This window comes from Schistocerca cancellata, chromosome 6 (genome assembly GCF_023864275.1).
Source record: "Schistocerca cancellata isolate TAMUIC-IGC-003103 chromosome 6, iqSchCanc2.1, whole genome shotgun sequence".
In the NCBI taxonomy this organism is placed as follows: domain Eukaryota; kingdom Metazoa; phylum Arthropoda; class Insecta; order Orthoptera; family Acrididae; genus Schistocerca; species Schistocerca cancellata.
In genome coordinates, this window is record NC_064631.1 from 379727950 (window position 1) to 379872128 (window position 144179).

A 144179-nucleotide genomic window follows, 5' to 3' on the forward strand; every position below is an offset into this window, starting at 1 on the left:
ATTTTGGAAACATCCCCCAGGGTGTGGCTAAGCCATTACTCCGCAGTATCGTTTCTTTCAGGAGTGCTAGTTCGGCAAGGTTCGCAGGAGACCTTCTGTAAAGTTTGGAAGGTGAGAGACGAGATACTGGTAGAAGTAAAGCTGTGAGTACCGAGCGTGAGTCGTGCTTCGATAGCTCAGATAGTCAGTTCGCCGGCGGCCGGCGTGGAGGTAGGACGTAGTGTGGTCCGCGCTGCGCCGTCTGTGCTTCCGCGTGGTAAGTCTCGCGCTTGCTGCAACTTAAAGCTCTGTTTATCGAACACTTCGAGAAGTAATGAGTACAATGCAGTGATGGCTCAGCCAAGCCGAAAAGATACGTTGAAACTCACCTTTGATTGTCGATATGCCAGACCAAAGTCGTTTGAAGTTGAGAATTGGTTAGAAGAAGATGTGAAGCTCTCCTTTAATGATATAATCGGGATCCACCTGTCGATTGTGGCTTGTGTCGTGTTTGTTAAACTGCGTAGTTCAGAGTTGTGCGAGAAAATAGTTGAGTCTTCCGGAGGTGTCATGAAATTTAAGCACTCAGATGGAAACGTTGGTGAAGTCACCTTTGCACATGCTGGTTTTGGCATTCGCTCAGTTCGAATCTTCGAGTTACCTTTTGAGATTACAACAGACCAAATTAATGCCGTAATTTCACCCTTCGGTAAAGTGCTCAGCAACTTTGCCGAGAAATGGTCAAGCGCGCATAAATTCCCAGTACTAAATGGAGTACGGCAGCTTCGAGTAGAGTTACAAAAGCACATCCCGTCGTACGTCAATGTCTGCGGATATAGAGGGATTGTAATTTATGACGACCAACCGCGAATCTGTGCCGCCTGTAACAAGCCTGGGCACGTTCGCGCAGAATGTATACAGCGGCGCGTGGCGCAGCTGCCGGCCGGCGAGGCCGCCCGGCTACCTATGATGACAACACTGCCAGGAACTTACGCCGCAGTGGCTATCGAACGACCGACTGCCTCCTCAGCCCCTGAATCGTGTGCAAATACAAATTCTCCAGACACTGAAATTCCGATGGACGTCTGTGCTGTCATAGCTGACGACCTACAAGAGTCCCACCAACCTACGAAAACAGTTGAAGTTCCTCCGAAACAGGCACCTGCAACTGTTAAGGCAGCAGATCCGCCGGAAGTTGTAGACCAACACACCTTGGAGGAGAGCGAAACTAACTTGGCTACTGAAGAAAGTCCGTCGAGAGGCAATTCTAAAAAAAAAAAAAAAAAAAAAAAAAAAAAAAAAAAAAGGTGGCTGAAACATGCGAAACCTAAAATACGGAGGTTTCTCATAAATTACTCAAAAGACAAAAACTTTTGCTACAAATCAACTATAGAATTCTACTTTCAGTGTCTAAGGGATTTGTACAAGTCCGATGTAACTGTTGTGGACAACTACGAAAGAATTAACAAAATTAAAGCAAAAATTTTGGCTCTTCGGCGTAAACAACTGGAAGGCTACCAAATACGGTCGCGTGCCCAGAATATAGCTCAGCACGAGGTCACTTCCATTTATCATGTCATTCGTGAAAGCAAAAGGGCGTCTCGCAAGATATTCTCTGAAATAACAACTGATGATGGAAGGAAGCTGACGCAGCAAAGAGAGATTAAAGAGGCAATCGTACAGCATTTTGAATCCTTAATTTCCAGTCAACCAGTTGACGAACAGCTTCAAGACGAGTTAATGATCAACCTCCAGGGCAAAGTATGCCACGGGGATGCCCAAACTCTCATCTCGGAAGTGACTGAAGAAGATGTCGACGAAGCTATATATGGAAGCATGAAAAATAAGGCTCCAGGGGCAGACGGAATTCCGGCAGAATTTTATCGCACATTTTGTGACCTCGTAAAATCCAAGTTAACTCTCATCTGCAACGAACTACTAAACCCTGAAAATTACATCCCGAAAGAATTTAGTGAGGGACTCGTAGTGTTAGTGCCAAAAACCACCAACAAGAAAACTGTAAGCGCTCTGAGGCCAATTACACTTTTAAACAGCGATTATAAAATCTTTGGCCGCATCCTCGCTCACAGGCTGAAAACCACAATGACCAGCGTCACTGGCCCTTATCAAACAAGTGTGAGCAAAGACAGGAGAATTCTCCAGACCCTTTGTGATTACAGGGACCTAATCTCAGCGGCCGACGTCTGCAAAATAAAATGTACACTCATCTCACTCGACTTTGATAAAGCATTCGACAGGGTAAATCATCGTTTTCTCCTTCGGACCATGGGCGCAATGGGCTTCCCTCCGAGTTTCATTGCAGTAGTAAGAAATACATTAACAAACAACTCAGCCAGATTTGTCATCAATGGGCACATTAGCCACCCGATTGACGTCACCAGCTCCATTAGGAAAGGGTGTCCAATGTCAATGGCACTCTTCGCCATCGCCATCGAACCCCTGCTTGCCTCCCTTATGAAACATCTACAAGGGCTACAAATACATGGAGAAAAGATCGTGTGCAAGGCGTACGCTGATGATGTTGGCTTCCTAGTCGTGAATGGCACTGAAGTAGAGAGCGCACTACAAATAGTAACAAAATATGAACAGGCATCTGGTGCAAAACTTAATAGAACAAAGTCGGGGATTTTCAACATCGGCCGTGGAATTGGGACACAAACGCAGGGTCTGTTACGCAAGCTTGTAACCATGAAATGTCTCGGCATAGATTTTAAAAGAAATATCAAACACACTATTGCTGCGAATTATCGAAAATTACTTAACAACATACGCGCCTCTGTACAAGCACATCGTATTAGGAAACTCGATGAACTTCAGAAAGTAATAGTAGCAAATGTATATATCACATCCAAAGTTAATTACGTAGCACAAGTTCTGCCACCACCTGCGCCTTTGTCGAAAAGTATCGCATCTGCACTAGGACATTTTGTCAGCCGCGGACGTATTTTCAAAGTCAAATATGACATTCTGATGCTCCCTACGGAATGTGGTGGGTTAAATCTCACCAATATCAGCAAAAAAGCGCAAGCCTTATACCTTTCAACCACATACAAACAATGGAAAGAACCACGTGGCACCCTTGCTGCACATTTGTTAAATGAAATAGCTCCTGCTGACATCAGTGCACCTATAAATGTCCAACACATACCCAACGGACTATACCACTTGAAATACTTTTTAGTGGAATACAGCTACATACAGGCAAGGATCCCTGAAAAAGACATAATGAAAGTGAAAGAACTTTACAATAGCTTTATGAAAGACAAACCCAGAAACGACGTAGACCAAAAGTATCCTTGTTATAACTGGGAAACGATATGGCAAAATATTCACTGCCGGAACCTGCCAACGTATGTCAGATCGACCTGGTACTATGCTGTAAACAGGAAAATTACGACGAACTCTAAACTTCACTCTATTCGATTGGCCGAGTCACCGCTGTGTATATTATATAATATACCAGATACCGAAGAGCATAGATTGTTGTGTGACAAGGTAAAAGACATATGGCTCTACATAAGACAAAAGAAAGCGAGCGTCAGCAGAACTACGCCCAACGCCGTTACGCCTGCTGAATTTTTAAACCCCGAAAGTATACCTTACCCTAAAACAAAACGAAACGCAATCAGCTGGTTGAAAGATCAAACGATGCATTACATCCTAACAAAAGAATCAAGCAATAGGGAGGACTTCTGGGTATACCTTACAACTGAGTACCACAAGTTGATGTGTACTAAAAAATACAAAGAAAACTACGCAAATTTTATAACTAAAACAATACTGTAACCAATAGAAGTGCGTAATTTACATTATCCATCGAAGCATTTCGTATATTCCACGAATGCTTTGTGGTACAAGATTGCACTTCACGTAGCAAGAGGGAGATATCCAACAGCAAGTAATCAGAGAAAATCATATATATAAACCAGTTAAGTCCATATGTATATATCACTTTGTTTCGAGGGAAGCATACGACACAGTGATGAAACTGGTATCTTCCTTTTATTTAGTTTCTTTCTTTCATTCGTTCTCTTCACAGGAAGACATATTTTAAATTATTTTTGTGTAAAATCAGGCAGCAGAAGCCTACTTTCATTCATTACCTTTCTGAAGAAGAGAATTTTACTTATCAGCAATAATGAGTTTGCTTCTTTCCGTTTTTCCACGCACGGAGAAAGAGAATTATGGATGCAGTTACGTTTATATAACAATCATGTGAAAGCCTTCTCAATGGAATTTACATTTATTTTTATTCAAGCCATGTTGCAAACAAAGGCAGCAGAAGGGGCATACTAGTTTGTCGGTCAGCAGAAGCGCTTTTCCACATCATCAACTCACATTCTCTCTTTAAAGGCGGAGAAGCCGGGCCGAGAAGACAAAAATTGGCGAGCGTAAAGGACGGGTTGAAGAGGAGGAAAGAGACCGCCCCCCCCCCCCAAAAAAAAAAAAAAAAAAAAACAAGATGGAAGAGCACTTGCCCGCGAAAGGCAAAGGTCCTGAGTTCGAGTCTCCGTCGGTCACTCAGTTTTAATCTGCCAGGAAGTTTCATATCATCGCACATTCCGCTGCAGTTTGCAAATCTCATTTTCGATATATCTCCCAGGCTGTGGCTAACCTGTGTCTAAGCAGTATCTTCTCTTTCAGGAGTGTTAGTTCTGCAAGGTTCGCAGGAGAGCTTCTGTAAGGTTTGGAAGGTAGGACACGAGATACTGGCAGACGTAAAGCTGTGAGTATCGGCCGTGAGTCGTGCTTCGATAGCTCAGATGGAAGAGCACTTCCACGAGAAAGGCAAAGGTCCCGAGTTCGAGTCTCCGTCGGTCACTCAGTTTTAATCTGCCAGGAAGTTTCATATTAGTGCACACTCCAATGCAGAGAGAAAATCTCATTTTGGAAATATCCCCCAGGCTGTGGCTAAGCCATGTCTCTGAAGTATCCTTTCTTTAAGGAGTGCTAGTTCTGCAAGGTTCGCAGGAGAGCTTATGTAAAGTTTGGAAGGTAGGAGACGAGATACTGGAAGAAATAAGGCTGTGAGTACAGGGCGTGTGTCGTGCTTCAGTAGCTCAGATGGTAGAGCACTTGCCCGCAAAAGGCAAAGGTCCCTAATTCGAGTCTCCGTCGGGCACACAGTTTGAATCTGCCAGGAAGTTTCATATCAGCGCACACTCCGCTGCAGAGTGAAAATCTCATTCTGGAAACATTCCCCACGCTGTGGCTAAGCCATGTCTCCGCAGTATCCTTTCTTTCAGGAGTGGTAGTTGTGCAAGGTTCGCAGGAGAGCTTCTGTAAAATTTGGAAGGTTGGAGACGACATACTGGCATAAGTAAAGCTGTGAGTACCGGGCGTGAGTCGTGCTTCGGAAGCTCAGATGGTAGAGAACTTGCCCGCGAAAGGCAAATGTCCCGAGATCGAGTCTGTGTCGGGCACACAGTTTTAATCTGCCAGGGAGTATCATATCAGCGCACACTCTGCTGCAAAGTGAAAATCTCATTCTGGAAAAATCCCGAGGCTGTGGCTAAGCCATCTCTCCGCAGTATCCTTTCTTTCAGGAGTGCTAGTTCTACAAGTTTCTCAGGAGAGCTTCTGTAACGTTTGGAAGGTAGGAGACGAGATGCTGGCAGAAGTAAAGCTGTGAGTACCGGGCGTGATTCGTGCTTCGGTAGCTCAGATGGTAGAGCACTTGGCCGCGAAAGGTAAAGGTCCCTCGTTCGATTGTCCGTCGGGCACACAGTTATAATCCGAGAGGAATTTCATATCAGCGCACACTCCGCCGCAGAGTGAAAATTTCATTCTGGAAACATCCCCCAGTCTGTGCCTAAGCCATGTCTCCGCAGTATCCTTTCTTTAAGGAATGCTAGTTCTGCAAGGTTCGCTGGAGAGCTTCTGTAAGGTTTCGAAGGTAGGAGACGAGATACTCGCAGAAGTAAAGCTGTAAGTACCGGGCGTAAGTCTTGCTTCGGTAGCTCAGATGGTAGAGCACTTGCCCGCGAAAGGCAAAGGTCCCGAGTTCGAGTCTCCGTCGGCCACACAGTTTGAATCTGCCAGGAAGTTTCATATCAGCGCACAGTCCGCTGCACAGTGAAAATCTCATTCTGGAAACATCCCCCAGGCTGTGGCTAAGCCATGTCTCCGCAATATCCTTTCTTTCAGGAGGGCTAGTTCTGCAAGGTTCGAAGGAGAATTTCTGTAAAGTTAGGAATGTAGGAGACGAGATACTCGTAGAAGTAAAGCTATATGTTCCGGGCGTGAGTCGTGCTTCGGTAGCTCAGGTGGTAGAGCACTTGCCCGCGATAGGCAACGTTCCCGAGTTCGAGTCTCGGTCGGGCACACTTTTAATCTGCCAGGATGTTTGATATCAGCGCACACACCGCTGCACAGCGAAAATCTCATTCCGGAAACATCAACCCGGATGTGGCTATGCCCTGTCTCCGTAGTATCCTTTCTTTCAGGAGTGCTAGTTCTACAAGGTTCGCAGGAGAGCTTCTGTAAAGTTTGGAAGGTAGGAGACGAGATACTGGCAGACGTAAAGCTGTTAGTATCGGACGTGAGTCGTGCTACGGTAGCACAGATGGTAGAGCACTTGCCCACGAAAGGTAAAGGTCCCGAGTTCGAGTCTCGGTCGGGCACACAGTTTTTATCTCCCAGGAAGTTTCATATCAGAGCACACTCCACTGCAGAGTGAAAATCTCATTCTGGAAACATCCCCCAGGCTGTGGCTAAGCCATGTCTCCGCAGTATCCTTTCTTTCAGGAGTGCTAGTTCTGCAAGGTTCGCAGGAGAGCTTCTGTAAAGTTTGGAAGGTAGGAGACGAAATACTGGCAGTAGTAAAGCTGTGAGTACCGGCCGTGAGTCGTGCTTCGGTAGCTCAGATGGTAGAGCACTTGCCCGCGAAAGGCTAAAGTCCCGAGTTCGAGTTTCGGTCGAGCATACAGTTTTAATCTGTCGGGAAGCTTCATGTCTTTAGTAGTTCAACTTGCAAATAGGTCACTATTGACATGCAGTTATCTCATTTCTGTTATGAAGTACAAGGCATGGTTCGGTTATTTAGCTCATAGTACCTGTATCTCCTAGAAATTTCCTAAGTGATGGTTGAGTTCCATTTCTCAATACTGTGTTGTCCGCTGTAGGCAGCAGCTGCATTGCTCTTGGGCAGGAAAGCCACATGTCGTGTGAATGTGGCGAATCAGCGACCTTCGCGGAAGGAAACTTGGACAATATGTGAAGGTGGCGAAGGGCCTCACGGTCACAGACCGGCTTTTAAGTTGTCACTCTTTGTGTTGTTAGATGTGTTTTGTTGCCATACGGCAGAGTGCTGGGCAGCGGTATCCTCACTGTATGACGTGTTAGAATTCTCAAAAAAATGTTCAGACGTGTGTATTCTAAGGGACCAAACTACTGAGGTCATCTGTCCCTGGACTGACACACTACATAAACTAACTTAAAGTAACTTACGCTAAGAACGGCACACACACCCATGCCCGAGGGAGGACTCGAATCTCCGGCGGGAGGGGCCGCGCCGTCCGTGATACAGTGCCAGGATCCGCGCGGCCAGTTCGCACGGCTAGAATTCACAGAAACTATCCTCTGGCTTTGCGGGACGCCCGATATGGAGGCAGCGCCAGTAAACCAGCTGATTTACATGTTTGTTCATGGCATAGCATGCTTGTAATGCCCCGCGTACGGACATGGTGGGTCCTGTGATGGTTGGAAAGACTGTGGAATCTCCCCGCGTTGAATGCCGCCTTACGGGTCTGTTGGGACGCCTTGAGATTTGCGCATGTGGCGTTTTTCTGTTTTTGTAGTGGGAGTAGGATTTCTCAGCCTGGAAAAAGCGTTAGACACTGTAAAATGGCGCAAGATGTTCGCAGTTGTGGGAAAAATAGGGGTAAGCTATAGGGAGAGATGAGTCATATACAGTATGTACAACAGCCAAGAAGAAATAATTTGAATGTACGACCAAGAACGAAGTTCTCAGATTAAAGAGGGTGTAAGACAGGGATGTAGTCTTTCGCCCCTACTGTTCAATCTCCACGTAGAAGAATCAATTATGGAAACAAAAGAAAGGTTCAGGAGTGGTATTAAAATTCAAGGTGAAAAGATATCAATGATATGATTCTCTAATGACATTGCTACCCTGAGTGAAAGTGAAGAAGAGTTACATGATCTGCTGAATGGAATGACCAGTCTAATGAGCACAGAATATAGACTGAGAGTAAGTCGAAGAAAGAAGAAGGTAATGAGAAGAAGCAGAAATGAGAACAGCGAGAATCTTAACATCAGGAATGATAATTACGAAGTAGATGAAGTTAAGGATCTCTGTTACCTAGACAAAAAAGTAACCAATGACCGACGGAGCAAGGAGGACATAAAATGCATACTATCACTGGCAGGAAGGGCATTCCAAGCCAAGAGAAGTCTACTAGTATCAAACATAGGTTTTAATTTTAGCAAGAAGTTTCTGAGAATGTACGTTCTGAGTACAGCATTGTACAGCAGTGAAATATGGTCTGTTGGAAAACCGGAACAGAAGAGAAACAAAGCATTTGAGATGTGAGCTACACACGAATGTTTACAATTAGGTCGACTGATAAGGTAAGGAATAAGGAGGTTCTGTGCAGTGTCGGAAGGGAATGTCTGAGAAACACTGACAAGATGAGGGGACAGGATGGTAGGACGTGTGTTAAGGCATCAGGGAATGATTTCCATGGTACTAGAGGGAGGTATAGAATGTAAAGCTGTGGAGGATGGCAGACACTGGAATACATTCAGCGAATAATTGTGGATGTAGGTTGGAAGTGCTGCTCTGAGGTGAACAGGTTGGCTCAGGGAGGAATTCGTGGAGAACCGCATCTAACCAGTCAGAAGACAGATGACTCAAAAAAGAAAAGTGGGAGCACAGGGCGTCTGTTTTGGAGTCGTGCTTCGTGCCGGTTTGGTTGCTACGCCAGGACTGGCAAATTTCGAGAGCAGTGAGGTTGGGTGCTGCGAAAGGTAGATAATCGGTCACTCGCTTCTGGAGGATAGTAGACTGAAGTCGTTTTATCTCTTCCATATCCGCGCAGAGTTAAGCTAGTCCGGACACGGGGACACCCAACTAAAGTCAACTTTTCACGTGAGCGCAAGTTAATCGGCTCCTTCTGGAGCCGGGCAAGTGAATATTCTTGCAGCTTCAACATGGTCACCAGTGTCTCCTTGCTTGCGTGCAATGCCAAGTCCTTTTCATGTGTAGTCAATAATCGTTTTGAGCTGGGTGAATTCCACTTTATTATTAACAGTCCCAAGTCACAGCAGAGTCCACAGCACGTTGACTGTAGTCAAACTAGGAATACAGGCCTCCTATATCGGCAGCAAACCAGCAGCACTCTAGTTCATGTTCGTGATATTTGTACAATCTGCCACTCTAATACTCTGTCCCAACATCGAAGCTTTAATTTTCTCCATACAGAAATTATTTTTTTGTAGCTAAGCACATTGTTTTCTTGGTTCGATATTGCAATATAAATTTCTTTCTCAGCTTACAATTTTCAAGGTATTATCACATAGTGTTTTTTAGCAATTGTATTTATGAGAATTTAGCTACCTCGTCAGTGTATGTACAAGGATGAAAGTAATTTAGCATTCAGTAACCCTTGCGCCACACTGTCAACGTACATCCTCTTGAAGGTGGTGGATATCGGAATTCTTCCTTTCTGATATTGATGAATGTAAATCAGTCAACCCTGAAAAGGATCCACCACGAACTAACTTCCAAACTTTGTGTCCTCAGTAGGATTCAGAAAGCTGATTTATCGTTAGAGGCATTGTAAGGCTTTTTCGGGATGACTCAGCTGTTTATATGAAGGCTGCAAATTTGAAGGGTATAGCGAATCGTTGGAAAACCTGCAGATTGGTGCAACGAGTGGCAGTTAACCCAGGACCTAAATAACTCAACGTATTTTACACAAATAGTTGAAAAGATGCGTTGATGTTCGATCCAGAGCGACATAAAGCGGTAAAATTATGCCGAAGTGCCCATACCTGAGTGGTTCCGAAGAAGTTACCTCAACGGCAGGAGGGACACAAGAAGAAATACTAGAGACATCAACAGCAGTTGTTGTACCCCCAACACCATTAGGAGTGCAGGACTGGACACGACATCAACCAACAAACGTATTTTAGGGAAGATTGGGTGAGGTGAAGACATTCTTCAACATTCTGCGTACGACTCTTTTATGTTGGACCATGGACTCTGCCGGCTTAGCAGTAATTTCAAATCCGTTCTGCGAGTGCAGTGACAGAATTTCAGGATCACTAAGCTGCGCGCCCTTGTGTTGTTCCATTTCATCCGGGTGAGATGTGGCACTAACTTCAATATTAGATTCTGTTCAAATGAGGACATTAAAACAAATATTAGCTGCCGGCAATTCCATTTCAGGTGGCCACTTTCATTACAGAGATAAACGCACTCCCACATGTTTACTACACGTTACATGAATATGATACTCACAGACCTGCCCCCTCCACTAAACGGATACAGCTGGAACGTTGCAACCGTACTGCATGGTCCAGCATTCGCGTCGTATACCCCTCGCATCACCGAATGCAAACAAACTCCTCCTTACGTAAACTGCTGTCAGCCTCCGCCGCGGAAGACCAAACACTCGGCCATTTATAAAATTCAGTTCAGTTTTTTACAAGAAGTGTAATACTTATGGATATGGTCTTTGTGTAAAGTGTTGACTTGTCAAAACTAAAGCTAGCAAATCATGGTTGACAATATGGAGCAAACAACGAAGCTAACAGTAGATACACGCAACAGCTGTCGCCACGAACAAACGATGGTGTGAACACGTAGACACAAACAACCCTGACGAAAAGCAGTCTACGCGCTTGCGACTCTGCGGTGAGATTGAATACAACCAGTCTTCCTGTTTATCTCCCGAATGAACCTTACAAGAGTGTTCATGGTACTGGAACTCTTACATAGATGAAATGATGCTTTTTTGTCACAAGTCATCTGAATGGTTTGACGCGGCCCGCCACGAATTCCTCACTTGTGCCAAACTCTTCGTCTCAGAGTAACACTTCCAACCTACGTCGTTAACTATTAGCATGACGTATTAAAATCTCGGTTTTCCACCACAGTTTTTATCCTCTACATATCCCTCTAGTACCATGGAAGTTTTTCTGTGTTGTCTTAACAGATGTTCTACCATCCTGTCAGTTCTTTTTGTCAGTGTTTTCCATGAATTCCTTTTCACGCTGATTCTCCGTAAACCCTCATCATTCCGTATGAGTCCACCGAATTTTCAACATACTTTCTTTCGGTTTTTCCACAGCCCGTGTTTCACTACTACACACTGCTGTACTCCAAACGTACACTCTCAGAAATTTCTTCCTCAAATTAAGGGCTTATGTTTAATACTAGTAAACTTCTCTTGGCCAGGAGTACAGTTTTTGCCAGTGCTAGCCTGCTTTTTATGTCATCCCTACTCCATCAGAGCGCGTTATTTTCGTGCTTAGACAGCAGAGCTTATTAGTTTCATCTACTTCGTGATCAGCAACTCTGTTATTAAGTTTCCCGCTGTTCTGATTTCTACTACTTTCATTGCCTTCGTCTTTCTTCGATTTACTCTCGGTCCATATCGTGTACTCGTTACACTGTTCATTCCATTCAGAAAAACCTGTAATTCTTCTTCACTTTCACTGCAGGTAGGAATGTCACCAGAGGAAACTACCATTAATATCCTTTCAACTTGAATTTTAACTCCACTCTCCAGATTTTCTTTTATTTCCGTCAGTGCTTCTTCGATGTATTATTTGAACAGGAGGGGCGAAAGACTACATACCTGTCTTACATCCTTCCTAATCCGAGAATTTCGTTCACGGTGTTCAACTTTTATTGTTCCCTCTTCGGTCTTGCATATATTTTGTACTAACCGTCTTTCCCTACAGTTGAATACTATTTTCCTCAGAATTTCGAACATCTTAATGACTTGACATGGTAGAACGCTTCTTCCATGTCTACAAATCCTTTGAACGCGTCTTGATTTTTGTTTAGTGTTGTTTCCATTGTCAACTATAATGTCAGAATTGCTTCTCTGGTGCCTCTAACTTTCTTAAACCCAAACTGATTGTCATCTAACAGATTCTCAGTTTTATTTTCCATTCGTCTGTATGTTATTCATGTCTGTAACTCTCATGTACAAGCTGATTGTGTGATAATTCTTGCACTTGTCGGGTCTTGCCATATTCAGGATGAAGTTTATCCGAAACGGAGGCGGTATATCGCCACACTCATACATTCTACGCAAGAACTTGAACAGTCAGTCGTTTTGTTGCCAATTTCCCAAATGATTTCAGAAATTCTGATCAAATGTTATCCATCCCTACAGCCATATTCGATCTTATGTCTTCCGAAGGTCTTTTAATTCTAATTCTAATTCTAATTCTAATTCTAATACTGTATCCCACATCTCTTCTATATTAACTCTTGTTTCTTCTTCCATCACGTCATCGGACGAGTCATTGCTCTCGCTCAGGGATTCGATGCACTCTTTCCACCTATTCATTCTCTTCTCTGTTTTTAACAGTGAAATTCCCATTGCACCACCCATGCTTTAAATTTCACCGACAGTAATTTTCAATTTTCTACATGCTGAGTCAGTCTTTCCAGGAATCATTTCTTTTTCGATATCAACTCGTCTCTCATGCAGCCATTTCTCCTTAGATTCCCTGCACTTCCTATTTATTTCATTTCTAGACCAATTGTCTTACTGCATTCCTGAACTTCCCTGAACAGTTTTGTGCTTCCTTCTTTCATCGAGTTGTTCTGTCACCCATTGTGTCTTCAGAGTTACTTCCTTTGTATCTACATTTCTTTTTCCCGGTATCATTCCTCTTCAACTGAACTGCCTATTGACGTTTTCCTTATGGAAGTTCTTACAGCCTTAGAAAAGTTCAAGTATATTTCTTCGTTCCTTAGCCCTTCTGTATCCACTTCTTTTCGTATTGATTATTCCTGACTAATCTCTTAAACTTCAGCCTATTCTTCATCACTACTAATTTGTGATCTGTGTCTACATCTTCTCCTGGGTACGCCTTACAGTCTAGTTTGTGATTTCGGAATCTCTGCCTGACCGTGATTTAATCAAACTGAAATCTTCCTGTATCACCTGGCCTTTTCCAATTATACCTGCTCTACTGATTCTTGAACAGTGTATTCGCTATCACTAGTTGAAATGTTCTGTAGAATTTAATTATTCTTTCTCCTGTGTCACTCTTAGTACCAAGCCCTTATTCTCCCGTACCGCTTATCTTCTATTCCTTCTCCTACAATCGCATTCCCATGCTGCGTGACTGTTGGATTTTCTTCTCCATTTGCGTACTAAATTTCCCATTCAGTATCCTCACATCTTTTCTCTGTCTCTTCACCTTCCGCTTGCGACGTTGGCCTGTATAACTAAACTATTGTTGTCTGTGTTAGTTTGCCGTCGAGTCTGTTTCGAACACTTTTAGTCCTTCCGGTGAGTATTCGTGATGCACAATTCCACGGACATCAAAGGAGGCAGTCAGCATCACCTTGATTTTGCTTCGCACCTGCCGCACTTCCTTCCTCCCTGGAGATGCGACGATTGTCTTTTTGTTTATAGGTCGTATCCGTACACCCATGACTCATCTCCAGTTATCACGGTGTTCAGAAACCCAGGATCAAGTACGCTGTTGTGCAGAAGGTCCTGTGCCACGCCTAAGCGGAGGTCTTTTTGTTCTGGAGACAACAATTTGGGCACGGATTTCGCAGCCACTTGATGCACGTTCAAATAATTACGCAAAATTGCATGTGCAGAATCTTTACTCACTCCAACCTCTTGGGCAATCTCCCGCACGGTCAAACGACGATGTGCCATCACCAAATTTTGCATCCTCTCAACAACAGCTGCACTCCGACCAGTTTGGGGCCTGCCAGAACACTGGTCGCTCTCCGCTCATGTGTGGCCATTTTGGAATCGGTTTAACCACCCCTCTTGTTACACCCATCGCATCTTCTCCAAACACCTGCTGAATATTACGAATTATTTCCCTTTGAGACTCACCAAGATTATCACAAACTTTGATGCATTATCTTCGCTCAACACGATCTTGAGAGAATCGTTAATCCGACGAACACGTTGTGTAGCACCTCACTCACTGACCGACAGCCAGTTACTGAAGCGCTGGAAGGCGGGGACAAAATTCACGCATGCGCAAAAGGTTTTTCCCTTTACTGTGTACAGTGGCGCCACGCTATCGTTTCTATTTTGCTCGGGAAAGTCTAAGGTCGGATACCTTTTAGGCAGACCTCGTATATTCATCTGATCATATATCCTTGCCTCCTTTCTACATGAGATGAAAAAGATGCAATGAAGAGTGGCAGATTTTGTCTTCAAGTTGTTTAGTTTGCGCAAGAGCGTTGCGGAGTCACTACGAGAGGGGGGGCGGGTTATATTATTGTTGAAATTGTAAGAACGACAACATATTACTTAATCCCACACAGGTCACGCAAAATGATTTCGATGAGAAAAGCAGAGAAATCAGTCCTCGAGGGTACCGACAATTGTCCTCCATAGACAACATTTCTAAATAAGCCAGGAAGACAGAAAATATGATGGCATAAGAAGTACCTTCTGGCACGCACCATAAGTTGACTTTTAGAGTGTAGAAGCTAATGAAGGTGTACCATGTCAATAGCAAATATCCTAGAAGATGTGGATCGAACGTGATTGCACTCTTGACATTTAAACGGCAGATAGGAGTATATCTATACATATCCCGTAGCCAATAAAGACAGTACCAGCAGCCTTTTGACAACTTAACTATTTTAGTATTTCTTTTCTTCTGATTTTCCGTGTTGTTAAGAGGGCAGTAGATAAGTATTGCTGCAGACAGGGAAGCTATTACGTAGCGAGGCCACCATTAATCATGGCTGCGCTGAACAAGAACCGACAGTCTGTCCCGAGAGGCCGGCGCACAACTGCTTGAGCGAGGGAGCGCTTCGCGCCGTCTCAGCTCCCGCAATCTGCAGAGACGGAAACGAATTTCCCAGACGCTCCTGAGCTCGGTTTTTTTCCGCAGCGCAATTCGTTTCGGTTTCTCGTCCCCGCCCACAGGCGTGTGAACAAGTGGTTGCGGCACTTTGTGTGCTCCGACACGTACCGCCGCCTCGGCCTGCGCCAGTTCGCGGCTTTCTCACTGCAGGGTGCGTTTCCGTCTGCGGCCATTCTGCACGTATTCATTCACTTCTGCCTTGAAGATGTGTGCGAACAAGATCAGCACGAGCAGCAGCAGATAAAAAACACTGCTTGGGTTTTCGTTCAAAAAACCTGCAGCCTCTGTTATCGTACTGGAGAAATTTGGGATGCGAGCGTGTTAACATTGCTCAGACATGGACTGTATGGAAATAATTCTTCCGATATTAAAACGAACCTATTATAAGCTATTAATGGTTAATTCCCTGTCAGAATCAGTAGAAGCTTTTATGCTGAACGCGTTAATAATTATCTACCTCGTAGCCTGTGGTTCCTCGTGAATAGTAAAGAGCGCAAAATAATCCGATATACGAGAAGGGTAAAACAATGATGTCACAGGGTTACAAACAAGTCAATATCTCCGGCTTCCGTCTGTAGGAATATTTTGCAGCATATTTTGAGTTCGAGTATTTTAACACACCTGGAGGGTAAGACGATACTCTCAAAGAACTATTACAGCTTTTCAGGAGACGCTTGTGACGTACTCTCCCAGTTACTGACCACCAGTAGGACCGAAGAACATGTAATACCCATGTTGCCACGCAGAAAAGCTGGGAGAAGTGCAATATTAGCTGCACTGCATGTTGACGACAACTTACCAGGGACCGGCATGAACAACGTAAGGGTGGCCTTGTCGTCAAGTTAACCAAAGAGGGCAAGGCAAAATGGGCAGAGATCTTAGGATTGCTGGACTTTGTTATAGTTTCAGTGAACAGAAGGGCTAGGATGATATGCGTGTGACATTCCTTTAAGACAAAATCCATTTCTTACAATATTAAAATCCGACAAACATTTAGTTAAGACAATTTTATAAATCTCCACAAACAATTGTGTGTTAGAAGTTTAAAATGTCAATATTCACAACAAGTTTACTGTAACAATCATTGATGGAATAAAACTAATAACGATAATAGTAATAAATCTGAAAATACTTCAGATAATTTCTGCACACAATAATATCAACAAGAGACAGAGTATCAGAATGCTTAAATATAAATAATTTCCCACACAATCATAATGAGGCAGAATTTCAAACACTTACTTGCAACCAAAAGACACCCTGATATAAATTTACAACTCAGGTTTGCAAGCTACCAAACGACACAAGTGACTTTGAAACTTCGCCCTTTTTATAACAGAAAAGTTTTAATTCTTGAGAGTATTTTTGTTCTGTCGTTTCAACTTCAAAAATGCGTGATTTTTTTCACCACAATCGTTTCGCTTTATTGAGGTACAGCATCATCAGTGGTCTATAATTAAGTTATTTACATTTTGATTTGTTTTTAGATCGAAAAACAGTTCTTTGAGAATACGTTAATTTGTACTTACGGTGATTTTCGGTTGATTTATAGCTCACATCGGGAACTGCGGTCTGCAGCAGAACACCAAAAAATTAGACCAAAATTATCAGTGTCTAACGCAGAAAAACAACAATGTGCTAGCAGACAGCATTTCCCGATGCAAGCGGGAAATCAACCGAAAATCACCGAAAGTACAAATCAACCTTTTTTTTGGTCATCAGTCTACTTACTTGTTTGATGCGGCCCGCCACGAATTCCTTTCCTGTGCTAACCTCTTCATCTCAGAGTAGCACTTGCAACCTACGTCCTCAATTATTTGCTTGACGTATTCCAATCTCTGTCTTCCTCTACAGTTTTTGCCCTCTACAGCTCCCTCTAGTACCATGGAAGTCATTCCATCGTGTCTTAGCAGATGTCCTATCATCCTGTCCCTTCTCCTTATCAGTGTTTTCCACATACTCCTTTCCTCTACGATTCTGCGTAGAACCTCCTCATTCCTTACCTTATCAGTCCACCTAATTTTCAACATTCGTCTATAGCACCACATCTCAAATGGTTCGATTCTCTTCTGTTCCGGTTTTCCCACAGTCCATGTTTCACTACCATACGTACATCCTCAGAAATGTCTTCCTCAAATTAAGGCCGGTATTTGATATTAGTAGACTTCTCTTGGCCAGAAATGCCTTTTTTGCCATAGCGAGTCTGCTTTTGATGTCCTCCTTGCTCCGACTGTCATTAGTTATTTTACTGCCTAGGTAGCAGAATTCCTTAACTTCATTGACTTCGTGACCATCAATCCTGATGTTAAGTTTATCGCTGTTCTCATTTCTACTGCTTCTCATTACCTTCGTCTTTCTCCGATTTACTCTCAAACCATACTGTGTACTCATTAGACTGTTCATTCCGTTCAGCAGATCATTTAATTCTTCTTCACTTTCACTCAGGATAGCAATGTCATCAGCGACTCGTATCATTGATATCCTTTCACCTTGTATTTTAATTCCACTCCTGAACTTTTCTTTTATTTCCATCACTGCTTCCTCGATGTACAGATTGAAGAGTAGGGGCGAAAGGCTACAGCCTTGTCTTACACCCTTCTTAATACGAGCACTTCGTTCTTGATCGTCCAGTCTTATTATTTCCTCTTGGTTGTTGTACATATTGTATATGACCCGTCTCTCCCTATAGCTTACCCCTACTTTTTTCAGAATCTGCTACGGTCGCTTGTTCGAATCCTGCCTAGGGCATGGATGTGTGTGACGTCCTTAGGTTAGTTAGGTTTAAGTAGTTCTGAGTTCTAGGGGACTGATGACCACAGTTATTTAGTCCCATAGTGCTCCGAGCCAATTTCAGAATCTCGAACAGCTTGCACCATTTTATATTGTCGAACGCTTTTTCCAGGTCTACAAATCCTATGAAATTTTCTTGCTTTTTCTTTAGCCATGTTTCCATTATTTGCCGTAACCTCAGAATTGCCTCCCTTGTCCCTTTACTTTTCCTAAAGCCAAACTGATTGTCACCTAGCGCATTCTCAATTTTCTTTTCCATTGTTCTCTATATTATTCTTGTAAGCAGCTTTGATGCATGAGCCGTTAAGGTGATTGTGCGATAATTCTCGCACTAGTCAGCTCATGCCGTCTTCGGTATTGGGTGGATGATGCCTTTCCGAAAGTCAGATGGTATATCGCCAGACTCATATATTCTACACAATGACGTGAATAGTCGTTTTGTTGCCACTCCCCCCAATAATTTTAGAAATTCTGATGGAATATTATCTGTCCCTTCTGCCTTATTTGACCGTAAGTCCTCCAAAGCTCTTTTAAATTCCGATTCTAATACTGGATATCCTATCTCTTCTAAATCGACTCCTGTTTCTTCTTCTATCGCATCAGACAAATCTTCACCCTCATAGAGGCTTTGAATGTCTTCACATTTTTCCTGCAGCCATTTCGTCTTAGCTTCCCTGCACTTCCTATTTATTTCATTCCTCAGCGACTTGTATTTCTGTATTCCTGATTTTCCCGGAACATGTTTGTACTTCCTCCTTTCATCAACCAACTGAAGTATTTCTTCTGTTACCCATGGTTTCTTCGCAGCTACCTTCTTTGTGCCTATGTTTTCCTTCCCAACTTCTGTGATGGCCCTTTTTAGAGATGTCCATTGCTCTTCAACTGTACTGCCTACTGCGCTATTCCTTATTGCTGTATCTATAGCGTTAGAGAACTTCAAACGTATCTCGTCATTCCATAGTACTTCCGTATCCCACTTCTTTGGGTATTGATTCTTCCTGACTAATGTCTTGAACTTCAGCCTACTCTTCATCACTACTATATTGTGATCTGAGTCTATATCTGCTCCTGGGTACGCCTTACAATCCAGTATCTGATTTCGGAATCTCTGCCTGACCATGATGTAATCTAATTGAAATCTTCCCGTATCTCCCGGCCTTTTCCAAGTATACCTCCTCCTCTTGTGATTCTTGAACAGAGTATTCGCTATTACTAGCTGAAACTTGTTACAGAACTCAATTAGTCTTTCTCCTCTTTTATTCCTTGTCCCAAGCCATATTCTCCTGTAACCTTTTCTTCTACTCCTTCCCCTACAATTGCATTCCACTCGCCCATGACTATTAGATTTTCGTCCCCCTTTTGCATACTGCGTTACCCTTTCAATATCCTGATACACTTTCTCTATCTGTTCATCTTCAGCTTGCGACGTCGGCATGTATACCTGAACTATCGTTGTCGGTGTTGGTCTGCTGTCGATTCTGATTAGAACAACCCGGTCACTGAACTGTTCACAGTAACACTCCCTCTGCCCTACCTTCCTATTCAAAACGAACCCTACGCCTGTTATACCATTTTCTGCTGCTGTTGATATTACCCGATGCCCATCTGACCAGAAATCCTTGTCTTCCTTCCACATCACTTCACTGACCCCTACTATATCTAGATTGAGCCTTTGCATTTCCCTTTACAGATTTTCTAGTTTCCCTACCACGTTCAAGCTTCTGACATCCCATGCCCCGACTCGTAGAACGTTATCCATTCGTTGATTATTCAATCTTTTTCTCATGGTAACCTCCCCCTTGGCAGTCCCCTCCCGGAGATCCGAATGGGGGACTATTCCGGAATCTTTTTCCAATGGAGAGATCATCATGACACTTCTTCAATTATAGGCCACATGTCCTGTGGATACACGTTACGTGTCTTTAATGCAGTGTTTTCCATTGCCTTCTGCATCCTCATGTCGTTGATCATTGCTGATTCTTCCGCCTTTATGGGGCAATTTCCCACCTCTAGGACAAGAGAGTGCCCTGAACCTCTATCCGCTCCTCCGGCCTCTTTGTCAAGGCCGTTGGCAGAATGAGGCTGACTTCTTATGCCGGAAGTCTTATTCTTAATGAAATGTTTTTCAAAATGGCTCTGAGCACTATGGGACTTAACATCTGAGGTCGTCAGTCCCCTAGAACTTAGAACTACTTAAACCTAACTAACCTAAGAACATCACACACATCCATGCCCGAGGCAGGATTCGAACCTGCGACCATAGCGGTCGCGCGGTTCCAGACTGTAGCGCCTAAAACCGCTCGGCCACACCAAGCGGCGAAATGTTTTTCGATCTAAAGGTAAATCATAATGTACCTAACTTAATTACAGACTACTGAAGACGCTGTAACTCAATAAAGCGAAACGCGTCTGGCGAAAAAATCACGAATTTATGTAGTTGCAACGACAGAACAAAAACACCCTCAAGAATTATAAAGCAACAATGTACACTATGGCCACACAAATCAAAAGTTTTAACTGGACAGTACCTAACCACAAAATCAATTTATGAAGAACGTGCCTCGATAACGATTCTACAAGGCACAAGCGTAACACTACCATTCTAATTTATTAAATGACAAAGCATTACAACTCAACACAATTCACAGTTATAAAAGTATGTTCTTCCACAGTAACTTCTAGTTTCTACAAAACCAATCAACATTACTTGCTTCATAACAACATTAGTCTCTCTTTACGTGCCACACCAGCACAGCTGACACACAGACACATAAGCCACGTCGTTTAGCGGTGCCCAATAAATTTAAACCTCACCAACAAATTTCCTTGACTATGGGTGCCAACTAGTGCACAAATGACAGGTGCGATGGTGACCGCCAATATCACCGATGCCGGCCAAGTCAACATTCTGCGTCGGTGTAAAATATGGTGTCCTGCAGGGAGAGCGAGACAAGGTTGACCCTTCCGGCTGCAGACTGCATCCACCCAGCGGCTCCTGCAATGTTTCCGGCAAGCCTCAGCTACAAGCAGGCGGTTCCATAGTCGGCGCTGTTCGCGGCGCCACACGGCAGAGAGATCAGGAAAGGCGGGCGTGGAAATTCCAGTCGCCGCAAGTTGTGACGACTATAGCTGGCGCAGATTTTACGACCGCTTATTTATTTCTCATGACTAATTTTCATAAAGTAGAACTTCTTATAATCACATCTACAAGCCACTTTATGTTGGAGCGTGCTTTTTGTACAACTGTCACTTCACCCTTTCCCTCTTTCTATGGCTAAGATCTGCGGAAAAGCCACTGTTGGTAAGCCACCGTGTGAGATTGAGTCCCTCTCATTCTGCGTTTGCGCGAGATATTTTACGTGTCTCTTCTAGGAATGTTCACACTCGAATTTTTAAGAGTAAATCATATCGTGATTCACAATGCCTGTGTTGTAGCGTTCGCCGTTACAGTTAGATGAGCCTCTCCGTGACGCTTTCGCACCTTCTAAATGAACACGTGGCGGAACGGGTTGCTCTTCCCTGGATCACTATTCCCTCCATTAATCCTATGGGGTACAGATATGATACTGAGAGGTAACAGCGCAATATTGATGTCCCGAAGATTTTATAAGCCACCACTTACGTGGATGGGTGAAATATCCTGAAGAACACCCCCAATTAATCTCAATCTGACGTCTGACTGACTAACAAATCAGAGGACAGCGATCAATTCTGAGTACGATGCTACACATAGCATCGTCCACAGAATTGAGTACGATGCTACGTGTCATCCTAGCTGTCTTCACCAAATGATCTATCCAGCGAAAGGGACTTGGAAAGACGTCAGAAACCAAGTGAACCACGCTTTGCAGTCGGTTGCACGCCGTGTAATCGCTAGCCGAAGCCAGAGACTCTTCCGAGTCTCGGAAAAAATCTCCTGGCACGAAGGTATTCGTTCGAGACCTGCCCGCTATCTCCCTGAAGAGTTCCATTACCCGAATAATGCTGGAGCCGCCAATGACTAGTATAACTACCATCTGTGCTTGTTCAGATTCCGTAGGAAAATCGGCCCATGACCTAACAGAAGAGGCGTCCCGTGCTGGCTCAGAATAGTTTTCAACATTGTGCAGCACCTCATACTTTCTACTAAGATGTAAGGAGCCTTCCACCCGAGCGAGATGGCGCAGTGGTTAGCACACTGGACTCGCATTCGGGAGGACGACGGTTCAATCCCACTTCCGGCCATCCTCATTTAGGTTTTCCGTGATTTCCCTAGATCGCTCCAGGAAAACCATGGCCGCATTCCATCCCTAATCTGATGAGACCAATTTCCTCGCTGTCTGATCTCCTCCTGGAAACAACCCAACCCAGAGACACGTGAACAAACAACGGTTTTCTGCTATAGATATCTTCGTTTAGTAAAATATCCATTCTTCATTTTACGTGAATGTTTGATAACCAGCTGCTAGCAGTTTGTTTCCTGTTGCTGAATTATCGTTGCCGGGAGAAAAAAATAAACGTTGTAGTGGAAGTATTGTGTCATTCCATGAAGGTAAGAAGAGGGTGCACTCTTGTATTGAATTGCATCCTGCCCTGGCACTAATGGCGGTAAGTGTTACTGACCATTACCACACCACACCTCCACACTAGACGGATTCACGAAGGACCCTTAATTGTACATCCTGCCGACCATGTCAGGAAACAGCTTTCGGTCCATTAAATTTGGAGAAACCTTTGGAAGTAGCCCAGTACTGTACCCATCCAGTCCTGTCATCAAAGTTGAGTGCCTTGTTAGAAAAAGAGGAACATCATCCTCCCGACACCGTCCCTCGTACTCAGTTAGAGCAAACATCATGTACCAGAATCCAGAATTGTGGCAGCTAAAATTTAGCCAGAAGTCACGATCAACTGGCACTTACTAATCCTAAAGTACCTAACTCAGAAAGAAAGAGCATTATCACATTGGAGAAGAGATCGCTATTTGTTATTGCAAAACAGTCTTGGGTGAGAAAGAAGAAAGGGAGGTAAGTGCAAGGATAGCCAATCTCACAGATACACAGTCTCCGCTTCTTCCGACAGCCTTGGTGATGCCACCGTGGTAAAGGTCATCCTCACTGCTGGCCTCTAGCTACAAGTAGGAGCCAATTTAACTGCCAGACACGGTTTTGTAACTGCGACCGGAACGGTCGTGGGGTTGAAATGACGGAAAGCGCGGCGGGACACGCGGAGAGGCCCGCGAACAACAACACAATGGGAGATGACGGACACGACCAACGAAGGACAGAACGAACAACAACATCGAACAACAGAGTCACAAGGAAACCTAACAAACAAGTCCACTCGTACACAGAACAAGAAAGTAAGTAAGTTGTCTAACGCAAGGCGATGTGTCCACAGACGTACGCGAGGTTAGACTGGCTGGCTGAGCGAGAGGCAGGCGCTGAAGTACTCTTTCGGGGGCGCCGCTAATGACCGCTGGAACGACGTGTTCCACTGTGGCGCTCTCACACTAAAAGCGGGCCAGGAGGCGCGCGCCGCCACAGCTTACGCCGCGATGGTGCAGAGAACTCTAGGGGTCTACGACGTCCATGACGTCTGGCGGGGATTCAAATTCCGTGGCGCGCAGTACCAGGTCCCTCACCCCCTGAAACTTGCGCATCGTGGCGGAAACGCCTCGGACGGTGCCGAGGTGGGAGGCAGTGGGAAAAAGAATTGGGCGCATCAACCGCAATTGGCAGGGAGGAAGGGACGCCCAAGGTAACCATGACAGCAGATCCAGTGTCGAGGGCGGGGGAGAGAGCCGCGGACCAGCCATAGGCGGAGAGGGCTGGCAGCAGGCCCGCGGGGAGACGGCAACTGGGGGCAGGGACGGATACACGAAGACCATGTCCGTACCTGAAGGAGGTAGGGGAAGAGGCGGCAGCGCGAGTCCCGTGGCAGCACGAGGGTGGAGCTGATTATGATGGTGGCGCTCTAACCCTCCCGACGTCTGCACCGACCATGAGCCGCGACGACCGTGGCGGGTGTCTAACCAACCTTGCGCCCGTACTCGCGGGCACACACGGCCGTGCCAGGGGCATACCGCTGCGAGGGCCGGGAGTGGGGGCGGGAGGAGGATGGCATCACAAAATGGAGCAGGGTCCGCAGCTGTCTCCCACGAAGGAGCTCTGCCAGACTGCGTCCGTCAAATGGCGTATTGCGATAGGTGCTCAAAAACATGGTGAGAGCCAACGTGGTTGGAGATGTATCGACTGCCTTAGTCAACTGGTATTTAAAAGTGTGGACAAGCCTCTCTGCCGCGCCATTGGACAAAGTGTGGAAAGGGGGTCTACGGATGTGTTTGATACCGTTGGCCTGACAGAAGTTGTGGAAGGAGGACGCTGTGAATTGGGGACCATTATCAGAGACCAATGTGTGTGGCAGGCCCTCAAAGGCGAGAACCTTGGCCAGGGCCGTGAATGTAGCCTTCATGGTGGTGGATGCCATGCAGACAACATATGGGTATTTGTAGTAGGCATCCACGATGAGTAACCAAATGGACCCCAAAAACAGGCCTGCAAAATCGATATGGATGCGAACCCAGGGCCGGCGAGGCACAGGCCAGGGTGAAAACGACTGAGGGGTATGCCTGATGACGTGCACAGAAAATGCACCCACGGACCAGGTGTTCAATATCGTCTTCGATGCCAGGCCAATACACATGCCGGCGAGCCAAATATTTATACGGGATACCCCAGTGCCAGTGGTGTAATAAACTGAGCACCCAAAGCCGCAATTCTGTAGGGATGACCACCCGGTCGGCATCTGATTCCGTGGCCAGCAGAAGGACATCATCAACCATGGAGAGCCTGTGGGACAGATGGCGCCATGGGCTGAAATTGGACTGCATCCTGTGAGTAATATAGGACGGCCACCCATGGACTACGTAGTTGAGAACCTGCCACAAGACGGGGTTGTGGTGGGTAGCCACAGCAAGGTGAGCAGCAATAATAGGCAGACCGTCCAGTGCATCCCAGCGGAATCAGTGTGAAAGCAAAGTACCTCCTGTTCGTCAAAGGCAGGATCGGGCCCTGCTGGGAGATGTGAGAAAGTGTCTGCACTAGCATGGTGGGCGGTGGGTCAATAGCGAATGGTGTACGTGTAATTACGTAAAAACTATGCCCAGCGCTGGAGGTGATGAGCTGTCCACTCTGGAAGGTGAGAGTGGGGTCCGAAAAGTATAACCAAGTGTTTATGGTCCATCAGGAGGGTGAACTTTGCCCCAAAGAGATAGGTGTGAAATTTTTGGACGGCGAACACTTTCGCCAGGGCCTCCTTTTCAATCTGGGAGTAGTTTTGTTGTGCTTGGATCAACGTGTTAGAGGCATAAGCGATGGGCTATTTGGAGAATTCAGCATCCCGGTGCGAGAGGATGGCCCCAATGACGTATGCTGACGCATCAGCTGCCACAACCAAGGGGCGGTCCTGAGAGAAGCGAGTAAGGCAAGGCACAGACTACAGCATCGCCTTTAAATGGAGAAAAGCCAGAGGCAGGAGTCGAAACAAAAGGTACCCCTTTGCGATGCAAGTGATTGAGGGGTTGAGCAACAGAGGCAGCCTGGGGCAAGAACATTAAGTAATAGGTAACCTTGCCCAAAAACACATGCAGTTCTTGGGACAAGGAAGGGCCTCAATGGGCGCAACATTACGACCTGAAGGGTGAATTCCATCTTTGCTAAGCCAGTGGCCTAAGTATTCCACTTGTCCAGCTGACAGCGTAGACCAGCGGGCTGCAGAGCGTGAAATAAGGCACTGAGGTTTTGCAAATGTTCTTGGCGAGAACGCCTTGTGATTAAGATGTCATCCAGATAATTCACACAGGCAGGGATACGCTGTGTAAGCTGCTCCAGGAATCACTGAAAAATGGCCGGCACCAGAGAGACCCCAAAGGGAAGGCGCTTGTACTTACACAATCCAAAAGGCGTGTTGATAACCATGATGTTCTGAGATTCGGTATCTAAGGGCAACTGGTGGTATGCGTCAGCCAGGTTGATCTTAAAAAAATACTCTCCCCTGGCAAGCTTGTCAAGAGGGTCTTCCTGCCAGGGAATGGGGAAGTGTCAACAAGGGACTGAGCATTGATTGTAGCGCCGAAATCCCCATACAGCCGAAGGGACTCATTGGGTTTCTGTATGACCACCAGTGGTGTCGCCCATGCACTGTAAGTTATAGGCTCCAGCACACCAGAGGCCTGGAGCTGATCAAGTTCCTGCTTGATCGCTGGCCGTAAGGCCACCTGAAGGAGCCAGGCCCAGAAAAAGTGAGGCTGTGCATCCGGCCATAGGGTGATGTGCGCCTGAAAGCCGGAAGCACAAATCAAATGGTTCAAATGGCTCTGAGCACTATGGGACTTAACTTCTGAGGTCATCAGTCCCCTAGAACTTAGAACTATTTAAACCTAACTAACCTAAGGACAAGTCCATGCCCGAGGCAGGATACGAACCTGCGACTGTAGCGGTCCAGACTGTAGCGCCTAGAACCGCTCGGCCACCCCGGCCAGCCCTGAATCACATCCGAGATCCAGTGCAAACAACAACGCAAAAGCGGAGCACAGATCGTCCAAGTCCTGAAAGGGAACAGCCGTGGAAACGACCTTAACTTCGTCGGAAATTGAAAAGCCAAACATTTGAAACGCACCCAGGCCAAAATATTCGAAGCCGACGAATGGTCTACGATAAAGAGAGTAAGGAGCTGGGGAACACGCTTGTACGTCGCCTGGACGACGAACGGCACACAGAGGGGAATGGAACCGTCTCCGTAGGCTACCAAACGGCGAGATGGAGGCGACAATGCAGGAGAGCCCAGCCGGGCATGTGCCGCCATATTAATCAGGGCCCCAGTGTCAACCTGTAAACTGATATCCCCTGTGAAAATGCAGAGCATAAGGAAAAACTTCCGCGCTGATGGGTCATCCTGTGGGACGACCGACTGCAGAGCATGGACGGTATCTTGAGGCCCAGAAGGGGCAGGACTGGAGAGAGTCGAGCGCCTACGACAAACCGATCGGATGTGGCCCTCCTTGTTACACAGCGTGCACGTTTTCCATCAGGGAGGACAATCAGCCCGCGAATGGGCAGTAAAGCACTGTAGGCAAGATGGAAGTGAGCCACGCGACCGGCGACAAGGGGCGACCGAAGGCGCCGATGCCATAGAGACGTCGGACAACGAGGAGTCCGGACGGCGCTGGCCTCTGACGTCACGAGGGCGGAACTCGCCATGACGCCGCGACCGCTGCCACCTGCAGTCGCGCCATAAGATGCTCGTTAGCCACTTGAGGCAATTTCAAAGGAATGAGCAATGCGGAGAATCTCTTCCAAGGATAGGTTGTCGAGTTTCAACGCCTTAGTATGGACCTCAGGATCGGGAGCCAGCTGAACCACCACATCCTGGAAGTCCGCATATGAAGCCTTACACTGCTGATTGGTGCACGTAAAATCGTATCAACGGCTGAGACCCTGCAAGTCCGTGATCCAGGTTCGATACGATTGACCAGGCTATTTATGGTACTGGTGGAACTCCAGCAGAGAGGCGACCACATGGTAGCGTTGGGAATAATAGTTTGTCAGCAAAAGGCCGATCTCCTGGAAAGAGAGAGCCACAGGATCAGACAACAGTGCCAACTTGCGGAGGAGAAAGAACGTGTCCGGAGAGGGCCAAGACAAGAACAACGACCGCTGGAAGTAGTCGTCCGTGACTTGAAAAGCCGTCAAATGTTGTTTCAGCCGATGTAAGTAGGTTTCCCAGTCCTCTTTAGCGTCATTAAAGGGTGGAAACGACGGCGGACGCGGGAAAGCATCGGACACCCGTGGACTCTGAAGCTGTTGCGGTAACACGTCCCGGGCATCGAATTTGTCCGTTAGCAACTGCAGCGACTTTTGTAAGGTGTCTAACTGGAGCTGCTGCCGCTGCATGAGCTGCTGCTGTTGCTCCAGCAGATAGACCAACTTCGTATCTATACCAACAACGACCATCGTTTACCTCATCGCCAAAATGTTGTAACGGCGACTGGGATGGTCGCGGAGTTGAAATGACGGAAAGCGCGGCGGGACCCGCGGAGAGGCCGCAAACAACATCACAACGGGAGAAGACGGACACGACCAACGAAGGACAGAACGAACAACAAGATCTAACAACGGAGTCACAAGGAAGCCTAACAAACACGTCCACTCGTACACAGAACAAGAAAGTAAGTAAGCAGTCTAATGCGAGGCGATGTGTCCACAGACGTAAGCGAGATTAGACTGGCTGGCTGAGCGAGAGGCAGGCGCTTAAGTACTCTATCGGGGGCGCCGCTAATGGCCGCTGAAACCACGTGTTCCACTGTGGCGCCCTCACACTAAAAGCGGGCCAGGAGGCGCGCTCCGCCACAGCTTACGGCGCGATGGTGCAGAGACCTCTAGGGTTCTTCGACGCCCATGACGTATCGCAGGGATTCAAATTCCACGGTGTGTGGTACGAGACACGGCGTCATAATTCGTGACCAATGACATCTGACAGGCCATCCGCTATCCGTAGCACCGTTATCATCACTATCCACCTCTCCAAGTCAACTGCTTTTTCCCATTTTGCTTTCCAGGGGACAGATGTATTTCAGTTATTGGCACAGTCTCTAGAGAAGCATATCTCTGTCCTGATAGTTACCTCAAAGTCAGATACGATCACAGAATATGGATCATGAGGCTGAACTGAGTCAGACCAGGAAAGGTAATATTGGTCTTAGAGCTTCTAATGGTTTTATGTAACAATTTTTCAGACAACGAGACAAATCTTTAGAGTCTGAAGGTAATAACATGAAGGTATCAGGCTTGATTTTGCTAACAGGATTGAGAAAACAGATAATGAAGATAATATAGATATTTTAGCATTAAGAAATTCTCCTTTGGAAACCAGTATAAATCTTACGTGTCCGACATAAGATGCAACGTTATTTCTAATTGATGTAGTGAGAAGATCAGTTTCTATACTTGAGGCAGCTCCACCAACATCGAGTGAGCCCAGTTCGCCTGTTGAAGTAGAGTCAGAAAGTTCTGGTGGAATTACCAGCCATCCCCTTCCAGAAAATTAGTATTATTACTGACTAACAGTACATCCAGTTGCTTGGAAAACAACACACCATAGTTAGGTGCCTAGTTCAAGATTGCACCTCCTACTCCTCCATTGATTATGAGCAGTAGTGTAGAGACTAACATTATTCTTTTAGGTGCCATGCTGTCATGCCACCTGATGGAAAGGATCCTCCTTCAACTGCCTTCATTCTTCAAAAGAAAAGTACCCACACTTTAAGACATGTCAGTGCCTGTCTTGTACATTTGACATACTAACCTCTATCACAAAGCTCAAAACAGTGGGAAAGAAAAAACTACAATACAGTAAATACATACTTAAATCACAACTATAAACTACTACTTTCTGACCTAAGTGTGTATACTGTCTTGGGTGCTGTACAAGTATCGGATAGAACTTTAATTTTAATCTTCTTTGGCATATTAGTTTGATGGCTCTGCTACTGGAATTTGCAATAAGACATCGACTGCAACATGAAATGGCTTTATTCTACTGATATACAGCGGAAATTTTAGTTAGTAACTGGATCTTCATGTAGACTGTAGAAATCATTTCTGTGACTTGATACAGGCTCTTGTAAGTTGTCAGTTATGTTTTGGTTTCCCTTTTGGTGTGTAAGGATTGGTAACCAAGCCCTACTGGACAACTCTGAAATGTGGAAGATGGCTTACATGCTGCCCTATAAGTTCTGTTCTTTCCCAAGGTTTCATATTTGCTCACCTGACTCTTTGTCAGTCTCATGTGTCTTTTCACAAATATCTTCGCTGAATCGATGTCAGATCCTAATTTAGATTATAACACATCGAATAGAGACGGTGTTTTCCTTGCATAGATCACCTCATACGGTGAAAGACCAGTACTAGCATGTATCTCAGAGTAGTATGTACCAATAACAAGTTGGAGATATGTGACCCAGTCTGTATGTCAGCTGTTAACATAATAACTCATCATCTACGAGACTGTCTAATGAATGTGTTCAATTTGTCCATTTGCATGTGTATGGAAGGACCTTGTCCATAACTTCTGCATGCAAAGTACATGGCATAAGTGTTTGATCAAATCAGATAGGAATCTCATATCTCAACCATGCAGTAAAGGTTTTGGTATTTTAAATGTAAGAATCCAATTCCTCGCTGAGGCTGAAGCAACCATAGCAGCCTGGTGGTCAAGAATTGCTATCATCAATATAAACCGCAAAAAATGCTCAATAATCGTTAAGGGATAGATAAGATGGCATCAGAATTTTTAAAATCATAGGGAGAAGTGCTAACAAAACGATTATTCATGTTGGTGTGTAGAATGTATGAGACAGGCAACTATCGCTCAATCAGTTTAATAGCTCATGCATCCTAGTTGGTGACAAAACTAGTATATAGCAGGAAGAAAGAGAAAATTTAGGAACTGTTAGATGACGATCAGTTTGGCTTTAGGAAAGGTGGAGGCACAAGACAGGCAGTTCTTATCTTGCAGTTGATAACGGAACCAAGATTGAAGAGACATAAAGACATGCTCATAGGACCTGCAGACCTGGAAAAGAGTGTCCAATAATATAAAACACTGTAAGATGTTCGAAATCCTGGGGAAAACAGGGTTAAGCTAATTACAAAATTTACAAGAACAAAGAGGGAAAAATATGAGTGAATACTATGAATGAAATGTGTGGATTTAAAAGTGTGTAGGACAGGTTTGCAGTCTCTCTCTCCCCTACTGTTCTATATATATATGTAAAACGCTGACTGAAAGGAGTAAGGTATGATTAGAAATTTGTTAAGATATCAGAGAATAGCTCCCATGGTTCTAGAGGCAACTGTAGAGAGTAAAAACCATAGAGCAAGACAGAGATTGGGAAATGTACAGCAAATGAGAATGTAGAGATAGAAAGGTTTCCTCAAGAGAGGAATTCATGGTGGGCTACATGACACTCGTTAGAAGACTTATGACTCATATATATTCATAACAGCTTGGGTACTCTTAAATGGACCAAAAATATCAAGCTCTATTATTTGAAAAGGTTTTGGTGTGTCTGACAACTTTTGAAGAGGGGTTCCATTATGGATAATATTGGCCTACTGTAGACAGCCTGCAGTTCCAAATATAGTGATCCACATCACATTTTACTGTGCATCACCAAGAGTTTTTGACCACATTTCTGTCATTCTTTGACCACCATGACCGAACAACACATGGTCCTATGCCTGTACCAATACTTTGTTCCTCAGGAATAACATAACCACTAAGTGTAATTCACATTGTGTTCACCTGTGTAGAAAGTCCTTATACATTAAGAGCTGTGGTTTTGACCTATATGCCTGACACTCTTAGTCATCTGCCTGCGCCCTCTGACAGTTACTCAGACCTTCTCCAGGTGCTTGTGGAACCATGAGCTTGCAGCTAAAGTATCTACATCTTTGTGTTTTTTTCCAGGTTTACGAATGACATTATAGTCAAACTCACTCAGCCTGGCGTGTGCCATCGTGCCCCGCGGGCGCAAGGCTGTGTAGTTCAGCACCCTGTCTGTGACACTGTGTCTCTAGTGTTGGCATAGAAGCGAGAGAGAGAGACAGAAAGAGAGAGAGAGAGAGAGAGAGAGAGAGAGAGAGAGAGAGAGAGAGAGCTGGGGAGTGAGTGAGACTGCACAGCACTGCTCTGTGCTGGACAGTCCCGTGGCCAGATCCAACATAAACAAAATAACAGAGGAAGCACACCTCTTTATAAGTGGTCAATGAGTGGTAAATTAAGCAAACCATTTACTATTTAGGTAACAACTAGTGTTAGTGTGGTGGATTACTACGCAAATCTTTAGAAAACAATATCCAGAACAAGAATCGAAGAACAACTTAGTAGTTTTCTGACCCGCAGGTTGATTCTATTAGTACTGCACATGTATCCTCATCATATGTACAATAGGCATCTTCTGAAAAACATATCAGTTTCTTAAATGAATTAGTGTCATAAATATTCTATTTTACAAATAATTTTGCATAAGGGATATAGAATGTCATTCTTACTGTTAGTAGTTATAAGTAAATATTTTTTATTATACCACATGCTACAGCTTTTTGTATCCCTTTTCAGAGTTTAGAAATAGAACCTTTATTTTGGTGTTTTGTATGTAATAATTTTAAATGACCAAGTTTGAAAAAGTTTTTTTAATAAATAGAATTAAGGTTATAAAGCTATTTAATTCTTACAGTCAACATAGTGAAAGAAGACATTTAACATTTTACACTTTTTTTTCTTTTACGGGGAAACGACTTTGTCTAGGTTTGGAATAATATTCCATAGACAGCTAACCTCAAAAAATTAGTAAAATTTACATCGCCAACTAATGAACGGTTCTTAGTTTTAGCAAGCTTTAAAAGACAGGAAAAGCGCTCGCAAATATACATGGAACCAAACACTGAGAGAAATTCGGCTGCGTGCTTGTGCAAAAGAGGATATTTGTCTCGTTGAAGACAGCTGTAAAGGGCAGATATCGCACTGCAGGTTAATCAGCTCTAGTTGGAGCACTTGTGAGACATCCTCTGCCCGAAGGGAAAATGGGGGAACAAATATATCTAAGGCTGGTGAAGCTCACATAGCTCCAAAAATCTGTTTTCATACTGTTCTTGTAATTTGCAAATGATTTGAACATAATATGAACCATCCACATCGTCTTTAACGCTGTCTAGTGCAGGAAAGTGTCCACAATTCTTGTCACACAACTGTTTTTCCCACAAAATAAGTTATTTGAAATGCTTGAATCGTCTGCACTAAATCGACAACAGAGCAACTTTCGCCTTGGAGTGAAATGTTCAAAGTATGTAAATGACCAGTCAGGTCACTCAAAAAAGCCAAATTCACCACCCACTTAGGATCACAAAGCAATTCTTCTGGACGCTTTTCATTTCCAAAAAGGTATTTATTTCGCCCCTCAAGGAGAAAAACCAATGAAGCACCTTTCCTCTGCTCAGCCATCTTCCTTTGGCGTGGTGTGGGATGTCTGGCTCGCTTCGATATCAGCCAGAAATTCCTTAAATTGGCCATGTGCGATTTCTTGTGAGCGAAGATAATTAACCGTTCAAAGAACTATGTCCGTAACATTTTTTATGTTGACAATCTTCGCACAAAGTGCCTCCTGGTGTATCAGACAATGGACTGCCACGAATAAGGAACAGCCGACTTCAGCCATTTTTGACCTGACGTAACCCAGGAATCCAGTGCGTATCCCTTGCACTGCGGGGCCCCATCCGTTGTTACACTGGTCAGGTGTTCCCATTTTAAACCCATTGACTCTAACACGTTTTCCACAGCTAGAAAAATATCCAAACATATGGTTGTGTCTTTCAATGGTTTAAGCTCGATAAATTCTTCAGTGACACGCAGATGGTCGTTGTCACCTCGAATGAATAAGATGAGCTGAGATATGCCCTCAACGTCCGCGGACTCGTCAAGAGCGATAGAAAATGAAAAGAATTTTGCCGCTCTCTCCATTAATTGCTGCTTCATATCTGAGGTCAAATCTGTGACTCATTGAGCAACAGTTTGAGGAAAAAGAGCTATTTCTTCAAATATTTTCGTGAGGTCTTCTGCACAAATACAAGCCGCCGAGTCTACCAGGCAATCCTTGATGAGATTCCCAGCCGCAAAGGGTTTCCCTGCTTCCACAATTCTCATCGAGCATTTGTACCTTGCGCGCTAACTGTGATCCTACCATGGCAAAAAACATACAGTTAATTTTGTACAATCCTGACTTTAAAACATTTTTATCACTTTAACAATTAATTGTTTCATTCATTGTAACTAAAATAAAAGAACTAACAAAGGAAGATTTTTTTAGGTGCATTTCCTCCAGTTCCTCCGAAAAGGACAGCGAAATGCGATCGCAACTTTTTCTTATGTCTGTGCGACGCGATTTAATTCAACCCAAATATAAAAATTAATCGAAAAGAAATGTTCCTTGTTGCTGACAATCTGATATTCGATAACTGTCACATCACTAAGTGACATATCTGACTATAAAATATAGTTTTATTTGTCATCTTTATAAATTTTAAAGTGTCATACGATTGGAAAAACTTACTTCACTGCAATGCTGCTTGAAATTTTCTTTCAGTTCTTCAGGTTTTGACTGGCGTTCCTCTTGCGACAAATTTTCGAACTGATCTTTGTGACAGGTATTAAAGTGCCGTTCAATAGAGTACTTCTTTTTAATACATGAGGTTCCGATGGCATACTAAACATTTTGCATGATTTTCGACAGCAGTACAAAGCAAATTAATTTCCCACTGGGGTTTAAATAGTGCGGACCCGCTGCTCCTCTTTCTTTTTGTCTGCTGTTGTTGACTATCCATCTCGGTACACTGAGCCTTGCGTCTGTTGACTAACGGTTTATTTTCGCTTTTGACCGCTGCTGGCGCAGCGGTCTGTCGTCCTTACGAAGTGCGCGTACAGAGGCAAGGTGAGGCTAGGCGAGTGGTCCGCACAGCCAGCTAAGCGACACGTTCGGGCAATGCGACAACATACGAATTAGCCTGGGGCGTTGGCCGCGAGCGATCGCGGGCGCTAGCGCCCCAGGGGCACAGTTTGGACGAGCCTGTGCTAGAGGGATCCTTCAAATCAAGGAGCCATTTCAATGAAGTGTGCTCACTTAAGACTTTTAATTTTTGTCTGTACAGTTAACATCAAAAGTAAGTGACCCCATAGATTACGGTCACCATTTCCTTCTCTGTAATATAGTAATGGATTCTGTTTAGCTGTCGGTGTGCATACGCAACAGAGTCCTCTTTTGAGAATGGATTAGTTAGTACACCATCTTCATTTAAAGCATGACCCACATACTTGACTTGTGTCTCTGCTTATTTACAGTTTCCATTACTTAGCACAAGTTGTGCTGCCTACAGTCTACTGAATACATACCTTCACCATTTTAAATGTTTGTTTATAAATAAATCGTAAAGTCATTGAAATGTATCACAAATTTTCTTTGTTTTCTGTCATACAAAACACCATCTAACAATCTTTGGAATGTGGCTGGTGCATTTTTTAAGCCTGAATGGTATCTTAGTATACTGAAAATGCCCCAATGGGACCGTAAAAGCTGCTTAGGCCTGCTACTACCTCCATCAGATGGTAACTGGTCTCCAAATTCATTATGGAACAGCAATGCATCTGACTACACTGTCAAGCAGCTCCATGACACTAGGTATTGGAAAGGCATCAGTGGTGGTCCGAACATTCAGGTGTCCATAACTGCAACAAATGCAATATTTTTTGGTGCCATCTGTCGATTTTTTCAATGTGGGAACCACAGGTGACCTTCAGGGACTGTTACCGGGTTCTGTGATGCCTCCTTTCAGCTGTCATCTGATTAATTCTTCCATGAGAGTTTGCAAATGCAGTGGCATGCGATAGTATCTCCTACAAAATGGAGAATTATTTCCTATTGGAATAGAGTGTGTGTAGCAGGAGTTGCGTGTGACAGAACCTGTGCATTTAACAAATCTTGAAAATTTAAGGGAAGTGCCTCTATAGCTTGCCAGTCACTGCCCTGCCGATTATCCACTTTCCCACAGAGTGAAGGCTCATTAATTATATGCTTGTGGCTGTGGTGATTGCATTATGTATCTATATCCTCTTCATCCAAAATAGTCTATACAGTAACAATTAGGCCATTTGGTAGCTACATCATCCTTATTAAACATATATAAGCTAAATTGAACAATACATTAAACATTCATATTAGTAATGTGCAGTATGCTTCTGCACACAAAACAGCATTGTTTTGCATCCGAATTGTTGTTGCTTTCAAGTGGCAGCACCAGACAGCTTCTCCTGTGGTTTGTCTGTGCTCACAGAGATTCAAACTAATTTTTCTGCATATGATGATATGGTATTTTGGGGACCAAACTTTAGCATGTACATAATCTGCACAATTGCTAAATTTATATGGTAATTTGATAGATGTACTAATCTCTGTTTCCCATCTCTCTCTGTCAGTCTCCTCCTTTAGCCTCCCTTCCTGTATCTCCTACCCCTGCCTGTCTCATCACACATCACTTCCCTCTCCCTATAAATCACCTTCTCCCCCTATCTCTATCCGTCTTCTATCTTCTCCTCTCTGTGTCAAATTCTTCCTTCCCCTCTCTATCCATTACCCCTTCACATCCAGTGATTTCCCTAAATCACTCCAGGCAAATGCTGGGATGGTTCCTCTGAAAGGGCATGGCCGACTTCCTTCCCCATCCTTCCCTAATCCGATGAGATCGATGACCACGCTGTCTGGTCTCCTTCCCCAAACCAACCAACCAACCAACCTTCACATCCATGTGACCCTGTTATTTGAAAAGGAAAACTTGAGAAGCATCATAAATTGTTTGAAAGGTGTAGGTAATATGTTGGGGTCACTGCTACACTGGGACTGAGAGACCTTTTCTACTGCTGCATCTGTGAGGACAGTAGTTTCATTGACACTATTTTGCACACTTCTAATCCGCAAACCAGCATGATTACAAATTTTCTGACAATTCTGGTTCTGCAGTAATATTCGTATTACAAGCTGATAGCCCATAAACACATCTTTCCTCTTTTTAATTAAAAACAACTGTGAGGAAAAATAAAAAAAGCATGTAGTTGTGTATATAAGTATTGTTTAAAACTTAATGAGATGAAAGAACATATATGTGAGAAATAAAATGAAGTCATGCATTTTTACAGCACAGCATAGCATATAATTTTCTTTCATACAGTCACGTTTTACATTAAACCTGAACATTGTTGTTGAGAAAGTTCTGTAGCCAGTGCCCATCTCAATATTCATTAGAGTATTGTGTAAGTATTTGAATTCAGTTCGTCAAGAAATTTTCGATTTTTTTGCTAACACCTCTTCCCTACTATACATGTATTTAAAATATATACCCTATCCTTGGCCAAATGATTATTAGAGTATCATGTAAAATTAGAAGATAAATCGGTTAAGAACTTTTCGAGAATTTGGCTAACAATCTTCCCCACTTAGATGATGTATATGAAAGGTATTGGAAGTATAATTCCAGATATTGTGATTGTAGGTAAGTTAATATGTACCCACTTCACTGTGTTAGTTGCTTCTTCTCTGCTTCTTACTGCAAGTACATCACATAATTTACTACTTGTATGCTTTTGCATTTGACTGTGTTTCAGTATAAACAAACCATTCTACGTCCATGTATCCACACTTCAACAACTTACCTGCTGCCAGCGATAAAATAGACAGTATTGGGTAACTCATGCAACATATCCTTGGACATACTAACCAATCTAAAAACATACTACTTCCAAGACCTATTATTATTAGTCTACAAATCAAGTAAATACTGATGTAATGTTGTTCAACTCACTGTCATCTGTCAGTAATAAAAACATCTGCACTTATACCTGGTATTCATTCGTATTGTTCATATATGATATATATTTAAAAAATGTAGCCTATGTCTGTCTTACACAGTCTTTAGAATATGATCTAAAATTTCGAAGTAAATCAGTCAAGAAACTTTCGTGGTATTTGATAACAAATTAAGTAATGACTTGTCTTTACACAGTACTAGAAAACCTGACAATGCTTTGCAAAGGCTAAATACATATGGAAATTGTATATATTTCTTGATCTCCTTCTTCTTCCTCTATACATCCATCTCCTCTTTCCTCTCTGTCTGTCCGTTTTCTCCCCCTTTCCCTCTGTTTTCATCTATTCTTTCACTCTCACTTTCACCTTGAGCATTGTTTATCGTTAGTGAAAATGAATTGTAGATTGGAAAAAGGAGTCACTTAATACTACTACTCTGTTTATTTTGCACATATGCTTAAGACGTTCAGGTCAAAAAAGACCAGGTTTTTTCTCTTTCCTTTAGGTATACTTTTACACACTTGTGTACTGAGATCAAAAATAAAGTTATAAATTAGATTTTTTAATGTAGTAATGATTCAAACTGCATAATAGAACAGTACATCAATGCACCAACAAAAGATCGTAATTATATATGTGTTGATCTTACGACACTATGTCTAACTTTTACTAACAGTCTTACATGTGTAGGTAAGATGTTTCTTGCAAGTGAATTTTTTAACTCATTTCACTGAAATATTGTCAACACTTTGTCTACATATATTATTTCTTTGCGTTGTGGAGGTTACAGACGAGGATTCAAACGATGCTCTTCTCTCTACAATTTCTCCTGGAGCATTTCCACTAGAAAAATATCCTTGTCTCTTCATATCGCCATCAATTAGCACCTCTCCAAGAGTATATCGGAATAGTCTTCTCAGCTGAGAGGGTTTTCTTTCCAATGGGGGTATAATTTGCCTTGTATAGTACATATGAGTTATATGCAGATATATCTATGATATTTGAGAACACAATCACAGGCCATCTGTTTTACTTTCTGTTTAATGTGTAATTCACCACCCTCTAGTCTACTGTGTCCACAGATCCTTTTGTAGCGATACAGTCTAAAATAACTTAATGTTTTCTCTTTGTGCCATCACTGACTTTTCTATCCTGGTGCACAATAGCGCATTTACTTCTCTTTGCGATGTATCATACAAGCTTTCTGTTCTTTGTGAAATTAATGCTGGTGTGTAATTAAGAAAACTCATGGCCTGCAAAACTTTTGGGAGATAGAAGGGTTCTATTTTTCACATAGCTCCAATCACCCTGAAGTTTCTCTACATCAGCATTTGTTCCAGCTGGTGAAAAAGTTAGCGCAGGTAATGTAATGCGTTTTCAAGCCATAAGACCACCCTTGGACCTTGGTTCTTTTCAAGGGCACTGCATTGTGGTTCTACGATTTTTTTGTCATCAGTCTCCTGACTGGTTTTATGTGGCCCACCACGAATTCCTCTCCTGTGCTAACCTCCTCATCTTAGAGAAGCACTTGCAACCTACGCCCTCAATTATTTGCTGGATGTGTTCCAATCTCTGTCTTCCTCTACAGTTTTTGCCCTCTACAGCCCCCTCTAGTACCGTGGAAGTCATTCCCTCATGTCTTAATAGATGTCCTATCATCCAGTCTCTTCTCCTTATCAGTGTATCCACGTCTTCCTTTCATCTCTGATTCTGTGCAGTACATCGTTCCTTACCTAATTTTCATCATTCGTGTGTAGTACACATCTCAAATGCTTCAATTCTCTTCTGATCCGGCTTTTCCCACAGTCCATCTTTCACTACCATATAATACTGTACTCCAGACGTATATTCTCTGAAATATCTTCCTTAAATAAAGACAGATATTTGATAATAGTACACTTCTCTTGGCCAGGATTGCCCTTTTCACCATTGCTCCGTCCATTATCCGTTATTTTCCTGCCTACGTAGCACAATTCCTTAACTTCATCTACATCGTGACCCTCGATCCATATATTAAGTTTATCGCTGATCGTATTTCTACTACTTGCCATTGCCTTCGTCTTTTTTGATTTACTCTCAATCCACATTCTGGATCCATCAGACCGTTCATTTCGTTTAGCAGATCATGATATTCTTCTTCACTTTAACTCAGGATAGCAATGTCATCAGCGAATCGTATCATTGATATGCTTTCACCTTGGATTTTAATCCCACTCCTGAATCTTTCTTTTATTTCCACCATTGCTTCCTTGATGTTCGGACTGAACAGTAGGGGCGAAAGGCTATATCCTTGTCTTACACCCTTTTTAATAACAGCACTTCGTTCTTGGTCGTCAACTCTTATTATTCCTTTTTGGCTGTTATGCATACCGCTTATGACCGTCTCTCCCTATAGCTTACCCCTACTTTTCTCAGAATTTCGAACGTCTTGTACCATCTTATTTTGTCGAACGCTTTTTTCAGATCGAAAAATCCTATGAACGTGTCCTGATTTTTCTTTAGTCGTGCTTCCCTTATTAACCGCAACATCATAATTGCATCTCCCGTGCCATTACCTCTCCTCAAGGCAAAGTGATCGTCATATAGCGCATCCTCAATTTTCTTTTCCATTCTTATGTGTATTGTTCTTGTAAGCAACTTGGATGCATTAGATGTTAAGGCGATTGTGCAGTAATTATCGCACTTATCAGCTCTTGCCGTCTTCGGAACTGTGTGGACGTGAATAGTCGTTTTGGTGCAACTTCCCCCATTAATTTTAGAAATTCTGATTAAATGTTATCTGTCCCTTTTGCCTTATTTGATCGTAAGTCCTGCAAAGCTCTTGTAAGTTCTGATTCTAGTATTGGATCCCCCATATCTTCTAAGTAGTCTCCTGTTTCTTCTTGTAGCTCATCAGAAAAACCATCCCCATCATAGAGGCTTTGAATGTATTCATTCCACCTATCTGCTCTCCACTCCGCATTTCACAGTAGAATTCCTGTTGCACTCTTAACGTTATCACCCTTGCTTTGTTTTGAGTTTCCTGTATACTGAGTCTGTCCTTCCGAAAAACCTTTCTTTTTCGATGTCTTCACATTTTTCCTGCAGCCGATTCGTCTTACCTTCCCTGCACTTCCTGGTTATTTCATTCCTCAGTGACTTGTATCTCTCTATTCCTGAGTTTCCCGGAACATTTTTGTACTTCCTTCTTTCATCGATCAACTGAAGTATTTCTTCTGTTACCCATGGGTTCTTCGCAGTTACCTACTTTGTACCTATGTTTTCCTTCCCATATTCTCTGATGGCCCTTTTTGCTGTATCTGTAGCCTTAGAGAGCTTCGACTGTATGTCGTCATTCCTTAGTACGTCCGTATCCCACTTCTTCGCGAATTGATTCTTCCTAACTAATCACTTAAACTTCAGCCTACTCTTCATCACTACTATATTGTGACCTGAGTCTATCTCTGCACCTGGGCACACCTTGCAATTCAGTATCTAATTTCGGAATCTCTGTCTGACCGTGATGTAAACTAACTGAAACATTCTGTATCACCTTGCCTTTTCCTAGTATTTGTGATTCTTGAGCAGAGTATTCTGTGTTACTAGCTGAATTTTATTAAAGAACTCGATTAGTCTTTCTCCTGTCATTTCTTGTCCCAAGCCCATATTCTCCTGTGACTTTTTCTTCTACTACTTCCCCTACAACTGTATTCCTGTCTCCAATGGCTATTAAATTTTCACATCCCCTTACATAATGTATTGCCCTTTCAGTATACTCATACTCTTTCTCTATCTCTTCATCTTCAGCTTGCGACATCGACATGTATACCTGAACTATCGTTGTCGGTATTGGTTTGCTATCGATTCTGATAAGAACAACCTTATCACTGAACTGTGCGCAGCAACACCCTCTCTGCCTTACCTTACTATTCATAACGGATCCTACTCTCATTAATTCATTTTATGCTGCTATTGATATTACCGTATACTCATCTGAACAGATATATGGCTGAATATTCCACACATAGCTTGTGTCAGTGTCACAAAGTTTCCAAATCTTGATGCCTTACTTTGCTGGTTTACTAGACATGTGTTCGCAGAAAGGGCAGTCGTCCCTCAATGCAACAACTTGTTTGTCTACTGTAACAGTTATTTGAAGATTGTACAGTTAGAAAAACTCTACTCATTTCTCCCACAAATCCGTTACAGGTGCTAACTTGCCTTGTTCATTTCACTGTAGTCTTATTTGATGGTGATCAAACTGATTGACCATCAATATATTTTTGAACGTTTCTAGTGACATTGTAGCTTTCAAAACTGGGGAACATTAGTACTAAGCACGTACACCTTTATTAGACTCATTATGTGCGTTACAAACTCATGCTGATTACAATAAAATTAGGCAAGCAACTAGGTCAAGAAATTTAGTTTTTCCACACTTTCCTTCAGCATTATTATGGGTGAGTATGATGTTTTCATTTAATGGAGGAATGAAGTATTTCAAAGGTGTGTATTCAATTTTAATGAGACATATGGAATACCTAGCTGGTACAGGAGTCAGATAAAGCATATTATAAGTAGGATGCGGCCCAACATGAGGTAGGGGTTCTGTCTTCCATAACATTTTCCTTTGACATAATAGCTGCACTGCTTACCATTTGCTGTTCCGGTGTATCATCTGCCCCTTCTAGTGAAGATGAATATCTGCAATCCGAAATAAGGTCTTCATCCTTTGAAACACCATCATTCTCATATATGTTCATCAGTAAGAATATTATTGCATCAAGTTCCAAAGAGACCACTTTCTTGAGACGAAAATCTTAAGAAATATGTGAATTGTAAAGATAGAGATCTACTATCCTGAGCAGAAATGCATCACTTTACAAAGTGATTTGGTTACAGGAGGAAATGATAACTCACACTGCCCATTCCCTCCTTTCAATAGGAATATATATTGGATTGTTCAAAATACCAATGACTTCACTTCTACATACATTACCTTACTACACCAACACAAATTACATTGTTGGCAAATTGATTACTGTCATAATTTGCTGTAATAATGATAAAAATACAGGGCGTTTCAAAAAGAAAGAGCAGATTTCAAACATTTATTTCTCAAAAACTACAAATGATAGAAACACAATTCCAACGGTCCTTCACTCAATATGAGTACCAAATGTTACACAACAAATATCAAAACTGTACCTCAATATGAGCACCATTTGTTACACGACAAATATCAAACCGGTATCTCATTTCTTGCCACACACGACGCAACTGGTCTTTAGTTACCGAATTCACGGCCGCAACAATTCGATGTCGTACCTCTTGAAGAGTAGCGGGCATAGGTGGGACATAAACACAGTCCTTTATGTACCCCCACAAATAAAAATCGCAGGGAGTAAGGTCTGGTGACCTGGGAGGCCACAGACGATGACATTGATCTTGTGCTCCTGCTCTTCCAATCCACCGTCCTGGAATGGTGTTATTTAGGTACCGTCGTACAGGTTCAGAGAAGTGTGGTGGGGCGCCATCTTGCATGAAGATGAAGTGATTTGAATCTTCCTGAAGTTGAGGAAATAGCCAGTTTTCTAACATGTCCAGGTAAATGGTTCCTGTGATAGTTTTCTCCATGAAAAAGAAAGGTCCATAAACTTTGTTTACCGAAATTGCACAAAAGACGTTAACCTTTGGTGAGTCTCTTTCATGTTGAATAACGTCCCTCGGAGTTTCACTCGCCCAAATTCGTACGTTATGCCGATTAACTTTACCAGAAATGTGAAACGTTGATTCATCTGAAAAAATTAATCGTTCGGCAAAATTGTCCTCTTCCATGTCCTGTAGAATTGCAGTTGAAAATTCGAACCTTTTGTTGTGGTCGTCAGGACGCAATGCTTGCAATAACTGCAGTTTGTACGGCTTCATGTGCAGACGGTTACTCAGAACGCGCCATACCGTTGTTTTAGACATGTTTAGTTCGTGACTTGCCCGTGTCGTGGATTTTCTAGGGCTCCTTTCGTAAGCTGCACGGACACGCTCGACATTTTCATCCGATGTGCGTGGACGACCCGTGCTTTTTCGCTTGCAGATGCAACCATCTTCTACGAATCTGTGATGCCACTCATAAATTTGCTTATGACGAGGCGGCTGTTTGTTGAATTGACGGCGGAATGAACGTTGCACACCAACAATGGACTCTAACTTTGCAAATTGCAGCACACAAAATGATCGTTCCTGTGGTGTCGTCGCCATTTTCCTACAAACAAACGCCAGCGCCACTGCGGATTTGCATGGAACTTCTGCGCGGACCATTGAAAAACTTTGAACCTTTCTCTGACAAGAAACGTTTGAATTGTGTTTCTATCATTTGTAGTTTTTGAGAAATAAATGTTTGAAATCTGCTCTTTCTTTTTGAAACGCCCTGTACATAAGGTCTAAAATGATGGAACTGATTGAGAAGTACTTTTTCTGTGGATGCCAAACTAAAGTTCCAAAATGACTTTTTCTGTCAGAATATACTCCACAAAGGAGAAAAAAAAGTCAATGGATGCAATTTATTGTAACCAAAATTTTTAAATGTTTCAGTCTATCAAAAGTGCTTGAGGATCAGAACAGATACAAACACCGTACAAGGGAGAAAATGAATGAGTAAATAGATTAGATTCAGTAATATAATGGGTGTAGTAGAGACCTCTCCAACTGCAGGGTCTATGAAGGTAATAGCTTCAACAACATTATTACTCATAGTTTTACCCTGTGAATGGGTGACACTGCAAGTCTTCAGATGATTCAGATTCCATAGCAGTATCCTAATAATTAGTTAGTAATCTATAAATACCGCATTCCTCTGTCCTCCTAAAACTGAATATTATGAAAAAATCAAAGCAGCACCCTTTCATAGCTACTACTATTGTTTATACACTAGGATGAAGAATACATGTGTATGAAAAAATGTGCTAACACTTTAGATATTATGATATTTAAGATAAAACTGAGTGCGAGAAATAAAAGAAAATCACACATTTTCCAAACACAGCGTTTTCTGTTTTGTAGTCGCTCTTAACAGAAAATTTTACGTTGTTGTTAACTCGTCTGAATCTTAGTAGAGTAGTGTGTGACAAATTTAATTAAAATCATCAGAAACGTTGTCAGATTAGTGTTAACAACGTTTCCGAGTTCTGTATTGAATATACACTCCTGGAAATTGAAATAAGAACACCGTGAATTCATTGTCCCAGGAAGGGGAAACTTTATTGACACATTCCTGGGGTCAGATACATCACATGATCACACTGACAGAACCACAGGCACATAGACAAAGGCAACAGAGCATGCACAATGTCGGCACTAGTACAGTGTATATCCACCTTTCGCAGCAATGCAGGCTGCTATTCTCCCATGGAGACGATCGTAGAGATGCTGGATGTAGTCCTGTGGAACGGCTTGCCATGCCATTTCCACCTGGCGCCTCAGTTGGACCAGCGTTCGTGCTGGACGTGCAGACCGCGTGAGACGACGCTTCATCCAGTCCCAAACATGCTCAATGGGGGACAGATCCGGAGATCTTGCTGGCCAGCGTAGTTGACTTACACCTTCTAGAGCACGTTGGGTGGCACGGGATACATGCGAACGTGCATTGTCCTGTTGGAACAGCAAGTTCCCTTGCCGGTCTAGGAATGGTAGAACGATGGGTTCGATGACGGTTTGGATGTACTGTGCACTATTCAGTGTCCCCTCGACGATCACCAGTGGTGTACGGCCAGTGTAGGAGATCGCTCCCCACACCATGATGCCGGGTGTTGGCCCTGTGTGCCTCGGTCGTATGCAGTCCTGATTGTGGCGCTCACCTGCACGGCGCCAAACACGCATACGACCATCATTGGCATCAAGGCAGAAGCGACTCTCATCGCTGAAGACGACACGTCTCCATTCGTCCCTCCATTCACGCCTGTCGCGACACCACTGGAGGCGGGCTGCACGATGTTGGGGCGTGAGCGGAAGACGGCCTAACGGTGTGCGGGACCGTAGCCCAGCTTCATGGAGACGGTTGCGAATGGTCCTCGCCGATACCCCAGGAGTAACAGTGTCCCTAATTTGCTGGGAAGTGGCGGTGCGGTCCCCTACGGCACTGCGTAGGATCCTACGGTCTTGGCGTGCATCCGTGCGTCGCTGCGGTCCGGTCCCAGGTCGACGGGCACGTGCACCTTCCGCCGACCACTGGCGACAACATCGATGTACTGTGGAGACCTCACGCCCCACGTGTTGAGCAATTCGGCGGTACGTCCACCCGGCCTCCCGCATGCCCACTATACGCCCTCGCTCAAAGTCCGTCAACTGCACATACGGTTCACGTCCACGCTGTCGCGGCATGCTACCAGTGTTAAAGACTGCGATGGAGCTCCGTATGCCACGGCAAACTGGCTGACACTGACGGTGGCGGTGCACAAATGCTGCGCAGCTAGCGCCATTCGACGGCCAACACCGCGGTTCCTGGTGTGTCCGCTGTGCTGTGCGTGTGATCATTGCTTGTACAGCCCTCTCGCAGTGTCCGGATCAAGTATGGTGGGTCTGACACACCAGTGTCAATGTGTTCTGTTTTCCATTTCCAGGAGTGTATATTTACATGACACATATATTTAAAGAATGTACAGCCAATGTCTATTCCTATTATTAGTGGTGCATTGTTCAAAAATTCGAAATAAGTAGGTCAATAACTTTTCAAGACTCTTGTGAACAACGTTCCCCCATTACATGTAAGCATATATTCATATATCAACTACATTTAAAGTATGCAGCCTACATCTATCCGGAAATTTATTAGAGTACCATGTTAAAATAGGAAATAAATTGGTAAAGATGTTTTTGAGGTTTTACTAACAACATTTCCTCTTTATGTATTACATAAATATTTTATTATACATATTAAAGAAGTAAGAACTCTATGTCCACCTGACCATTCATTATAGTGTCGTGGAAAAATTTGAAGTAAATCGCTGAAGAACTTTTGAACATTTTGTCTAACAATCTATCCCATTTATGTATTACATACACGTTTATAAAGCACATTTATTAAAGGAATATGTCTAGGCTTCAAGGCTTTCTAACTGAAAGTCTAAGAAGCTGACCTTTCCTAGGGTATTGGACAGGTCACAGGTGGCAGATATTGAATGTTCCACCGGATATGGTGGACAGCTGTGAATACAGAATAAGCAGTCCTGGATCGAGGCAAAATCAAACCAAATCCATTTTGCGTCTGTCTTGCAGCAAATGGCAAAGTGGTCAATGTATGTTCACCAATGGTGCAGCTGAAATTTATGTTCTGGTATTAACTCCGTGAGTCTACTAACCTACCCCCACCCTGATTCGAGCCACAATTATCATGGATCACTTTGATAATCACAGTATTACCCCGGGTGGTCAAATAACCGCCAGTATTACTGGTGCAGCTGGTGTTCCAGGTTCTGAGGCAGTTAGGTTAAAATGCAGTGTGATTCAACAGGAGAAGTCGGAGTCTTCTGGCCAACTTAAAACCAAAATAAATATATTTTCTGCAACACTTAACAAACAAACCATTTTGCAACCATGTAAACTTCTGAAATTGGCAGATGAATTTTCTGTTTTGGCTCTTCAAGAAACACCATGGATTTGGGTAATTATCGTCTATTGAAAAGTGAAACTGATAAAAGAAGAATTAATAATACACCACATCTGGGAGTTGCTTTTGCAGTCTCCAAAAATATTTTAAATTCAATATTGGAGGTAAAAACCAATTAATAACAGACTAATGACAATATCTCTTAAATTTGCAAATAAGGAATATACTTTAATAAGGATAACTGTAAAATATCTGAAGAAGTTAATAAAGCTAGGTAAACGTTAAAAACATCATCTAGAAATTTCCTTCAAACCATGCTAAAATTTTAAGAGAAATTTTAATGGTCAGTTACGTAAAGAGAAAAATATATAAGAAAACTGTGGGTATAGTTCCTGCATATAAGTGGACAAGCCAAAATGGCGAAGGACTCGTAGAAACATGTAAAAATATTAACCCTAAAATCGTGTCAATACGTTTTGAAAATAACTTTTCTAAAGAAAAATTTTGGCAGGTACCAAATACATTTATTGGGAAATTTCATATCGCTGATATAGCAATTTCACACCATAACTACAAGGGAATTTTAAATGTTTAAGTTAGAAAGGGGGCTAATATACATTCTGGCCATTATTTAATGCGAATTTAAGATAAACTTCAACCTTAAAACTATTCAAAACAAAAAATTTTATCCCAAAACTTCACACTGAGAAAATAACCCCAACTCTAACAAGCGAACTGTCCAGTGGTACCACACTCGACCTCCAACCCCACAACATGCATTGCCTGGTGGGAAGCAACTTTGAAATTTCAGTGAGAACCCCCATATCTTATGGCAGATTACGATTCTGCGGCAAAATCTACATCTCTTATATCTGAAGCACTTTCTTCGTTTAGTCACAGATGGCAATGAAATCGAAGAAATAGAAATGGGTACAAAATCAATGTGCTAATCAATGGCTCTTGGATTTCCAATGGCAGGTGGGATCCCACCTCGATTCTGCGATGGCAGGACAGAGCAGTAGTCCATACTACTAATTGGAAACACCATTCACAACATTGTATTCATCCATTATATTGAACAGGGGACAACGCAAAGCGCTACTGTGACAATGTAGCGACCTATGACGTATCATAACACACAGTACACTGCGTCCGGAGCGTACGTATCATGCAGACGTAGAACAGATAAAGGCTATAAACATTAAAATACTTGCTCTGTGTTTATTGGCTGTTACCTATCATTTGGCGAACAGACGTGCAAGTGTGCGACGAATGTTGCAATCACACAAGAGAAAATTGAAATTATCCTGATCTACGGAGAATGTAGGAGAAGTAATGATTGGCTTAATTATTTTGCATTTTCTTTGTGTTAAAATATTTATTTGCGACTATTTTTAGATCACTCTTTGTTTATTAAATAATTTTTGAGTCTGCTGTTGCCTTATATGTAGAGAGCTTTCGAGAGAAAGCTCGCTCTCGGTCGTCCCTTTACAAGGTTGTGAACGCCTTTGTCTCATGGCAACTTTACAGACCGGCAAAACTAAACGAAGCAAATGTGTTACAGGAAAAGGAAATGAGCATACGGCATTGTGGGCCAGGAGTCCACCACTCAGGGAAGTTCGGCCGCCAAGGGAAAGTACTTATTGCATTCGACGCCACATTGGGTGACTTGCGCATCGAAAATAGGGACGAAATGATGATGAGGACAACATAACGCCCAGTCCCTGAACGGAGAAAATCTACTGTCCCATCCATGAATCGAACCCGAGCCCCTTGGCGAGGCATTCCGCCACGTTGACCAATCAGCTAACGGGGGCAGATGTGTTACAGGAGAACCTAATGAAATGACTGAAATAGCGGCAGTGCACCGCAACCCACAGATAAGCTCCCGGTGATTACACCGCGATTCTGGTATGTCCTTCGGTAGTACTACGACAATGCTGCACCGTTGTAATTACCATCCACAGCGATAGTCACTGCATCAAGAAATTCATGGGGCCGATTCCAATGGATGGGCTCGTCAACAGATGCAGACAACCGCCACGCTCTTTGGAGAGGTTCTGACCATCACACTCATTACTCGCGGCAGGCAATCTTACCGAGTCCCTTAAGAGTTCAGGCAATGCATGTGCATCCGCACAGAAGAAGAAGTCAATGGCCGGTTAGCCTTAACTATATGAAGATAGTACTGTTCTTTCGCACATGTCCTAAACATCATATAACATCTTCATATCAACGTCCTTGGTCGGTTAACGTATATTGTGGCATTGTGGGGAGCAAACTCATTGGTCAATATTTTATCGACGGCCATCAACAAATGTGAGGGTGCGAAACATTCAACGAAACATCATCGACATGGGCTTTCGGAGCCGAAGGCCCACTCTTGTATCCTTGATGACTGCACAACACAAAGCTTTACAATTCGCCTGGGGCCGTCAACACCGACACTGGACTATTAATGACTGAAACATATTGCCTTTTCGGACGACTCTCGTTTCAAATTGAGTAGAATGGTTGGACATTTAGGAATGTGGAAACAACCTCAGGAACCCGTGGATGCTGCATGCCAGCAGGGGATTGTTGAAGGTGGTGGGGGCTCTTTAATCGTGTGGAGCGTGTGCAGTTGTAGTAATATGGGACCCCTGATACGTCTAGATACGACTCTGAAAGGTGACACGTACGTAAGTATCCTGTCTGAGCATCTGCATTCATTCAGTCTCTGTCGATCTATTATGGCCTGGGGGACATCGGTTGGTACGTATTTCTTGATTCAAAAATCTTTACCAACAGCTGTATCTTTTGGTTTATATTACTTTATATTTCAAATGCTAACAGTTTCGGCAACTCAATATAGCCGTCTTAAGGCCCCCTACGCTATTATCGTATTAACAATCTTATGGAATGGTGCCATACAATGGGAATTGTAAATCCAATCGTTATGCAACAATTACCTGTGAACCGGTGACACTGACTGAGTCAACATCAGTTTCACCCGTTCACAGGTATCTGTTACATAACGATCGGATTTACGATTAAAGTTTCATGGCACCAGTCTATAAGATTGTTAATACGATAATAGCGTATGGGGCCTGTAGGTGGCAATATTGAGTTGCCGAAACTGGTAGAATTTGAGATAAACAACAAAATAAAACACAACACACTGCTGTTGGTAAAGTTCTTTGAATCAAGAAATGCATTTATTCATGTCCCATTGTGCATTCCGGAGGACTTGCGTGATTCCAGTAGGACAATGCGATACACTGCACGTCCAGAATTGTTACAGAGTGGCTCCAGGAGTTTAAACGCTTCTGCTAGCCACCAAACTCCCCAGAATTCGACGTTATTGAGCATACCTGGGATGCCTTGCAACGAGCTATACAGAAGAGGTCTCCACCCCCTCATACTCTTATGGATGTATGGAGAGCCTAGCAGGATTCGTGGTGTCAGTTCCCCCCCCCCCCCCCCCCCCCAGCACTACTGCAGACATTAGTCGAGTCCATGCCATTTCAGCCGGCCGGAGTGGCAGTGCGGTTCTAGGAGCTACAGTCTGGAGCCGGGCGACCGCTACGGTCGCTGGTTCGAATCCTGCCTCGGGCATGGATGTGCGTGATGTCCTTGGGTTAGTTAGCTTTAATTAGTTCTAAGTTCTAGGCGACTGATGACCTCAGAAGTTAAGTCGCATAGTGCTCAGAGCCATTTGAACCATGCCATTTCGTGTTACGAGACTTCTGCGTACTCGCGGGGGCCGTACACGATATTAGGCAGGTGTACCTGTTGCTCTGGCTCTTCATTGAAAGAGAAACGTCTACCAGCAAGCCAACAGGCCATGAAGACATGGTCGAACGCGTCAAAACCTCTACTGACATTTCCACATGTATGCTTCTATTCTGCATATGGTCACTTGAAAAGCGAACCGCTAAGTATACTAATGTTGGCGGTACGACGTTTGAACAGTTACTCTGATTGGAAAAGAAGAGTGAAGTGCGCCTCAGATTACGTACACAGTGGCGCGTCGAGAAGTCCATTGTTCGATATGTCAGAGGAATACAACATTTCGGAGGGATCTGCAATTAGAAATTATGAGATAATGGTCTGTCCTACCCTCCCAGCATGGAGATGGAATCCCACGTGCCATGGTGCATTGAAGGTCCATTGAGTAGCCTATCGTAAATTAAGATTGTGTACAAATGTCTACTTCTCAGATTAAAGCGCCATCTGTGTAGATTCTGTCGTAGAATTGTAATCTGCAATAAAAAACCGAAGCTTCCATTGGAGGTTTTACAACTGTTCCCCATCATCCACGCACAAGGTGGAGTAGTGGTCATATGTGGTACCGTTGGACGTCCGCCTCCGAGGCACTCAATCTGAAACGCGGAGACCATGGTTCAAATGGCTCTGAAAAGTATGGGACTTAACTTCTGAGGTCATTAGTCCCCTAAAACTTAGAACTACTTAAACCTATCTAACCTAAGGACATCACACACATCCATGTCCGAGACAGGATTCGAACCTGCGACCGTAGCGGTCGCGTGGTTCCAGACTGTAGCGCCTAGAACCGCTCGGCCACCACGGTCGGCTCCCTAGAGTCCATTTACCATAGAGATCTAGCGCGACGACCGATGCTTGTGCTCCTCTATCTATTAAAAACCTATGTTCCCTGCCTCTAACAAAGTCCACAAACTGCATCGTGTCTCTGCATCTACTCGTGCAGTATTACGCTTTATTGGAAGACGTTTTCCGATGGCTGATATATACGTGTTAAATGAGTGCTTCTGCTGATATAGACTTCCCGTTTCTTACTATTGCCGTTCAGTTTACTGTGCCTATTCGTCTACATTGTAAGCACTGTGGCAGATGACTGTGTTGTACGGAATAGCCCTCACGTCCACACCTGTGGCATTTTATTACTGAAGCAAAGACACGGCGGTCGGCGCGACCCGTATTTGTTACAGTTGTTTCTTCCGACTACGTAGGGTTTCTAATAGCTGACGTGAAACCAGAAAAGTTTCTCCGTCCTAACCATATGCAAAATTTCAGCGCGAATGGTGCAGGAAAATATGTCGAGAGTCCTTTTGTCGGCTTCTCACCGTAGCACTGTATTGACTTCCTCATTCTGCATTGGCCTGTGCGTTTGTACACTGATCTTTCGGATTCTGTCTGAGAATGATTCAACTTACTCATTATGTTTCTGCGTTAATGCGTTCAAATTCTCCCTAAAGAAGCAAGTACTGTTATCCTGATGCTGCTGCTGTCATAATCCCTCAGAAACTGTTCAAATCTTTGCGCGTCAAGGCAAGGTCTCTTGGTACGTAACGCACACTTTAGCCCTTCGATCGACCGCAAACTGGCCATGCGAAGGCACGTTTCGTCAGACGAAACACCCTGTCTGGTTTTAGATAAAACGTCATCCAAACAAGCAATTATATTCTGTGTTACGTTGCGAGAAAAAGGAGTTTCAAACTTAAATTTGCTATTGCAGGATCGACAGGAGGAGAGGGTGCACTTTGTATAACTTTTTTTTGTGTGAAATCTTATGGGACTTAACTACTAAGGTCATCAGTCTCTAAGCTTACACACTACTTAGCCTAAATTATCCTAAGGACAAACACACACACCCATGACCGTGGGAGGACTCGAACTTCCGCCGGGACCAGCCGCACAGTCCATGACTGCAGCGACTTAGGCCACTCGGCTAATCCCGCGCTTTGTATAACTCCGCAAGTTGCCCTAATACTTGCTGCTTCTCGGCATGCAGTACTTCTTCCTCCTCTTTGTAATGTTCTACTTTCCCAGGTTTCTGTTAAGAGCTACTTGAAAGCTAACGACATGCTTGATCACAGCACTAGCAGAATCACCCGTATTAACATTGAATGTTTCTAACGGCATCTTTAACATTCTGCAACTTTCCAAACACTAAAGGAATTTACATTACAGTAAAACAGGAAATTAACACCAGGTTCACAGTACATGTACACAATACATAACGAGCTACTCTCGTTCTTACGACATATGGTAACCCATACACAATCACTGCAGTCTCGCGCCAAACGACCCTAACATCGATAAGTGAAACATATGGTTGGCACAGCCTTCTTGACCGCCAACTCATGCCTACAAAGGTTTCCAAATGTACACCTGGCAGGTGTCAGATAAAACTGGCAGTAACTGTCATTAAAGCCAGGCAGCCGGGAGGTTCACATAGCCATAGTAGAACTGCCCACAAATTTAAATGAACGCCCCTGTATACCACCATGACCACTGCATTATACAAGAAGGGCTAAAGTGCTTTACATGCAGTACCCTCCAGTGTATGAAGCACTGATAAGTTGAGCTAAGCTGCTGCGGTGATGACTGTGACGTCAGAAACTCGATGTTGCAGTGGTCAGCCACTTTTGAAGCCACTTTTAGCCACGTTAACCTGATGCCTACTTATAACGCCTGTTATAGCCACGTCAACGCGAAGCAAACTTTTGACAAACAGTAGTAGCAGTCATTCCTCACGTCACGATTTTTAGTCAGGTTGGATAGTGTAGCAGGTGAGGTGAAGGCTCCTCAGGTGTAGGAAGCGCAGATCACGACGTGGTGAGGGTAGCTGTCACTAGCCCGAAAGCGTCAGTGAAACAGTACTGTCTGGAAACGCATTTATTACTAGTGGTCTTACAGTATATGTCTTTTCTGGGGCGGCAGAAGTAACGCTCAATAGCAGACTCGATTGCGACAAGGAATGTGGATGCCGCACGCGGAGTTGCGCAGACGACGAACTAGTAATGATGTCCTGCAGGTGGCCTGATCAGCAGTCTGCAGGCGCTAGCGTAATATGGCTCACCAGCAATTCATGCAATTCCCCTCAGCTCTCTTGCGAATGGTCAAGTTATTAGTAAAGTGCCTACAGCATATCAAGAACGGTAGGTATCGAGAATGTGCAAGTGCAGTTTAGCAGTACAGCATATAGCAAGGGAGGCCATATGATGTACAATCAAGAAGGTGATACTGAGGTGCCTGACCCAACACGTTGCAGTCGGTTGTTTGCAGTCACTTGGTACGGTCCTTTACCAGAGAAAGGCAAAGGCTCGTCCACATCTATCAGTGATGGAGCTATCTAAACAACAAAGGCAGGCTCAAGCAGCGAAGTCACACGACACCCATTTGGCTGCAATCTTGGAGGTAAAGTCTTCACTCAGGCAGGGCATCAAGATTTTCCACCAAGTGTAACTAGCATTACTGTCACTGCATCAGAAGCAGAGATATAGGCACAGTGATCAGACGCTGATAGTGAGGCTTCTAAAAGGCAACTGGTCTCATTATCCAGAGCTGTCAGTGGAGTTGTCCCCACTGTGGTATCTCAATTATTGTCCTCTTGCCTTCGCCCTTTCTCTCATTGTCGGGATGTGCAATGCCAAGCCAATATTTTGTGTCGTCAGTGTATGGGATGGTGCTCGAGACTTATGAATTAACGAATATTTATCTAGAAACGACTTTTAACTGAGAAAAGACTAATTATTATATTGTGACTTGTAATTATATTGTGAAATGTCCAACAACGGTATGTTTTATTTCTTTTATTACCAGTTCCCTACAAGGAATAATCATTTGACAAAAGATAATACCTCTAAAAGAATGTATTGGCATTCCACTGTCTGTGGAATTTTTCCTTCTTCTGTTCTTCTTCTTCTCTTGGTGTATGAAGCGGATGAGATCGATGATAAGCTGAGGTATGTTCTTTTAAATATTGTAAAAGGTAGCCACAAGTAATCAAAAGAAAAATATAACGTACATTTCAATTCTAGTTTACAGACTTTTATTTGTAACTAGATAACCAACTGTGAATGTTTTAAGTTTTGTGTCTGCAGCAGTCCACTTGCCGCCATTATGTGAGCGTATGGAGCGTATTTTAAACTGCAGAAATAATCAGACACTAATTCTTTCGATCGTTATTACAATATTTGAACTCCGAAGACAAGAGCGAACAGAAATTTATTATTTTGCTATTGTAAAACTGAAAATAACATTCAGTAGAACAATCTTCTTTTACGTAAATGAAATGGTGCGTGAGATTAATTTTTCCCAGGCTAGTTTATCATAAACTTTAAATAAATATATTTACGAGACCAGTGTCGTTATGGGCAGAGGTTGTGGTGAGATAGATTAGTTACTTGGTGCATACATTTGAATGTCAAGTAAACAATTATTGAAACTATAGTAGGGCTCAGCAGCAAGAAAATAAGAATTATCACAGGTTATTTATGCCTTTCAAAAAATACTATTATTCTTGCTGCTACGTTTTAACTCAACAACATTAAATAGAACCCCATTACCGATTACATTGGCTCCCTGCCACGTGGGGCTCTACTACAAATATTGTAATCAGTGTATTTCTTTTCGTGTGTAGATTGCAACTGTAAAGTATTAATGTTTATTTTGTTCGCCATTTCATTTACCAACTGAACGCACAAGTGCTGATGATCTTAATTGTGAAACTGTAAGCAGTGTGCAGCCCTGTTTCATCGATACCGTTGCCGGTCGGCTGGAGGTAGGGATAAACGCAAATATACAGCACTAGCACGCAGCTGTCACCTGTTCGTGCGCTACAGAATTTTGGAGCATTTCAGTTAATTCCGCTGCGAGAAGCATTTTCAAGTATTTTGCTGTATCTAGAGAATTTTTGTGTATACAGACATAAATCTAATTGTAGGGATTATTTCTAGTGTTAGTAATGGAATAGTTTTGGGGATTTGAATTTGTTGTAATTGCTTTATAGTGTTACATATTTGCTGATAGAAATGGTTAACCTAAGAAGCAGGCTAAAACGAATGAGCAGGCTGATACAGATTTAGTGTCAGATGCTCAAGTGAGCCAAATTCCGCACACTTTGGTGCAGGAGCTAACAGCTTAAATGTTGATGATAATATTATTTTACCGGACATGTCAAGTGATATTGGAAATGAAGAGCTGCCATTGTTCAGTGACACTCCAGTTGTGAGAGCCTTAGAAGCAAATGATAGTAATTTTACCGGGGAAGGTGCAGGACTTACCAATACTAAAGTTACGCCATTGCCAGATGGTAATATATTAGCCATATTACTTCAGATATTAGAACTGATACAAAAGCAACGGAGGGAAGAAGAAGCTCTTAAAGAGCAACAAAGTTTAGAAGGAAAGACTTTAAAAACAGAGTAACGCGAATTAAAAGAATAGGAAAGAGAAACAAAATTCTTAGACCAAATCAATCAGATCTTTATATAGCGGGACGAAGAAATTGTTCCAAATATTACCAAGTGATAATCAACAGGGATAAAGCATTGTCAGTACACTTTAATGCAGAGATAAATGCAGTTAAAGACACGATCAAACCGTTGGTAAACATTCCCACCAAAGTAAATGATATGCAGACTGAAATGATAACTTAGAAACTAGTTATAAAACGCTGACTACGGCCGTAGGCAGAACTGAAGGTAAAATACAAACCGAAGTGAAGAAACAAGTACATACGTGGGTAGCCAGAGTTTTCAATTTAGACACTCGAAACTTAGGGGTAGTGTCAGAATCCAGTAAATAAGAATGTGGTCCTGTCGGGGAAACTAAAAGTGAACATTGGCCGACTGCTAGTGTGGCAGTGCAGGATAGACCACAACATTTGCCCACTGGTCGTGTTATAAATCAGAGTAATACACAAAGTTTGCCAGCAACCGCTGTTGAAATTTATGATACGTCAAGCTATGACAGCCACCCTGTGTTACCACAGACACTGGTGCTTACAAGAAATTCAAAACTAGAAGCTGTAGCAAAACGAGTACACCGTCTGCTAATGAGAGCCGATCCATGCATTTGAGTACATTGATGCATGAGGAAAACCTCATTAAACATCGTCAATTTCAGATGTTCTGTGAAGAGAGCAAAAAGAATATCCACCCAGCTGTATTCATACGTAACTTCAGAAGTATATTTTCGAGATCTTGGGCGGAAGAACCTAAAATACAATTCGTTGTAGCACATATATAAGGGAACGCTTCGGTTTGGGCATTAAATGCTGCGAGACTTGCAAACTTCTAGTGATTTTGATAAGGCATTTCTTGATCACTTTTTTCTGCCTCGGCACAAGAAGGACTTAGAAAAATTGTTTACAATGCAGAAGTATATAATCAGAAGACTGGGTATCTACGAAAGTACTTTAAAAAATACATGAATATGACTCGGTTTTGGGACGAGCCGGTCACTACCCGAGATCTATTGAGAGTATTAAAAGCACGTTTACCGACTAACATAAGGAAAAAGCTGTTCAATGTTACGGACACTGGCCTTAAAGAATTTGTGTCCATAATAGACTCCCCAGACCTGGTCCAGGAAGATGTATGAAAACGTTCAGATACAGGAAATTCTAATACCAACTATTCCAATGGAAAAAGCTCTTGGAATAGGAACAACGGTAATAGGGGCGAAAATAGTACGGAGAAGAGTAAAAATAAATTTAGTGGTAATAACAATTACAATGGAAAACATAATTATCACCAGACAAGACAATCACAATAATCATAGTTACCAGGGAATCCGAGATTGTCAACATGCGAATGATAATCAGAGGCAGTATTCGAATGAGAATACAAATAATAAACATCGAAATTATAAACGAAAGAGAAACTAAAGCAAATCGGGAAGTCCATAGAAGGATAGACCGAAAAATATGCCTAATGACAATCAGTATAGGCAACAACCAGGGACGAGTCATTGGCAACCCCACTAAAATTTTGCAAACCACGTGCTGCCTGTGAACTATATACAGACTGTACATGTAGCAAACAGTCTGTTTTCACAGTCGTGGGATCCAAACAGACGACCTCATCTAATAATACCGAGAATATGAAAATTGTGGAAGTATCACCAGATACGAAACAAGCAACAAAAAATCCGACAAATCAGATTCGGTCCCTGTAGGCCTTCGTCAGGAAACCGGACTACGAAATAAAGGCAATAGGTCTATTCCAAACGTAATTAATATGATTATGTATCACGATGGAATAAAATTACAGGACGCATTATATCAAGAAGATACCGTCTCTGATAATGAAACAGCAGAATATATACATCCAACACTTAAACGCGTCCGCAAATGGAATTATTACCTGAGTACTCCCTGGTACTGGCATAAGTATTTCAGTGATAATTGGGCAATTTTCCAAGCGGGTTATGCAAGTCAAGCGATTACCGGTTCTGCCCGTGAGCAACTGCAAAATTATAAGAGCTTTGGGAAATAAGTCACAGACAGTGAAGTTCCAAAGGCAGGCAGAGCTTTCCTTCGGAAATAATAGCCTCAAGCGCACGTTTCTAGTAATGGAAAACCTGTCTGTGCCAATGATTATGGGCTTCGAGTTTATCCTGGATAGAGAAGCAATAACAGATCTCGCCCGAGGAGTCTGCGATCTGAAGTTCCAGGAGCGAAAGATAATCTTACAGCTAAATCGAGAAATCGAGGTAGGCTTTCAGCTGACTAGACCTGTAAATATAGCGGTCAGCGAACAAAAATTGCTTATATTACAGTGTAACCACCCAAAAGAGTGGCATACTAGCTAAAAGGATGATGCTCCCAACAATGTGACATCTCTGCCATGATTGAGGAGAAAGAGGAAGTAATTTGAGATTTAAGTAGTACTGCTTAGAATGTATCCTAAGCTATCGCTGATTAAGGAAAAGAAAAAGAAAATGTGGCATCTTCTATATGAAGGGCCATTCAAGATTGTTTCAATTTCTCATGACGGTTGCTATTTACTGCAAGACGTCAATACTAAAAGTATAATGGGACTCTATTGTCGTAAGGACCTTAGGAAATATTTGCTTTAAGAACCGCAGTTCACTGATTGCAAGTAACAAAATACATTCAGTGCAGAAGCACCATTGTAAAATATGTAAGTAGTAGTTACAGAGTAGTTTTATTGTAAATTCTTTCACTCACGCACCTTAGTTTATAAGGGTTTATTTTAGATGATATATTTAACTGTGATTTTAATTTATGATCAGATCTACGTTGGCATAAGAGAACAATTAAAGAATTTTAAGCCTTCAAGTTTCAATACTGAAAGTTAATTCAAAAAAATTTGTAAACTGTTTCTATGAATGTTTAATGTAAATATGATTTTTTGATTTTTTCCTACCTAGGTTATATTGGGGTAACTATGTATATACTTTAAGTATATCACGCAAATATGAATGTGGATGAGTCATGAATGTACTTTACCTTGATTTATGTAGTGCACACACACGAACAGATCTTAGTTGAGTGCTAGTGCTCATGTTTGCTTACTGCCGATTTGGCTCTGTTTGGAGCATTTGCCTCCTTGCGTACCACTTTGGGTACTCTTAACTTTCGGGTTTTGCCTTGCCGTTAGCTCCTTGAGCTACTTACTAGTAGATGTACCGAATATGGGCATCTGTTCCTAAATACTAATTATGAGATTTAATCGATTGTGAATAAATGAGAATAAATGACAATAAACGAATAAAACATACCAACGTATGGAGATGTTCTGAAATCTACACGGTTCGAAAGTGACCTATTGATCAAGACAAATGTAGAAGATTTTTTTCAGTCTTTTTTTTATGACTCTCAATATAGTATATGATCTTTGTCTTCATGTTTCGACATAAAAGCCGATGTAGACATGAACAAATATCACTGCTGTGTAAGCGTAAAGTGAAACGAAGATTGTCTGTTTTGTGGAACTATGAGCCCCAGCAGTAATCAATATTTGTGCTATGTGCCTCAGGAGAACTCTAAAAATCAAGTGGTTACGTACAAACCGTGTTTTTCATTTTTAAAACAGTGTTAAACAGTGAAAAATCTCTGAAATCAGTGATAGTTTTAACTCTCTTCGAATTCGTATGTTAGCAGTAAAGACTCGACGTTGGTAAATTGTTAACAAAGATTAAAATTTAGAAGAAAATTGAACAGACCTCAGACTTTTAATATAACTAGATAACACCGCCCGTATTAACTCTTGAAACAGATTGTACTGCCAGCTACGCTCCAACAATGCGAGTGCAACGTCGGCTCCGCTACGTCATGCGCAAATGTTTACGTACAGTGAGAAATAAACAAAGCACACGATGAACACCAGACTCTTTCAAAAGTGCAATGTCATACAAATGCGATTAGTTTAAACGAAATGTGAATCACTACATTAACCAGAACGGTGTTTATATGCAGAACATCTTCCGTAAATAAAATGAGTGAATCCGTGTGAATAGAGATAAACTTGCTTCTTCAACATCATAAAATAAATAATTTTTTTTGTCACTGACACCAATTTTCGATATTGCATGTACCCACAGTGGACAAGAGGAACGTGGAACGTGGAAGCAGGAACCATGCCAGAAATACTAGATCGAGAACCGGGTGCAGCTGGTAGCAGGTGGCATTCCATCGACATTCTCTGGGCGACCCAGCAGCACCCTCCATCAGCAGCGGCCTCCACCTGTCTTCGACCTCCGATCCAGCAACTTCATACAGTGTTGGGTATTCAACGTCGCCTGGAACTTCATTCAAATGTCCTTGCAATTGGAATGAACTTTCAAACATCTATTTACGTCTTTTGACCGCAACAACACATTCACTATTTTCTATAATGAACATGTCAAGCCTGACGCTTAGATTGGATAACTGTACTTTTTCGAAGACCATTGGACGGTTTTGTTCCCGGGTTTCTGGAGCCAGTACACCAGAATGGGGCGGGATAAGCAATTCCGGGAAGTCTCCGCAGTGTTTTCCGAAACTGTACAGTTGATGATTTAAATCTACTTTATTCACAGCAGACACATGGTACACTACTTGATGTTTTATGTAACCATTATGTAAATTTTGCGAACTTGAAAACTAAAGTGAAAATTTTACAATCTGTGAAATTTACTTAGTGGACTGTAAAATGAAAACCATTCTATGAACAAATTATTACTTTTTTCAGCCCAAGGGGCAGTGAAATGTCAAAGCCAATATTTTGTGTCGTAAGTGTATAGGACAGTGCTCGAGACTTATGAATTAACGAATATTTTTCTAGAAATGACTTAACTGAGAAAAGACTTATTATTATTTTGTGACTTATTATTATATAGCGAAATGTCCAACAACGTTTTTTATGACTTTTATTACCAGTTATTTACAGGGAATAATCATATAACATAAGATAATACCACTAAAGGACTGTATTGGCATTGTATTGTCTGTGGATTTTTCCCTTCTTATGGTCTTCTTCTTCTCGTGATGTATGAAGCGGATGAGATCGAAGATAAGCTGAGATTTGTTCATTCAAGTATTGTGAAAGGTAGTCACAAGTGATCAAAAGAAAAATATAATGTAAACTTCAATTCTGGTTTACAGACTTTTATTTGTAACTGGATAACCAATTATGAATGTTTTAAGCTTTGTGTCCACAGCAGTCCAGACTGTGCTTTGTTTGCCGCCATTATGTGACCGTACGGAGCGTCAATTTTAAACTGCACAAATAATCGGACACTAATTCTTTCGATTGTTGCTACAATTTTGAACTCCGAGGACAAGAACCCAAAGGAATTTATTATTTTTCTATTGTAAAAGTGAAAACAACATTCAGTAGAACAATTTCCTTTACGTAAATGAAACAATTTTATGGTTGGTGCATAAGATTAATTTTTCTCACATTTATTTACCAGTGACTTTAAATAAAAATATTTGATAGCGTTGTTTCGGGTAGAGGTTGTGGTGTGGTATATTAATTATTTGGTGCATACATTTTAATGTCAAGTAGAGAATTATTGAAACTATAGTCGGGCACAGCAGCACATAAATAATACACTCCAGGAAATTGAAATAAGAACACCGTGAATTCATTGTCCCAGGAAGGGGAAACTTTATTGACACATTCCTGGGGTCAGATACATCACATGATCACACTGACAGAACCACAGGCACATAGACACAGGCAACAGAGCATGCACAATGTCGGCACTAGTACAGTGTATATCCACCTTTCGCAGCAATGCAGGCTGCTATTCTCCCATGGAGACGATCGTAGAGATGCTGGATGTAGTCCTGTGGAACGGCTTGCCATGCCATTTCCACCTGGCGCCTCAGTTGGACCAGCGTTCGTGCTGGACGTGCAGACCGCGTGAGACGACGCTTCATCCAGTCCCAAACATGCTCAATGGGGGACAGATCCGGAGATCTTGCTGGCCAGGGTAGTTGACTTACACCTTCTAGAGCACGTTGGGTGGCACAGGATACATGCGGACGTGCATTGTCCTGTTGGAACAGCAAGTTCCCTTGCCGGTCTAGGAATGATAGAACGATGGGTTCGATGACGGTTTGGATGTACCGTGCACTATTCAGTGTCCCCTCGACGATCACCAGTGGTGTACGGCCAGTGTAGGAGATCGCTCCCCACACCATGATGCCGGGTGTTGGCCCTGTGTGCCTCGGTCGTATGCAGTCCTGATTGTGGCGCTCACCTGCACGGCGCCAAACACGCATACGACCATCATTGGCACCAAGGCAGAAGCGACTCTCATCGCTGAAGACGACACGTCTCCATTCGTCCCTCCATTCACGCCTGTCGCGACACCACTGGAGGCGGGCTGCACGATGTTGGGGCGTGAGCGGAAGACGGCCTAACGGTGTGCGGGACCGTAGCCCAGCTTCATGGAGACGGTTGCGAATGGTCCTCGCCGATACCCCAGGAGCAACAGTGTCCCTAATTTGCTGGGAAGTGGCGGTGCGGTCCCCTACGGCACTGCGTAGGATCCTACGGTCTTGGCGTGCATCCGTGCGTCGCTGCGGTCCGGTCCCAGGTCGACGGGCACGTGCACCTTCCGCCGACCACTGGCGACAACATCGATGTACTGTGGAGACCTCACGCCCCACGTGTTGAGCAATTCGGCGGTACGTCCATCCGGCCTCCCGCATGCCCACTATATGCCCTCGCTCAAAGTCCGTCAACTGCACATACGGTTCACGTCCACGCTGTCGCGGCATGCTACCAGTGTTAAAGACTGCGATGGAGCTCCGTATGCCACGGCAAACTGGCTGACACTGACGGCGGCGGTGCACAAATGCTGCGCAGCTAGCGCCATTCGACGGTCAACACCGCGGTTCCTGGTGTGTCCGCTGTGCCGTGCGTGTGATCATTGCTTGTACAGCCCTCTCGCAGTGTCCGGAGCAAGTATGGTGGGTCTGACACACCGGTGTCAATGTGTTCTTTTTTCCATTTCCAGGAGTGTAGTTGGCAGAGCTTATTTATTTCTTTTAAATAATACTGTTAATCTTGCTGCTACATTTTCATACGTTGTACAATAACACGTGTACACCAACACAACAACATTAAATAGAACTCCATTACCTATTACATATGCGATAGCGCAGTTGAGCTCGGATGACACAAGCTAAGGCACTGTTTACAGAATGACGTATCGGGTGCTGTCATATGAGTATTTTGCCATTTGATCTCCTTGGTCAATGCTCGGCTTGTTGTAGAAATGTATTAGCAGAGGCATCACAACTTTGATACTCTTTGTGTGCTCCAGTTGCTGACTGTGACACCTCGTATATGGAGGGCCCGATCGCTCCATCCATGCTAACCAATAAATTTCAAAATTCACATTTGCACCTGGTAATTGCGTATGCTGTGCAACAGTAGTCTCGTTAGCTATTGTTCTCTGCAGCGTTTACAATGGGTTGAATAACTACATCAATGGCCATTCGATTGATTAAGTGCTTAAAAAATTCGATATGCAAATTCAACGAGAATATGGAGGAAGATTCCATGGTGCTTAAGAGTTGACACAACGAAACATTGATACTGTCGTGATGTCACAGATCCTTTTCTGTGATTGGTTAACAGAAGAAAAGAGAGCAGTCGTTGTTGTAAGGGCTTATGAAGCTAACATGAATTTTTCCAGATAATACAGACAATTTGTTTGAGGAAAGAGCATGGTGGCATTTAATTTTTTGTCCACTGTGCCTTCCATCTTGTAAAGTTGCACCAGAATGAAAAGCAGTCAATATCAGTTTTGTACTGTCATAGAACAAAAAAATTTAAAGTTAGACGTAAGAATAACAGTGAGCCAGTTAATTTGTTGGACCATTGTGTATTAGCCGGCCGCGGTGGTCTAGCGGTTCTAGGCGCTCAGTCCGGAACCGCGCGACTGCTATGGTTGCAGGTTCGAATCCTGCCTCGGGCATGGATGTGTGTGATGTCCTTAGGTTAGTTAGGTTTAAGTAGTTCTAAGTTCTAGGGGACTAATGACCAAAGATGTTAAGTCCCATAGTGCTCAGAGCCATTTGAACCATTTTTGAACCATCGTGTATTTCACCAAACAGTCGCGTTTAGGCTTCAAGTTGGACCATGCACCTGTGCACATGCGCCAACTCCTCTACCTGGCTTCTGCCCTTGCCATCCTACCAGTCCCTGTAAGTACACAGCTGGGGATTCTGAATTCACAAGTACATACACTTTGGGACACAATTCAATTGATATATTGCTTAGAGTCTTTCTAATTCAATTTGTCTCAACCATCTGGAAATGCCAAATGAAGTCTCTTTGCTACATCACAATGACGTGCACCACAAGCCAGACGTGACGGGTCCTTATTGTAGCATGATGTTCTATAAATAACAGCTGACACCTTGGTGTTCAAAACACAAAAAGCCTAAGTTCTAAATATTGTAATAATATCGGATTTCACAGAATAGGGTGCGATTAAATTAATATGCAATACGTATGATACTAGAAAACTATACTGGTCGAAACAACTAGGGGATCAGTTGAGATATCTAGGTTCTGAAGTACAGTCATCGGCACAATGAACTAAAATGGTTCAATGTCTTTCTGTCGGTGCTATGTAGTGGTCACAACAACATTACAGTCATAGAGGTGGTGGTAATAAAGAAAAGTTATTACAGAGGGTGTTTGTATTGACTTGTGTTTACTGTACCAAACGAGTTACTTAAGCAGCTGGGTTCAGATAGTGTAGTGAGCAGGTAGTGCAATGCAACAACAATGTGACTTACCCGAAGCTATGGCATGGAGACTCATAGGATGGTTGGAACCGGGACAGACACAGAGGTGGCTGCAGGTATTGGAGTATCCTAAAGTGTAAATTCCAGGAAACGGAAGCGATTTCAGACAACAGGAAACGTTAAAAGAAGGTAAGACCATGTTCGCCCACGGGTAACGTTAGCAAGAGATGACCGTCATCTCCTGTTAACAGCCCGTCGAGAGAGGAGGCTAAATGCAACTCGGCTTCAGTGCACCCTCCAGACAGCAATATTAACACAAACAGTCCAAAATCACCTTCGGGAACGTGGCCTCTACTCGCGGAGGCCTATGGTGTGTGTCCCATCAAATCCAAGACACCGTTTAACCATCAGAATCTTGGCGGAGGAACATCTGGGTTGGAGTCATAGCGCCGGGTGCTGATCACAAGTGAGTCAAAATTTTGTGTTCAGTCAGACAATCGTCGTTCCCTCGTTTGGAGAGAACGTGGAACTCGGAACAACCCTGTTTGAGGTCAGGAAACATCACCATGGTGATGGAGTGGGCAGGAGTCAGTACTGGTGGACGTCCGGACCTCTATGCCGTTCAGAATGGCACTTTCGCTGCTCAGAGCCATAGATACAAGATCCTTCAACAATTTGTTGTGCCCTGCGCTGGTGCCATAGGACATGGGTTCTGCTAGTGGACGATAACGCTCGTCTCCACAGAGCTGCACTGGTAAACAACATGCTTGAAGCTGGAGAAACTGAACGAATTTAGTGGCCAGCTTGTTCATCGGACTTAAACGTGATTGACCATGCGTGGGATGGACATGGCAGACTCATTGCAGCCAGATCAGCACCTTCTACAACGGTTGCAGTGCTGGATATTGCACTCATGGAAGAGTGGCCAAATATCCCTTAAGAGCTGATTGATGACCTCATACTCTGCATGCCACACAGGGGAGCCACTGTGTTGGCTATCTGAGGTGATCACGCACCATATTAGAGGGCTACGGTAATGACTGTTTCACTATTGTGGTAGCCCCCATGGTGACTTGTTCTGCATAAACGCCATGTACACCTCAAGTAAATAGTTGAGACAGCAAAATATCGTACTGTATCGCATACAAATTGCAGTTGTAACCGATATCTGAATAAAATATGTTACTGTATGTCTCTTGTGTATGATACCTCACGTGATCCCTTAATTGTTTTGAGCAATGTAGTTAATACGGCATTATATGAAAATGAGAAGTTGCCAACGATATCTCTGCAGCTCTTTAGTTCTGCCTAGAGACTATACGAAGTTTAATCTTCCTAATACCACGGCAGTCAATATGACCCCATAAACAAATCTGAAATATATATCTTCCTAAATATATGCATTTAAAACACATTAAAATTCATTCATGGTTTCTGCATAAGTACCATTGCAGTCAGTAGGACTCCAATCTAAACTACTTTTTTGCCTCTTGAATGCACAGTATGAAGATGAGATGATGACTCTTACTTGGAACATCTGTTATACAACACATCTGCAACAATGAAAATAGCATTTTCTGCTTAATTTGGTATCGATTATCAGGGTTTCTTGACTCATCCCATGTTGTAAATCGCCTCAGCTGTCATCAACTGTTGCAGAATCAAATTATAAGTACAAAACGTTTGAGTAGTGAGTACAAGAGATTGTGATTGAAGAGCAGTGGTATGAAGTACCGTCTGATGATGGAGATATTGATCATATTATTCACAAAGGCAGTGAATCAGCTGAAGGTTCTAATGACAGTACTGGATACCAGGAAACTGCTGTCTATGAAACTGATGACATCTCAGATAAGAATGATTTCATGGAAGTATCTTTCAACTACCTTTTGTTTACAACAGCAGTAATAATGATCAGCATCATTTCCTACAACAGATGAGGAGTTGTAACCACCTGTTCCTATCATCCCTCCGTCCATTTCTTATGTCAACCTAGTTCTCTCTTTATAGTCGAACAATAATTCCTAACCTTTTTTAGCAGTTTGTTTTCTATCATTCTGTTAACATGAAGTTTCCTTTTCATTCTGCTCTCTTCTATCTTGTCTCTAAATGGAAACATATTTAAATCTAATCTTACTGTTCGTTCGTTATTATATCAATTTTACTACAGTCACAGAAATGTCTGGTAAACTTCATTTTTGTTGCTTGTGTATGTGACTTCTCTTTTCTGTTATTGTACATGATTCAGAACCATTTAAAAGAGTAGGTAGTGCCGTAACATTATAGAATTCCATTTGCATTTCTCCTCTTGCTCTTCTCTGTATGTTTGTCATAAAATTAATATAATCTCCAAGATAACTGAAGTGGATTACGTGTTCTAAACTTTTCTCATTTATTATTGCTCTCACTTTGACTGGATTCCTTCCTTTGAAAGCTGTTACCTTTGTCTTATTTGCAGACATAGTTAAGTTGTAATATATTGCGGATTAGCTCTATCTATACACTGCTCTTTGTAGCTTGCCTTCTGTTTTCTGAATAATTACCAGATCATCAGCATATAACAGAGTATTAAATGGTACACTAGATTAGATTTTAATTCTTAAGTGTATTTCACCTTTCCAGTTAGTAAATAGTTGATAGACTGGACCTTTGTCAAATATCATGATTTATTAAAATTTCATTTGATGTTTTCGAACCTAAACACATAACTCGTTTTACATTTACGTATAGATTCTCAATCCTATTAATAACATATTTATGAAAAACTTTTATTTCCAATATTTTGCACGACAGTGGGTTTTTAACTTATCAAAGGCTTTCTCAAAATCAATAAACTTAAATACATTATATTTATGAAAAACTTTTATTTCCAATATTTTCCACGATAGTGGGTTTTTAACTTATCAAAGGCTTTCTCAAAATCAATAAACTTCAATACATTACTAAGCAAATTCCAGACGGTTTTCAATAATTTGTCGTATTCTAAATAAATTATCGTTATACGAATTCCCCTTTCTGAAGTCTGATTGTTGTTCTTCTGAGGTGCAATAATATGAGAAGAACAATCTGGTTTCAGAAAGAGATGTTTATGTAATAATACCATATTTATAATAAGACAAATTACTGAAAAACGTCGGAAATTAGTTTGTGGACACATTTAGGATTTACTGTTTTTGAGATATCCTTTGATAACATAAATGATCCCTTTTGTGGATATAATAATAATAATAATAATAATAATAGATAAGTAAATATGTAAAATAAGAATACTGTTGTTTTCAGATCCAGAAACGGAATGAAACGTGGAGAAACGTCGTATTATATTACATTGGATGCAGCCAACCCTAAACATACGCAACTGTGTGAGGAACCCAAAAATAGTGCAGCCAGCATTCCGATTATTCCTTAAGACTTGTTTTTTTTTCAGAAAAATTGGAAGCAGTCTAACAAAAAGGTAACTTTATTTTTCGGAAAAATGTATGCATCTTGCTAGAGGGGCAATTGAGTGCTTTCATAGCCTGCTCATACATGCAAGAATGTACATAGGTCACAATGATGACGCAGTGAATTTATGGAACAAAGAGCATGGATGATCCACTGAAGTGGTAAGGAGCTGGTTTGCCAGTGTAAAGCAACTGGGACCACCAGTAACGTGTACTCAGACACTAGTTACTTAGCAACAATTTTAAGGTAAAAACAAAAACAAATGTGCTACAAATACAACACAAGGAGTCAGATAAAAAAGAAAGAAACTTTAAAATGTCAAATGACAACCTTAGGAAACTGCAAAATTGGCTTAACGCCCAGTAAAGTGTATGTTTCAAAAGTAAGTCAAAATAATTTAAAGTTACAAGTCGCCTAAGGAAACATATGAACTGGATCGTTTGGTTTAGGCCTGACAGAAGATATGTTCATCAATAAGTCAAAAGCTCTAAAGTTACAGGCTGGTATTGTAAAAGCAATTAACGGAAATGTTTTAAGCAACTTCACTAACTCCAATGAGAAAATAAAAATGCGGTATCACAGTGAGGTAAGTGGTTGCAATTGTAATACAATGAACAGTTACAGATTTAAACCATAAACACTAGAACGAAGATCATAGCTAGAACCAAATTTTAAGCTGTTAGTAACATGGAGCTTTAATAGTATTTTTTGTTAATGGGAAGCTTGTATTGAGCTAGTGGCCAATAGCCAATAACAACTTTACAATTTATGAAGAGGCTTTAGGATTTGCCTGAATTTTGGTGAGAATATAGGGTATCCATAAGTAATTATACAACACGTTCTTGTAGTACAGTGGCCAGGTAAATAGTAGGCTGAACTCGTACTAATGGACAGGTTGATGCAGTTTTCCCTAGATTCGATTCTAAAAACATTTGTAAAACAAATCACATACAAACGGAATAAATGAAAAGATCTCATTAGTGTGGGGCCAATAGTTTCTTGTATGATCACTGCAGCATAACGACTTTGCAAAAAATTAAATTTTGACGCAGAAATATATATATGATAATCAGTACACAGCTTAGAACACAAGCGACTTGATACAACAAATTAAAGATACTCTTATTGCAAAGAACACGAAATTTATTAACGAAACCATTGAAATTAAGGAACATAATTTACATACATTTGGTTGACTACTGTTGTGTTTTCAACACCTATAACCATTTGAAAATGATCTCTAGAAACATCAATAGTGTATGTTGTAATAATAGTACAGATGATGGAGAAAATTAAACTTAAAACATTTACCAAACTATGATCTAAAAACATATACACATGGCAAGACTTCTGTCATACTGAGGTATTCGCCACATTACGTATTGTGCGCCGTATGTGTCCAAATATTACAGCTAGATTTAAATATGATGGTTTGGAGCACAATACTTATTAATAGTTTCAAGATATCATGAACCTCATTAATGCTGTCACGTTATATCTGAGGACGGTATGTTTCTAACCAACACTAGTTGTTAATGAAACGAAAATACACTTGTGTGCAAAACACGATTTTCCAAAAATTTCAACCTCTAAATCATGGTTCCTTCGAAACAATTAGGATCTTGTTGAAAGCAGAGCAGACATAAAGAAAGCGTTGCAGTTCAAATAATCCACTGTAATGGAAGAACTGTTCAGGGTGATTAGTGTTGAGCGAATTAACTTCTAAAACTTTTACGAACTCGAGAAGCAGTCGTTAATTCTCCGTGCCCAGATCCTGCACAGCCGGTACCACTTAATTTGCCTTCCGAAGAACAAAGTGCCTAGAAACTGCGAGGTGGATAAGAAAGATTTACATTTTTCTTTATATTTTCTTGTGCAGATTAACGATGTCTAGTTGAGATGAAGTAGTAATTTTCTACGAACCTAAGAATTTCGCTTAATTAAAAATGGAAAAATGCTCATTTTACTAAATGAGAATTGTAGTGGTCTAATTTCACACCAGTGCTTCAACACAGAGTATTCATCAGAAAGATAATTCTTTGTGGAAAATCAAGCGTTCTGCAGAATTCAGCAACCATTCTCTCAGCAAATTACTACGAAAATTATAAGGGTAAGCCCCGTGCTGGGACAACGTGAAAAATTACCACTTCAACACACATGATATATATCAGGGCACCCTTTCGTAAGTCAGTTGCAAGTAGGCACCAGATATTCCGAGTATCAGCCATGTCTGATAAGATTTCTTGTTCTGCTAGTAGCAAAAGATATTAATTATCTTTTGGTGTTGTCTACTATTCCTCCACGACAGTAGTGAAATAATAGCCTTTTTTAAAGAGCGTCAAGCGCAACTGTTAGAAATCAAGTCTACTTGATAATATCCGAAACATGCTGCTCTTATGGACTCAACATTTAGATGTGAAACACACTTTATATGATTAAGCTGATGACATATCGCTCATTATGTTATGAATTTTTCAAAGGTGGACTGCGATTCTTTGGATTCGGAAAAGTTTAGGATAACCTCAAGCAAATGTATTATCAGGGACACTAAATATTCTCATTCTGTTCAACGTGTTCAATAAATTTGTTTCAGTCTGCTTGTGAACTGTTTCCCATGTGGAAAGGGAATCAAAGTTCGGTGTCCATATCATCATCTTTTTGATAGTTCAGTAATAATAGCGATGAGAATTATTTACACCAGGTCAGCCTGAGTCGCGTAATATTAACAGTCCCTACTTACATTTGTGTTTCGCGATACCATAGCAGTGTATGAATCCCAAAAATTAAACTGTAGTTGTACATAATTCGGAAAATATCAAAGTTGTTTCCTAGTCTGACAACTGAGATCATTCACTCACGTTTATACAGGAGTACTGTGGTAAAATGGAATGTGACTGATATTCAAATGGCCCTATATTGAACACCAAAAACGTGGTACACTCGTGAGGCGTCGAGCACCATGTTGGTCGCGAAATGTGCTAACGCTATTATACTGAGCCCATGTTGGATGCTAAAATGTGGTAAATGAGTAATTTTGGCAGGAATATATGTAAAAATTAATTGATTTATTGCTCTCTGGTCGCTACGTTCGATCAACATTTATCAAACTAAAACTTATTTTTTCATTGGATGAATGTAAACACCAGAATGCCTGATGAGCACAGACAGTAATATCAACACAGAGTATTGAAACATCAAATGAGGTATATAACTGAATGTACGGTCTCATCACACTGTGAGAACATCAGTGAATTGTCTCATGAGGCATCTGCTGTGCACAAACGGCTTTCTCCGGGCCTCAATTAGCAGCAGCAGTGTGCAAATTGGACTTAACTCTTTCCTCATTGCTGTGAGCAAGCAGTGCCTTGTGGATGACTGACATCAGCTGAATGGTCTCGCCCATATGTGTTATCTGAAAGTATTAGCACTCGGTGCGTTTACCATTTAGGTAGCAGCACGACGAGGTTTCGGATCTCCAAGGCTCTATTTATGAAGTCAGATTAGAGAGGTATTACTCAAGAACCCAGATTTTAGCGAGATTATGGTGGTCATGAGAATGACTCGTTGGCAACAGAGTCAAAATTAGGGCCAGTATTCGAATCAGACTTCTAAAGCAGCTACAGCGGAGAGAGGGATGATTGGTTGCAGAAAGAGAAACACTGTCTACCTTTCGTGTGAATAAACATCAGACTGGAGTGGAATCCAGCACAGACTGAAACGGTTATCAGCATCTAGTAAACTGAAGTCAGTACGGAATCAGATCATCACCAAGGACAAGTGTAGAACATGTCCTGGCTACCAGACCTTGGAACTATCTCTTAACACGTAGTCTGACAGAACAATTACCATCAAAATGTCTCACTCTCCCGAAAACAAGGTCCACTGAATGTCGCCACTCTACCGGCAACAGCTCTTTCCAGTCTCTAGCGCCCTGATTTTGATGCAGAGTGCTATCACCGAATGTTATTATTAGGTGACGATATATCAGTTCCAGTCTGTAAACGATATCTGCTGAGCAGTTCTCCTCTTCTCGATCTTTCGTTGAAGATTGTCTAAGTGTTATTATTATAGACGAGTTTTCAATTGCAAGTGTCCAGTAAGTGTTCGCACGGATTGGCTCCGTAGGGTTAGGTCTCTTGCTGCGTCCCAAATAAGCTTACCCCGTCAGGAAGTCTTCAGGTGGCTTCATTGTGGTCCTTCATCTAAATGACGGTTACCATCAGGAGTACTTTCTCACGGATGTGCCGGTTTACTCAAAGAACGAGTTTTTTCTGGCCTGAAAACCCCCTGACGACAGTCCTGCTAGTCATAGGCCATTCTTCGGCACGAGACACCGTCGTAGTGGGCAGCAGCAGTACTTGACAAGCATGCTGCTGAACAGGGGTCCATTGGAGGCAGCGAGATGACGCAGTGACTACCACAAATTAGCGCTAAAAAACGTCTGCACCTCACGATAGCTAACTTACAGTCATCTGCAAATAAATTTTTACCTCTTGCTGTCTTTGTCTTGAACGAAGCATCGTCACAAATCTGTGACACAAGCCGACTCCCTCTTAAAAGTCTACAAAAGCATTATGTTATTTCAGTGGTCGGTATATTAATCACCTTATTTACGGATTAGAGCAAAAATGTGTCAACAGCATAAGTAAGGAGGATATAAAATACAGACTTGTAACAGGAAGAAAATAGTTTCCTAATGAGTGTTGATTTCATGAAACCGCAAGATTAAAGCAGGCTGTACCTGAACTTTTAGTAAATTTTCTATCAAATTGTGATGGCAATTCTCACTCAAATCTGGAAGGCCCAAAGCTGATTTTATTATTTTAACATTAAACGTTAGCACCCATTCATTTATTTAGTAAGCCAGTCAGTCAGTCTCCATCTCTCATCTGATACAGAGCGGCAAGTGAAGTGTTTAATTTATTATGTGTTTTCACGTACTACATTTATTAAATTTCGTGTGAGGTTCTCTGTTTAAGAGGTTTAATCCCGCGTTTTGCAAGTGTAAATTCATTAAGTCTGCAGTGCAATAACTAGTCCTGTACAGCCAACTACCTAGCTCATTAACACATCAGCGTCCATGGGTGACACGTCAGAAGGTTGCGTACCTAGCATTGTTTCCTTTTGTAGTTCACTTCTTCATTTACTCTTGCTAGGATGGCTAGGATGTATGTATGCTGTGTGCGGACGTAGGAAGAGATGGCCGCAGTTTGCTAAGAGCGGAAAGTGCTTTTGGCCACAGGCAGTCACCTACAGGCTGCTGCCTCGGTGTGTAGGTGGCGGAGAATCTGAGGCGTCGCATATGACACCTCAGGAGTCATTTGTTTTGCCTACGGGCTCTGCTTCCGAGGCACCGCTTAGTACATCTTACGCTGTTATTCCACCCTCACAGCAGGGTGAATGACGGGTGGTAACGTGTTCGCGTATTTAGAGGTGAAGGGCCAATGCGGAGACTGGTCGCCTGGCCTCGCCTATTCTCTCTGTGAGTGGATAGGTGGCCGCCCCTTCAGCAGGGCCCGTGCAGGCAAACGGGAGAAGGGTTCTACTAGTTATTGGGAGTTCCAATGTTGCGGGCGTTATGGAGACTCTTAGGCTGACAGAGTTCAGGGCTGGAAAGAAAGCGAATGTGCACTCAGTATGTCTCCTTGTGGGCCTCATCCAAGATATGGAGGTGCCTTGCCTGTGGCAATCGAGCCTGCAGGATGCAGTCGCCTGCACGTTGTTACTCACGTCGGTACCGACGACGCCTGCCGCATGGGCTCTGAGGCGATATTCAGTTCGTACAGGTGGCTGGTGGAGGTGGTGAAGACAGCTTGCCTCGTGCAAAGGGTACAAGCAGAGCTTGCAGTGTACAGCGTCGTCCCGGAGTTGATGAGGGTTCTTTGGTTTGAAACCGAACAGTGTGGGTCCCAACCAAAGGCCTCTTCGACTTTATGACGGTCTTGAATGCAGATTCCTAGACTGCGTCATCGTGTGGGCATTTGTAGGTCTCCCCTACACTATGGAAGCAGAGTACTTGTGGAATGCCCATGAGGGTTGTTTATGCTAAGCAGTAGTTCGAGGCGCTCTGATGAACACTCTCCAGTCGATATGCAGCAAGGGAAGTCAAATGGCGTTCAGAATAAAGTCGCTTCAACTGTCACAACTTTTATCGGTAAACTGTCCAAGTATTCGTGAGAAAGTTCCCGAATTTACTGTCCTCCAGGAAAGTTCTTTAGCTCAAAAAGTTCTTGGGACCGTGAGCTAGCTGAAACCTGAATTTGAAAGCTCTGAGATATTTAGCGACCCATGGGACATATATCGGAAAGACAGATTAGAGGCTCTAGGAAGGGGAGTGTTCATTGCAGTTCACAGAAATATTTTCTCTATTGAAGTCCAAGTTGAGCGTGACAGTGAAGTCATCTGATGGCATATAACAGGTGTAGGTGAAAATTGTTGGATGCTTTTACTGGCTCCCGGATTCCACTGTGAGGAAGTCATTCAAAAAACGTCTACAGTCAACAGCGCATAAATACCCTGCTCGTGCAACAATGGTTGGATGCGTGTTTAACCTGTGGAATATAGACTGGGATGTCTATGATTTCATTCCGGAGGGGTACAGACAGACAGGCTTCCAAATTCTTTTGAACACGTTTTCTGAAAATAATCTTGAGCAGTTAGCTCGACAGCCCATACACAGTGGAAATATCATAGACATAGCTACAACTAGGCTGGACCCTATCGACAGTGTCAGTATAGAAATGGGGATTAGCGATTATGATGTCATTATAGCAACTATGACTACAAAAGGTAATAAATCAATGAAGCTGGCTAGGAGAATGTTTCAGCTAGATAGAGCAGTTAAGCAGTTCTTAGCATCTCACTTATGCAGTGAATTAGATCACTTTGTTCCAGTAATACGGATGTAGATGATTTTTTGCCAAAGTATAACCAGATTGAAAATCGTGGTCTGGATAGTTACCTGCCTAGTAAGTGGATAAAGAATAGAGGAAGCCCACCACGGCTAGTAGCAAGCAAGTGTAGCTTCAAGCTCACTTTTCCCAAGCTAGCTCAATTTTTTGTCTTACATTGTGAGTCAAAAAAGCTCGCTATCTTGGGAAAACTGACCCAGAACTATTGTCCAAAATTTCATATCTGTCTCATTTAGTTTCATTTAAAAACATATATCTTATACTATTCATTTTTGAACTCAAAAATTCTGAAACATTACTCAAAATGAATAGAACTATACATTTCTTTCTTGCCATGTTCATCCTTTATAAAAAAAAAATATTTCTAACAAAAAGTGAATGTAAGAAAATTATTAATGAATTATTGTTAATACAGAATAAATAAGAAGTTAATTTAAATTTACTGGTTAATGAGTTCAATGTATGTTCTATAAGAGGTGAATGAAAGTAAATAAATGAAAACTGTTCTTATGTTATCTATTCCTCATGCAAAATTTCCGTAATTCTTTCTTCTTAAACAGCTGTAAGATTGATATGAAATGTAGATTTTTCATGTTTTTATTGATTTCTTAAGTATAGTTCTACCACTTTTAATTTCACGTATTTATTTTAGCATTCTTTACAGACCCAACAATATCCACCTGGTCGATACCTGTCTTTATGAAATTCTTCACTAGTCTTTTTATTCAGACAGTCACCACAATGCTTTAGCGGTTTGGAATCGTCAGTTCAAACATTATAAAATTTAATTAGAAAAGAATATTTTTTTAATTTTAACACAGTAAATTGCAAATCGTGAAGTTCATTATCTTTATTTTTAAGTTTTATCATTCCCTTGTATCTGATTTTAATATTGTCTCCAAAAAATTTAATATCCCAATTACTAATTGTGGTGTCACCGCCAGACACCACACTTGCTAGGTGGTAGCCTTTAAATCGGCCACGGTCCGTTGGTATACGTCGGACCCGCATGTCGCCACTATCAGCGATTGCAGACCGAGCGCCGCCTCATGGCAGGTCTAGTCTAGAGAGATTTCCTAGCACACGCCCAGTTGTACAGCCGACTTTACTAGCGATGGTTCACTGACTACTTACGCTCTCATTTGCAGAGAATACACTTTAGCATTGCCTTCAGCTACGTCATTTGCTACGACCTAGCAAGGCGCTCTATTCAGTTACTTGAAGGATGTATTCTGAACTGATAATATTGTGAATCATGTACCGCCAATAGCGACGTTCATCATTAATGCATTAAAGTTAAGTATCAAACTATTTAGTCTGCTTTCTGAATTCTAATTCCTTGTCATGTTCCAGACCTCACATCAGTATAGTCCTTCCCTCCTCACGCCAGCCTACATGAGCTAAAACGCGTGCATTTCCGCCTCCTCTAGTAACACAGTGTTGGCTCTTCAGCCAACACAACATTAATTATATTTGAATATCTATCAGGAAAATAATTTTAAATTCACTGTCGAGTTTCAAACATATTTTATCTCAATAGCTGGTAAGCAAGTACTCACAACCAGTAATATTATTTAGAGCATTATTTCTAACTCACTAATTTTTGCAAACAAATCAATGTTGAAAATGTTCAACTTTACGAGAAATGTTCCCACTTATATATAGAAAAACTTTTATTAGATTTTTTACAATGTATAAAGTGACTGCTTAATCAGTCTCAGACTGCATAATGTCCCTATGTTGATGTAACTATTTTATTTTCCTGAATACTTCATATATCATCTTGTGGACTCAGTGCTTTGTATGCTTTGTTGTTTACATGCTCTGTGTATATTTCGTGTTTTCAGTTCAAATCATATTAATTCTTCTGCGTAGTTTTCTAATATCTCTTGACAACAGAACTCAATATATTCACCATACTTTGGTTTTGTTATTCTATAATGAAAATAATACAGTAGTTCTTTAGCTAAATCAAGTAAACTCATTCCAACGTATTTGAGATTATGAAATGTAATTTTCACTAAATATAGATCTTCTTTAAAAGTTCGGCTTTGCTATAAGGTTATCACATTTTTCTGCACCTGATACTAATTTATATCCACTTTGTTCCAAATATTTTCTAATATTTTCCAAACACATAGTTACTGATTAAACTATAGCTTTTTCCAGAATCATACTTGCCTATATTTCTCATTTCTGTATTTAAATCTACATATTTCGTTAACCAACCACACTGTTTTAATTTTAACACACTTAAGATAGGTAAATAAATTAGTGAAATCAGTGTGAAGTAGAAATTAGAAAGTAAATGAAAAACTTAGTTTATTTCAGAACGATTACACAGCGGCAAACAGCAGACAGAGCAGCAGTGGCAACATCTGGCGCTTGCAAGTCAGCACGTTCAAGAGAAGCCATCACCCTCCCCACATAAGCGGACGCTGTCGATTCAACCGTCAGGGCAACGCCCGGCCGGCTCACGTGTTTGTCGATTGTCACATGTGATCACAGGCCCTCACCTACATTCCAAGAGCTAATGACCGACGTTACGAAGATTCTTCAAGAAGCTTTTCAATGTGACAGAAGAGGCAATGACCAGCTCACGTGTTTCTCAATTGTCACATGCGATCAAAGGCCCTCACCTACATTCCATGAGCCAATGACCGACGTTAAGAAGATTCTTCGAGAAGCTTTTCAACGTGACGGAAGAGGCAATGACCGTGAAGTCGGTCACCTCCATTGAACTGAAGTGAATAAATACACGAGACGCAGTGGGCCCGACAGTACTAGTTTTCAGTTTAGTTTCGGTGCTGAAGACCGTCGTGCAGGAAGAGACTACATCGTACACAGAAGCACCAAATCCGCCGCTGTAATGGAATAGCAAGCAGCAGCCTCGCCACCTGAAGACAGAAGCTAGAGGGTATTTGAAGACTGATTTTTACGTACGCGGGTGACTCATGAGGACCGGAAGGAGACGGCCTCACATCAGCAGTCACCTTTGAGCTGGGCTGAAGATCTGACAGCCAAAGACTGGCAAGCTGGAGTTCGTTGTTCAAGTCTGAGACACTGGCCTTTCCCCGCCGCGCCGCTCCGCTGGCCGACGCACAACACACGCGGCCGCTTAGAGCAGAGAAACACTGGGACGCCACATCCAAGGTATCACCATCCGATTCACGACTTCATTCCCAATAATTAAACTGGCCGCTTCACGATGCGTGTCTCCAGTGAACTGGGCAAGACGGCGACATGAGATACACATCGCCAGGCACAATCAGACGCCGCCGCTCACGCAGCAGGGCTTCGCAAACGACACAGCTGCAGCTCTCCCAGCCAGAACAACCCAGTAAGGAAAGCATTGTACAAAAGTTTCAATAAAAGTTATCTTATGTAATAATGCTGTTTCATTCTATCTCATACCCGAGCTCTGGAGGAACCCACCCAGCCCACATGTTGTTAAGAGAGAAAAAGTAATTATTTAGTGTTTTTCACTCTGACATAATGCTTTAGAATCAAATGCCCTTTTCAGTAAAGCTCATCCTGACAACTGACTAGCATCAAAAGAGGTTACCCAGTTACATTTGGTGTCAGAGAAAAAACCCTTGGCTCCATATGACGTGCGACTGACAGTCGCTAAATGTCCACAGTTAGTATTGTTTAATGTGTGAAAGGATAGAGGTGTGCATAGCAGTCGTAATATTTTCTTTGTTTAGAAGTGTATTTTCTCTCACAATTTTAAGAGTTTGTCAAAAATTGTTTAAAAATCTTTTTAATTCATTGTAGTGAGATTGTGTAACTAATAGTTTGTAAAATGATGACACGAAATCGTACAAAGTCAGAGTCAGCACCACAAGCGGTTTCTACTGAGGAAGCTATTCATTGCTTAGTTAATCAAATAGCACTGCTTAAAAATGATAATAAGGCAATATTTAAACAGTGGTGTGAGGTTACGCAAACTGGTTCAATCCCTCCCACCCTAGATTCCTCAGCAGCAGCCTTGGTAACTCCTTTTTCAGGTAAACCTGGCGAGGACATAACAGGCTTTTTGATGATCCTACAAAGTTAGGATCATGGTCAGATGAACAGCTCTTACAAATGACAGAGTTAAGATTGTTAGGAGAGGCTAAAGCACACGTATTATACCATGAAGAGTTACGGAATGCTCCAACATTTAAGGAATTGAAGAAAGGATTACTTAAACGTTTTCAAAACAGAACAGCTGCAGATGTTATAGGGAAAAATTAAGCACTATCACTCAGAGGCAAAACGAGTCGTTAGAAAGCTTTGAAGATAGGATTAGAAAAGTTAATATTAATACCTGTCAGTTGACAACTAGTGATGAAGCAAATAAAGTTATTTTACAAGCGGCAGAACATAGAGCTCTGGATACATTTTTACATGGGTTACCTCCTGAAACGTCCCGTCATGTCAGGGCAGAGTTTCCTAAAAATTTAGCGGAAACTGTATCGGTGGTGACGGCTTTCGAAGAAATAGACATTGCCACCAGATACAAGGAGAAGCGAAATGTATTTTCAGCAGGAATACGATGTTTTAGGTGCGATCGACAGGGACATATAGCAAAAAACTGCAGTCAACCTCAATGCACTACTTGTCAAAGAATAGGTCACACATTCAAGGAATGCAGGTCTAAGAAAGTTTTTGGAAATAGAAATCAGTTAAACTGAAACGGTAATGTCGGAGCCGCCGCCCGGCGTTCCCAATAAAATTTCATGCCATTAAGGCAAATGTGAAGTCGGAATGCTGGTTATCTGCTACCATACAGGATAAAGAGGCAAGGATACTGGTGGATACAAGCGCAAACGTATCAATAGTGAGTAATGAATGCGTTGGAGAAAAGAAATATGACCCTCCAAGGTATAGATTGAGTGGGCTAGGAGGAGGTACAGTGAAGTCATTAGGATGTACATAATTGATTTTTTATATTCACGGTGTACAATTTCAAGAAGATGTAGAAGTGGTAACAAAGGTAAACGACGCGATCCTAGGGCTGGATTTCCTGAATAAACATCACGCTAAAATATACCTCAGACAGCAAATTGTAGAATTTAGCGGAATAGTGTTTCAGCTAGGTGACACCGCTGTAAAGGGCCCACTACCGCAAGATTTCCCCAACCGGAAGGCGAAATCAACTACACTGCGTGCAACGCTCTTGAAGGTCGATTCGTGGGATAAGATACCATTTGGCTCATGAAAACTTTGCTGGATGACCGTTGACCCTGAGGTACCTACAGATACAATATGTCCAATAGAGCCATTAGAGGAAAATGAGGAATTAGTTTTATCACATTGTTTTGTACGTAGAAGTGCTTTACGGGTTCAAGACATTGAGGGAGAAAGAAAAGTAGCGGTACATATTGAGAATTTCGGAGTGGAGGACAAAGAGTTACATAAGGGAATATTAGTAGCTACAGTCAGTACTTTTGAAAAAGAAGATTTCATTTGGTCAGATATTACTGATGGTCAGAAACCAGACACCTATAAAACCGCATTACGCCAGAAGATTGAGCATTTGAATGGAAATGATAGAGACACGATAGAAGCAGCTTTAGTTGAGTTCCAAGATTTATTTAATGCAGAAGGTCCACTGCTGGCAACAGATATCACACAGCATAGGATCCCAACAGGAAATAGCCACCCAGTTTATCGGAAGCCTTATAGAGTTCTGCATCACTTACAGCTAGTACTGGATGAATTTTTAGAACAGCATCAAAAAGATGGAATTATAGAATATTCTGATTCGCCTTGTAATTCCAATATTGTAATTATTCCAAAGAAGTCTCCTGACGGTACGAAACGATATACATTTTGTTGTGACTACAGACACCTTAACTAACGACCTATCTCAGACGTTTATCCTCTTCCAAAAATTACAGATATCATTGACAGTTTGGGTAACAGTAAATACTTTTCAACAATCGACTTACGTGGCGGATATCATCAATTGGAAGTTGCACCTGAAGATAGGCATAAAACAGCATATTCTATCCCTTGAGGCCACTGGCTATTTAAAAGAATGCCTTTCGGTTTGAAAAACGCACCAGCAACTTTTCAAAGACTACTCGATGGAGTGTTGCGGGTACTCAAAACTCAGCAATGTTGTGTATATCTAGACGATATTATTGTATTCTCCAAAGACATTAATGAACATGCTGTGCATCTGCATAACGTTTTTCAAAGATTTAGAAAAGCTAAGTTTACATTTAATATGGAAAAATGTAGTTTTGCATTGACAGAGGTTGTATACCTAGGCATGTCATTAGTGACAAAGGAATTAAAACAGATCCTCTATCAATTTCGGCAGTTAAGGACTTCCCAACACCCAAACTAGTTGAGGCAATACAAAGTTTAATTGGTCTCGCAACGTATTACCGAAAATATGTTCAAAATTTTGCTGAAATTGCCCAACCCTTAACCAAATTATTGAAAAAGGGTGCAAAATTTCATTGGTCTGAAGATTGTGAATCAGCATTTCAAACCCTTAAAGATAAGTTAACACACAGTGCAGTATTAGCCTACCGAGATTATAATTAAGAATTTATTTTATCCTGTGACGCAAGTGGTCATTCAATAGGAGTTGTTTTGAGTCAGAATATTAATAGCGCAGAACACTCCACAGCCTATACATCCAGACAACTAACAATGGCAGAAAGAAATTATTCCGTAACGGAGAAAGAATTGTTAAGTGTTATTTATGGCATCAAATACTTTAAATGCTACTTGTATGGTAGGAAATTCAAGGTTATTACAGACCACACAGCTTTAAAATGGTTGCTTGGTTAAAAGATCCATCTAGTCGTCTCACCCGTTCGGCCCTATGTCTTTCCGAAATGGATTTCGAAGTTATCGATAAACCAGGCAAAAAACACACGAATGCAGATTGCCTAAGTCAGAAAATAGCAATTTTCGAAGCAACAGGCCGAGATACTGAGGACTGGAGAAAGGCACAAGATGAGGATGCAGAATGCAAAAAATACGCAACTAAAAAACAATTTTGCTTTGAAGATGGTGTGTTATGCTGTAAAACCAAACTTGGACCGCGAATTCTTGTTCCCCAACACCTTAGACAAGAAATAATGGCAGAGGCCCACGACCATATCCTTGCAGGACACAGTAGACAGCGGACAACCGAAAGACGCGTAGCAGATCGATTTTGGTGGCAAACCAGAAAACAGGATGTTGTGCAGTACGTTCGTAATTGCATTGCGTGCACACAACGAGCTGAACTTTCTCGTATAAAAATACTCATACACAGGCTCCCCAAGGCTTCATGTCCATTTCAAATCTGTGGACTGGATCTCTATGGACCATTTCATAAAACACCTGCTGGTAATAAGTATGTTCTTACGATTATAGATCACTTTTCACACTATGTAGCTATAGTGATTCTCCCAGATCAGCAAGCAAATACAGTTGCCCAAGCTCTAGTTAACAACTGGATACTTAAATTTGGCATACCTGAAGCTATTATCACAGATCAGGGATCTAATTTCATATCTGAATTAATGAAACAGCTATGCCACTTACTAAAAATATGTAAATTACGCACAACTCCGTTACACCCTCAGTCCAACGGATGCACAGAAAGAGTTCATCAGACAATTAGCAAGATGCTTAGTTATTATATTAACGAACAACTTTCTAATTGGGAGACATATTTACCAATAATCGTGTCAGTATACAACGCCAAAATGCATGAAGCAACTGGCATGTCACCTTATGAAGTGGTCTATGGGAGAAAAACGTCATCCCCTATCAGTCAGAAAAACGGAAAACTCGGAGAGACAGTAAAAGATTTCTGTCGAATGATGAAGGATGTATGGAAAAAGGTCCAAAAATCTAATACAAAGGCTTTGGAACGACAGGAAGGATTAGGTAATGCCCAAATTAAATATCCAAATTAAAAAATCGGTCAGTGGGTGATGCTGTCAACCCTATACATTGCGAAAGGAAAAACGAAGAAATCTGTAAGAAACTACAGAGGTTTTTACCAAATTATTGAGATCACGTCACCAGTCAATGTTAAACTGCAACTGCCCACCCGAACTACTATTGTCGGTGCAAGTAGTTTAAAACCTTTCAAGGACGCTCCAGATTTAATTCCGTCAACAATAGTGTCTCCTTTTCCGAAGGGTGGAGCAAGTTTCTGAAAACGAAAAAGAGTGGCCACGCCAGCACGACATACAGACATGGCACCATACAATCTTCGACCACGGGTGCGAATGTCCTAGTTGAATCATAGTAGACAGTGGATATTATACAAATGTAAATACTTAACAAATGATAATGGTTTATTTTTTAAGGAAAAAAAGCTGTACATAGAAACATGTAAATCTTGTAGTTAACGAAGTATTCCTTCTTTTCTTTGTTTTTGTTGTTACTGGGTTGGTAGATCCATAACCATGTTGTTTGCTTTTTAAGGTAACACCTCTAGCGTAATGATACAACTAGAGTTAATTCATCCTTCCCTGTAATTTATTGGCCAGAAAACGCCATGCAAGCATTCCCTACACAAAACCTATCCTACCTCTATGACTCCCTTCACAGTTCCCTTCTGAAGTTATTAGATATGTTCATAAACTCACAGCAAGCAAAATTGATACCAATGTTATGATGCAACATGTCTTAAAGTTAAAAAGTGAACACAAAACTAAAATTATGATGCTAGGAAAGGGTATATCTGGAACCTTTGTGTTGGTGTTTCCGCCTTGTACAGTTTTATTTTATTTAAGAAGAAAAAATAAGCCAAATTATAGTATACCACTTCATCAAATCCCTGTTAACTCGATAATACACTCTTAACTGGTATACTTCAGTAGTTACTTTTGAGCAATTGTGTATTAATTTTGTCTATTGTACTTCAGTCTTTATTAAACAGTCTCATGTTATAGTAAACAATACTGGAGAGTAGATATTCTTGCATTAATATAGGGTTGATTAAACAGGTGTTCCTATGTAATTTTCTAAATGAAAATCTATTTTTGTTTATTGATTCTCATCAGCATTTGATACACTTATTATAACGATTTATGTGTGAACTATGCGATTCATGAGCGTACAGTGCTTTAGCAAAGTGATAAACGATTCTCAACATACTTAATGTGAAACGTGTGTAATCGTCTAAGTCGAGAGATTGCTTTGCTTGTGTTAGTGCTTTTGCCGTGTGAAGAGTGGAGGAGTGTCGAGTGGTAAAATGGAGGGCGAATTTCTCCGAAGAGTGGAGGAATGTTGCTTGGTACTTAAGATAGGTAAATAAATAGATGAAATCAATGTGAAGCGAAGTATAAATTAGAAAATAATGGAAAACTTAGTTTATTTTAGAACATTTACACACTGGCAAACAGCGGACAGACCAGCAGTGGCAACATCCAGTGCCTGCAAATCACCACGTTCAAGAGAACCCATCGCCCTCCCCACATAAGCGGACGCTGCCGATTCAGCCGTCAGGGCATCGCACCGACGTTAAGAAGATTTTTGGAGAACCTTTGCAACGTGACAGAAGAGGCAATGACCGTGCAGTCGTTCACCTCCAGTGAACTGAAGTGAATAAATATGCGAGAAGCAATGGGCCCAACAGTAGTAGTTTTCAGTTCAGTTTCGGTGCTGAAGACCGTCGTGCAGGAAGAGACTACATCGTACACAGAAGCACCAAGTCCGCCGCTGTAATGGAATACCAAGCAGCAGCCTCGCCACCAGAAGACAGATGTTAGAAGGTATTCGAAGGCTCATTTTTTCATACGCGGGTGACTCTTGAGTAAGGCCTCACATCAGCAATCACCTGCGAGCTGGGATGAAGATCTGACAGGTGAAGACTGGCAAGCTGGAGTCTGTTGTTCGAGTCTGAGACACTGGCCTTTCCCCGCCGCGCCGCTCCGCTGGCCGTCGCACATCACACGTGGTCCCTTAAAGCAGAGAAACACAAGGATGCCACATCCAAGGTATCACCATCCGATTCACCACTTCGTTCTCAATACTTAAACTGACCACTTCACGATGCGTGTCTCCAATCATCTGCGTGAGTTGGTGACACGAGATACACACACTGCCAGGTGTAATCAGATGCCGCCGCTCACGCAGCAAGGCTTCGCAAACCACACACCTACCGCTCTCCCAGCCAGAACAATCCAGTAAGGAAAGCATTGTACAAAACTTTCAATAAAAGTTATCTTATGTAAAAATGCTGTTTTGTTCTACCTCATACCCAAGCCAAGGAAGAACCCACCCAGCCCACATGCTGTTAAGAGAGAAAAAGTAATTTATTTAGTGTTTTTCACCCTGACATAATGTCTTAGAATGAAATGCCCTTTGCAGTAATGTTCAACCTGACAACTGACTGGCATCAAAAGAGAAACCCCAGTTACAACACTGTGTATTTTTGGTCATTTCGTTCCTATAAGTAAATACTGCTTCACATTTCTGTAGTCAACCCTAACTATTTTTATTATTCAGATTAGTTAACAGTGTGCTTTCTTCAGTTCCTGGAACAATTTTTTTTTTCTGGAGCCAATGGTAAATGTTTATGTAAGTCATAAAAATTGTTTCTAAGCCTACTTAGAAATTATACCCAATTTTCGTAGTATATGGTATCTCATTTGTTTTAGTAGAAACAAAATTATTTAGTTCATCACGTTCAAATCAAGCATAATGTAAATATTGACCCATGCACCTATATAAGTCAAATAATTTGCTATCTTTTTACATCATAATCTTCTAAATATTTATTATTTGGATTAACATACCTTTTAAAGCACTGTCAGATACATCCTTATATAATTTTTTCAAACATTACAATCATATAATAATCATGTAATAATCGAAGTGGTTTTAGTTATTTTCAAAAGTGCATCCCAAGATAAACCAGGAGCAGTAAAATATGGATGTAAATCATACCTATTCATACATGTGTCTGTAAATTTTCAAACATATCAACCAATAACAAAACATTAGTTTTAAGATAAAAACCTTGACATTCCCCAATATTATTCAAATTAAAATCTTCCCCATGTATTTTAGCATATTCATAATCCTTGTCACTAATTTCACAGTCATCCAGTTTATTGTAAAAGTCTTATTTTGCTGGTAACTCTTCAAATTTTTTCAAAGAATCTATGCAATCATATGGAGATACACCTTTCATGAACAATAGATTGAACAGTTTTTCTGGAAAAAAATTCTATTAATTTTCATTTGATCCCTTATCAAATTTGATGAAATTTTGTCAAGAGATAAAGGTATAAATTTAAATGTGTCGATAAGCCCCATTTTCAAATTATCAGTTGCCTCACCAAAAGTAATGTATTTCTCTTCATTATCAGGAATAATATTCTATATCTTTTCTATCATAACCAAGTTTTTCTATAAACAGATGTGAATCACATCCTGAAAGATTATGTAACTAAATTGGTACAGAACTAGGATCTGTCAGTTTAGATTATAATTATCACAAAAAGAATTTATAAACTTTCCAGTGAAATGATAATGGTGATGGGCCTTTTTGTGTTTCTGTGAATAATGAAATTTACATAGTGTACAAATTTTGGTATTGTATACATTGAGTGTTCTCCAAGAGCAAATCCTTTTATTCCTTCAATTTCTTCACCTTTTTTTTATAAACTGAATTAGCTTTTTACGAATTTTATCCTCTACATAGTACATTTTTATAATGTCCATTAATATACTTGATATAATAACAGAATCCCCTTGGCTCATGCTTCTAATATTTCCAAGTACAAGTTTCGTGCTGCAAACTTTCAAAATCTCCATAAGTAACAAATGGAAATTTTAGTGTTAGTTGATAATTATTCATATGTACATATGAACTTTGCTTGACATTACTACATTTAATACTTTGTTAAGTAAACAGTTTGATGTGTGATTATCAATTTCTGTTTTACTTATGAAATGGCATTAACACATATCAAAAATAAATTTTACATATTCATGTTTATTAATTTGACTCGATACAAGCATAGATAGTATTTTATACAACAACAGTGTGAATTACTTCCATTCTTGAAATTACTGTAATGTTTCTCTTCTTTGATTTCGTAATTTTTAATGGTCACAATTGATTTTTTTCATCGAATAAATAAATGTGTATAGATTGTAACGTTCCCTGGCAGCACACACACTATTAATAAAATGAAATGACATTTAATTGTACTATGTATGCCGCTATGAAGCAGTTCATATGTACTGCAATTGTTCAACAAATATATTATTTAATTTTGTATAAAGGACATTGGTTATTATTTTAATATTTTCTATAATAATATTCTCGATGTAGTTATGATTGTAATATTTCTATACTCAAAATGTAATTACGAAATATATTAATATCTGCAATGGAAAAATGTAAAATATAGCCACAGAGGAAAATAATGTAAGATTACAAAGAGATATTCAAAATCAGCAGTAGTATAAAAAGCACTATATAATGTGCATTCTTTGTCGTCTTCCTCGAGAGCTGAGAGAGAGAGGAACCTGTGACGTAGCGTTATATGGATGAGTAGACTTCTTTTGTCTGTATCTATCTTTAGCCTACATTAGAGGAGAAATTATAAAGGTGTGCAATTTTAATTATTGTTATGGTCTAAATACATTATAATTGATCAAAATTGTGTATTACTGATGTAAATTAGCTTGCCCATGTCATCTATAATATTTCTTTAAAGAATTTTCAGCACTTTTAGCGATTATCGTTGGTGTTGCTGGGCTATGTCACGACCGAACGATTTGCAGTGGCGGCACATTTAAAAAATTGTTCCGCTATAAAATTAACCAAACCCATAATCTGGGAGCAGGTAAAATTAGCAGTGAATTACGAAATATTTTTCTTTCACAGCGATTCTAAGGCTGACTGAATTTATTACTGATTTTACATTTGTGCATTCATAGGTGGATAATTAATGTTGAAATTGTTAATCTGTTGGTTCTTTCAATTTCTAAAGCAAATAACTTAAACGTATAGTGAAGTGTGTTTTGTCAATGATAATTAAATGTTCAGGTCGGCTTGGCAATATTTAACCATTTTTTGCTAACAGAGACAGTCTTGTGTTCCATAGCGAACACCGAGAAAGAATTCAGTAAATATTAAATAAACCACTGCATTTAGAAAATGTGTGCCAAGGCCAAAATAAATAAAAAATTTAATTTAAATAATATTCAAAGTCATAAATGTTATTAATCAGTTAGTCTGAATTTATCAGCATGAGACGGTTGATAATGTTCACGTAATTTTAAATGTGCTTAATTCTGTCTAAAAGAATTTTTATTACCACACGTAAATAAGGGGTTCTACAACAAAGTTCGTACTGAAAGAGTAATTAACAACAATATTTAAAGCCATTTCTTCTCCATTTTCATCCATTCATTTTTTACATATTGATTATTTTTTTTCATCAAAAGTTTATGGAATATGATCAACAACTACAGGAAATACACAATTTTGGAAACATATGTTCAATATCATACCACCATTTTTACACTAAATAACATTTCTGATTTCTTATCTACAAGATGTAATGCACATGTTATAGACCACAGGAAACACAATTGATCTTTGTTTTTTATGATAATAAATGCTTTTTTGGTTTATCTAGTGATTCAATGTAAGATTATTATCTCAACGGGAAATTTCTGTTCATTCCTAATTTACTCCATCAATTCTGTTTAATGATCATCCTTCTCCACATTCTAGAGAACGATCCATTCTTGATAAAATATTTGTGTTGCCGATCTTAAATTATTTAATTAACTTCATTTCATTTGTGATCTTATTGTTCACTGTCTGAATTTTGTAATATTTTCATTTGTCAGCATTTTGTATACACAAACAAGGTTCAAAGTTACTTGAACTCCATGAGATTGTCTTTTATGATTTTCACAATTTTCGGTTTTACTGCAGTTAAGAATGATTAAGTTCAATCATGTGCATATTATTTCCAAAATTTATAGCAACTGCTTTATCACCTAGATATTTAGCTTTACTTCTTTTTGTTTCCCAGAGACATTGGTAGAAGACATTAAATTTCTGGAAAGAATACATTGTTTGAAGATAGATCAATGGGTTCTTCTTCACTCATCGATAACAATATTTTGGAATACTCCTCAGCAAGAATTCTACGTAAATGATTTTTATAGCGATATTTAGAAATATTTTTCCCACACACACAAGGAATTCGTTTTTCATTGTACACTTCTACATGGTATTCATTTACACACCGTCTACACATCGTTCTATAACCATCATTTATGTATTTCTGTGAAGTCATCAAGACTAATCAATCTTACAATGTCTATACAATGTCTATTTTTGATTGCTTCACTTTATGTAGTAAAAAATTAATTAGATTTGGGAAAAAGGAAATTCTCTGTTGTTGCTAATGTACTTTTTAATATACTTTTTCATGACCCTGCAACTGAAACTGCTCTATACACATAATTAATATTAATAAAAATAAAAATCTAATAAAAATGTTTTAGAAAATGGAGTCAATCAATTACCTTGTCAACAACAAGCATACATACAATAAGAATAAAGTGTTAATGATTATTGATGTTAAAATAATCGGCAATGTTATGGAAATCAGGTTTTAGATTTTTTGGGATATGTTCAACACAGAGAAGCAATTAATGATCACATAGAAAATGAAGATAAGAAATGTGTAGTGAATTGAAAAATATCTAACACATAAATAAATGTCTACACTTCATACGGTGCCCATTAATATCGGGGAATAACTTCATAATTCGAAAGATAGAAAAATACTATGACTATTGGAGAGAATAACCAATAGATTCAATAAAAAATTATGGATTGTTACTGGAGAAACCATTTCCAAAGGATTTTGAGAAGATTATAGATGTTAAACTAGTACAAATTGCAAAAATGTCTAATTTTCATGGGTATTCTGAAGTTATGTTAGGAAAAGCATACACAAAGGTGATTTAACAAAATTAATAATACAAGATGAAAGGACTAAAAGATTACAGGAATTTAAATTCGATGGTGCAATATTTTTATAAGACAAATTATGCTGACATTCCTTTAATAACTTGTCTTTACGATGGACATTTTTTTCTTTAATCTTCCATCAATCAACTCATTATGAAAAATATAATTCCATGTTGTTTCCTCAAATTGACGATTTTCTCATCCCTTACAATGTGATTCACGACTTCTTTGTTTATTACCAATCCAATTTGTCATAAAACTCCACTGTAAATTTTTCAGGTATATTATAATATGTTGATAATAATGGTTTACATTCACACTCAGATATGTATTTTGCTTTTTCAAATAAAAAACAACTTTGTTTCCATACATTTCATTTGTAAAGTACAAGTCCTATAATTGTATAAAATTTAAATTTTTATACATAAGATGAATCACCTATACAAGTTGTTCTTCTCAAGCTTTTAGTTCATACAATTCAATATTATTACTGTTGTTGCTAACAAGATTATGCAGCAAAGGTGCATAAGTCCCAGAGAAGTTATCAACAAGTTCTTCTTTTCTCACTTTTTTAATGAACTTTAAGACCTAATTCTTTTGCTCTATCTTTTAGTTCTTGTAGAGTACAGTTCATCAGATCATTATCATGGTTATAGCCATTAATGTAAAGATTCATATCTTCCTGTCTATTAATTTTAGAATATCCTCTATATAACACTTCTTTCAATCTAGCTTTTATGTCTTTTTCAATCTATGTTTATGAGATATTTTGGTTATTAAAGAATAAAAAATATAAATTTCCATAAGGGAAAATATTTTAATTATGAATGTTATTTCCATTTAATTCACTATGTAACTTCAGACACTAAATATTTAGTGCCTGCACACATATAAAAAAATAAACGAGGCTATGTTCAGTTTCATAGGGATAGTGAAATTTCCAACAAATAAAAATCTGATGAAATGTATTTGTAATAAATGACAGATATTGGAAGTATAGCTCTGCCATAGCCAGTCCCAAGCCCAGTTGAGGTAGGAGGAGGGGAAGGAGTAACACCTCGTAAAAAAAACCTTGGTTCACCTGTCCCAGGTGATAGTATCTCATGAGGGCCCCTTGCCAGGTATACGGTGAAGCCCTACATGGCAGCGAAGGTGGAGAAGATGGACTTTGGTACAGCAGAGCTGGTGGAAGAGGCAACTTTTCTCTTTGGGTACAAAAAGAGTACAAGTAGCGACTGAACCCCAGAGGGGCAGCTACAGAAGAGAGTGTCTGACTCATGGTGAGCAGATCACTTTAGGCTGGGCATCCTATTACCTATGTGGAAAGTAACAGGAGACTACCACATTACATTCCCAAGCAGTACATGGTATGTCTCTCCATGTGAAGGATTCCTGAGTTAAGACTTCCCCTCATTCTGATTTCTGGGAGGGGAACACATTCAGAGCAGACCTATTTGAAATGAAGAAAGGGACAGTGAAGAGAGGAAAGATAAGGACTGGTACATGGAATGTGAGGATACTACTGCAAGCAGGAAAGCTGGAGAATGCAGAACAGGAGAGGAAAAGGAACGGATTAGATGCCCTCGGTTTGTGTGAAATGGAATGTGGAGGGAAATGGGAGATAGATAGTCGAGTTTATAAGCTCTTTTACCAGGGGAAATCAAGAGTGGTGAGAACGGAGTAGGAATATTAATAGGGAAAAAGGTGAAATATAAGGTAATGAAGGTACAATATATTGATGGAAGACTGATGATGATATGACTGAAGGGTAATTCAAACGATTTCGTATTAATACAGGTATATATGCCAACCAGCCAACATAGACATGAGGAAGTGGAAGAATATTATGAGAAAATAAAAGAACTCGCCAAGATAGAAAATAGAAATGCCTGCGTTATTGTCATGGGGGACAGGAATGCACTGGTGGGCGAAGGAAGCGGTGAAGATGCAGTAGGAAAATTGGGATTAGGAATAAGAAATGAGAGAGATGAACAACTAATTAGTTTCTATAAGGAAAATTCATTAGTAGTGGGTAACACATTATTTGAACACCACAAAAAGAGGCGTTACACATGGATACCAAATTTGAATAGGGAAAGATACCAGTTGGACTACATCCTATTACAAAAAAGGTTTAGGAACTGTTTGAAGAGTGCTAAAGCTTATCCAGGAGAAGACAAAAATTCAGACCACAATCTACTAATGGGAGAAATACAAGTGAAGTTGAAAAAAGTCTGGAGAGGTAAAGGAAAGGAAAGACTAAACATGGAAAGACTCAAAGAGGTAGGAAAGGCATCAGATTTGGACAACAGATTTATGGAAAAATGGCAGAGAAGTAGTGTTGATGAAAGGGTTAATAACAAGTGGATATAAATGAGGGAAGGACTCACGGATTCTGCCAAAGAAGTACTAGGAATTAGAGTATCCCAAAGCATCAGGAAAGAATCGATATCAGAAATCATGTTGAAAAAGATGGAAGAGTGGAGGAAGTAGAAAAGAGTAGAAACTAAAGAAGGCAAAAAGAGGTACAGGAACTGAATAATGAATTCAGAAGAGAAACTGAGGAAGCAAGAGAAAACTGGAAAAAAAGAGATGCGACGAAATAGAGGAAATGGAGAAAGAGTTAAAGTATGAAATGATGTATAGATTGGCTAGTGAGGTAGTTTTTCAACGTAAAAGATAGAGAAATAGAAAGAGCGGATGGTATTCTAGCAGAAGAACCATGGGAGGTTTTGAACAGATGGCAAGAATATATTGAATTTCTGTATAAGATGGATGAAATGTAAAGCGAAATTAAAGTTGAAGAGGAGCAATATGTGCCGGAAGGTGGAACAGGTGCTGAAGGAGATGAAGAATAGGAAGGCATGTGGAATTAATGATTTGCCAGCAGAACTGTTGAACAGTCTGGGAAACAAGGCAAGAAAAGAAATAATCTACCTCTGAAACGAGATATATGACAAAGGGGAATGGCCTGAGGATTTCCTTACAACAGTTTTGATACCAATCTAGAATAAGAGAAACACTAAAAAATCTGAAGAGCACTGGACCATCAGTCTAATTTCTCATGCAGCTAAAGTCTTGCTGAGAGTGTTGAATAGAAGACTATATGGCAAGCTTAATAGTGCGATTGCAGAGGAGCAGTTCGGAATTAGAACTATAGGGGAAAGATATATGGAAAAAAGAAGATAAATCTTTGTTGTTTTTATAGATTTAGAAAAGGAACTAGCTGCGGATATTTTAAAGAGGAAAGGAGTAGATTGGAAAGACAGATGACTGATACAGAATCTATACTTACACCAGAAAGTAAGGATAAGGATTGGAAATGAAATGTCAGAAGGAAACATCATTGGACGAGGTGTTAGAAAACGTTGTTGCCTTCCCCTGCTGTTGTTTAACATATTCCTTGAAGTGATTATTGCGAAAAGCTTAGGTGGCAAAAGATGAATATGTATTGGTGTAAAGAGAATACAATGTATAAGATTTTCTGATGACATGGTATTAGTGGTAGAAAGTAAGCAGACAGTGAATAATATTCTGAAAGATCTGAATGAAGCTTGTGTGAAATATGGGATGCAAATAAACACACCAAAAACGAAGAGTGCTTTTATCAGTAAGGCTGTCCAATTTTAAAACAGGACAATCTACCATTAGCCAAGTAAGTGAAATTAAATATCTTCGAAGCAAAATAACTGAAGACTTGAGATGTCACCAGGAGGTGAAAACTCGCATTACCATAGCGAAGGAGCATCCAGCAGAAAGAGGAGACTAGTATGCGGCAAATTAGATAAAGGATTAAGGAAAAGGCTTGGCAAATGTTTTGTCTGGAGTGTGGCACTATGTGGGGCAGAAACATGGACGCTGAGACGAGGGGATGAAAAAAGGTTAGAAGCATTTGAGATGTGGATGTGGAGGAGAATAGAGAGAATAAGCTGGATGGAAAGTGTGAGTAATGAAAGAGTATTGGAAAGGGTTGGTGGGAGAAGACGTCTGCTGAAGGTTGTGAGAGAAAGGAAAAAGAACTGATTGGGGCATCTATTGAGAAGGGAGTGCTTGCTAGCAGATGCTTTGGAAGGATTGGTTTGTGGGAGAAGACTGAGAGAAAGAAGGAGATACAAGGTGATTGACGACATAAAGGGAAGAGGAAATTATGCAGACCTGAGGAGGATGGCAGAAGACTGGACAGCCTGGAGAACTACCATGTGAAAACCTGCCTTTTGGTAGAACACTGATGATGATTGAAGTATATGTAATGTTGAAATGAATATTTTTGAATTAATTCAAAATAACAAGCTTTCATACAACAACTGCCAAGTGTCTGTAATTGCCGATACAGGAGGTAAGCAGTGGTTTATATCTAAGTATACTGATGAAATACTGGAATTCACTATTTCTCAAAAAGCAGTTCACAATCATGTTAAAGAAAAATGCCATAAAATTCATAGTTCTAGCTGGGTGGATGATTCCTTCACCCAACGAGATATAAATGATAATGCAGTATTAATTATTAAACTGGGTTTGTATCCTTTAATTACGAAATCCAAAATGAAACATGCTGAACAGTTTTGAGATAGGGTTGGTGATGAAGTTTTACCTTCTATACGAAAATATAGTGAATATAAATTTTTGTTGTACATTACACAACTTACTCGAGATTCATAAATTTACGATTTGAAACATCAATAAAACTTTTAACTGTATTAATGATGTAACTAGAAATCACTTAGCAGAAATCTGGATGGCAGATCCAATTAGACCTTACAAAATGGAATTAGATGACAAAAATTATTTGATTATGGAATTATAAGAAAATAAACAAAGCATTAGATAACTGTACAAACAATAAATGATTTAAATCTAAGTAGAAAGCAATCATTAGACAGAGTTTAAATTGATCATGCCAAAAATATGAAAGTATGGAATTGTTTTAAAGAACAAAAACATGGGAATAATAGTTAAGAACCAACAACATATAGTAAAATAAAAATTACAATCAAATTGTAATAACATCAGGAAGTTGTTGGTCTGTGTATTGAATTCAAGATGGGAAAAATTTCCCACTTCAAAATTTCAACAATATAAGAATAATTACATCTATTTTTTAAAGTATTCATAAACAATACCAATTTCTTCTCCATTGAGACTGTATAAATAATTAACAATTTCATCAGTTAATTAATTTATAAATTTAATGACTATATCTTCAACTTCCAGACTGCTTAAGCTGCCCATGGGTTGAGCATAATTAGGATAACACACAGATAGAAAATAAGAAAGAGCTAATTTCCTCAATTGTATTGCCTGATATATTTATATGTAATTTTTTTGTTAATATAGAGAGAAAACATATCCAGTTATTACTGATAACAGCGTCAGTCCATTAGTGCATCTGAAGGGATGCACTGAAAATATAAACATTAAGATCAGTGAAACACTGTAAACCTTAAGACATATTGACAATAAATGAATCTGGATTATAAACTATATTATAAAAACTGAATTATCTAAAAATACTTTTTTTGGATAAATGGAGCAAATTCCAAGCACATCTAATTCTTTAACGAATCCATGTAAGTGGTTTCTTTGTAATGATAAAGAAGGTACTGTGACAATTGATAAAGACAATAATCCATGGACCAAGATTAAAGATGTTGCTGAAATTTGAGCATAAAAAAATTCTCGAGAAGCAATTCGTGAGCATATTAGGGAAGAACACTGTAATATTTATGAAAAATTAGAGATGAGCAAATCGCTCACACCTTGATATATGCAACAAAACATTATAGTTATAAAAGAATCAGGCTTATATTAAGTAATTATGATATCTAAGACGAAGCAAACTGAAGATTTCCAAGACTGGATAACTGAAAAAATGTAATCATCAATTACAGAAGATCGTCAATATAAACTACAATCAACAACACAAAATTTAATTAAAGAATAAGTTGATGGTTTTCGAACTGATAAAGAGATGGCTATGTGTGTTCTGAAGCAAAATAGAGAAGCATGAAGAAGTTCTTGTAGAACAAATGAATGAATTGCAGTGAGTGGTATTTAAAAAAACTGAAGACATTAATTTGAGAAATGTTTGTCATTCCAGTATTATTGGACAAATAATTGGAGTATGGTTAATATGTGATTAGTTGATAAAGAACAAGGTTATAAACTTTATTAAATGTAATTTCAACACACATCCAAAATGTGAATATATAATAAGAAAAGAATATAACCCAAAGGCAGCAAACCTGTAGAACATAATGAAACAAAAGTTGAATTAGAATATCCTTTTTTAAAGCAATTACTTTTCGTTAACTATTGTACTATTGTATGTACCTGACAGCAACTTAGACTATATATAAAAGATCTTTTATAAAATTACATTAACCCCATCTGGTAGATAGGTCTGTTCTGTTTTTATTAATGGATTAGTTGCTAAATTAAAATTTGACCATGGAGATTTGTTGGGTCTAAAGTTTATAAAACAATTTTTTTTTATTTACCGAACTAATATGTGAATTATAAAACGCTAAAAATCTTGCACCTGCTACATCCACTTTCTTCTTAAAGAATTTTTGAGCTAGATATAGTCTACATCAGGATATTTTGTTTTCTGAAATTCATACTCTTAAAAGTTCCCTTTAGTTTCCGCCATTGTCAGGTGGTTCTGATGAAATGAGTTGTCTGCTCATTGTTGGTGTTATTTATATTCCATGTGGTTGTGGCAAATCCTCCATCAGTCAAACAGTACAAACAGTCAAGGATTACTGCAAAGGACACCAACACCACATGAGCCTAGGTCAGCCCAACAAATCAGAACTGGCAGAACATTGTGTGGAATCTGGACACAATGTGAAATATGAAGAGACCAAGATTTTGGCCCCTACCAGTTTCTACTGGGACAGCATCTTCAAGGAGGCCATTGATACTTGCATAATGGACAACCTGAAAACCGAGACACGGGTTTTCAATTTAGCAAGGCATGGGAACCATTACTTAGCTCCATCAAGGAGTCATGCCTCAGGTGTTCTCAAGATCCTTCCCCAACGGCTGCCAGGGACACTCCACACGATTCGACATCTTCCACCACCCAGCGAAGACGGCCTGGATCAGGGCGTGGACCTGAATTGTTGCCTACAAACGGATCGTCGGCAGCCGCAATCGAAGCATAGGCGCTCGCTATTGGGATGTCGGCGGCCGGAATCGGACTGTCAGCGCAGATAATCGATGCCCGACCGAAGGATATAAATAACATTGACAATGAGGGATAGACCATTTCATCAGAAAGACCTGATGAGGGCGGAAAGGATATTCTTCGAAATATCATGGGACTTCTATGACTGCTTCCTGCACAATACCTGAGAGCCCTGAAAACAACATTCTGTATTCTGTCAGCATTATAATACAAGTTAATTTATCCTAAATAATTTACTAATTCTTTGGGAAAGCTCCTCCTAACGATTCAAATACAGGTTTTTTCTATTTATTTTAATAGTAACAAATCCAGTGAGTACCAATAAGGTCAGATGTATTTTAATTAACTACTCCACATTTAAGATTTTCTCATTAATTTGGGAATTCATCAATCATGATTACTCCACTAAAGCATATGATTTTCATTCCTTGGAAAGTTATTCTACAAAAAAAAACTATTTAATGGATTTGGATAGAAATTGAATATTTCTACAAGTTTTTTTAAGTTTTTCATTCCAGTGCCAGCTTCCTTTTCCCTTGCCCAATTACATCCTTTTTGTTCTTGTAATCCCTTATCACCTACAGTTTTATTTATTACTGCATTTCCAATGGTTGCAAACCACCAGCTAGTGTAAGGCAGCCAATAGTAATGGTAAAAATCTGTCTTCATATTTTGTTAATGCAGAAGTGTCTCTTTTTGTTAGATATTCAATATTTTTTTACAATTGGGATACCTAATGTAACAATTAAATTACCACTTGCTTTCTTAACTCTCTCTTTTGTACATCAGTTAAATAATTATTTATCATATTTCATTGTTCACTATTTTATTTAATGTTGATTGATTTTGTACAGCTTTTTCATTAGATAAAAATTTGCAATCAGTGCAGAAGTTATTCACTTATATGGGTAAAAATATTAGCATTTTTACAGACCCCAGCCATTTTTATCGACATCAATGCCCATACCTAATTTTCGTTTGCCATACATTATTCCTCTAACTCCAGTTGCTTCTAATTTTTCACCAAGTGATGAATCAGAAATATGCATTCTTTGTTTTCCAGCTGACTGAAATTCTTTACCTGCTTTGTGCCTTTCTTCTAAATCGTTTTTATCTCCATATGCAATATCATTTTTATATGCTTTATCTAATTTAGTTATTCCTTTATCACCTCTAGAAAACATTTCTTTCTATTTGGTCCCTGGGCCACAGTAGAAATAGCCTGATATACACATTTCAAATGATGATTTGTCAATCAAAGTATTTGCTAATCCTTTTCCATATTTTTCACTTTACCATAATCTGTGATGACAATCATTAAAAAATCTAATCAAGTGAGGAATTACTTTAGGATTGTTGATGATATCACTAAATCTATTAGTTAAAATTTGAGTTTTTTCAACTTTTTCATTTTGATAAATTTTATTTCCAGCTAATTTTATTCTATGGAATTACTGCTCATTTGTAGATTAAATCTCTAATATCATCCATTCAAATACAATCAATTGGTTTTTCTGAATATTTCTTTCCTAACCCTAACATGTTTTTCATCTGAATTGGCATCTGTATATATTATATTTTCTCTTCTTATGTTTGGGAAATAAACATCACAAATTTGTTTTGCCAAACCTTTATATACCTTTCTGCACTTCATTTTATTTTCTTTGGATTATTATTGGAATATACTGCTCGTGATTTGAACACAATATCTGCATTGTTAGATAAATCAACACCATCAAATATTTCACCCATATCATCTGTAGTAACATGTTTTTTAGTTTAAAGATTCATGAATGTAAGTGTAGCTTCATACTGTTTAACATTAATTTTTATTTACCCTAACTGAATGAAACTGATAAATTACCAACATATTTAAATGCCCCTACAGGTCTTAATACAAAAGCTTTATCTTCTCTATGGTTAATATGCCTTGAAAGTTTTTAATTAAATTTTTTTTATCATCACTCTGGTGACTGCTGAAGCTGTCTTTAGATTGTGGACTCCTTTATTTTTTTAAGTGCAGCCTGATCTTGTTTCTATGCTTCATGTTTATTCAGTGCTTTGTGTATTTTTGATTCATGTAAAGTGCAGTCATGCTTACCAACATCATCTTCAGAACAACTGTCTAGTTCTTTAATAGGTGACAGATCTCTAAATTCTTCTTGATGAAAATGATGATAAGGTATCATTTGTTCTTAAACTCCTGTATTTTCTTCATTTGCTTTCGATAAACTATCACCTAATCCTCGATTCCTTGTTTAACTTGTTGAATTGGATGGATAACTGATCTTTACTTTTCCTTTTCTTAAATTTTTTAAAATTGTTTTTATCATCTTATATTTCAGCTGGCAATGTTATCAATCCCTTTGTTGTATTTGGTAAACATTTAATATTAATGAAATGTTTAATGTTGTCCTTTGATATTTATGAAATTTATTTTATTTCTGAACTTGCCTTCATTTTGTTTCCTAGTCATGTCTATCAGAAAAAATCTAACCTGGTCATTTCAGAATTTACTTCATATTTCTTTAATATCATCTAATTTCTATCACTACCGATTAATTCATGATAAATTTGTTTTAAATTTGTACCATCTTGTTTAAAGTATTTAAGAAAATAAGGTTATCTCTAACTAATTGGTCTGGTGGTTTGAATAAGTGTGAACCAAATAAAAACAATCTATTTCTTTACATCTAACACCAGTAAAGTGTTCTACAACCTAATCCTGATTTTCCAAATTGAAATAATCAAGTACTACAACTGAATTATTTTGACATTGATCTAATAGAATAATTTCTTCGTTATTCTCAGAAATGGTAGTGATCTTTTCATAATGTTTGACTTCTATTTTTTACATATTTTTATGTACTCTGAATATTTCGGTTAATCTTCACTTTTAGAAAAAATGTACAAATGATTAATTTTATTCCAGTTCATATGTCCATGAGTAACAATATAATTGTCAATCATTAAGGTCGTTTTTCTACTTCTTCTTGGTCCTGTTATTGCACATCAAATAGGTTATGGTAATAATTTACTGGGCTTATGTTTTGGTTTCTTCTCAGAAATTCTAATTCTTTGTTCACAATCAGGTGACTTTACATTTTGTTAAATGGAAATGAGTTGTCCATTTCATTTGAATGATAAATCATCTGTTCTCAAAGAAAAGGTTAACTGTATCTATATGAGACAGCTATACTAATGTAGGAATCTGTTAGTTTTTATTCAACGATTTTAATTCCGAATAATTCATCAAAAATAATAAACTTAACTGCTCTGAAGAAATGATGAGCATTCCTGTTGGTTACCATAGTTTAGAAAAATTAGAAAAAATTATTCATACAAAAAAGCCTAAATAAAAATTAAAGCAGATGACATTTTAAACAGATTAACTACTGAGAGTGATGGAAATTTTCATATGGGTACTGATGATATTTTTGGAAACATGCTTGGATTTAATGGACAAACTGTTGAAGTTAGTAATGATTTATTCTAGAATTACTGCATTTGAGTTAATTAACATAAATTTTTACCTAGCTGATCGCATATTTGTAAAACACATTGATGATTTTCATAAAGAAAATAATGTTATTTCTTCATTCAAGCCTCATGTTGACTTTGGAGAACCAATAATTTATGAACCAAATTATCTGTATGTATTTCAATTTTTGATCCCACTCCAGATTTAGAAACTACTGAAACTAATGAAAATGACAATTTGATTTTAATGGTGCTTCTTAACAATTGTTTTAGAAATATCTTAGTCATAGACTAAAAGTTTGCATTAGGTGATGCTTAATAACTTGTTTTCCTTTATAAATCATGAAGAAAATCGAAAGTTAACTGTTTTACTCATTCACTGTGAATGTGAAAAGAAAAATTAGTTTAAATATACTCTATCAGGATACAGATATAAATAGAAACATTGGGGATGGGTGGTTTCATCCTAACTATACATAATTACACATGAGCTTCAGTATTACTGAAGTTGAAGGTAGAGATTATCCAAAATACAACAAACAAAACTGTAAAAATTAATTGATAATTACATGCGAAAACTGTTTGATTTTATATCTATAAGGACAGGAGATTATATGGCACCTACAGTTGAACATCATTTTAATTCTTCATCAGTTGTATTACTTCATCTATTATGGAGAAGTTAAGTATTGAACGTCATACTCCCAATAATGGAAAAATAACAAAAGCAAGGTACTATATGCACTTGGAATACTTGGTGGATTGTTTAAAGAGTGTAATTAAATCATTTGGGAAGGTGTTTGGACTGTAATTTTTATTTGGAATTCAAGTGAAAATCATTGTGTTCTAAGGTGGGCTAGTTATAACGATGCTGGAACTGAAATAAAAGACACTCTTCCAAAAGAAGGTAACATTGTTGTAGAATGTATAGAAATTCGTGTACCAATTGTTAAATGTGAACTACATAATAAACTTGAACAATGAGAAAATATATGGAAAATCAAAAAGGTCCAATATCTTTTATGAATTTCAAACTTGCAGAATTTTTGAGTTAGATATCAAAAATTTTTATAAGAATTTGATATGTCATTTTTAATATTTGTTGGTTTCAAATCAGTTAACTGATTCTTCATTCTTCGATCATGTTAAGTTATGGAATATATACATGAAACTTGAAAGAAACGAAATTTTCAAGAGGAAATGTGTAATATTAGTACTCCAAATAAACTTCTGAAAGCTTATGAGACATTTATCTATTTTAAACGAGTTAAAATACTCAAATTAGTAACTCCAAATAAAATTATAAGGAACTATCATTTGTATATGATTAACATGACCTGTAGATGAAATATTGTTACAAGTTAGAAGGCAGCTATGAAACATTGTGCTACTTTCAATGATGAAATTCCCAATGACACAGCTGTGAATATGGCAATGTATGGTGAAAAGAACTTGATGTGTGAAAGACCGCACAGACTATTAACCGCAAATTTTTAATATTTTATGATAGCATTTTGAATTTTTAAAATCGTTTGAAAAAGAAGAAAAATCGATGTCTTAAACTGTTGGCAACGCGGAGATAGAGATATTAAAAACTCTCTGGAATTTCCTTCAAATGGCACAAAGGTTTTGTTGTGTTAAACTTACTTTTAAATTTTTTTAATTAAATGGAAAAAATAAATATTTAGAGTAGTTTTTTCCTCATGTTCAGCTTAGTGAGCCAGTAAATATAAAGAAAATTTTTATTTCCTGCATTAGCTATAATTCATTAATTATTTCCTCACATTCCCCTTTTGTATGAATAAGTATTTTTTTATAAGTGAACATGATAAGAAAAAATATTTATTGCTATAATTTTTCTAAGTTATTTGTTATAAAATATGTTTCTTTAAATAAACGATAGTGGGATACAAGTGTAGGTTCTGGAAAAGTTTTTCCAAGATGACGAGCGCTTTTGGCTCTGGAAGTGAGGTAAAAAAGTGAGGTATCTTGGAAAAAGTGAGCCAGTACCTACACTTGCATCCTATATGGTTTAAAAACTAAATTTGGCTGATGCTACTACGCAAAGGGCTGTTGCACTCTCGGTTGAAAGGGGAAAGCATAAATGACGAGAAGGGAAGGTTATTAGAGATTCGTGAGTTTATGAGAAAGTCTAAGCGTGAAGCATACAACAGCTACCACCTTTACAGCTTAGCAAAAGATCTGGCAGAGAACCTGAGAAAATTGTGGTCATACATAAATCCTTAAGCCGTTTCTAAGGCTTCCATTTGGTCCCTTGTTGACCAGCCTGGTGTGGCAATTGAAAATAACAAAACGAAAACTGAAGTTTTACATTTCCCGTTCAAGAGATCGTTCACATAGGGGAATCGTACAAACATACCGTATTTTGACCATTGGACACACTCCCGTATGGACGACCTACTAATAAACACACCTGGCGTAGAGAAACAAGTTAAATATTTGAAAGCAAATAATCCGGATGGAATCCCAGTGGGATTTTACAAAATATATTCTGTGATGTTGGTCCCTTACCTAGTTACCATTTATCTTGAATCTATTGCCCAGTAAAAAGTCTCAAGCGACTGGAAAAAGTTCCATACCCTACAGCGTCCGCAGCAATAAAAATAGTTTAAATGGCTCTGAGCACTATGGGACTTAACATCTGAGGTCATCAGTCCCCTAGAACTTAGAACTATTTAAACCTAACTAACCTAAGGACATCAAACACTTCCATGCCCTAGGCAGGATTCGAACCTGCGACCGTAGCAGTCGCGCGGTTCCGGACTGAAGCGCCTAGAACCGCTCGGCCACCGCGGCCAGCGTCCCCAGCAATCTCTCGCAAATTGCTCACAATCCTACTCGTCGGATCATTTGTGTATGCAGGGTGGTCAGAAACAGTGTGCAAAGCTTGTAGGAATATTGTGGGTTAGGGTGGACTGATAAGTAATTGTCAACAAAAAAAATCGATACTTTGCCCCGTTTCCGAATTAACTAGCACTGAATTTAGCCAGTCAGGCCGTTGCGCGATGAAACACTCAAGCGGCCCGCCAGATACAGATAGTTGTTCTCACAGCGCAGATGACTGCGCACGAAACTGCTCAGCCTGCAGCTCCGGTTCGATCCTTACTACCGTCCCATGTCCAATTTATGTATCGCTCTCTTGTTCCGTTTTAGATTCGTTCGGTTTTAGGATATACAACGACGTATACATTTGGCGACAGCGTCCCTGACCAGTTGCTAGGAATTGCGCTAGTGACGACCTCTTTGGTTAACCTCAATACTAATTAGCTCGGAATCGGTGCAATGTAGCTAAATTTCCTCTTAGCAATTATTTCTTAGTACAACCTATTCTAAAACACCCCTAGAAGCATTTCAGACTGATTCTGACCACCCTGGGGCGTTTCTCACTACCCTTGTCTCTAATGAACAGACACCCTCAGGACAATATATGGAGCCTATTACTTAAAAATTATTCGAGCTACTTATATATCCGAGAATCTATTTCGCAAGCTGGTACGCTAGTTAACAGTCTGCAGAGAGGTGTTGTGTCAAACGCATCCTGGAGTCATACGAATTTGGAATCTGCCTCTTGGTCTTCAGCCAATGTTCGCAGGGTATCGTGCGCGAAAACAACAAACTGAATTTCACAAGAGCAATGTTTTTAAATCAGTTCTGATTTGCGGACAGAAGCTTTTCTGTCATAAGATAATTTACTGTATTCGAATTTAGAATACTCTCAAGAACTCTGCAGTAAACTGATATTAAGGATATTGGTCCATAATTTTGCGGCACCGTTTGTTTACGCTTCTTGTATATAGGAGTCACCCGCGCTTTTTTCCAGTTACTGGGAGAGATACAGTGATAAACGCAGAGTACGTAATGGGCCAATACCAAGGAATACACTCTTTAAAGCCGAACTGGGATGCCATCCAGACTCGGTGACTTATTTGTATCAACTCTTTCTTCATCTACATACACATTCCGCGAGCTATAGTACGGTGCGTAGCGGATGGCACCTTGTACCACTACTAATCATTTCCTTTCCTCTTCCACTCATAGCGAGGGAAAAACAACAGCCGGTAACCCTCGGTTCGATCCCTAATTTATCTTCGTGGTCCTTACATAGGTTGGTGGCAGTGCAATCATTCGCAGTCAAGCTCATCGAAAAGAAGGCCACATTTCCACCAGCGATTCCCATCTTTCATGAAATATCTGCTTAATGTTACAAATCGGGCAGCACGCCTCCGAATTGCTTCGATGTCATCCTCCAATCTGACCTGGTGCGGATTCCAAACACTCGATAAAAACTCGAGAATGGGTTAATGGGTTGCACTAGTGTCCTACAGTAGAGCATCTTACTTTCTTAAAATTTCTGCTTCGATGTCATCCTCCAATCCGACCTGGTGCGGATCCCAAACATTCGAGAAAAACTCGAGAATGGGTTAATGGGTTGCACTAGTGTCCTACAATAGAGCGTCTTACTTTCCTAAAGTTCTCGTAATAAATCGAATTCGACCATTCACCTTTCCTATTACAATACTTACATGCTTGTTCCATTTCATATAAGTCTGCAACAATATCCAAAGACATTTAATCGATGTTACTGGGTCAAGCAGGACTGTACCAATGCTGTATTGGAAAATTATGCGTTTATTTTCCCTAATCATCTGCATTGCATTTACATTCATTATGAACTAGCTGCCATTCATCTCACTAACTATACATTTTGTCTACATAACCTTGCACCCTTCCAAATTTACTCAACGACGCCTTCACGTAGACCACATCATCATCAGCAATCAGCTTCAGATTGCTGCATACCCCGTCTGCCAGATTATGCATGTATATTGAAAGTAACAGTGGTCCTATGACACTTCCGTGGGGTACCCTTGACGATAGCTTTGTCTCTGAAGAAAACTCGTCGTAGAAGACAACAAGCATAATGGGTTCTGTTACTTAAGAAGTCTTCGAGCCACTCACATATCTGGAAACCTATTCTGTATGTACCTACCTCCATTAACTATCTGCTGTGGAGTATCGTACCAAATGCTTTTCGGAAATCTAGAAATACCATGGTGGTTCGCAGGATATCATGTGACAAAAGGCAAGCTGATTTACGCACGAGCGATGCTTTCTAAAACGGTGCTGATTCGTAGGCAGAAGTTTTTCCGTCTTCAGGAACTTTAATATATTCGAACTGAGAATATGTTCAAGAAATCTCAGCAAACCGAAGCTGGTCCGTAATTTCGCCGCTCCGTTCGTTTACCCTTCACACATACAGTCGTCACCCATACTTTATTCCAGTCGTTTGGGATTCCGCTCTGAGCTGAAGATTCTCAATAAATGTTATGGTGCACTATTTGGAAAATCTAATTGAGATTCTACACCGACTTGTCGACTTATTTGCTTTCAACTGTCAGTCGTTCCTCTGCATCAGGAAGCATACGGGAGTCTGTGTGATATTAAACGACGGTAATCTCGTGTGATTCTCCTGCCTGATCAATTTCTTTGATGAGAAATTTAAAACTTCAGCTTTTAATTTAACTATGTTCTACTGCCACGCCAGACCGGTCAACGAATGACAGGATAGAAACTTTAGACCGGCTTAGCGATTGTACATAGTACCCGAATTTTTCCGGATTCTCGGAAGGATCTTTTACTAAGGTATGGCAGTACTAGTTATATGTTTCACGCATCGATCTTTTTACAGCCGCGTGAATTTGCCTGCCGTCATTTACGTATTCAATTTTGAACCTATAGTGTAATAGACTGTGCTTCCTCAGCATTTTGCCAATTTATTTGTTGAACTACGGTGGATGTATATGTGTGCAATCAGAATATGCACTACACATCCGGCATGGTTACGATGTAAAGCTTTACTTTAGGCGTGGTCCCATCTGGTTTGCATTGGACTGCGCCATATACTGTAACAAGCACCAATTTTTCACAAGGGGTATATTCCAGCTGGCATGTTTTATGCCTGGCATCCCTTGTATTCATCGCTACAAGTGGCAGCCAATCGGAAGATGCCTAAATAAAGGTGAAACGCGTCACTGGGAAATAAGAAAAATTAAACACTGAAACCCAGACTGCTTGTTTCTTCATATCATACATACTGGTTGCTGTACCAATCCCTTTATGAACTGTAAAAGTTTCAAGAACTGATTATAAGGTCACAGACAGAAGCCTAGATATGCCACTTGCTACCCTCGTGACGTACCACCAATAGAGGCTGACATTTCAGGGGCTGTGTCGCTAGCTGTTCAGAAGAAACACAAGTGAGCCTATGGTTGCTTGCCTCTACACTAAACAGTTACAGAAAGGAGAGATTAAACCGCTTAAACAGAAAAAACGTGCGCAAAATATGAGAAATATACAGGTAAGAAAACACAGTAAAAGCTAAATACGTAACATGCCGCTCCGTAGTGTCTTGTCAGCGCCGGGGTTCATCTTACTATGTCCTCCATAACTGAGACTGACCAGCGGTGGAAAACGATGTGGAAACACCAAAAACACAAAACATTCTCATGCGTAATACAGTGTGGGACGACCGTTTCCATTAAAGACAGCTTCCTGTCATGTCGGAGTGGATAAATACAGGTAGTCTGTTTATCTAAAGAAATGTTATAGCATTATTCCTGCAAAATAGTGGCAAGCTCCAGTGACGGTGACGGCGGTGGAAGGCGATCACACATTCTTCTCTTCATAGAATGCAGAAAGGCTCAATAAGATTGCGAATGGTGACCGTGGTGGCCAGAGAGACGTAACAAACCGTCATCCTGCTCGCAAAAAGAATCCTGGAGGATGCGAGGTGTGTGAACAGGAACCCTGTCGTCTTTGAAAACAGCAACACTACTGGGGAAAGAACATTGTGCCATGGAATGGATCTGATCAGTCATTATCCTTGGCAGTCCTGTGGCCTTGCGGAGTATCCATGGGACCCGTAGAATACCACAATATGACTGAACAAATCATCACCGAACCCCTGCATGTTTTACGCTTGGGACGTAAACTCGGCCAGCAGTTAGGAACAACGTGCAACTGCACTCAGGGAACAAAATGACATTCTTCCATTGATAAATTGCATTTATGGCTTAGGCACCATGTGTTACAGCACTGACGTAATGTTTTGGAACGCGAACTCGCCCTGAAATTACCTGCTTATGGACATTCCTTCGTGTTGTTTTAATGCTGACAGTTTTCGCACGAGTAACATTGAGTTCTGAACTGAATTTTGCAGCTGTCGTTCCTCTACTTTACGTCACAATCCTCTACAGTCTCTAACTACGTGTGATTGTCACGATCACTCAACACACACTTTCATCAGCGTTGTGACCTAGCGGAAGACGTTCCCCGCTTTTCGTGTATGCGGTACAAATCTTCCATTTTTTGTCTCTTAAAACATCGAATACATTGGCTATCTTGCTTACGGAAGTATATAACATACGAGTACCAATAATCCGCCCACGCTCGAAGTCATTTTGCTCCGACATAACGCAACTACAGCTGCGCACTACACTGTTATGACCACGACTGGTTCTAGCGTCTTATTGAGAGTATTGTCCATGTGCCGTTCGTGTTCAAATACAGCAGCGCAACCTGTGGGCTTGGCTAACATCTGTGTTTGTGCTCAGACAAGCATTTCTCGCAGTGTTTCCATATTTTTTCCCACTCCTGTATGTATGTGTGAACGATATTTTAAACGAGAACTATAAAGCTTCAGCCTTCCTTTTGCGGTCTTCCATAGCCACAAAAGTTTGCTGGTTGGGAGACTGGACAGAAGCCTTTGACTCATTTACCGATTTGACGTAGGACGAGAAGTTTCTCGGGTTTGTAGGATCTTTCGTTAATGTGTGACAGAGCATGTTGTTTGTTTCCGCATCCATATATTTATAGACACAAATCTCGTGCAAGCTCGTAAACTTCTAATAACTATGCAGGTTGTTCACTTGTGAAATATACACTCCTGGAAATGGAAAAAAGAACACATTGACACCGGTGTGTCCGACCCACCATACTTGCTCCGGACACTGCGAGAGGGCTGTACAAGCAATGATCACACGCACGGCACAGCGGACACACCAGGAACCGCGGTGTTGGCCGTCGAATGGCGCTAGCTGCGCAGCATTTGTGCACCGCCGCCGTCAGTGTCAGCCAGTTTGCCGTGGCATACGGAGCTCCATCGCAGTCTTTAACACTGGTAGCATGCCGAGACAGCGTGGACGTGAACCGTATGTGCAGTTGACGGACTTTGAGCGAGGGCGTATAGTGGGCATACGGGAGGCCGGGTGGACGTACCGCCGAATTGCTCAACACGTGGGGCGTGAGGTCTCCACAGTACATCGATGTTGTCGCCAGTGGTCGGCGGAAGGTGCACGTGCCCGTCGACCTGGGACTGGACCGCAGCGACGCACGGATGCACGCCAAGACCGTAGGATCCTACGCAGTGCCGTAGGGGACCGCACCGCCACTTCCCAGCAAATTAGGGACACTGTTGCTCCTGGGGTATCGGCGAGGACCATTCGCAACCGTCTCCATGAAGCTGGGCTATGGTTCCGCACACCGTTAGGCCGTCTTCCGCTCACGCCCCAACATCGTGCAGCCCGCCTCCAGTGGTGTCGCGACAGGCGTGAATGGAGGGACGAATGGAGACGTGTCGTCTTCAGCGATGAGAGTCGCTTCTGCCTTGGTGCCAATGATGGTCGTATGCGTGTTTGGCGCCGTGCAGGTGAGCGCCACAATCAGGACTGCATACGACCGAGGCACACAGGGCCAACACCCGGCATCATGGTGTGGGGAGCGATCTCCTACACTGGCCGTACACCACTGGTGATCGTCGAGGGGACACTGAATAGTGCACGGTACATGCAAACCGTCATCGAACCCATCGTTCTACCATTCCTAGACCGGCAAGGGAACTTGCTGTTCCAACAGGACAATGCACGTCCGCATGTATCCTGTGCCACCCAACGTGCTCTAGAAGGTGTAAGTCAACTACCCAGGCCAGCAAGATCTCCGGATCTGTCCCCCATTGAGCATGTTTGGGACTGGATGAAGCGTCTTCTCACGCGGTCTGCACGTCCAGCACGAACGCTGGTCCAACTGAGGCGCCAGGTGGAAATGGCATGGCAAGCCGTTCCACAGGACTACATCCAGCATCTCTACGATCGTCTCCATGGGAGAATAGCACCCTGCATTGCTGCGAAAGGTGGATATACACTGTACTAGTGCCGACATTGTGCATGCTCTGTTGCCTGTGTCTATGTGCCTGTGGTTCTGTCAGTGTGATCATGTGATGGGTCAATAAAGTTTCCCCTTCCTGGGACAATGAATTCACGGTGTTCTTATTTCAATTCCAGGAGTGTATTCAAATGAAGTATCTGCTTTCCCATTTCATATTAAAGTTTGACATGAAATCTATAGTTATTAGATTCTGGTAACTGATTTGACAAATATATTGACAATGTTTATTACTTAACTTTGCTGTAATTTTTTCAAATTTTATCCACTGCAGACACAAAAAAGAGCGATACATAGGACACCACCATTGTTGAACTCGAGAATCTGATTACTTATTCTGTATTATAGGGAACATGTATTGTACTCATGTTGCTTAACAAAAATATTTATCGGTGAACGATGAGAGGACGTTAAGAGACAGTCAACGAGGTTGTTTGGAATAACTAATGCGGAAGCGACAGTGTGTCTGACGTAGCTCTGTAGCAGGCGCGCGGAAATGTTAAAGGGCAGCCCTGAGAGAGCGTGATCCATCACGTTAATGCGGCGAGAAGATATTTTCCCGTGCAGTTCAATCGATCAGCGCTTTTGTTCTTGGTTACAGAGCGACGTGACAGGCGCTGCCTTTTTCAACGCCAGGATTCGAGACAAATTTACTCACAGTGTTTGCTTCTCGCTATTGATACAGTTATGGGGTATTTTGACTTCGTTTGCTCAGTATTGCAAACACACCACTCTGACGATATCTGGTGAACTGAATTCCGATGAACTGGATTTTCTTTGTTTCTCGTACAATGAAAACAGCAAAACCGTCTGTCGAAGTCATAAGCTAACAGTATTACTAAGTCACTATCTCAGCGGTAAAAAGAATTCATTTATCTGTGGGTGTGTGAGAAATCTTGGTTGAATGCGTATGAAGGTTCAGTGTGATACATACCTAACAGCCTCTTAAGCAAAGTAGGCTTGCGGTGGCAGGGAGCAAACTTCCAGACGGGTGGAGACCATTTCAGATAATTAACAGGTTAAGTAAGACAAACAAGGAAATAAATTTAATTAGAATCAATTTCTTAAAGGGTTGGCCGCCTGTTGTGTGATGTATTATTTCCATTCAAGAAAAGTGTCGTGCACCTTGTAATTCTGTACTTCCAGATCGAGCGGTGATACTAATATCAGAAAGTCCCCACAAATGAAAAAGAACAGCAAAATAGTTTATGTCATCAAGTTTTAAGGGACACTCACCTCAGGAGTAAAGTATATACACACTGACGAAAAAAAATCGCAGCAGCAAGAAGGAGTTGTGCGACATAAACGAAAGTTGATAGACTTGTTTCTACGTATGAAAGATGATACGCATTCAGTTTTCGTGCATCGCGTAAGAGTGGTGTTACTAGCGCCAATATAAGGATGCAAACCAGGTTTGATTTAAAAACATGCTGTAACGGTCGTAAGCAGTAAGCAATAACTGAAACCATCGACATAGAGTGCATAGTCCCGTAACCAGCTATCGGTTCTGATTACCTGTAAAGTGTCTACTTACACAAAAGTCAACGGTCAGCCTCCATGCATTTATTTCAATTCCCCGAAAACTACTTCTTTAAATCCCATGTCCGTCGTTCGTAGTATTTGTGAATGTAGGGGAACTCGAGGCAGAACGGGATAGCGGGGCACAATGGGAAATTGCTCTTTTCTAGACTGGACTGTGCTGCAACCTGTTCTATGGGAATGTAACTATTTCTCCGAATGTAAGAGAACTCAGGGCAGCCATTTTGATTTAGTTTTAAGTGCGAGATCTAAGTCGATTGTTGTCCGTCACGTTACCGCTTGCGTTTTTCTAACGTTTGATGAATTTCAACGCCAGGTATCTGTTAATCGTTAATTGTATACCCTAAAATGACACATTCCCTTAAATTGCTTGACATTTGTTATACTTAAGTTATTTAATGCGTTTAAATACGTCAGTTATTACACTCCATGAAAGTTGTTAACCTCAAAAGTGCTCTTGGGGCGGAACGGGACGGGGCAGAATGGGATACTGTCCCATTCTGCCCCGTCATATTTTGATGTAAGTAGAAAGCAAACTATATTCTTATCTCTTTCCCCCTTGCTGTTCTCGATGGTGTGAACGTACACGAAAAAGACTGATAGACAGCAATGGGACGTAAAAGCGATGGAAATTGCTGTTTCAACCGTTTCATCTTCCCAAATGGGATTTTTAAAAGCATCCAAGCAGTTCGACGTACCGAAATCAACATTGAAAAGATATGTGCATAGAGCTACAAATAATCCTGACTGCATAATTGACAAATCAGATGGGAAATTTAAAAAGATGTTTACTGAAGAACAAGAACATGAGCTGGTAGCATACCTCAAGTCAATGGAAAGCAGACTTTTTGGTCTAACAATGGAAGATCTCAGATTACTAGCCCACCAACTAGCCGAAAGAAATGTCTTACCACATAGATATGAAAAACAAATTTGTCTAGCTGGACAAGACTGGGTTAAAGGATTTATTACGAAGCATCCTACGCTGTCTATTCGCAAGCCAGAAAATACACTCCTGGAAATTGAAATAAGAACACCGTGAATTCATTGTCCCAGGAAGGGGAAACTTTATTGACACATTCCTGGGGTTAGATACATCACATGATCACACTGACAGAACCACAGGCACATAGACACAGGCAACAGAGCATGCACAATGTCGGCACTAGTAGTGTATATCCACCTTTCGCAGCAATGCAGGCTGCTATTCTCCCATGGAGACGATCGTAGAGATGCTGGATGTAGTCCTGTGGAACGGCTTGCCATGCCATTTCCACCTGGCGCCTCAGTCGGACCAGCGTTCGTGCTGGACGTGCAGGCCGCGTGAGACGACGCTTCATCCAGTCCCAAACATGCTCAATGGGGGACAGATCCGGAGATCTTGCTGGCCAGGGTAGTTGACTTACACCTTCTAGAGCACGTTGGGTGGCACGGGATACATGCGGACGTGCATTGTCCTGTTGGAACAGCAAGTTCCCTTGCCGGTCTAGGAATGGTAGAACGATGGGTTCGATGACGGTTTGCATGTACCGTGCACTATTCAGTGTCCCCTCGACGATCACCAGTGGTGTACGGCCAGTGTAGGAGATCGCTCCCCACACCATGATGCCGGGTGTTGGCCCTGTGTACCTCGGTCGTATGCAGTCCTGATTGTGGCGCTCACCTGCACGGCGCCAAACACGCATACGACCATCATTGGCACCAAGGCAGAAGCGACTCTCATCGCTGAAGACGACACGTCTCCATTCGTCCCTCCATTCACGCCTGTCGCGACACCACTGGAGGCGGGCTGCACGATGTTGGGGCGTGAGCGGAAGACGGCCTAACGGTGTGCGGGACCGTAGCCCAGCTTCATGGAGACGGTTGCGAATGGTCCTCGCCGATACCCCAGGAGCAACAGTGTCCCTAATTTGCTGGGAAGTGGCGGTGCGGTCCCCTACGGCACTGCGTAGGATCCTACGGTCTTGGCGTGCATCCGTGCGTCGCTGCGGTCCGGTCCCAGGTCGACGGGCACGTGCACCTTCCGCCGACCACTGGCGACAACATCGATGTACTGTGGAGACCTCACGCCCCACGTGTTGAGCAATTCGGCGGTACGTCCACCCGGCCTCCCGCATGCCCACTATACGCCCTCGCTCAAAGTCCGTCAACTGCACATACGGTTCACGTCCACGCTGTTGCAGCTGCGATGGAGCTCCGTATGCCACGGCAAACTGGCTGACACTGACGGCGGCGGTGCACAAATGCTGCGCAGCTAGCGCCATTCGACGGCCAACACCGCGGTTCCTGGTGTGTCCGCTGTGCCGTGCGTGTGATCATTGCTTGTACAGCCCTCTCGCAGTGTCCGGAGCAAGTATGGTGGGTCTGACACACCGGTGTCAATGTGTTCTTTTTTCCATTTCCAGGAGTGTACTTCTGGTGCTCGAGCGATGGGATTAAACAAAGTAGCGGTTTCACAAATAAACTCTCTTCTCAATAATGTTATTGATAAGTACAAGCTGACTGCTGACAAAGTATTCAACTCTGATCAAAGGGGCATGACAGTTGATCCTAAAAGTCAGTCGAAAATAATAGCACTTAAGGGAAAAGGCAAGTAGGAGCGGTAAAATCTTCAGAACGTTGAGAAACCGTTACAGCAGTCATCTGCATGTCTGTATCTGGGTTATACATGCCGCCCATGCTCATCTTTCCAAGGAATAAGAAGAAACAAGAATATGAACTTGGACTGCCTCCAGGAGGCTGGTCTGAAGTTCACCCCTCGCGGTGGATCATTAGCGAATTATTTCTAGTATGGTTTAAAAAGTTTGTGCGATTTTTTAAGGCCACAAAAGAATCACCTGTGCTTCTAATTGTTGATGGACATTCAACTCACTAAAAACCTGGAGCTGCTTGATATGGCTAGAGACTATGATGTAGTCCTCCTTTGTTTACCGCCACACACTTCACATAAATTACAACCCCTGGACGTAACGTTTTTCAAGCCCCTGAGTTGTTGATACAGTGAAGAGATAAAAGAAAATGGCTCCAGATCTATCCAGGAAAAGTTGTCACTCTTTTTCAAATATCATCACTATTTGGGGTCGCGTTTTTAAGTTCTGCAAGGATGCCGACTGCTATAAATGGCTTTAAGAGAACCGGAATATGGCCGTCTGACCTGGATGTGTTTTCAGACGCAGACTGCCTCCCATCAGCGCCAACAGACATTCAATTCGAAAACTGCGAATGTCCGACTATAAACTCTACAGATGGACAATCTAACACATTGATTACAGGCTCTCCAGTGTCTACTGAACCTGCCACTAATAGGCCTACGACTAAGACTGACCAAGGCTCAATCATTGACCCCCAGCCTGGATGTTAATGGATGCCAGACTCTCCCAACCAGCTATGTTCGCCAAACAACTCAGCTTTCCAGATATCGCCCGAGGCTGTCATTTCAGTCCCACTAATCTGTCAAAATACTCGGCGGACTATAGGATGGAAAGGAAAAACCGTCGTATTAACAGATTCTCCTTATAAGAAGGAACTGCAGAATGCTGCCACACGTAAACTAGGCCTACAGTAAGGAGGTGGTTGCACAAATATGAACAATGTCAGGACAGAGACCTCAGGAGGCAAAAATATCAAACTGTACACCCAAAAAATCCAAAACAGAGGACATCACAGACCTTAAGAAAAATAAAAGGAAGAAGATGATGGAGAAGAGAGAATCAGAGAGAGAGGATGCTCAGTGTTTCTACTGTGGGGACTTCTACTCCGTTTCTAATGAGGGCTCGTTCGCATGCCAGAGGTGTTTCAAGTGGGCACACAATTCATGTGCTGGTATAGACACTGAAGATGAAGAGGAAATACTGATTTGTGCCTATTGTCGCAAGGGCTAGTAATTAGTGGTTTGGTGATTATTAAGCACTGTACATTTTTCAGAATGACATTAAAATATTTTTTATTTTGAAGAATGACTTTTTAAATGTTTAAATTACATATCCCTTCGTCTGAATTGCCTTTTATACAACATTTTGTCATAGCTTCATACAATATTCGTAATTCAAATTCTACTTTTATGCAATAATTTAACAAAAAATAACCTATCCCATTCTGCCCCGTAGGTGGGGCGGAACGGGAAATATGCAAGGCTTTCTTTGAAAAATTGTAAAAAGTGCTAAATGTATTTTTAAGTGATTTTAAAATAAGGTACATTAGGCTACACTACAAGGTGTTTTTTATAACTTTAAGAAGTGTTTCCTTGTGTTCCCTTATTTTATATAAATTGTTAAACATTAAGTATCCCGTTCCGCCCCGAGTTCCCTTATAGGACAAACGTTGAAATGCCTTTAAGCATTGTAATGTGTTGAGATTTTCTAACAACAGCAAACGCTTTTTGGTGATGAGGAATAGTTTTACCAGTAGTAGAAATATGACAACCAATCGTACCTTCCCAGTCAGATTGTAGTTGGAATGGAATTTTAAACTCCTAACTCAGATACTATATTCTGCACGTGCTGTGACTTGGATACCTCAGTGCCAGTGGTCGGGTGCAGAAGTGTATGCAGCTACGATAAGCAAAATGACATTTTTTTGGATGCGTACTGGACTTCTGCGCAATAAACGCATACTAATGGAGGAAATTTTGGGCCATATGTTTATAAAGCAACTGACCCATTGTCTATATAATGCGAAATGCCACTTCCAAGCAAACAGTACAGACCAACACTGGCAACTGTATTGAAGGGAATGGTAATGTTACCCTATCATGAAGGGTTGTCATAATATATTGATGACACTGATATCGTTTTCAGTAGAACTGAAATGAGTATTTCGACAAAATAATATGGGCATCATTGCACAACAGGTACTTATGCAACCGCTGCAGTTGTAAACGTATCATAATGCATTATTTTCTAAGAGTGCAACAAGAACACAATTCTATAAAATTGTTACCAATATCAGTGCTTGCGTTACGAACTCTGATGATGTGCAGATGGAGCATAAAATATATTTCGCCAACTCTTTAATTATAATATCACGCTTATGGGCTATGCACGTTTCTTCTGCGTGAAACTGTTACAATATTTCATTAGCGCACACATTTTTAACATCGTACAGTTCCACCTTATAACAACTGTGATTTTTCTTACCAAGAAATAAAAATCTGCAATGGGAATTGTAAAACATCAAGAGCTTAGAACAACGACAAGCGCTAATAGGTCACCAGATAACGATGCCAGCGGGCCTTGTCGAATCAGCAGCGACTGATCCTACATTCTATACACAAGCGACATGATACGAATGACAAATGGTGTTTCCACTGACATAATCTCCAGAAAACTCTCCGCATTGCGCATTAGCTCTCCTCGAAAATAGCCTGTTGTACAAGTGTCGTAAGCAGTGTAGTTACAACGGATACGGACGGAGAGAATGACGGAAAATATGGTTGAAATAATGACTAATGCCTTAAAAATTAGACAAAGTCGGAGCAATAGTATTTGTTGTAGTTGTAAGTCAAGCAAATAAAATGTGTGCTACCCATGTTGTGCAAACAGCCTTTTTATCCTCTATCAGCAAAGTTCACGTGACATCAATGGGTGAGTCATGCGTATCGCTCATCGCTTATGAAATCATTCCACTTTACAATGCATCCAAATAATTTACGGTTACAAATTCATATGAGTTGCAGTTTGTATGTATTGCAAGAGAATATGACAGCATGCAGTATGCAAATAAACAGAATTTACAAATCAGGATTCACAGTAATAAAACGAGGTTAGAGAAATTATCTGATATCACCCTGTATTCCCATATTCTGAACTAGCGGTTTGGCAACTGAATGGACGCTTCAAAAATGGCTCTGAGCACTATGGGACCTAACTTCTAAGGTCATCAGTCCCCTAGAACTTAGAACTACTTAAACCTAACTAACCTAAGGATATCACACACATCCATGCCCGAGGCAGGATTCGAACCTGCGACCGTAGCGGCCGCGCGGTTCCAGACTGTAGCGCCTTTAACCGCTTGGCCACCACGGCCGGCAATGGACGCTTACCAATTTACGCCACAATACAGTCTTACAGCTGGAACCTTACTGCAAAAACTGCTGGGTGATTCGAAAAATCGTAGCTCATCGCATGTAGGCTTTCACGGCCGGCGTCTTCATCAGTAAACACTTCCGGGCTAAGTTGCCGTGGTCGATCTGTAGAACTTCTTTTCGGAAGATGTTCTCCGTAGTTGAGAACGAAACGTCAGGGAGAAGAAGTTCAACAGATCGACCACGGCAACTTAGCCCGGAAGTGTTTACTGATGAATCGTAGGTCAGTTATTGAATAATACTTTTATTGCCAGTATTAACGATCTCATCCAGTTTTACAGCTATAATGGGTATTGCGAATAACATTACCACATTCTCAAGCACACAGAACTAGTGGAAACCTCTCCTACATCTAACAGTTACATTAAAGACGTACAGCACCTCTATATCACATATTCCGATTACTCCGTCTGTGAAATGCTTTTCTGTTTCTAAGTGTATGTGTGACATCGTATCAGCTCTCCTACTGTATGTACAACTAGTGCTTATGTCGCAAATATCGACTACCCCCACTGTGTAAGTAGCCAGCTTCATATATTTTTCAAGTGGTTTGCATTGTGTCTCAACTTTTAGTGCAGATTTCTAAGATTTTTTTATTACAGTGCTGTGATTCTAATGGTTCTCTTCTTTAGTCCACAAACTTACATCTTTCTACAAAAATATCGAGGAGCCCCTCAGGCATTTTGACTTAGTGTATGTGCAACATATTTTTACTGCTCCCTCTGTATAAATTCAGGTATCCTTTATTAACAATGTAGCAAAAGCTACATTACTACATACCGTAAAGAAGATACGTTAAGTTGCAGACAGGCAAAAATTAAAAATCATTTACATAAAGATTTCGGCCATAGCCTTCATCAGCAAAGAAGAAGCACACTGTTCATACACGCAAGCACACCTCATGGACACATGACCGCCATCTCCGGCTGGAGGGGACCAAACTGCGAAGTCAACGGTCCGGCAGCTCTGGCGGGAATGCATTAGAATAGGTGTGCTTGTTTGTCTGTATGAAAGGTGTGTGTTTGTACTTTGCTGATGAAGGCCGTGGCCGAAAGGTCTATGTAAATTACTTATAGTTGTGCCTGTCTGCAACTTAACGTGTCGTCTTTATGGTACGTAGTAATATGTCATTTCCTACGTATTGATCCTCCTACAAGGGGTTTCCATTGTTCAATAGACTGTTTTACCTATATGAATCAGAATATTTCTTTATCTTCCCCATTTCTACTGTTTTTTAATATTTTGCAAAGTTTTCCATTTATTCGCCTTTTTAAAATATTTTTACACCTTTTTTACTATTTTCTAGATTTTCACTATATATATTTTTATCGCTTATAAAAATTAGTCCATTTCACCTTGATGCGGTGGTAGAGCAAACTTCTATTGCTACTACTATTTAGCAAACAGCCGTAGGTTGCACAACGTTCTTTACTAACTTAAGAACGATGCATTTTGTCTGAGTAGGGCACCATCATTTTATCTGAAAGTATCGGAGGATGATGATATTACAATATATCCAGCGTGGTCCTGTGCTGGACTACTATAAAACCAAAATAAGTTTCAAAAACCGACCGAGTAAATTTATGTAGAGAAACGTAATGTAACTCACTTTAAGAAAGTTATAGATTTCCTGCGGAAAAGCATCCATCAAGATGGTATGATACCGAATATACAAATTACGGAACCTATACGGAAGGAAGTGTTAAAGATTAATGAAATAAAATCACCGGGTTCAGTCATGACTAGAAAACGAAGGAGAAACCGAAAAATCAGTATTACCTAATGGAGGCAACGAAACGTATAGCAGCGCAAAACATGACCTCGTACGCAAACCGTAAGCACAGCTGTACACTACAACGTTCCCGGAGATCCGTTCAACACAGATGTACACTACAACGTCCTCAGAAGCCCGTCCGTAATCATACACTGCATACATAGGACTGATAAGGGCTCACAAAAAATATTGAGCTAGTAGTAATGACAGGTGCCATGCAGTGCTGCCGTCGGGCATACAGCGTGATAACGGCGGGCGTAACATTCAAGTAGTAATATATAAAGTAAGAAATAAATAAAAGCATAATAGACAATATGCGAATATAAATAATTCAGGATATGCTAGATCGAAAACTATTTATAGACACATAGAAAATCTAAGTAGAATTCCAGTGATGTGCTGTATCACAGATCGAAAGTAGCTCGTCTTCTATTTGTAGGGATGAACGACGTAAAGTACACTACTGGTCATCAAACTTGCTACACCAAGAAGAAATGCAGAAGATAAACGGGTATTCATTGGACAAATATATTATACTAGAACTGACATGTGATTACATTTTCACGCAATTTGGGTGCATAGATCCTGAGAAATCAGTACCCAGAACAACCACCTCTGGCCGTAATAACGTCCTTGATACGCCTGGTCATTAAGTCAAACAGAGCTTGGACGTCGTGTACAGGTGCAGCTGCCCATGCAGATTCAACACGATACCACAGTTCATCAAGAGTAGTGACTGGCGTATTGTGACGAGCCAGTTGCTCGGCCACCATTGACCAGACGTTTTCAATTGGTGAGAGATCTGGAGAACGTGCTGGCCAGGGCAGCAGTCGAACATTTTCTGTATCCAGAAAGACCCGTACAGGACCTGCAAGGTGCGGTCATGCATTATCCTGCTGAAATGTAGGGTTTCGCAGGGAGGGAATGAAGGTTAGAGCCACGGGTCATAACACATCTGAAATGTAACGTCCACTGTTCAAACTGCCGTCAATGCGAACAAGAGGTGACCGACACTTGTAACCAATGGCACCCCATACCATCACGCCGGGTGATACGCCAGTATGGCGATGACGGATACATGCTTCCAATGTGCGACCATCATGATGCTGTAAACAGAACCTGGATTCATCCGAAAAAATGCCGTTTTGCCATTCGTGCACCCTGGTTCGTCACTGATTACACCATAGCAGGTGCTCCTATCTGTGATGCAGCGTCAAGGGTAACCGCAGCAATGGTCTCCGAGCTGATAGTCCATCCTGCTGCAAATGTCGTCGAACTGTTCGTGCAGATGGTTGTTGTCTTGCAAACGTCCCCATCTGTCAACTCAGGGATCAAGACGTGGATGCCCGCATCTCGTGGTCGTGCGGTAGCGTTCTCGCTTCCCGCGCCCGGGTTCCCGGGTTCGATTCCCGGCGGGGTCAGGGATTTTCTCTGCCTCGTGATGGCTGGGTGTTGTGTGCTGTCCTTAGATTAGTTAGGTTTAAGTAGTTCTAAATTCTAGGGGACTTATGACAGCAGCAGTTGAGTCCCATAGTGCTCAGAGCCATTTGAACCAAGACGTGGCTGCACGATCCGTTAACAGCCATGCGGATAAGATGCCTGTTGTGGTTTCACCGCCAGACACCACACTTGCTAGGTGGTAGCTTTTAAATCGGCCGCGGTCCGCTAGTATACGACGGACCCGCGTGTCGCCACTGTCAGTGATGGCAGACCGAGCGCCGCCACACGGCAGGTCTAGAGAGACGTACTAGCGCTCGCCCCAGTTGTACAGCCGACTTAGCCAGAGATGGATCACTGACAACTACGCTCTCATTTGCCGAGACGATAGTTAGCATCGCCTTCAGCTATGTCATTTGCTACGACCTAGCAAGGCGCCATAGCATTTGATATTGAGATTATAACATGTACCGTCAAGAGCGATGTACACCAATTGTGGATTAAAGTTAAGTATTATATCAACTACGTACTTTATTTGCTACTATTAATTCCCTTAACTGTTCCAGACCTCACGCCAGTCAGCGTGTAATTAAACGCGTGCATTTCGGCCTCCTCTAGCAACACAGTGTTGGCTCTTCTGCCAACACTTCACCTGTCATCTCGACTGCCGTTGGGATCCAGCATGGCGTTCCTTATTACCCTCCTGAACCCACCGATTCCCCATCTTGCTAACAATCATAGGATCTCGACCGACGCGAGCAGTAATGTCGCGATACGATAAACCACGATCTAGACAGGCTACAATCCGATCTTTGTCAAAGTCGGAAACGTGACAGTATGCATTTCTCCTCCTTACACGAGGCATCACAACAACGTCTCACCAGGCAACGCCGGTCAACTGATGTTTGTGTATAAGAAATCGGTTGGAATCTTTCCTCATGTCAGCACGTTGTAGGTGTCGCCACCGGAGCCAACCTTGTGTGAATGCTCTGAAAAGTTAATCATTTGCATATCACAGCAGCTTCTTCCTGTCGGTTAAATTTCGGGTCTGTAGCACGTCATCTTCGTGGTTTAGCAATTTTAATGGCCCGTAGTGTATAACTGAGTCGCTTTCAGAAGACTTGCTATAAATGTCAAATTTGATGACACTATATGTGAGACAAAGGAGAAACTCAAGAAAGTTATGCTTATCCTCGAAGAGTAACAACATTCATAGCAAAATGATCTTTACCCATGAAGTAATGAATAGCAACAGTGTTCTCCACTTCCTTGATTGGCAGCTGCTTATCGCTAAAAACGTTATTAAGTTTGACATTTGTCTCAAGTCTTCTACAAGCGACTCGATTACGCAACATACGTTGTCTCATCCCTGTAAGTACAAGGTGAGCTACTTACAGTATTTTATTGATCTACGTATTTTACTTCGCTCTTCCTTTATAACGCTTTTGAGCATAAGGGTTTTCTATGTCTGTACATCGCTTTTGGTCTAGCATATCCTACGTTGCGTAAATTCACATCTGCTCTATTACGTTTTTATTTACTTCTTCTTTTATCTATTACTATTTCAATTTTACGTTCGCTGTTATCACACTGTATACGTGACGGCAGTCTCGCATGGCGTCTGTCATTAATACTAGCTCAATATTTTGCGTGAGCTCTTATCTTTTACATGTGAGCACTATGTGAATACGGACTGGCCTTTGGCGACGTTGTAGTGTACAGGTGCGGATACAGCTTGCACGCGAGATCCTGTTCTGCGATACTATGCCTGTCGTCGTCTCCATGAGCTAATACTCATTTTTCGGTTTCCCCCTCGTTCTCTACTCACGTCTTATTCAGATGATTTTATTTGATTAATTTTTAATATTTTTTCCATATAGCTGGCCTTTTAGTACGTTTTATTCGGTATCACATTTTCTTGATTAATGCTGTTTGGCAGAAAACCTCTGATTTCTTAAAATATTAATTGTATTACGTTATTTGTACAATTTTAATCTGTCGGTTTTTGTAGTTTATTTTGCTTTTATAGTAGTCAAGGATAGGACCACGCAGGCCTTATTGTAAAGTCGTCATCCCGTTATATCTTCAGATAAGCTGATGATGCCCTCTCCGGGAGAAACACGTCGTTCTTGAATTCGTAAAGAACATTGCGCAACCTACGACTATTTTCTTTCATGATGTTATTGCGTACATTGCCAGATATAGTTCGTTATTTTTACCAACCAACAGTACCAATCCAGTCATAGCATCTTCAAACTGAACTTCTTCAAAATGTCAGCCCACATAATATATACTGCCAACACCAACGGTAAAACATACGAACATACATGCATTGCTACGGAGGTGGAATGTTCATTTATCCTGTTATAAACGCACACTTAGTCACGCTAACTTGTATGCGTCGGTTGCTCACTGGGCCCCCACACCCTAAATCCCCCTCCCCCAGGTTTACTACGGTTGTGTAAACCTTCTATCACTACCCTGAATCATACGTGGGTAGATCAACATTCAGACCAACCTGGCGTTAGGGCCAGTGTATCCTATAACATTATCAAGGACACACTGTGGAATAAATGCACTTTCGGATGCTATTCCAGGCTTAAAGCATGTGGACGCATCTTTGGATTCTGTTTTGGAAGCGACACCGGTCAATCCACCCGGAGCAATATCTGGGGCATGTTGCTAGTGGATACAACTTCAGACATTACCCCAGACTAAGGGTTAGTGGGTCCACCCTGAACAATATTCCAGGCATAATGCTGATGAATTCATTTTTGAACGATATCTGAACACTCTCTAGGATCTACTGCAGACAGTGGGAACTCCTGAGAGAAACCGCCATACACCAACTTAACTGAGTCACGTGTGTGTTTGTAACAGAAAACGTCAACACTCAGACTCCACAGCAATACATTTATGTGTGTGTGTTTTGTTGGGTTTGGCCGTTAGCAATATGTGGGCTAACATTTGAAAGACGCAAGGCTGTAAAAATTCTGGCTGGGTTGGGGCTCTTTGTCACAGCTGGATGATAGAAATAGCAACCCACACCTGTTAACGTAAGCAGGAAATGCAAGTACATGGTATCCCAGGAGCGAAGGTCAATATTCGGTGACATGACAGGGACGATGCCATGAAGCAAAAGTCTAGTAAACTACGAGCACTTCTTTATTCTTAATACTTTGAAACATGAATCCTCTATGGCAAGTTCCTTGCGTTCATGATTTTAGGGATTTATATGGATCTTTGCGTTCATGATTTTAGGGATTTATATGGACCCAAACAAGAAAAAAATGGCCGCGCGGGCTGCCGTACGGTCAATGGCCTCTTGCCAGGTTCGCGCGGCTCCCCCTGTCAGAGGTTCGATTCCTTCCTCGAGCATGGGTGTGTGTGTTGTCCTTAGGGTAAGTTAGGTTAAGTTAGATTAAGTAGTATGTAAGCCTAGCGACTGATGACCTCAGCAGTTTGGTACCACAGAACTTACCACAAAAAAAAGGAAAAAAAAACATATGTAATAGACAGAATAATAAAATTAATCATAACAAATAAAAACACCCTCATTCTCTCACAACAGCGTACAGACCTTGAATGGCGAAACTCTCCTGACTGGAATAGCCATAAATTTGATTTGTTATCATGTATAACAAATGCTCACACCCTGTACATCTTATGGAGCACAAACCTAAACTGACGATAGCAACAGCTTGACCTTAAACAAACTTGAACCTCCCTCTACGCCACACACTCCTCAATTGAAGAGGCCTACAGAACTGAAGCAGTCATAAAGGGTGAGGAGTGGAGTAGTGGGACAGGGATCTTGGATCTTATTACGTAGTGGTGTGGGGAGCACTTCCCTCCATTTTTAATGTGTTGCCATTGGCCGACAGTGGATGTGGTTCCTGCCAGTTTTATATTACACAAGACCACCTGACTGATATCACGTTACGTAATGTCCGTGAATATAGCTACTCCAGTTGCCCCTGATGTGTAGGTAGGGCAGTGTTACCCTCAGTGACCTTGAATATAGCACATACGTCTGCCAGTGATTCCCTGGCTTGGGAGGAGTGGGTGTGACCTTCGATATAACCATCCAAAGAGTGTAAACTGATTCCAGAACTGATCTTGAGGTAAGATAGTGTTATGGGTTCGTATGCCCACTAGATAACTACTAACATGTGGGCCCGTCAACATGTTACCAAGGTCGTTTGGAGTACACGCAGAAGTTTCTGTGGGAAATCCTTATGCATCACACAGTCCAATCTCTTGCCGCCGGCCGGAGTGGCCGAGCGGTTCTAGGCGCTTCAGTCTGGAACCGCGCGACACTACGGTCGCAGGTTCTAATCCTGCCTCGGGCATGGATGTGTGTGATGTCCTTAGGTTAGTTAGGTTTAAGTAGTTCTAAGTTCTAGGGGACAGAAGTTGTCCCATAGCGCTCAGAGCCATTTGAACCATTTTGAACCAATCTCTTGCCATCTTCGGACGTATGTGCACATCTTCGTACAATCGTGGTTCAGCATGCAACCGCAAACTTGAACCTATGAAGGAACTGATTGTCTTGTGTCACAGTGGGGTCAGTGTGTCATCAGTTATGGTGATCACTTTTGAAGTAGTAAACGTACGCATACCTTTTCAATCACCTCTTTTTAATTCAGTAGCACTTTATTAAAGTCTTTCTTCGTTTCTGACAGAATTATGGATACGGCAAACTAAGTTTTCATTTTTTCTGCCTGGACTTTACTTTCCTTTCCAGTTTCACATTTATTTCCTTGTAAATAATTAGTTTTAGCAATAGTGATGGAGCAGCAAAGCTCACATCTGTCAGCACCTGCTTTGTTGTTATTCGAATTACTACATTCTTCCTCAATTACGAAGTTTATTCACCTGTTCCTTACATCCTACATAGTATGTTGAAGAGTTTTGTGATGGATGGTTTTCCTGTTGTACTAGTTACAAGGCCGCCTTTTCCGGAAACAGTTCCGTAACGTATGCAAAAGCTTAGTGCAAATGCTTATCTGCTGAGAATAATTAGTCGACTCCAAGAAACAGTAGTGCGCATTGTAGTAGCGGACTAATGTAATTTACTTGAAATCTGGTGTCGCAGGACAGAGTGTATCAAGCTGTGAAAATGGGGCCAAGGTCAATTACTGTTAGTTACACAAGAACACACACAACTTTATTCCTCGAAAACCAAAGCACGGTTTTCTCTTTAAAACAACAAAGATCAATTCACGGCTGAGGGTCCAAGTAAATTTTCCGGAATAAGTTTGAATGATTGCTTTTAAAACACTAGGATTTAAAGTCTGAAGGTCTTACTTACGCAAAATTACAATATCTTCTAGGCTAAAGGCCGAAATAATATTTCAGGTCAACTAAGGAAATTCTTTAAAAGCCAAGCATTTACAAATTCCCGCTAAAGGCCATAATATGGAAAATTCAAGTTAATTCTTCGGCTGAAAGCCCAATAAAAAAATTTTCTTTACATAAAAGGAGACGTTTAAAGATAAGCTTTTACACAGTACAACAGAAAAACTTCTTAAGAAAACTTAAAGTATCTTGTCGGCTGAAGGCCCAAACAATTACTCAAGAACAATTAAATACAACCTTAAGATAAACATTTACAGAACACGGCTGTAGGTCGTATCAAGAATTCAAGATAATTAAAGAGTAATCTTACTGACAAGGAGTTACATATTAAAGCCACAGATTCTGAAACAAAACGCGGATGAAGGCCTAAATACAGAGCAACAAAAATTTTAAATGAAACACGGCTGGACAATCACAAACAACAAACAGATGTGCTCAGAAGTGTTCCAAGGGTCGGCCTGGGGAGGTAACTCTAACCACAGTTTAGGTGAGACAGACAGCCAAGGGTAACACTAAACAATCGGGTTGCAGCACGACCTACGGACAGCTGACGAACCAACCAACCGCCAAATCAATTCCCTTCCACCCGCCCAACAGCATGACAACTAAAGGTATCAGCGAAGACTAGGATCGCAGCAGAATTATGTCTTAATAATAGATGTATAAACACAGGCAAGGCACAATAAAGACTCGAAGAGAGAAAGGGAACAACAGCAAGGTGTCGAACTACAAGCCGTGCCGGACAGCATCAACACGGCAAGGAAAACACGCTGCCACAAAACTATGCTAACGACCAGGGCAGGTAACCGGAACGTTAACGGCCACAAGGCAGAAGATGCCGCTGGTGCACTTCACTAACAAATCATTTCAAAGGCTAAACACCATACAGGGAGACGGATGCAATATTTTTCCAACTGCAACACACCATCAGGTTGCTGCTTGCGGGGACAGCCCAGGATGCATCAACCAGCAGTCAACTAGGAGATGTCACAACGGTTGAGCTTTCATGCCAGGTTCACTGATTACTCAACTCCAGTACGCAGATGCGCTGGGCGACGAACTTACCAGTTCTCGCGGCTATAGCCACACAACTCCGACCGCGCCTGCACACAGCCGTCGGCCCTGGCCTGATCACATGCCACAGAGACTTCCTCGCTGCTCCGCCGCAACTGCCCAACTGCCACACACACACACACACACCACGACACGGAAATATAATTGCCACACCAAAGACGTCATGGCAGTACTAGTATCGATAAACGCTGCTGCTGCGACTGACGGAGACAAGTGAGCAACTCGTTGAGATAGTAACTGAGGGAGGAATAAGACGCCATTCGGTGGTGGCAAAATGCCCAAAAGGAAAAATGGCATTAGTGCGAGCTGACCACAGCTCATTACTCTTTTACTCAAATTTGCAAGCCGTACATACAGGACGCTGAATGAAGATTGGGACGAGGTGACAGCACTTGCGATTCAAGGAAGCCCAAACCCTTGGAATGGTTAGTGAGAGGGATTGCAGGGGACGTGCACAGGTCAAAGGCTCTCAGACTAACCGACAGGTTTTTGTAGTGCCACCACCGCATGTCTGAGGCACCACAGGCAAACATAGACATGGTCTGTGGAGCAACGCCCTAGCTGCGACCGTTCTTACAACGCTAAAGTGAAATGAAAAGAAACGCCGTTTTTAGTGAAGCCCAAGAATGCCCTGTTTTCAACAGAAACATAGAATGCAGTGTTGTTTTCAGCAGGTGCCAGGTGCTACAGATGCTGTCTCAATAATGGAGTGGGGTTCTGCAGTTTTGGGAGGATGCGTAGGCGTGAGAAGCCGCTGAACGTTAACTTCGCGAAAACCAGATATTTACTTAAGGTAATAACTACCATCATTGGCTAATATGAATAAATTAGAGACCAGATGGAGAAAGCCGACTGTGCCGATGAGGGCCCACTTTATTTTCCACAGAGAAAGATGGAAAGAGAGTGAGGTGCCTGTTTCAGTGTTAAATGTTAAGGTGCACGTTACGGGTTAATCGCCTAAAGAATACCCCAGGGAAGGAACATTTCACCTGTAGGCTCTCGAAAGATCCATAGCTCACCCAATCCGAATAGAGTAAAGACTGAAAATAACGCGGAGATGCGAGCTTTCTCTTCAGTAAATTATCGGTAAAGATTTACCTCTTCGTAAAGAATCATTATCGCTTCACTGCGAGAGTCTTGACCGCCATGGTCCATTGCGCAACAGATGTGTCGAGGGACTTAAATAGATATCGGGCTGATCTACAGCCTTTGGGCCGGCCGCGGTGACCGTGCGGTTCTAGGCGCTTCAGTCCGGAACCGGACTACGGTCGCAGGTTCGAATCCTGCCTCGGGCATGGGTGTGTGTGATGTCCTTATTTTAGTTAGGTTTAAGTAGTTCTAAGTGCTAGGGGAATGATGACTTCAGATGTTATGTCCCATAGTGCTTAGAGCCATTTGAACCATTTTTGCAGCTTTTGGCAATAGTCGTTGGTGCACCGCCAGTTATTGATAGTGCAGCCACTTCAGCCTCCTACTGCAGCATATTTTGGTGAGATCGAGTCCAACCACAACACAAGGCACAGGGACACTAAAGCACTTTTATAGAATTTCGTAACTTCAAGCTTCACTTTGAAGACTTGCATTGAGATTCAGTGACCAACTTGCTTTCAGCCCCTACCATAGGTTAATGCATTTCCCTCTTGAATATTATCTGTCTTTTCTGCTTACGTCACAACCATCACGGTATAACTTCGTGATTGCAATTGTTCCATTGAAGATTATTAGAATTTTTTCCGACCCTTTCATCAAAGTTTTACTCGAGTGATATTATCACCGCTTGTGAAATGCTTTCTTTAACGGAATAAACAGAATTAATTGTGATTTAACAGATATTTATTTCCTATTCCTTCATTTTTGAGAGTGCATAAATTACGTATGTCAGATACAGGGCCCAATTTCCACTACACAGCTTGAATCACATGACAGTAAACTAGCATTATCAATAGTTCTGAGTGCTTGTTTTCTACTTCAGATGCCGTTACTCCACTTTAGTGTTTCAGTCCTCTGTCGAATTCTTCTCACAGAATCATTTTTCTATCTTACCTTCATATATTTTTCCTTCCCCTTCCATAACACTATCTTGAACCAGTTTTCATTAACACAGCCCATGCTTATATCTGCTGCATCTTTCAGGATTCTCTTCTTTACTTGGTACTAGTCTCCTGTTTGCTCTCTTGAATAGGGGATAGAGTTTTACCTAGAGGACAGTGTACCTAGAAACACACGGTGTTCTTTCAGCAGTTGTACAGTCTAGTGACAGATCTGAGAATCAGATGAAAGTATGCTTATTAGAAACCACTGTAAGCAATTTTCCCCATTTTTTACTCGTTTTGTTGTTCTTACGCACGCTGTTGTGATTTGTACAGCACTTGTACTTATACTGTTTGACATATTAAACTATTTGAATACATTTCTCATTCTTCAGGTACAATAGTTTATGGTGAATAAAATGCTATATATTTTTCGAACTGTTTATCTAAAAAGCCTCCCCCCGTGAACCATGGACTCCGGGCGGGGACTACTCAAGAGGACGTCGTTATCAGGAGAAAGAAAACTGGCGTTCTACGGATCGGAGCGTGGAATGTCAGATCCCTTACTCGGGCAGGTAGGTTAGAAAATTTGAAAAGGGAAATGGATAGGTTAAAGTTAGATATAGTGGGAATTAGTGAAGTTCGATGGCAGGAGGAACAAGACTTCTGGTGAGGTGAACACAGGGTTGTAAATACAAAATCAAATAGGGGTAATGCAGGAGTAGGTTTAATAATGAATAAAATAATAGGAGTGCGGGTAAGCTACTAAAAACAGCATAGTGAACGCTTTATTGTGGCCAAGATAGACACGGAGCCTATGCCTACTACAGCAGTACAATTTTATATGCCAACTAGCTCTGCAGATGATGAATAAATTGATGAAATGTATGATGAAATAAAAGAAATTATTCAGGTAGTGAAGGGAAACGAAAATTAAATAGTCATGGGTGAGTGGAATTCGACAGTACGAAAAGGGAGAGAAGGAAACATAGTAGGTGAATATGAATTGGGGCTAAGAAATGAAAGCGGAAGCCGTCTGGTAGAATTTTGCACAGAGCATAACTTAATCACAGCTAACACTTGGTTCAAGAATCATAAAAGAAGGTTGTATACATGGAAGAATCCTGGAGATTCTAAAAGGTATCAGACAGATTATATAATGGTAAGACAGAGATTTAGGAACCAGGTTTTAAGTTGTAGGACATTTCCAGGGGCAGATGTGGACTCTGACCACAATCTATTGATTATGAACTGTAGATTAAAACTGAAGAAATTGCAAAAAGGTGGGAATTTAAGGAGGTGGGACCTGGATAAACTGACTAAACCAGAGGTTGTACAGAGTTTCAGGGACAGCATAAGGGAACAATTGACAGGACTGGGGAAAACAAATACAGTAGAAGACGAATGGGTAGCTCTGAGGGATGAAGGAGTGAAGGCAGCAGAGGATCAAGTAGGAAAAAAGACGAGGGCTAGTAGAAATCCTTGGGTAACAGAAGAAATATTGAATTTAATTGATGAAAGGAGAAAATATAAAAATGCAGTAAATGAAGCAGGCAAAAAGCAATACAAACGTCTCAAAAATGAGATGGACAGGAAGTGCAAACTGGCTAAGCAGGAATGGCTAGAGAACAAATGTAAGGATGTAGAGGCTAATGTCACTAGGGGTAAGATTGATACTGCCTACAGGAAAATTAAAGAGACCTTTGGAGAAAAGAGAATCACTTGTATGAATATCAAGAGCTCAGATGGAAACCCAGTTCTAAGCAAAGAGGGGAAAGCAGAAAGGTGGAAGGAGTATATAGAGGGTCTGTATAAGGGCGATGTACTTGAGGACAATATTATGGAAATGGAAGAGGATGTAAATGAAGATGAAATGGAAGATACGATACTGCGTGAAGAGTTTGACAGAGCACTGAAAGACCTGAGCCGAAACAAGGCCCCGAGAGTAGACAACATTCCATTAGAACTACTGACGGCCTTGGGAGAGCCATTCCTGACAAAACTCTACCATCTGGTGAGCAAGATGTACGAGACAGACGAAATACCCTCAGACTTCAAGAAGAATATAATAATTCCAATCCCAAAGAAAGCAGGTGTTGACAGATGTGAAAATTATCGAACTATCAGTTTAATAAGTCACAGCTGCAAAATACTAACACGAATAATTTACAGACGAATGGAAAAACTGGTAGAAGCCGACCTCGGGGAAGATAAGTTTGGATTCCGTAGAAATGTTGGAACACGTGAGGCAAAACTGACCTTACAACGTATCTTAGAAGAAAGGTTAAGGAAAGGCAAACCTACGTTTCTAGCATTCGTAGACTTAGAGAAAGCTTTTGACAATGTTGACTGGAATACTCACTTTCAAATTCTAAAGGTGGCAGGGGTAAAATACAGGGAGCGAAAGGCTATTTACAATTTGTACAGAAACCAGATGGCAGTATTAAGAGTCGAGGGGCATGAAAGGGAAGCAGAGGTTGAGAAAGGAGTGAGACAGGGTTGTAGCCTCTCCCCAATGTTATTCAATCTGTATATTGAGCAAGCAGTAAAGGAAACAAATGAAAAATTGGGAGTAGGTATTAAAATCCAGGGAGAAGAAATAAAAACTTTGCGGTTCGCCGATGACATTGTAATTCTGTCAGAGACAGCAAAGGACTTGGAAGAGCAGTTGAACGGACAGTGTCTTGAAAGGAGGCTATAAGATGAACATCAACAAAAGCAAAACGAGGATAATGGAATGTAGTCGAATTAAGTCGGGTGATGCTGCGGGAATTTCATTAGGAAATGAGACACTTAAAGTAGTAAAGGAGTTTTGCTATTTGGGGAGTAAAATAACTGATGATGGTAGAAGTAGAGAGGATATAAAATGTAGACTGGCAATGGCAAGGAAAGCTTTTCTGAAGAAGAGACATTTGTTAACATCGAGTATAGATTTAAGTGTCAGGAAGTCGTTTCTGAAAGTATTTGTATGGAGTGTAGCCATGTATGGAAGTGAAACATGGACAACAAATAGTTTGGACAAGAAGAGGTGGCCCTGAGCACTATGGAACTTTACATCTGTGGTCATCAGTGCCCTAGAACTTAGAACTACTTAAACCTAACTAACCTAAGGACATCACACACATCCATGCCCGAGGCAGGATTCGAACCTGCGACCGTAGCGGTCACGCGGTTCCAGACTGAAGCGCTTAGAAACGCACGGCCACACCGGCCGGCTGGACAAGAAGAGAATAGAAGCTTTAGAAATGTGGTGCTACAGAAGAATGTTGAAGATTACGTGGGTAGATCACGTAACTAATGAGGATGTATTGAATAGGATTGGGGAGAAGAGAAGTTTGTGGCACAATTTGACTAAAAGAAGGGATCGGTTGGTAGGGCATGTCCTGAGGCATCAAGGGATCACAAATTTAGCATTGGAGGGCAGCGTGGAGGGTAAAAATCGTAGAGGGAGACCAAGATATGAATACACTAAGCAGATTCAGAAGGATGTAGGTTGCAGTAGGTACTAGGAGATGAAGGAGCTTGCACAAGATAGATTAGCAGGGAGAGCTGCATCAAACCAGTAGTCTCAGGACTGAAGACCACAACAACAAGACAACATATCTAACAAGTGCACAGTCAAGCCATAGGTGATTGGTCTTACACCATCTTGTACCTGGAAGCAGAAGAAGCTCTTTTACTATGGAATAAGTGACGCATGAAGTGAATTTCTTCAAAGTCACACCAATTTCAATTGTTTTAAAAATAGTAATTTGTTTTACCTACCTACCACTTTGTAGCTTGAAACATATTTTTACGTTTATCAGATCGTTAATTTTCCGGAGTAGTTCTTACAATTTCACAAGAAGATACAACAAATTAAAACCGAGTGCTAGTAACTCATAATTGAATGAGAAAATACATTAAACTATTACAGAGCGGCTGGACGCGCAAGTCTCGAAAGTGTACTAATGCACAAAATTAAAGTGACGCAAATTTCTTTATTGCTTATGGCACTGAAATGAAGTTGTCGATGTATATGCGTAGCCAGAGACAGATTAATCTGTTAATTTTATATTTTTCATGTAGTTTCTATTTGTGAGGATATTTAATCAATTAGCATTGCCGCACTTCACGTTTTTAATTACAGTTGAGAACGCTGATGAAAGCAGTAAACTGATTTGATAGTTGCTATTACAGTGTAGAAAAAATACTCCAAAATTATTTGAAATGTGAGTTGGAAAAGCAATGGATACGTGTGAAAATTAGTTCGCATTGCTGTCTGTGATGGCAACGTTCCGATTGCGCAACACCTGCACGGCTATGGCGCCAAACGAATCCAGTTTCGGACGCCTGTAATTTAAAAACATTCCCCTGATGTATAAATAATATGTGTAATGTCATTGTACTACCAGCAAGGCATCGAATAACGTGAAAATGGGCTTTGTTCCAAATAATATATCATATTTCCTGAAATACCTTCCTATTTGAAAATATTAATAAGGCAGTTCACTTAGGAAATTTTCGTCCCCTGCATGTTATCGAAATATTCATATACATATCTTTCAACATACAAGTACGCACACTATTTCAGAAGGACCAGTAGCTGTCGTTCATTCGTTTCTGTTTAATCCGAGCAACACGAAGTACAGCTGTCGGATAAATTAATATCGTGTACGGCCACGTTCAGAATCTCTGACAACTAGTATCCTCCTCTGGAACGTTACGTGTCGATTTTTCTTGTAGATTAGAAATCTGGTCGACAACGATGCTGCCAATTCTGCTGGTAGTATTTGAAAAATACCGGTCACGGTAACGCAACGTATAGCTTTTTCAATGAAAAATCGCAGTGGAATACAAATAAAAGCGGCAGGCCACGTCATATTAATTTATATTTAATGGCTGTTACCATTTTACAAGTTTCTGAAACTCATAGTACGGAATGAGTTGTAACCACAGCAGCCTAAGATACGCTATCGTAGCAAAGCATGACCATACAAATCATTTGCAATAAGAACACGGGAAGAGCCAGTGACGGATCGCTAAGTTAATACTCAATGGAACTCATCACAGATTTATGACTAGCCATCGAAGGCTAATAGCTATGAGGACTCAAATTTTCGAAGATGGTACGTACGAAATACTTCCATAGTAAATAAAATAATCATATTATTACTTGTCAACGGCCGTACCGAGGTGGGTTCACCGGTTTCGTCAGATCACCGAATTTAAGTACCGCTGGGATGGCCAGCACTTGCTTAGGTGACCATCCAGGTACGGCGCGAGATGGTGACAATTTTCCCCTTGCCTTTACGGCAGGGGAGGGTGGAGGGTCCCTGATCGCCAGTATTTGCGTCAATGCCCTGAATTAAATTTCAAGATTGTCCAGGGTGTCTCACGATGTGAGGACATGCGACACTGTTGATGATGATCTGTCCATAGGATGGGGATGTTGAGCTCGGCTGCCCCCGTGATGCTCCGTAAGAAGTAAGCTATGTGTCGGCACCGGGTATCATCCTCTCCCTTCTCTCATCTCCGACACGAATATGTCGCAATACTACACGCGCGCGCGCGCACACACACATACACACACATTAATCTCGCCTATAGTTAACAGAGACACACTTACACATATATCTGTCGTATTTCACGAAGGAAAGGTGTTTGCGAGCTTGAAGGATAGGGAAAATATTTCCGATTAGGCAGTCATTCTTACTACACGAGTTTGCTGTTGGTATAAAATGAAGTTTATTACGATATGCAGCTTTTGTGTATTCGTTTCTAACCACTTTAAAAAGTACAAATTTATACCCCATTTCCGGGGAAGTTTTGCGCCGGTAACTTTCACTTTTTGAAGAAAGCTTTCTTCGTCCCTGCTATCAGTCATGTAATGTCCTCGCCTTCCACAAGACGCTGAACCATGTTAGGTTCATTACTTTTTTCACTCATTCATCGTACGCACGATTTGTTTAATACTATTACCTACAGAGGGAAATTCATTCACTACTTTTGCTGAAACCTGCGGAACATTCTGATGTGCCAATAGTAGCTACTCTCATTGTCGGGTCTTCTCATGACAAAAGTTACGTTATTGACTTCCTTCTAGAACTAATCTTCGTTAACTTTCGAGAAGGCTGTCGAATTAATTCCTTGTTTCAACAATTTCCCACCTACCACAGTGGTGTTAAACACCATGCTTATATCTTTCTTACCTTAATTACTATTGTCAAACGACATACATTTTGTATTGTCTGTACTTCACTTTATTGTGGTCACAATTTAGAAACGCGATACTTAAAATTAATGACGTGATAACTTTCTCGAATTGAATGTGGGCTACAAAACGTTCATCCGGAAATTAGATGATAAAGCGTTTATTAAATATAACAAAGATCAAATAATATAGCCATTTAACAGTCATATTACAGCTAAAAAAGTTGTAGGAAGTTCAGTAAGTGGCAATTGGAAGAGAGACAGTGGTGTGCCAAAACATTAACTTCACATGCTTAATTGCTTGTTTGTCCCGCTTGGGAACGCAAAACAGCGGCGATTGCGTGTCATCGATTCGACAACTTCTGGGCAGGTCCTCAAAGGCTACGCGAGTCCAGGAAATTGTGCGCCGATTGGTAGTGGGGCAGGGATGGCGCCCGATAGTTTCCCAGATGTGTTCCATCGAGATCAGATCAGGTGCAGCTAGTGAATATGTCTTCAACGTGAGTTAATTGTAATTCCTCTCAGACCTCTGACCTCTTCAATGGACAGTTATCATGCCGAAAGAAGCATCGTTGTCATAAAATCATCAAACATCAGAGGATGCAAGTGGTCCGAGGTACGTAGTCCACAGCGAACATGGTGTCTTAGATACTACCTCAGGTCTAACTTAAGGGCAGGAGAACGTCGCCAATAGCATACTGATGCCCGGATCGGCCTGCATCCATGGCGTGGAGCATGTTTCGGGCCCTCGTTCAGTTGGTTGACTGTCGGGACTAGTTACAGATGAGTAAACAAATGGCAGCTTCAGGTGGTTTTACATCAGAATGTGTACGAAAGAACCATTCTAATAACGGTGGTAGGTGGTTGAGTAGGTTACAAGTTTTGTAAAATTTGTTAGTCTATTTTCCAATGTTACTACGAGAACAGCTCTCTTGTACCGCAGCTCTACAGAATGAAATCTTAGTGTCCAAACTTATATCTAACTATTTTTGGAAAAATGTATTGCATTTTGTTGCGCATTTTTGAGAGTCTTTTCATTGTTTTTGTCTAATTACATTATTAATTTGAACTAGCAGTTTTTTCACCTGCCACCTAAACGAATATATGTATGGCGGACGACATGACATAGTTTAATAGGGCTTAACAAGCGTCGTTGACTGGTACCACGTTGAGTTCTGTAGTGATTTATTAAAATTTTTTCGTTATAACAAATTTCAAAGCCCCGACTGTAGTTTTCGTCTGTAGTTTCATTAGCAAAATTTCATTTTGATGTTTATTTCTGTGCTTCTATAGGTTCTTCCCTCCACTCTCAGAATTTCAGCATTATCTCATCATCTTTTTTCATCCAATGTGTGCCATCGCAGTTAAAGTTGGGTTCTTACAGCGATTGACGTACAATCTCGCTTGCATCTTGGGGATAGTGCTAGCCCGACATCCGGAGACATTCTGTCAACTCCTCTGCTACCTGAGGGTCGATTAATGCCCTGGAGGCTCACATCTCCAGTTGTGACGTCTCCAACCATTACCACATACCTGTAATGTGGCAATAACACACACCACTCTGATGTGACAGTCACTCTTCAGTCTTTACACAACCTTTATGCGTTGCTTTATAATATCTTTCCTCAATATTGCAACTTTTGAAAGCGCTTTTGTTTTTTTATTAATTCAAAACCGAACACTTCTGTAGTTTAAATTAGTCTCTGTCTTTACCTAACACAGCATTAAGTATCACTCAAAATCCTGCCCATTCACTATTTTGCACTGCAATTTCTGTAACTTTTATCATTATTCTGTTCTTATAATTTACTAATTCCTCCGTTTCCCTACTCAGTTTTTGTAACTCTCAACGAGATGGTCTGGTCTAGGGGTAGCATCTTTGATTAGTAATCAATGTGCCTTCTGTTTCCGTTTAGAACTTCATAAACGCTCAAATTTGGAATAAAAACCATCGGCGATCTTAGCGGAGCGCAGATGTCGAATACTTAATTCTTATTTGCGTCTCGTCTATTGTGCTACTTGCGAGCGAGCACTTTTTGTTTAATTCCGCGTAGCGGCTTGTCTTAGTTTTCGAATTCACCGATCATCGCGGCGTTTTCCTATCACCAAGCCACGATTAAATCAAAGTTTCCTTTCGATCATGACGACCAAAAGCTTACGAAGTAGAACGGTTTAGACGTGACGAAATGCGTCTCCCACCGCAAGATGTTCTAGGAATTAATTTTTCGATCCTTAGTACTATTGTGTACATAAAGTTATCGAACGAAGAGCTGTGCGCTGACGTTGGTGCGGCCTATGCTAACGATCTCAAGTCCCGACACTTTGAGTGCCTTATAGGGGCTGTCGTGGTTGGCCACGCTGGTTTTGGTATCCGAACGTTGCGGGCACTCGAACTCCCGTTTGAGGTGCCGTCGGACTCCGCGGTGGTCGCTTCAAACCTTACGGCAAGGTCGTCAGTCACGTTGCTGACACGTGGAAGACTTTCGAAACATGCCATGATCTCAGTGGTGTCCGTCAGGTAAAATTTGAAGAACGTACCTTCCTACTTGGTAACTGCCGGCTGCAGGGTTGTCGTTACGTACGATGGCCAGTCGCACACTCGTTCAGTTTGTGACCAGGTAGGCAATGTCCGTTCTGAATGTCTCCGACGTAGACTGGTTCAGAAGCCAATCCAAGACATCGCTTTCCCAGTGGCGCCCACTACGTTTGTCTTATACGTCTCCGGCGGCGCTGCCTGCCGCACCCACTCTGAATCATTCGGCACCGGTGTTGATTCCTCACGACGATGCGATGGATGTTTTTCCTGCCTCTCCCGCAATGGCACCAGAGACAGTACCAACGGCCGATGACCTTCAGTAAAGTCGTCTATTCCGAACCCAATGTTGTTGATCATGAAGCTGTAACGACCTCCATTTTTCTGACTTACGGCTACATGTACGACCACAGCCGCTCGCCGTACAACACGCAACAACGGTCGCCGAGGAAAGGCTCGCACAGAATGATGCGCTGTCGTCTGACATCTTGGCAAGTGACGACGCGACGTCTACAGTCAACATCCACCTACGAGACCGACCTGCGTCTGATGCGGTTGCCTCCCCTTTTGTGTCTGACGCTACCTGTGGGCGCACCTCTGATAGTTCCAGTGAACCAGGCCGATGAGACGTCAACGGCGATGCTGATGATGGGCATTATGGAGGTGTACAAATGGATGGATCCCCGTTGGTAGGGTCGGCCCCCTACCTGTCAAAGTTATGAGGCCTAATAGGGAGCTCCTTGTGATTTCTCCGTATTTGAATAGACCGCCCTCCTTGTGACGGCAGCTTTTCAGACTTATTGCATAGCCACAGTCAGTGTCAGTACCATACACATACGCACAAACTGGCTGTATGTTACAGACATTTATGTTCCCCTCCATCAGTAGGTGCATGTGGCAGCCTTTTGTCATCCCAGTGGTTTAGCAAGACTCCCACACTTTCCCTACTGGTAGTGCGGTGGCGAACCTTCTATGTGGCGGTATCGCCGTTGATACTGTTGCCCATCTCTCTGACGCCAGAGGTATGACTCTCAGGTTTAGTGGCACCAAAATGGTTCAAATGGCTCTGAGCACTATGGGACTTAACATCTATGGTCATCAGTCCCCTAGAACGTAGAACTACTTAAACCTAACTAACCTAAGGACATCACACACATCCATGCCCGAGGCAGGATTCGAACCTGCGACCGTGGCAGTCGCGCGGCTCCGGACTGAGCGCCTAGAACCGCTAGACGACCGCGGCCGGCAGTGACATCAGGATCATCAAAGTCTATGTGCCATCTGGTTAAGGTCACCGCTGCAAATGTTCCCCTTTCTTCTCCAAGGCAGTCATGCCTCTTTCCCCAAGTCGGCAGGATGCATTGTTGGTGGGAGGCGATTTCAGCGCGATCCAGGTGCCCAAAGACCAACTGCCGCTTCAGTAATCGTGTACGGTGCTAGAGGCAATTCTCCAGCACCTCAGCCTTGTGAATTCTCGGGAGCATGGTGATCGTCCTGGGTTTACGCATTTCACTAGACACTCCTCCAGCCGCCTTGATTGTGTCTGTATCTTCCACGATGTTGACTTTAGTGCACAGGCTGCTGAAGTCTGACCAGTTGTGTTCTCTGATCATGACTGATATATCCATGCCATCAATCTCTGCCGCCAGAAGGTGTGGCAGAGAGAACACGATGGATTTTACCTCACCTGACTGCTGTCAGCCCATCGAGATCAGGTCGTTGTCGTCGTCGACGCCGTTATGCATATCAGTGTGCCCTGTCATAAAAGGTGTTCTACACAAAGCCCGCCCTCCACACGGCCTTGACTGGTTACAGAAGGGAGGTCGCGGTGGCGACGACGAATTCAGCATTTCTATTTCACCATTCTCCAGGAATGTACTATGATGCCATAGTCGCTAGAGCGCCTGACGATGGTGTGCCAAGGCACAGCTCAAATCCCTCTGTCGCCATCACCTTGAGGGAGTTATGGTCAAGGAGCGCACAAAAGACGGGTTAGGACTGGAGCGACCATACATGTATTACGTGATAGCGCAACGCCAGGCCGTCGGAAAACTTTGATTAATGTTCTTATGACTGAAGATTGGAGGCACTTAGATACCCAATGCTATATAGGGTCTGCTGTCCATGCATATTATATTAAGCTGTACTCTGCAAAACATAACCACTCTGTCAACATTACAGCGCTCTCCCTTCTCTGCTTTGTCTCTGTTGCTAGGGATGCAACGATGACTCAGCTTGCCGACGTCACTGACGACAAGTCCATTGTACTATCCAAGCGAGTCTATAGGCAAGTCACCTGACTCTGATGGCCTCCCATTGGAGTTTTATCGGACATTTCGTCCTCTCGCGCAGATCCCAGACGGTTTCCTCGACAGTCTCATCATTCCCATCTATAAGCCTCGGGTACGTGATTTCCCTGATCAAACTTCTTTCGGCGATGCCAATAACATCCCCACTGATCTCTTTCACTGCCGGGATATATTCACTCTTGCTCACACTTGTCGTGTGTCTGGCCTTTTGGCAGCTCTTGACTTCAGCCTGCCGTTCGATCGGGTTGATCACGACTACCTGGAAGGGGTGCTCCACAATATGGGAGTCCCTGATAGTACCGTCGACATCGCAATGCGTCTCCTTCGTGGAACTACGTTCCGTGTTCTCCACAACGGCCATCTCAGTCCTCCCATATTGATCTGGAGTTCTATGCACCGTTGTATGCTATCGCCGTGGTAGCACTGCTCTCTGGCCTGCGTCACACCTGTCTGGGATGTCTCTCGGCGGCCATGAATAAAGCCGCACTCCTTATGCGGACAGTCTTGTAATCAGTCTTCGTAGTGGTGCTGAGCTCATGGAGTCAGTGGCATGGGTTACCACCTACGGCGACGCATCTGGTAGCTGCCTTAACGTCCGAAAATCGAGCGCCATGGATATAGGTGCGGGGCTTTCAGGAAACAGCGCCACTCCATTGAGAGCAGCTGCTACTAACCAATGCTTAGGACTCGATATCGCAAGTGATATGCGACGCACGATTGCCCCAACTGCCGGCTTCTACTGTCCCAACTGCGAGCTGGGCTCCTAGATCATCGTTTACGATCCATCGATCGTATGCAGAATACACACGATGTAAATATATATTTGGGGACACATATCTCCCACGTGGCACCGACACTTCGTATTCCCCCGTCCACGGCCCTCCGTATGCTAGCGGCATTGGTTTCGTATGTTTTCTGAGCCTTGGCGGCTTCTGTGAGAGCACGCATGCGATTCTACTGGCGCCACTTGCGCCCTCGTTCCCTCGATTCTGGCTCTCGTCATATAATCTCTGCTTGGTTATGTGTTCCGTCTGGGACGGCGTGGTTGTGGGTGATGTGTGGGACAAGAAACTAGACGGGTGTGCCCGAGTACTTGGCGTCCTTACGATTGCAGGGAATTGAAACGGTTGACCTTTGGGCTGTGGGGGATCACCTTTTTCTGCAGCGTTGACAGTTGCTACCGGCGAGCTTTGCGGGCAAGGAGCGGTACTAAGTGCATCAATCAATTGCGGTGTGCTTTCGTCGACCGTTTGCAGTATTTCTTCTGTTACTCTCTGTTTCTTGACATTGAACTTCCTTGTACCAATGTTTGCAAATCATCTGTGGTTGCTCCTTTTATGTCCATTCCTCTTCAATTCAATTGCTTACTTTAGTATACCTTACTGCAGTATACATGACATTAGTAAACTTCCAATTCATCTCATGATTCCTTAGTATTTCAGGCTCCCACTTACTTCCAGACTGATTCTTCCAGACGATTACGTTAAACATCACCCCACTCTTCGGCATTACTAAATTGTGATCTGAATCTATATCTGCTTCTGGGTACGTTTTACAATCCAGTATCTAATTTCTGACTTCCTCTCTGAATATGATGCGATCCAGAAGAAACCTTCTCGTGCCTGTGCGACTTTTCTAAGTACACCTCCTCGTCATGCGACTCTTAAATAGAGTATTCGCTATTACTAGCTGAACTTTACTGCAGAATTTAGTTCGTCTTTCCTCTCTTTCATTCTTACTACCCATTAGGCTTCATCTCCCTTTACTACTGAAATATCTGTTCAATACCATATACACCTTCACTGCCTCTTTATCTTCTGGTAGCAACTTTTATATGTAAACCTGAACTGTTGTTGTCGGGGTTGGTTTCTGAAGAAATCGTCTTTGACTGAACTGTTTGTGGTAATTCACTGTCTTTCCTACATTCCTATTCATAACGGACGCACTCCCATTTTACCACGTCCTGCTGCTGTTGATATTATCTTATATTCGTCCGGCCAGTACTTACCTTCTTTTGATCCCCTCTATATCTAGACTGAGTTTTGGAATTTCTCTTTTCATGTTATCTAAGTTTCTGTGGTCTAGAGATAGCTTCTTTGATTCATAATCAAAACGTCTAAGGTTTTGGGTTTGATTCCCACCCCTGCTAGAATATTTATTCATTATCAGCATTGGCGGGCGAAGACTTCCGGAATAAGAAGTCACCCTCATTCGGCCAACGGCCTTCCCAAAGAGGGCGGAGGAGCGGACAGAGGTTCAGGGCTCTCTATTGTCTTAAGGGTGGGGAACGGCCCTTAAAGGTGGAAGAATTAGCATTGGACAACGGCATGAGGATGCAGACGGCAATGGAAACCACTGCATTAAAGACACCTAACGTGTATCCACAGGGCATGTGGCCTGTAATTGAAGAAGTGTCATGACGATCTCTCCAGTGGCAAAAGATTCTGGAATATTCCCCATTCGGACCTCCGGGAGGAGACGGCCAAAGGGGAGGTTACCATGAGAAAAAGACTGAATAGTTAACGAAAGGATAACGTCCTACGAGTCGAGGTGTGGAATAACAGAAGCTTTAACGTGGTAGGGAAACTAGAAAACCTGGAAAGGGAAATGCAGAGGCTCAATCTATATATAGTAGGGTTCTGTGAAGTAAAGTGGAAAGAAGGCAAGGATTTCTGGACAGTTAAGTATAGGGTAATATCAACAGCTGCTGAAAATGGTATGACGGCAGTAGGATTCTTTATGAATAGGAAGGTAGGTCATAGAGAGTGTTACTGTGAACAGTTCAGTGACATTGTTGTTCTTACCAGAATCGACAACAAATCAACACCGACAAAGATAGTTCAGGGATACATGCCGACGTCGCAAGCAGAAGATGAAAAGATAGAGAAAGTGTATGAGGATATTGAAAGGGTAATACAGCATGTAAAGGTGGATGAAAATCTAATAGTCATTGGGGAGTGGAATGCAGTTGTAGGGGAAGGAATACAAGAAAAAGTTACAGGAGAATATGCGCTTGGGACAAGCAATGAGAGAGGAGAATGACTAACTGAGTTTTGTAACAAGTGTCGGCTAGTAATAGCGAATACTCTGTTCAAGAATCACAAGAGTAGCAGGCATGCTTGGAAAAGGCAGGGTGATACGAGAATATTTCAGTTAGATTACATCATGGTCAGACAGAGACTCCGAAATTAGATACTGGATTGTAAGGTGTACCCAGGAGAAGACATAGACTAAGATCACAATATAGTAGTGAGAGTAGGCAGAAGCGTAAGACATTAGTCAGGAACAATCAATACGCAAAGAAGTGGGATACGGAAGTACTAAGGAATGACGAGATACGCTTGAAGTTCTCTAAGGCTATAGATACAGCAATAAGGAATAGTTCAGTAGGCAGTACAGTTGAAGAAGAATGGACATCTCTAAAAAGGGCCATCACATGAGTTGGAAAGGAAAACGTAAGTACAAAAAAGGTGACCGCGAAGAAACAATGATTACAGAAGAAATACTTCAATTGCTCGATGAAAGGAGGAAATACAAAAACGTTCCGGGAAACTCAGGAATACAGAAATACCAGTCACCGTGGAATGAAGTAAATACAAAGTGCAGCGTAGCTAAGACGAAATAGCTGCAGGAAAAATGTGAAGACATCGAAAAAGAAATGATTGTCGGAAGGATTGACTCAGCATACAGGGAAGTCAAAACGATCTTCGATAACATTTAAAACAAGGGTGACAACATTAAGGGTGCAAGGGAATTTCACTGTTAAATATA